This window comes from Poecile atricapillus, chromosome W (genome assembly GCF_030490865.1).
Source record: "Poecile atricapillus isolate bPoeAtr1 chromosome W, bPoeAtr1.hap1, whole genome shotgun sequence".
NCBI lineage: Eukaryota > Metazoa > Chordata > Aves > Passeriformes > Paridae > Poecile > Poecile atricapillus.
In genome coordinates, this window is record NC_081288.1 from 23556500 (window position 1) to 23675125 (window position 118626).

At 39.7% G+C, this 118626-nt stretch overlaps 2 protein-coding genes across 2 annotated transcripts; both read left to right on the forward strand.

Annotated features, from left to right (window-relative positions):
- Window positions 1-6055: 6055 nt before the first annotated feature.
- Window positions 6056-78127, forward strand: RFX4 (regulatory factor X4). The gene is made up of 18 exons (XM_058862445.1): window positions 6056-6065; window positions 11670-11756; window positions 18538-18598; window positions 24621-24744; window positions 35756-35817; window positions 40450-40663; window positions 41482-41559; window positions 43380-43543; window positions 45508-45608; window positions 47410-47468; window positions 49015-49159; window positions 52441-52535; window positions 53970-54087; window positions 58722-58841; window positions 60115-60276; window positions 66417-66579; window positions 68901-69039; window positions 77520-78127. The coding sequence occupies exons 1-18, from the start codon at window positions 6056-6058 to the stop codon at window positions 77790-77792; spliced, it is 2175 nt and encodes a 724-aa protein (XP_058718428.1). The 3' UTR covers window positions 77793-78127.
- A 4372-nt stretch (window positions 78128-82499) lies between these two features.
- On the forward strand, window positions 82500-114660 carry LOC131592227 (synembryn-B-like). The gene is made up of 10 exons (XM_058863612.1): window positions 82500-82670; window positions 85887-85934; window positions 93650-94258; window positions 96779-96873; window positions 101373-101526; window positions 101851-101946; window positions 104373-104517; window positions 104670-104814; window positions 106604-106723; window positions 113582-114660. Exons 1-10 carry the CDS (start codon window positions 82533-82535, stop codon window positions 113691-113693), a joined length of 1662 nt encoding a protein of 553 aa, XP_058719595.1. The 5' UTR covers window positions 82500-82532; the 3' UTR covers window positions 113694-114660.
- Window positions 114661-118626: the final 3966 nt, after the last annotated feature.

A 118626-nucleotide genomic window follows, 5' to 3' on the forward strand; every position in this document is an offset into this window, starting at 1 on the left:
CACTTCAACACCCTATGACAAAGGTGCAATCTGCTGCAAAAGACCAACATCTGTGTCAGAGGCTAAGCAGGGAAGGCTGTATGTTTTCCTAATATTCTAGGATCTGGCTGAAAAACAGACCATTTGTTGATTAAAATTCATGGTTGTAGGAAGTAGACAAAGCCCTACCCTTCAAAGGGGAAAAAAATCCTCAACAATCTGACTTCTGTGGTTCCCACCCTCATCTGACACTCACTTTTACCATGACCATGTGGCAGGATGCCCTAATTAAGCAAATGAGTACTTAGTGCCATTAGCTTTTAGTACCCTACTCCTGGGTGTTGCTATCTCTGATGCTCAGAGGAAAGTAAAATACTTGCTGCTCCTTTACTCTTTAAAAATCTTAAGCAGCATGGGGAAACAAAACTTCCTGGTTGATCCTTAAGGTGACAGTGGCCTGATAGACACTGTAAAAAAATATGGTGCAAGGCAGTATAAAAGCAGAGTCCTGGTCCCCAAATGCTTTGTGTCAGGACAAAGCAGATGTGTGCTGTTATTATGAGAGATGCCCATTCCTGCAGTGGGTGTTCCTGGGTGCATGGGCTCCTGTGGTGGTGGAGGGACTCACCCACCCCTCAGCACAGCCCTGCAGCTCCAGGTCTCTCTCTGCCAGAGCAGGCTAAGCAGCAGGACAGAGATCTGCTGGCTAACAAGCTTGGCACCTCAGGGCCAGCAGGAAAGGAGCTGTGCCCAGTGCTGCATGTGAGACAGAGGTCTCACTGGGGGCAACGTGATGCAAGAGCCAGAGCAGGAATTCTCAGCATGACAGGTCTGAAATGTGTGCCTTGTGTAAGTAAGAGGCTGTTTCTTTTGGGCCTCTCGGGGTTAAGGGTAGAATGAGCTATGTTTTTGTTATCAAGGGAAATTCAGCCTTATGAGAGGCAGGATGCAAATGACACATTTGCTAAATGGTGTGCTGTGTTTGCACACCAGTCTCTGTCCCAGCTTGGCCTCTTGGGTGTTGACTGTGTATACGCCAAAGTGTCCTACCTCAGAGGAGTGCTTAAGAGACTTCCACAGTCCATGGCAGAACAAGGCAGCTGCTAGGTGAGATTTACTCCATGCCTCGTGCAGGCAGAAAGCAGGAACTGTTCCCAGCTGGGTGCTCTGCTCCTCTGTAAAATGTACCCGTGCTTCCCTTATCCCAAGCAGTGGCAGTAACACATCCTGCTGGTTGGACTGCCTGGCTAGCACAGATTTTTCCAGAGCTGGAACTCACATTCCTATCCTAAATGTAGAGTCATGGGGACAATGCTGATGTAGGGGCCCCTCTAATGCAAACATTTTTTGAAAATGAGTCGTGGTAGGGGCAGCAAATGGGGCTCCATTGTAATGGGGTGGGGAGAAGTGAGGAGGATTGCATTTACAGAGCAGTTTAATCACATGGATGGAGCAGCTTGTTCACCTCTCCTCCTTGCTGGGTCATTTCCACTTTGAGCTCTGCAAACAGACTGTCTATTGAGCAGTTAGTATTCAGTGCTGAATATTCAATACTAGACTCTTGTTTTGGTGAGTCTTGGGCAAAAAAAGAAGGAGGAAAGAAGACTTCTCTTTTTTCTCATGTTCCCTCCCTGAGTTTGCTTTGCATATTGTTCAGAGGAGACTGGAGTCTTCTCAGAAGAGCCAGGCTCCTAGTTTTAAAAGCACTGGTCTACTTTCATAGTACTTTCTAAAGGAAGGGAAGACAGTTTGGAAGGAACTAAATTCATACAAGTTTTACAAATCTGTAAGTCTAGGCACATCAAGACTTAGCAAAGTCTTTTTGTCAACCATATTTACACTGTAAAGTTAACAGCATGAAATGCTAGTTCTGTATACACAAATTAGTTCTTTGTGTGTGTGGGGAATGTTACAATGACTTATTAATGTCCTCTCTGCTGGTTTTGGTAGGCAGATATTCTCTGTGTTTATTCTGAGAGCCTAGAGAAACTGTGTTCATTTGTTTCTGTCTTGTATGCCATATTTACCCACAAAATGGTTGTGAATGATGTGATGGCTGCATCCTTTGACAGTAGGGAGCAACAGCTAGATAAGGAGTAGATATGCATAAAGAGAGGAAAAGGGGCCACCATTTGAGTAGATGTAATATCTCCTCTGGTTCATACTCTTTTTCAGTCAAGTGATTGTCTCTTTCCTACTACTACAATTATGTCCTAACACCTGAGTCATGTATTCTGTGCACATTTGGGTCTGTCTTCTCATGTTCTTTCAGTCTGCTTGACTGGATGCTGTTTCTAATGAGAAATATTTACAGTAGACTCATTCCTTTGGGAATCTCTTTTGAGATCTCTTTTCTCCTGATGAAAAAAAATAAAATTAAGAGTCTCTATAGTTACTTTCTTTTCTCCTATCCTTTATTTCTGACTGTGCCCTTTTCTTTCTCATTCATTCCTTTGTTTCCTTTCCCTTTCTTTCTCACCTCCTTTCCAACAACCAGCCTTGTCCCTCCTCTCTCTCCCCCCTCAGCCCCACAACCAGTGTTTTCTGTATCCCCCACCCATATCTCACATCTTTTCATTTTGTCATCTTTGTGGGCCTGTCTTACTGATCTACTACCATCTCTGTGCCAAATTGGCCTGTCTGCTGGATTCATCAGCTCTTGAGGCAGAGGGAAGCATTTCATGAGTGCTTGATGCAAATTCTGTTTCTTGAGCCGCAGCTCTCCTGTTCAGCCAAATGATTCCAGCCCGGTGTAATAATGAAGCAGAGCTGAATTAAGGATTTGAGGACTCCATGTCTTCTCATGCACACTGGTGAGCTGAGGGACCATGGCAGCAGCTGGGAATGTCTAACCCAGAAGCTAGGGAGCAGAGACTGCTGCAGAGTGTAAGAGACTGCAGAGGTACAGAATTTAAGGCCCTATGAGCTGACCTGTGTGTCTCATGTTAATCCTACAGCATAAGAAATTAGTGGAATCTGGGGCAGGAAGGGCACCAATAGATTCTGAGCTTTATTCTGGGGAAGAATAGATCTGACAGTGCTCAAGAGGCATGTGTGCATTTTCTTGGAAAGAAGTGGTTAAACTGGAGACAATGATAACCTTTCCACCGAGTCATGCAGCAGACCCTGAAGGCCTGAGGAGCCATAACACATCCCGTTGTGGAAGCATGAGGGCACACTTTGCTGCCTGCAGGAAAAGATTGGCTGCACATTGCACAGCCATGTAAGTTAAATTTCAGCCCTGGGAGAGCTGAATTGGTCAAATACTGGTGTCACTAAGGGAATGTGAGGAAATGTCACTGCACTGAAATCGGACCGAGTGACGTTTGCTTTGCTGCTGAATGAGGGATGGCCCTGGTGAGACAAAAACCAAGCAGCCATTTACTGGTCTGGTGAAACTTACTTTTCAAAATGAAACAATAGATAGCATCTGTGTGTGACTGGGAGAGGGAAAGGGCTACTCCTAATTAACATGCATATTGAGTTGGAAATGCAATAGCAGTATGTTATGTGATTCCAGAGAATGGGGCAGATAGGAGTTCCTTGTTTGATCCAGGGTAGAGGCTGCCCTAAACACCAGAATCAATTTGAAGAGGCATCTTGTATTATAGGGCTTCTGAGAGTGTTTTACCTACATTTGGGATGCACCTTCTCAAAAAGGAATATCGTCGACTTAAACAAAAGAATCACATTCAGATGAACTTCTGCACAGTGCACAGCATAAGAAAAATAGTACATCTCATAATTCCAGCTTTTCTGCCCAAGTATTCTGGAGGAATTAAAAAATTATTAATTGTGGTGCTTTTTGTTATTAGTTTAAACATGGCACGTCAATTTTTAATATACTTTATCAAATAGTTTAGTAGAAAATCAATACTAGGAGTAAAGACCTGGCTAAATCAAAGAGCACTCTCACATTCAAGAGTGTTATTCTTTGCATCATTATGATATCATGGTGAATCTCCACAATGCTTTACCAGAATCATGAGTTAAAGAAAAAGAACAAAAACATTCCTGCCAACATCTACAAAGTGTCCTGGACCAATGTCCATTAACCCTGAAACAGTTCCAGTAGAATTGTATGCCAAGAAATAAGAACAAAAGAAAGGACTGCAACAAGAGTGCCCGACATTTTCCCCTGTTGGAAATGAAATAAAAAGTTAGATTAGCAAACAAAACACCGAGGTATCTGGCAGCTTGTCAGGGTAGCGGCTCTGCCATCTGCACCAAGGCCATGTGTCACTGTCATCCCTGAGGAGCAGGTCTCTTGGAAGAACAGAAGATGGCTATGCAGGACCAAGGAGGACACTGGCATGATTTCCTGTGGAGCTTGAAGATGTTCCTGACAGCTTGCACACACTGACTGGAGGGTGTGTGCCTTGCCAGCCGATGGCACCGACTGAGGCAGCAAGGAGCAAAACCAGGCTCTGTGTGGCAGGTCCTCCTCGATGGTCAGAGAGAAGCTGGTTTGTGAACAAGGAGTGTCTGTGTGCTGAAGCAGTCACAGGGAACAGCAGCTGGACAGTGACCCTTGTATGGTCTCACAAACTTTGCATTTGTCAGTGGAGAGGAGGAACATTTTGATAACATCACCTGTGAAAACCTAAATCTTACAAAATTACTGTGTGATTGGGTGTCCCAAGTAGCTTGTTCTGCTTGATTTTAGCTGATTTTGATAAGTTCAATGCCCTCAATGGAAACCAGTGGCTGCCAAACCCTCTCATGTCACAGACACAGTTGTTCATAACAATGTGCAGACGCAAAGCAAGATCTTGTTTAGGTCTTGTTTTCGCAGTGGACTGAGGTTTTGTAGATAAAGTGATTTTTTTTTTGCTCTCTTTCAAGCAGTGGGGTTCTTTAAAAGCTTTAACTGTGCCAAATCTGTAACCAACCTGCATAGCACTCCAGCAGCATTATACATCTCAGGTGGCAGATGTGCCTGTAAACCAGCAGTGTTGTGCTGCAAGGTCTGAGAGAGATACAGAACATGAATCCTTTCTTTTACTCAGACCAGATGTTGTACACAGCAGGTACCAAAATAGGTGTTTAGTAGTTTGACAGTCAGGCTTCAGGTTTATCTCCTAATCATTACTCCTGAAAGGGATCATCTCTTTTGCCTGCAAGGGACTGTTTTAAACTAGTGATTTGCCTTATAAGCTGATATGACCAATTGTTCCATTGAAGTGAACATTGAAGTGTTATAAGATGAAACCTTCACTTGCATTTGTCAAAATATTACATGCACTGGCTCATTTTCCCTTACTTTCATTCAGATAGTGCTTAGAAATTAGATTTGCAGCACACTAAGGGATGGCCAAAGCAGGCAGGCTGCTCAGACATTATGAATTTACCAGCTGTAGAGGTTAGAAGTTCTCTGTCCACAGCAGTGGTGAAACATGCAGAGCATGAACAGAGTTTTTGGGCTTCTGGAATGTCTCCAGCCATGTTCAGCAAGATCAGCTCTGCAGAGAAAAGCTCAACGGATCTTGCAAACCTCAGCACGTACTCTGAGACAGAAAACAGAAGAAGCTGTCAGGGCAGTGATGGTTTCCTTAAAAAGAAAAGATAGAATATCATCCCATCAACTCTCCTGTTGGTACCATGGGTTATCAAAATGGAAATGGGAGGTTCCATGACCTACAATCAGCCTCTTTTGAGTTACTACATTTACCTGCTAAATCTGGTGTTAGCAACCACTTTCTCTTGGCCTAACAGATCAGATGAGCAGCTAGACAGTGTTGCTGGCCAGCTTGTTACTGAGACATTTGGCAAAGAGATTCTGCAGGAAGAGATGAGTAACTCTCCCCTCTCAGAACACTGAACAAATAACTCAGAGGGGTGCTAAGACTTCGTATGCATGAGAGGAGTTCCTCCTCTGTCACTGGAACTGTAAAATTAAGTCTGTCCTCACTGCTAAATATTCATTTTTTCCAGGAGGTCCTCTTATAAATCTACTAAAATTTGGCAGTTCCTTTATATTTGCTTTATCTACATTTAGATACTTTTGCTCACAGTCACTTACATATTTTTTTAAAATTTGCCTTGAGAAACTGGGGCAAAAAATTAAAGACCGATCATGAATAAAGGTAAGGAGCTGGACTGTTGCAGCTGTGCCATCCAAGTTAGTATGTAGCTCAGGCAGTGGTTTGGGTCCTAGCAAACCTTATATTCTTTTTCCAGTGATAACTCTGTTTCAGTGACAAGCAAACTTATGTGGAAGAAGTGCTGGTTGGTTTGTAGCTCCCTAAGTAAATTCTCATGCTTGTCTGTGTCGTTAAAATTTGGAGTATGAGAACCAATCTAGAACTGAAATTACATGAGAGGTATTTTCATGCAATTGCTATGGCTTTGGTGAAATAAATGGTTGTGCAAATTTTGTCATTACCAAAGCCTTGGCTATCTCTGTAGGACATGGGGATTCTCATTTCATACACTTTCAAAAAAATAGTGATTCCCAATTATTCCCGGGGTAAGACCACATCTGGGTCAGAGGATGTGGCATAACTGTGGAAAACCTGTACTGTTTGTACTGCTATAGGGAGTGAGGTGAGCAAAGTGCAGCTCAGATGTGCAGGAGACCACAGAGCTGCCCATAAAACCTCTTAACCTCCCTTCAGGACACACACACATGCCTGCAGGGCTGTAGCCAGCGGCTCTGGGTACGCTCAGTTCCAAGCTGTGTGGCACATCCCCCGCAGAGCCTGTGGCCACAGTGGCTCACAAAGAGGCTGGAAGAGGCTGTGGTTGCAGGTGGTGCTGTTCATGCAGCTACTCCTGACCCTCCTGGCAGGATAGCAGGAGCAGAAGCCACTGTGGCTGTGATCACACCCATCTCCTCTTCTCTGCAGAGAGGAGCCCCAGTGGCTCTCACCCTGCTCTTGCTACGACATGCCCATGTGGGAGTAACGAGTGCTTTGGGCTGCAAATATACTTAGCTAATAACCATTACACAAACAAGGAGTAATTATCTCATTAAATGTACTGGCAGCACATGGACTCCTCTGCTGTAAGACCGCACTCCCTCTTCTCTGGAGGGAGAAGCCTTTCCTTCTGAAGGAGATAACAGGTCAAAATAATTTGTCAAAGATACATTTTAAAGAGTTCTTCTGCTTCTCATTTCTGATGGTTTATGAAAGTTCCTTCCCCTGAGCAACTCTTGCATGTTTCTGTCTCGGAACTCCCAGGCCTGCCTCCCCAGCTCAATCTTTGAAGCACCATCAAATGAAAATACGCTGTTTGTTGAGAAGAAGTGGCTTGGTAGGGATAGGGTGAAGCTGCATGGGCTTCTGCTCTGCTCACTTTTGAAAACAAGTTCAGTTTTAACTTCTGTTGGTAAGAGTGTGGTGGGCACATGGAATGGAAGTGAAATGCTCTGGTGCTTGAGTCTCAATGCATGTGTCAGCTTTAGAAAGATTGGGATCAAAAAGAGAAGAGGCAAAATTAGGGCCAGAAATAGTTCCATAGTTATTTTAAATGCACCTTTCAGCATTTAATTTGGAACAATTTTTGTTATTTTTGTTGGTGCAATATTGAGTTGTTCTGTCAGAAATTTTACACTGCAAAAGATTATTGTAATTGGAATAATGATCTCCTTTTCCTCATGTAGGAATCCCAAAGCAGATACTTGTAGTGTATTGGTATTTACTGGTATACAAAATTATATAACAAAAATTTTAAGGCTGAGGAACACAGTTGTGTGTTTCACTACAGTTCATTCTCAACCTTTGCAAAATTAAATAGCTGCTATGATATTTGAAGATGGATCTTCAAAATGCCATAAAAAACCATTATTTTCTTTCTTTGTAAGAAAGAAATCTTAGTAAGATTATGATGGTTTCTATACTGTGTCACAATTATGAGTGACTATACTAATTTTTACTACTAGCTATTCCTAATCTGTTTTTTTTTTTTGCTTTTTCACTAGTGCTGACCCTTGTTGTTTGAGTACAATTGAGGGTACAGTGTGCTGGGACTCCTGATGGGAAGGAGTCCTAGAGGGGGACAGGAAATGCCTTAAGGCTTGATATACTAAAAACACAGTGAGTAAAAATACAGTCTGAATTAGGATGTAATTTCTTTTGTTCTCACAAGCACTTCCCATTAGAAATTTGGGGTTTCTCAAGTTGTGTTAACAATTCATTATTGTTATCAAGTCTGATGTGCACTTCTGCTTAGTCACTGCCTGAACTCTCCATCATTCTGTGAGTTTTCCTGCTGTGAAATCCTTCCTGTGAAAACTTTGTAAGGTCCAAGTGCAATAATTCAGCTTTAATCACAAAAAAATTTCCATCCCACATGACTCAATTCATGTTTAGAACAGTGGTGTGATGTGGTTGGTGCCAGCCTTGGAATGGAACAGCCTGGAGACACCAGGAGATCCCCATGGGCCTTTTCTTGCAGCCCTGCCTTGGGACAGGCACACCCACGTGTCATGAGCACAAGAGCATTCAACATGTAGAGGGCTCTACCCATGGGTTCCTCAGGCCTGGAACAAAATCTAATCTTATTAACTCTGAAAGAGCTTCTAAAAGTCAAACCTAATTTTGACTTTTGATTTTGTTCGCTCTGCCGCTTTCTCCTTTTGTTTTATTTGGGGCAGGTGTTACTGTGTCGGGGATCTGTGGGCTCCTGGTGGGAATATTTAAAATTTTAGCAAAGCTGTAGCTGTGTTTTCTTTTAATACCTGAAGGCAGTTTTATTAATATTGGGAGTTTAAAGCCTTGTAAAAATGTTTTTCTTTATACAAACAGTAGAAAAATAGCTACTTATTAAATGAAGTTACATTTTAGAATATTTATTTATACTTGCATAATTTAGTTTATGAGATAATACAACTTTTAAATAGTTAGTTGGTTTTGTCACATTTTGTCATCTGCCAAATAACTTGACAAATTTGCCATAAACTCCCTGACATTTTTGCTCAAAAGAGTTAGTTTTCTTCATTCTTTTCTGCCAGACAGGTCATGTATCTTTTCAGGCCTGAAGAATTTCTATCAGCTATTTAAATGCAAGGCCACAAAGAGAAAGCCAGACTCAGGCTGCAGCAGGCTGAACCAGGGTGATTCAGGACCAAAGGAGCTGCAGCACATAATTAAACAGTAACTGCACCCTGCTCCAGGCTTTATATGTGGTGCTGTAAACTGGCTGCTTTTCCCGTCAGAAAGGGAAACGTGCGCGGTTTCCAGAGACAGTGCGTGAACACGGATGACGAAAATGGTTATTGAGTGGCACTCAAAAAGTTGTTCTTTTTTTCCTCTACTACTTAGGCAGGGAATTTGACTAAAGATGGCTGCTGCCAGTTCCCTGCTGCCGAGGGAAGAGGATGCATCCCAGCTTCCCAGCTCTCGGTGCCGGCAGGAAAAGAAAGGGCAGAGCTGGGCATCGCTCTCCCCTTGGCGCTAATGGCAGCCGCCTTTGCTTTTACTCCCTGCAGCTGGGCTCGGAGCCAAGGGAATTATATACAGCCATGGCTGTGTGCTGAAAGGAGGAGGAGGATGTAGGGTAATCTTTCCCAAGCCTTCTTGCACCTCTCTCTGATGTTGCCCTCGGCAGCAAGTTTCTCTTCACCTGTAAGACAGCTCACAGTACTAAAACGGGGCTAGAGAGATGCTATGAGCTTGTTTTTAGGGCACCAAAAGAAATCTGGCACAAAGCAGGCATATCGTTGTGTTGGCCCTTAGACAAGGAGGTGACACATCCCCACCCCGTGCAGCTGAGCAGCACAAGCAGGGAAAGCCTCCGAGTTGGAGCCGCTGCTGGCTTGTGGGTTTGTAGCTGAGCACGGGCTGATCTCACAGGCCCTGCTAGCAGGTTTTGCATTGTGGTGTCAGCAGCCTTACAGCAGTTTTTAAACAAGGCTGTGTTGAAACTTGATGGGAGAAGAAATATTATTTAAAAATCTATTGACAACAAGTGGTTTTTTTGATGGTTTTCAGAGAAGTACCTCAAAGCAGCAGGCTGTGTGACTGTGATGCTTCCTAGGCACAAGTGTGACGATGGATGAGGAAGATGCACACAGGGACGTGCTTGTATTGATGAAGGCAGCACTGCAGCATGCTCCTGCTGTGTATATGTGGGGAGGGGAATAGCCTGGAGCTGCCACAGCACTGCCTGAAAACAACAAGCACACAAAGCAACAGTACCTGGAGTCTTGTGGCAGGGCCTGGAAATCAGCTCTGAAGGGTTCTCAGCACACCCTCCTGAGGTTCTGCACAGGTGGCATTGTCCTTTTGTTTACCTGGCACTGGAGGGGGTGTGTACAGAGGAATATGCACAAGTTGATGCAAGTACCGGGGTTTAAAAAGCATTTTTTTTTCCTGCAGGATGTAGTTGGCTGAGACTACTGACTTATTTGTCTATTAGCGTCTAGTGCTGAAATGAAGTCATACTAACTTTTATCTCGTATAAACCAGATGGGCAGCTTTCCCAAGACACTGGGCTTCTGCTTTCCCTTCAAGTGTGCTGCTGTGACGGGCTTTTGCTGGCTGGCAGACTACTGCCAGTGCTGTGTAGGTAGCCTGGTGTCTGCTGGGGGGGCTTATGGAAAGGAACCTGGACTGGTTTCCATGTCTTCGAAGGTGTTTCTGGCTCTGGCAGTTTGCTGACAGCGAGGCCTGTTTCCCTTTATTTCTTGTGCATCTCTTCATTCAGTGGGGTTGTTTGCTGTCTTAACTTGCAGACTTGCCTTGCAGCTTTCCTATCTATCCCTTCTTTTACTTGCTTTGACCACAGGGAGCTCTCTGAGCATAAACTCATTTCTGCCCATGTTCATGCCCTTGAAAAATAATCTTATGAGGGAGGTCAGTTTATTGTAGCAATACCCAGGGATTTAAGCAAACTGAAGAACTCATATTTCATACTTTGTCCAAGGAAACACATAAGAAGGTGTAACTTTTGCCCTGAAGACCTGTAACAGTATATTCTGCCGAGGCTGATGCATCCTCTGAAGTCACCAAGGGATGTAAGCTATAGCTTCCAGGAAAAACAGCGGATTCAAATCAGTGTAATGCTGTAGGTAACTCATCTGACTGGTGGGAATGAACTGAAAAACAGGGAGGAACAGAAGTGGCTGCATTTGCACTGTGGGTTGACAAAGGTTTGAGCAGCTTGGTGGCTGCTGACTCGCTACACTGGGGTTGTGCCAGTGAGGAAAAGATCTCAGTAGTGCCTGGGACTCCACCAGTGGGACTGGGCTTCACAGAGCTCCGTTTGATCCCTGATTTAACCAAAATTCACATGAATGATTTTATACCGATTAAGATTTCTTCCAAAACCAGAGGGAATACTCGAGACCATAAGCTTTTGCCAGACTAAGACTTGGAAACTAGTGCAATTTCTGTGTTTTACTTGATTTTTCTTTTTTAATGTATCATGTGAATGGGGACAGAATATCCCAAGGACCTTTGTTTTGTGCACAGAAGTGTTTCAGCCTCTGTAGATTAAAAGAAAAAAAAACACAAAAAAACAACAACAACAAAACAAAACCAAAAAATGAAACTAGAAAGCAACAGTTTGAAAACAAGAAAGGTTTTTCTTGCTAAATATTTTCAGATCAAATGTATTTTAATAGAAATGTTAAAGATCACCATCTGTTGAATGCTGGCACTTTATTTAGATATATCTGTTGCAAGTTTATATTTTAGGCATAGACAAACTAATGAACGGTTTTTTGTTTTTGTTTTTTTTTTCAGAGAGTTGGATTGAGCGATGTCTCAATGAAAGTGAAAACAAACGTTATTCCAGTCACACCTCTCTGGGGAATGTTTCTAACGATGAAAGTAAGTAACTTGTCATTCATTTAAAGTGAGTGTGAACATGTCCAAGTGCTCATTTCCTGCTGTATAAGTTGCTACAGCTCAAGTAAATTTTTAGTACTGTGCATTTTAAAGAGTTAACTCACTTGACACGCTCAGTAGTGTTATTAATTTTTCTTTTCTGGAATATTTTAATGTGTAAAAAGGAAATAATACTGTTTATTGGTTAAAACAATCAGAACAATTTGTGTGTCACTGAATAAAGGTTGGATGACCACTAAAATGTGCAGTTAGAATCACCTTAGGAGAATAAACACCTGTTTTGTTTTTCACTGGTGAACACCATGTGATCAAAATACAGGAAAATATGTGCTGTTTTCCAATGCTATTATATCAAAACATCAATAAAAAAACCCTTCCCATTAAGAATTAACAACCATGAGATTAAAAAAATCACTTACTAAAACATGATATTGCTTTCTTTTTAGTCAGAGGGAGAAAACCATAATCAATCTAGCTGATTTTAAAAGATTTATTTTTTCTTTTTTAGTGATAATAATTTTAAGTCTTGATTTTTAACAATAGCAGGTAATCAAAATTACTTCAAAGTAGTTTAAAGTAACCAAAATGTTTATTTTAAAATTGTAAGACAGTTTCTAGCTTACCATTTAGTTTTCCCTGTCTATGAAATTTCTATTCTGCTTAATTTGGCTAAAGCAAAATACTCTTCATGGTACTTTTCTTTTCAGGACTTCATATATTCACATTACAAGATATTAATGCAGATTGAATTCTTTAATTCAATAACTAGTAATTTACATTTCATAAATATGTGTTTAGAAAATATATGTTATATAACTTCATTGCTGCAATTCCCTTTTACATTTTTTTTTGCATTTTAGGAGAATTATTTATCTTGACGTCATGGTAAAATTACATGCCTTGTAGCACAATGTTGTAACAGATCATGAAATTTTCTGTATTGGGAGTCTTACTCTCATTTGTCTAGGGATATCTTTTGAGGGAATATTTCTGAAGAAGAAGGAAGATATTAGTAGAAAAATGGTAGTTATTCATGACTCCCAAGATAAGAACAGTGGACAAGAATCTTTCAAGATAGTGAAACAGAGAGAGGTTTGGGGTTTTCTGTTTTTAAAAATTAAGGAACAGAAATTAGTTTGTCTTTAAAAAATTCTAGTGGATTATAATGAAAATACAAACAGCAGCTTGTTTTGAATTTTATGAGAACCTTTGAGATATACAAAGTTCATTTCACTCTGATGCTACTGAGAAAGTGATGGAAGAAATCTGTAATGAACGAGATGTGTCTTCAGACTCTTAATAAGGTCAGAATACAGGATTGTTAAATGTGCTTTATATTTGAGCATGAGAAACTTCCACAGAGCTGGGGCTAGTAAAACGAGGACCTGTGTGGTTAACAAGAGCAGGTTTATTTCCACAGTGGCACTGAGAAGATGGGATGGTGGCTCATTCTGTTTTCTGGTTCTGGAACTGAGGGGCAAGCAATGATAATGAAAGGCAGTGAATTTAGAACTGATAAAACAAATACATAAATGAATTTGTTCCACTATTTGTGTGCAGAAGACATTGTCACAGCGTATAATGGAAACCCAAATGAGAGGCAGAGTTGATTTTATCTAGCTTCCTTCTTAATAGCCAGTTCTTCCAGATGCTTCCTTTGCACAGATTACCAGCATTTCTGCAGTGCAGATAAGAGAATTAATCCACCTGAAAAGTCATCCTTGTTTTGAGGGGGAGGTGAGGGAGGAGAGAAGGTGAAGAGGAACAAGTAGAAAAGCAAAATAAACCACAGCAATAACCTGTGAAATCCAGAACAAACTAGAAGTTTCACCATAGAAATCATTGTTCTATGTACTCCTTTCTAGCCCTCAAGCTCTAACATTTTTCTAATGCTGCCCAAACACCAGCCAAGACATTTCCAAACCATTGTGTCATCCTTTGTCCAGCTTCTCTCACATATTTACAAACAAATTACAGGAAAAATGTTTTGAGAAAACTCACATAACCCTATTTGAATTCTTCAAAATGGTGGTCAAATTGCTGTTGTCAGTGTAGGTCCAGTTTTCATCTGTGAGAAAAGAAAGCCTAATCCACCTTTGTCTTGCCTAGTTTTTTGTCTCTACATACATGAGGTAGCTGTTGGCTGGACTACTGGAGAAAATGTGGGTTTGATTTTCAGTTCAGGTGGGTGGGTTTTTTTGGGCCTTGGCTGCACTGAAGATCGTGTGAACTTGTGCTGTGAACCCATAATGTTCTTACTGGGCATAATGCTTGCTCTTATGACTGGTTTTTTTCCTGGATGATTTTAGAGTTCATAGGATTTTAGGACAGGAATAATAGTTTTGCTGGTCTCCTTTTCTACAGTTGAAGTATGCTACAGAACCATACTTCAGGCCACAGGGGTCCTTTGCAATCTTCCATTCTTATCCAGAGACCTCCAGGCCTCTTGAACTTGCATTACACTGGGAAAAGAAGCAATGACTCGTGGATTCACATAATCTCTGTGCTTCCTGCAGTGCTTTTTACCCTTTTGGAACATTTAATGACCTCTTCTAAAGCACACTTCTTTACATTCTAATATAAAAATTATCACTACATTTTATTTCACTTTCCAACTTTTAAAACATTTTTCCTGTTGCCACTTCCACATTCCATGTTAGTCAAAAGACTCACAGGAAAAGGGAATGGTACAACCTTGTAGCCAATAATTAAAAAACAAAAACCAAAAAACAACTCCATAATACTTTCTGTGTACTGTGCATTAAATCAGATTATCCAAATTGAAACAGAGATCTGGAAGAACACAAATAAAGGCGTATGAAAGTTTCAACTTGAGTTCCATGGAGAAGGAATCATGATGTTTCTTGATTAAGTAGAAAGGTTGCTTGTCCAAATTTTCTTCCTTATTTGAAAATGTGAATGTGTAGACTTCCTATGAGATAAAAGAAAATATTCAGACTACTTTTTGTACTTCAAAAGTGGTGTTCAAAATCCATGTTCATACTAGCTGTAATGGACTTATCCAGCAGCTGTGTTTTTTGTTTGAATTGAACCTCTCATTCATCCATTTAAAAAAAATGTTTAAAAAATAGCTACTTATTTTCACTGAAATTTTCCTTGGAGAAAATTCTTTCTTTTTCAGTCATAATTGCTCAGTGAGAACTATGCCCCCGTGTTTCTCAGAGGATTTGAAAAGATCCTACTGTTCTAAAAGCATGAAATACATGTTAATAAGCCTGAATCTCTTTTATGGCTACATGTAAGTAAGAGACAAGATAGTTTAATATTAATAATATTATAATTTAATTAGATTATTACATTTTATATTAAGATTGTAATTTAATAATAATTTAATAATAATTTAATTTTGGCTAAGGCCAAATCACTTCTGAAAACAGTCAGAATCTGGCCTGCAGGGGACACAGAGGAAGAAGATGTTTCTCTTAAATATGTGCAGTTACCTGAACAAAGGGAAGGATTTTATCTCGATAAGATACGACCAGCATGTTAGCTCCTTAGTGGTTTTGAGACACGTGGGCAGCACTGAACAGTACAGGGCTTTCCAAATACCTCCACAGTGGAAAGAAGGACTTGGCTCCATTTTAGTTGTGATAAACTAGCATCAACACTTTACAAAAATGGTGTGTCTTTGCTTTTGGTTGTTCCACTCTCTGAGTTTAAGGCAACAGGCTCAAAGCTGCTGAGTACAGCTCCTGTTGTCTCCATGTCTTGCACCAAGAAGTAAGAAATCCCTTGGGCTGTACCTAGAATCAGACAGCAAAAGTTAGAGGATACCACTGAGAGCTCTGGGAAAGTCACAAAGATACAAACATGCACAAGATACAAACAGGACTCTACTTGGGTGGCTTTGAAACAGAATTTTTGGAAGTAAAATGGAGCGGTTAGCAAAGAATCTTCCATGGAGTTTGGGACAAAAGGGTTCTTTGATATCTCTGGGAGCCAACAGATACTGTTTTTCTAGGACATCCGTGATTCCTGGATTTATTAGTTTGAAGGCCCCTTCTTTGCTGAGAGTTTTAATTGCAATTATCTAAGCTATTATCTGCATTCAGTTTGGGATGAGTACCAGGTTTTCCACCTAGTCAGGTACCTTGAAGGCACCTTTCCTTGGGATGCTGGTAGTCCTCCTACTGGCAGTGGAATGAGCACACTAGATGGGTTTCTCCCTGACGTGCTGCTACTGTGTATTGAACAAGATTTTCCCTCGTGACTTTGAGCCCTTTTGGATTTGTCACAGAAGAATTGTCATGTCTCTTCTTTGACAGTGCCTCGAAGCAGGACTTCTTTTCAGTGACTTTATTTCCTTTTCCTACAAAATAGATTGGATTTTAAAAGTATTGAATTTTAAAAGGTATGGCTTTATTTTGATCTACAGTGTTGTTTTGATGTGAATTGATAAAATGACAGGCCAAAAAGTAAAAAATGCTGTTTTCCCTTCCCTCCTTCATGCTAGACAAAGTGATCTGGTATCAGACCTGAGTCAAGAGTTAAACATTCTCTACTAGATAAGGATACCATTATGTGCCCTGCTGCCAGCTAAAATATAAAGTATAGGGATATTTGTTATTTTCTGCTAGTCAATTATCTGATGAGATTATGTTGTTAAACTAGACAAGGTAAAATTAGGAGCTTGTATATGTAATACAGAAAGTTTGTATATCTAGGTCCCATCTCTTCCTGTGCCATCTGCAATCCTTTCCATCTTTTTAATAAAAAAGTGAAAGTTTGGCTGGTCCATTGGCAGAAAACAAAGCTGCACTATTTTCTTGTACAGAAAATTGATTTTGGGGTGACAAGAACTAACTCCGTGAAAAACTTGGCTTTGTTGAAATTGCAGTTGTTCAATGAAAATTAAAGCTTAAAGAAATTTTCTGAGTTCCAGTTGAAGTCCATCATTCTCCTTCTGGGTTTTAAGGGACAGTTAGGGACGGATGCTGAGGAGTCTTGAAGAAGAATCCCCAGGAAGCAAACACACCTGAGGAAGGAGCCATAAATTGCAGTTTATGCCCTGATTGTTAGTTTGTGGTGTTAAAACAAATCCTTACGTGGGAGGAGCTGAGTATGGCTGGCTGAAGTGTGTGAGGGCAGGTTAGGTAAAGCACCTGCTCACAGGAGCTCACTCTTAATGCGAGTGAAACACAGGGGGAATGGAAAGGGTGTAGAGATGTTGTGTAACTGAGATATTGACTTGATGTTTGATGCCTGCCACGTGCCCAGAGGGGAATTCAGCCACGTTAGCACAGGTGGAAGCCGTCCCATGGCAGGTCCTTGGGCGTGCGGGGCGGCAGCCACGGGCACTCGGCCCGGCTTTGCTGCACGCCGAGCGCCCGCCCGGGAAAAACAAACGAAACCCACAATTTAAAAGTGATTTGAGATGTGTATGTTGGTCCTGTGCGCTGAATAAAAGCGGGCCCTGAAAGGCAGGGAGGGAGTGTGCGGTCCAATAATTAGGGGCCCATTGTCATGCAGATGCAGGAGGGGGCTGCGCTGGGGGTCCGCTGCAGAACGGGATCTCCGGCGCTCGGGGGAGCGGCCGCGGGTGAAGGATGTTCGGCCGGCACAGCTTCTTCCCCTGGCTAAGGAAACAAATCCTGGCGGATTTCTGGGCACACAGAGCCCTCCAAGCCGGGCTGCGTTGTTTGTTATGTATTTGTGTGCCTGGTCTCCCGGGACGGCACAAAAGGCCCCCCAAGAGGGTCTGATGTGCAGGGAGATAGCCCGGCTCCCGTAAGGTCCAGCACCCTAAAGGCTCACTAAAATAACTTCTAAAAGTTCATTACGTGAGGAAATGTAGCTTGTAGTGTGGTGTACAGGTTTCTCTCATGGTTTAGGTATCAAAGCCATCTATGCTGAATGCTTTCATCAAAGCTGTTAAAAATCTCAAAATGTGTTTGATACAACACTTGTTTCCCAAATACCCTTCTGGAGCTGCTCATCGTGCTCCACTCAGCTTCCACCCAGGAATGTTTTATAGGTTTAACAAAACACAATTAATTGGAATTATTATATACATATTTCTAAATTGTTTCAAACGAGAAAATGCAAATTAGGAAGAATCCAATATTTGAAGTTTTCTCTTAATTACCTTTTTCTTTATTCATCTTTTATCCAAAATTTTGAAAAGTCAGCAAATCAGAGTTGCCTCGGAAACAGTTAATGGGAAAAATTATCCGAGAAATCGCCTGAAAAGGAATAAAGTCTATTACAGAATATACATTTCTTCTCATTCACAATTAATCTCTGTAAATTTATAAACATCTAATATTTACCTTATGTTAGGATCAAACAATGGGTGTACCCCATTAGTTTAAATGCCTTATCTAATATAAAATTTGTATAAGGCAACAGTTCCGTTCTAGCAAGTGAAACTGTTTACATGTTCTAACATGCTGGTAGAGACCTAAGAGTTGCTTTTTTTTCCATATAAATTTATCCTTTTCAATGTCAATACTCCTAGGCACCACTCTGCTGCTGTTATCAGTGATATTTGCAGCGTTTACTGCCTTAAGCAGTATCTACAGATGGTCGTTTAGGGATCACCATTGTTTATATTTCCAAAATTTAGCCAAAATTTTGAGAAGGCTTTGGCACTTGAGAACATTTTAAATTTTGTTTTAAATATTTTAATTAGTTTTAAAAAAATTCTTACCATTCAAATTTTTTTCCTTTTAAAAAAGAGTTCATGAATTCCCAGGAAATTCCTGTTGAAATGACATAGATTTTTCTGTTTGTTTCTTAACAGATGAGGAAAAAGAAAATAATAGAGCATCAAAACCGCATTCAACTCCAGCTACACTGCAATGGTAAGATGCCTTTTAAAAAAATAAAGAAAATCTATTAGTGTTTTTTCTTATGTGTTTTCCAGATGAAGGAATAGAGCTCTTGTCCATCTTAGAGTTCTAAAGATACTTTCACTGTAAGTGTTTAATGTGCCTGTTTGTAGCCCGTACAGCATTTCTCAACAAATGTCTTACAGGATTTGTTTGAACAGAGTAAACTTCTGATACAGTTTAGAAAATCTACTTAGCTTATTTGCCACCTTGCCAGCTGATTATTTGTGGTTTGTCATCATTGTTACATTTATTACAAAAAGAAAACTAGTACTAAGGGTTTTTTTCAATAATCACATTTGTTTCAGTGTCTGATGAAGCCCACCCTTAACAACTGTTTTACTGACATGAGACCTCTGTAATTTAATGTAGAAGACAACAAAAGGAAAGAGTTTGAGGTTTGATTAATTTCTCAAAAGCCCCTTGCAAAGTTAGTGAGGAGAAAAAAAGGAAGGGCAATTAGGAAGAGAGAGAGAGAGAGGATAGTTTGTTAGTCTACCGTGCTATAAAAAATAAACAAGTGCTGTTCCCTGTGATTTACAGCAGTATTTTGGTCTGCATGTTCTGTAATGTGTACCTGTAATTCTGACATCCCTTGCTATAGGTCATCTCTTATACTTTGTTGACTTTTGCCTCAATTTAGGTTTTGAATTCTTGTTTAGATTTCTTAATATTGTAAGTGATCAAGTATCTTTCGAGAGGTTCCCTGTATCTGGCAGAACAGAGCTCTGTTGCAGAGAAGCCTCTGAGAATGCTTATATGAAATCCCATAGTCTTTAGCTTGATTTAAGCCTTTTTAAAGAAAGGCCTTTACTTTATCCATAAGTATCTGAAGTACTTACTGTACTTTCTGGATGAAAAGATAAGATTATTGGTAAAAAATGTTAGCAAAGTTCTTTCTGTACTTCTGTCAGTCTCTTTGGAGATTTCACTGAAAAAAACCAGCAAAGAATAATTCATTCAGTGTATTTTACTCCATTTTTCTGCCTGTGAAATTGTATGATTCTGTAAAATATGTATAAAGATGATTTGGATTATTTCTTCTATATTTGCTTTTTAAAGTTGATTGGTGAGGTTTTTAGACTAAAAAACCTCAAGACCCATGGGTTGATTTTGAATAGGTTGCTGCCAGTATTCAGAAACTTACAGATATTTTCAGTGCAAATAATGAGATGGGCAAATGTAAATAAAGACATTTAGTTTGTAGCTATTGTTTCTTTGTACCTATTTGTATCACTAAAGTCCTGTTTTTCAGAAGTTCAAGAAAAGTGAGCAACTTTTCTTTAACAAACTCTCAAGGAAGGGAGTAACTACAGACAGAGAGAAAATGATTAAAATAATAATGAAACGTCATAGTGGTATTTTATTATTTTTCATGATTCATTCCCACAGCTTTAACACAGTCAAAGAGGATAATAAAGAACTATCTAGCTAAAATACAATAGCAAGCAGGTCCTACCAGTCCCAGATTCTGAGCAGTGTTTATTTTGCAGTGAAGTCAGTTAAGAGCCTTTTCCACAGGAGCAAATAATGTTGTAGCCAAGAAGCTGGCATTAATTAGAACATCCAACGATACAGTTCCCAACAGAAAACATGCAAATACTGTAAACAGTCTTTTTTGCCAAATACTTTCAAGCTTCATCAGTCATAAAGGTTAGTAAATCCCTAAACTCCTGGGATATTGAGCCCTGCTGGAATACAGTGTACACACTAATGCTCATTCAGCAGTGTTTGCAGTAGAATCCTAGAATTCTGGTTCTGAAAAGGCTGCTTGCAACTTCTTCTCTCTAGCTATTGGCTTACTACCTGTCTGTTGTATTATGTTTCTTACATGTCAAGGTAGATCAAATATTCTCCCCTTTGAGTCTTCTGGAGCATCTGCAATTTCCTCCATTCAAAAATCACCTTCCACCCAAAATTCCATGAGTTAACAGAAAGCAAGGATGTTTCATGTCGAAAATCTTTAGCTGCTGTCAAACTGAATTATACAATTGGCTGAATTTATTAACAGACATGTAGGTAAAAAGTTTCCCAGTTTCCCAGCCATACCTACAGAACAGTTTTCTGGTAGTTTCCATATGTTTTTCAACATATGTGCTGCAGCTTTGAATTGGTATTTCCTGGAGAAATTGATATTCTAGATAAAATGAGAAGCTCAAAAGTTAGGGTCAAACTGCTAAAGTAGCAAGCTTATTTTGAGTGAAGATGTGCAGTTTCCACTGTTCTGGAAAGTCAGACACATTAGTATTGGGTTATTTGTGCTGCAGTAGCACCCAGCAACCCGTGGGCTGGTGAACTGTTGTGATCAGCACTATAGAATTGCTGCACAGAGCACTTCCTGGAGGTGTAGCTTTACATGTTGGACAGTTTTTTTCGCTCTGGTATGGTGGTTAAACCTCGGCCAACAAGTGAGTACCACACAGCTGCTCACTCTCTCCTTCTTCCCTGCTCTCACTGGGATGGGGAGGAGAGTTGGAAAAAGGTAAAATTCATAGGCTGAGATAAGCACAGATGAATAATTAAAGTAAAATAAGATAATAATAATACTAGTAGTGTTAATGAAAATGAAAAAGCATAATGAAACACAAGAAAAAAACAAGCAATGCACAATGCAGTTGCTGACCAAGGCCCAGCCCATCTCTGAGCAGTGATGGGCACCTCACAGCCAGCTTCCCCCTGATTATTTGCTGAGTATGATGGTCTATGGTATGGAATATTCCTTTGGCCTGTTCAGGTCAGCTGTTCTCATTGTGAGCACCCCCAGCTTCTTGTGCAGCTCCTCTCTGGCACAATGTGGGAGACTGGAGAGTAAGCATAACTTAATAACATGTGAAAGTGTTATCAACATTATTCTCATGCTAATCCTAAAACACAGCACAGTACCAGCCACTGGGAAAACCAAAATAACCCTTTCCCAGCCAAAAGCAGAACATCAGGCCTCACACCAAATATTTGCACACTCATGGAAGACTAAAAAATGTATCTGAGTGTTCCTTCAGCAAGCACGTGTCCTGTCTTCTAACAACTACCTCTCAGCTGGATTCAAGAGGTGGAATTGGTGGGGCAAATCATTGACCAGTTTTCAGGATACAGTACCAAACTGCCCTTGTCCTGGCAAATGGAAACCTCACAGTTGTCTGTAGCATCTGGTGTCTGCCAAGTTAAAACTGGTCATGTTTTACTGTTAGATGCTACTACCATGAGAGCTACTGAGGGGGACAAAGTGTCAAAAACCAGAAACTGAGTAAATGTCAAGTGGAACAAAAAAGAAGAGGAAGAAAGCAGTAGGGAAAACATAGTAAAGACATAAGGAAAATATGTACATTTTGTCACATTGTTCATATTGCCATCAGCTTTATTAGTTCTTCCTTGTCTGGAATCTTGCTGTAAAGAGCAAATTATATCAGTCCCATGGGGAGATATCCTTAATGTTTGTGCCTCTCCAAAGGTAAAATATGTTGAACATTTTAAATGTGGAGGATGAAGAAGAGCTGAAGAAGCCAAGAATCGTGTCTGGATGACTGTCAGCCTGGCTAAATAGCCTTTTCCTGGAAACAGGAATGATGCTTTTGTTTTGCGTTGTTGATGACACAAAATGAAGTGAAAGGCCTGGTAAATGTAGCATTACTGCCAAATACATCATAATTGAGGAAACTGCCAAATACATCATAATCTGGGAAACTACACAAGTTTGAATTTAACTGTTAAGGCATGAATATAGCAATACCTGGTATTCTGTGCTTATCCCATGTTCCTGTGCTCGTTATCATCTGTGAAGCTGCAGCTTGGCTATAAAATGGTCATGTTTATTTCAGTAGTGAACTGGTTGACCAAGGTGTAAGTGTGAAACTTTATTTTACTTCATTTTTGGTGTGTGTGTGTGTGTTTGCTTCCCCAAACAGAATTATTCAAAGTACAGACAGCCTAATCCTATGCAGTTTGCTGGCTTACAGTGTAGGTACTGTGAATAATAACAGTATTGTGAAGATAAAGTCAACAAAACTATTCTGTTTTCTGCAACATACATAAAATGAATTTTAAAAGAGCAAGGTGAAACACAGGTAATGGATTCTCCCCAGATTCATACTTCCTTATGTGTTGTTACACTCCATCAAAATTAACCAGTTCTACATAATACAGAATCTTCTACATGATTAATAGTGGTTAACATCACAGTGGTTCAGTGGTCTTGAGATATAAAAATGAATCTGTAACAACACTACAGATGTGACTCTGATATAGAATAATCTCTTTTAATCTAGAACTATGTAGGTGTATAGGAGGGAAGCAGTAATAGGGACAGATAAAATTGTCATTCCTGTGGAAGGATTAAGGGCTTTATTCCTACACTGCAGTGGTACAAAAGGTCTCATTGTGAACTGCTGGATTTCACGTGGCTTTATTACAACACTATATAAAATGTTTATATATTTATATAGGTATATTTTATAACTGGTAATGATTTGTTAGGTAGGAGATTGCATTCATTATTTTTCTACAATACTGTAGAATGAAGCTGGATTCAAAATACGATAAAGTTGTTAAATAAAAGACAGGAAAATAAAAGAAGTGGAGCAAGATGGGTTTTTGATCATTAAAAAAAAAGTTCAGGTATAATGGGGCATTGTTCAGTGTCAGACTAATGACTCTCTGTGAAAGAGAGGAGAAAAAGAGAAAAATTCATCAGATATGAAGAGAAATAATTAACTGCTTTTCTTTCTGTCCTGTCTTGGTCACGGAAGCTGACATTCCAATTAGCAGCTATAGTATACAAACGAACTCTCCAGGTTTTGAAAGGAGGTTTTGTTAGAGCACTATGAAATTGAGGAAAGATGCCATGATGATATTTCTGTAGAAACCAGGGAAGAATAGATGTTGCCCATACAAACTGATTCCATTCATCCAGCCGGATATCTTATTAAAATAGTTTGCAGTCACAAATTATCACTATAACTGAAATGGAAGGTAGGTAGGTCCTGAAAAAGGCAATGAAGGAGAGAAAGAAGATATTTGGAAGGTGTTCTACAGCTATCAAATGGCAGGGGATTATTTGATGTAAAACTGGAATTTTTTGAGAACATATATTTATTTTTTAATGCAATGAAGAGGAAGTTACACCTAACTTCTTCCCTTACCCAGCGAGGCAGACAAGCACACATGTGACTGTAGATGCCTATGACTGACACCATCAATGACAAGATTAATTATGGCTTAATGTTAAGTATGTATGTAACTGTATCTCTTGAACATTTTTGGGTCAGCAATCATAAAAGTGGCATTTCAAAGGAAAGTTTCTTCTAATCTATAGATTTGTAATGAGACCAGATTCAAGCTTTAGCTTGCTCATATATTTGACATATAATTAAAAATTTTATAGTTGTATATTTGCATGTATGAAAAAATAAGGATAGTTTCTAAAAGGTAGAAGAGGATGTTATTTCACTGGGTTTTTTTCAGCATTGTATTCAATGTGGTTTCTTGTGGTTTCTTTTTGGTTTTTTGCTTTGCCCATAAACAATAGCTAGAAAATATTACACAATAAGATTTTGTGGACACTGTTGAGTATTAGCAAATTATTTGCTTTAGCCACACCTGCTTCCTCAAGGTAAGCAATTTTGCAGCTGGACAGGAGTGAAAAGAGTGCCACGAACCAAAGGTGATGTATTCTGTAAAGAAGGAGAGAATGTTTCCCCTCAGTGAGTATTTATTGTTTCATAGTTATACATATATTTGTTTACTGCAGGATGCTCTTAGGGTATTACAGATTGTTGGGAACTCACAGTCTGTGCTTTTGATAGCATGTGTGAACCAAATGAAGCAAGTAAGTATTATGGGAATGAATTGGAAGGAGCACTTAGGAACAAAGCAGACAAAATTTAGTAGACAAGAGAAAGTCAGAATGTTTGGTTTTAAGAGGTGAAACTTTGTATACTGTTTACTATACAGGACATCCAACATACTTGCAGTTCTCTCTGTTTGATATTTGCTTTTTAAGGCTGGAGGAGAACTATGAGATTGCAGAAGGTGTTTGCATTCCTCGAAGTGCTCTCTACATGCATTACCTGGACTTCTGTGAGAAAAACGACACGCAACCTGTTAATGCTGCCAGCTTTGGGAAGGTAAGTCTAAACTGCAGTATGGCACCTAAAAATCTCACCTGGTTCAGGTGAATTTGTATTATTGAAAAGAATGAAATATTTTACTGTTAGAAACAGAGGTATATGAATGCAATCTCTTGTGTGTATTCAAGTTATTGGATGAAGGCTAAGATTATAAGTATTTTGATGGTTGGAATAATTTCTAACCATGGCTAGGCTCCAGAGTATGTCAGCCCCTAGCCTAGCTGATGGTGATCTGGTACAAAAAATTGGCAGTTAAAATTGAACTGGAAGTTGAATAAAAGCCAGTGTAAACACATCTGCATTACGACCTGCACTGCTTAAACGAGTATATAATTTTTTAAAAACAGAAGGGTAAAATTGAATTCTGGAGCATGTCTGTGCTGTTCTTGTAAACATGATATGGTTATCCCCAAATTAATGATATAGAATGTTGTGGTTATTTCACATGGTGGAATACAATGCCTCCAGATGTGAAAGTCCAGAAAGCGACTAGCTGCCTTTGTGTGCACTGCAGGCACAGGCTGCAAAGCTATCCAAGTTATCTTTTCACTGTGATTCCTCGTGCTTCCCTTTCCAATCCTGCTCTAGTAAGAGCCACTCTGGTTAACTCCAGATTCACAGTGGAGATGCACTCCTAGCACAGACATAGCTGTGCCTCATCTGGGTGTGAGCAGTAAAGCTCTACACTGGTAGCAGATGTTAGTAGCTGGCTAGAAGGTTATATAAAGTATTTTGGATTTGCTGGTCAGGTGATATTTTTCTCTCAGTGAAAAACAGCATGATATGTAAAACTGAAATTCTACCACAGAATGTATCTCACGCCTTTAAAACCTGTGGGCTGTGAAAAAAGTGTGGAGTTTGCCACCATTTTTGAAATGCTTGCAAGCATGAATCTGAAGCCCATTGTCCCACAAGCTGTTCTCTTTTAGTCTTTGCAACATTTGTTCTATAGAAGTTCTGGGTATTCAAAGAAGGAAAAATGTTTCTAGGGTAAGTGCTTGTGTAAAGAGTAGGTGAAGGATGTATTTAATGAGGTGATTTTCTATAGTGCATCTTTAGACAGGCAGTTTGGCAAGGAAAATAAAGTGTACTGTGTTGTAATGTTACTGTATTTGTTGTGTCTTGAAGACCTGCATAACTCAGTAGATTCTGTGTCAGGTTTCTGTTTAAATACTTAGGAGAATTGTGAATGAAGTTGTTCATTGTACATATTATTGCTACCAAGTGATAAGTATAGTGGCAACATGTAATTTAGGAACAGTGAAAATAAGAAACAGATTTCATGCAGGCTCACACATTTGGAACATAGAACAAATTTGCACAATGCTACTTCTGCTGCTGCTAGAAACTTCTGTAAATTGTAAGGTGTAAATATTCCAGAATTATTCCATCAGAACATAAATTTTCCAGGGATTTCACCATTTATCAGTATGTGGCAGTTTTGTCACACTGTTTAATACTTCATCCCCTTTCTCTCCTGCCTCTCATACATAGACCTGTTCATTGGTAGGAGTATTTTGACCTAGCAGGACAGGTACTACGATTTTCATCCAAAAATCATGGCATTCCAATGTGTTTTCCATGTGCTGTAGTCCAAGTGTTTTCCCCTCTGTTGTAAAAGAGTTCTGAAGCAGTGTTGCATGAAATTTTTTACCTTTTTTATGGAGAGGAAGGAATCCCTACACAATCATCATGGTACTGTTTCACACTAGTGCTTTGGGTGGCCATAACTTCTGCATCTGGGAACTGGCACTTCTGCACTGGTATGTCCAGGAACTCCAGGCAACAGAGGGGTAAATATTGGAGTGAAACCAGCTTCTCCATTTGCAGAACCTGAGCAAACCCCACTGATTCTTTCCAGCCTGCTACTGCTAACAAAATGTACTGCACAGGTATAGAGATCTGCAAGGCACATCTGCATTCTCTCAAGAGCTTGCAGTCAGCTTCTCCTTTGGAGCACATACATGTATGAAGCTGTAGCCAACATCTGTTATCATATGACTTAAATATCACATTGGCAAGATGAGTTGCACAAATGCCTTGGAGGCAGTTGAAGCAGTGCAGTGAAATAGGTATTATCTAAGGCATTCTGCACTCAGCTGCTGCAACAGAAACCCTGGACACGTTTGTCTTCATTGGGAAACATCAGGAGCCCTACAGCTGTCTCTCCTCCAGAGAAAGGAGCTAGTTGTTCCGTGAAATTGTAGACAGTTCGCCTTTCTGTAGACCACATTGAATTTATAATTCATCTCTGAACTTCAGCTCTGTGGGCAATGTGAAATATTAAGGCTTTTTCTTCAACAAACTGGCAGTTTTTAAAAAGAGACGTGGAGTTCAGCACATTAAAACAAACTCCAATAAGTAACAGTGGTTTCTGTCAAACTTCTAGGGCATGGACTGGACCTCAGATACTTGGTAATATTGCATTAATGAAACCAAAATTGGTTTGGGGAGTAGAGAGATTAACAGAGAGACAATAGTACAAACTTTTCTGAGGAAACTGAGCTAATAGCAATTAAAGGAACAAGAAGAGCAAAGAACAGAAATACTGTATAAATAAACATCTTTTACAAAGCAATCCATTCTCCTAAGCCACATAAAGAATATACAAAATCAGGAATACTCTAATATGGTTATTAATGGGATATTAATATCATATTTCTCATACGGCAAAAGGAGTTGTAACTTTGTTAGTCAAGATTTTAGTGTTTTACTCATTTAACATGCAAAAATTACAGACAGTAATCTATACCAGCATTTGCCAATCTGCTATGCTACCTACTCTGTCATTACAGTACTTTTTATTGTCTGTGAAGGACAGGACCCAGCATTCTTTTATATATCTTGAATAAATAGTAATTAGGGAGAGCCCTGTAATTTGGTGGTTACAGCTCAGCATCAAGTGCAGAGTCCAGCGTTAAACTCTTACTGTAGACAGCCAAACATATTGTATTTTGATTTTGTGCAAAAGTGAGGCAGAAGAAGCAAAAATGTTCCACGGAACCAGTGAGAAGACAGGGAAGTACAGTGGGGCAGGGCAGGTGTGTCACCAAGTTATTAACAATTAAATGTTGAATATGAGAAAAAGCTCTCTCCCAGTGAACGTGTTTGGACTGTGAATTAGTCTGCAGGCAGAAGGAGTGAAAGCCCTGCTGCTGAGGTCACTTCAAAGGACGGCAGCCCTGTGCCCCTCAGCCCTGTGCTGCGAATGCCTTGGGCTCTGCTCTGGGACCCTGGGGCTCTGCACAGCACTTGGAGGTGTTTCCAGCTGAAAGTTCTGCCAGCTGCTGGGAAACTTGTGCAGAGGTGTGTTTGTTTTGGGTTTTATCTGAGCAACATGTTAACACAAAATGCTGGTGATTCTTAACACACTGTGCTAAGAACTATGGTGGATGATGACTGACTTCTCATTCTTTCTGGGTTTAATTGCAAAAACAAAATCATTTTTAATAAGGCCTTCATTGAATAAAAAAAATAAATAAAAAAGCAGGAATGTTTTGGGTATTTCCAAAGCCCTCAGTAGCTATTGTGTAGGGTAGAGTGCCATAAGGCTCTCCTGGATTTTTGAGTTTCTCTTTTATTTCCAACACTGATACTTTTTCTTGCTTCTTTCATGATCCTGTATTTACACTGTTTTCTTAGACAGGACCCTCGGAGATAAATCTTCCTTATCTGCAGCGATCTCTCCCATCCTCCGTGTCCTCGGGTGGTTTCTTTAACTTTACTGGGCAGTGCTAATTCCCCTGCCGTGCCCTGCCATAGCTCTCACCGGGAACACTGAGAGAAACTGAGTGAAATCCTTTTGCAGCCTCACGAACCTGAGCTCTCCCCAACTCCCATGTGCCCCCTGGAGGATAAATACTTTCCTCTTCTGGTTTTGTTTTTTTGGTTTCCTTTTCTTTTCTTTTCTTTTCTTTTCTTTTTTTTTTTTTTTTTTTTTTGGTGTTTTTTTTTTTTTTTTTTCCTTTTATTTTGGAGCTTTTCTGACATGTCTTTCGACAAGCAATAACAAATTAATATTTGAAAAGGAAAACGCAGGAGGTTGGTGACACTTGTTAGGGTGGTTCTCCCTCAGTCTGAGGTCCCTTTACATTATTTTGGCTTCTTAAAGAGGTTTAACATGGATGCAGGCTCACACAAGTTTTGTTGCCCCCTGACTGGCTTCGCAGTAAGTGAAAATTACATTCCAAGGAATGCATTTCACTAGATAAAGGGCAAACTCCACAATAGACTTGTAATACTGGTTAGGAAAGAACCCTTTTTTCCCAATAGTTTACTTTGCTCCAGGGAGGTACAAGCTGTACCAGCCAGATTCCTTTTTCATCATGATGCACTGTCTCCATGCCCAGAAGTTTTGCTTGCAAGACTGTTCCTCCAAACATGACCAGGATAAATAAGATTTACAGTTTCTTGCTGTCATACGATATGATTTTAAAATTTGAAAAGGACAGAAAAGACCTTTATTGAAACCTCTTTGATAATGATGTTGTGATGTGATTGCATTCTGATTTGTCTTTGTATTGAAATGCACTTGTCAGGAAATTGCCTGCTGTTATTCATAAGGAGACACTTCTGCTGAAGATGTGTTTTTTATTTCTTTACTCTCAATTTGCTCTTAAGTAGCTCAATAGTAACTGGTATAGCAAAGCCAAATTTACTTAGTGCTCTCTTCTGATAGTTTAAAACAGCACTTGCTTTATTATGAGCAATTTTTACAACATTGAATGCAAAAATAGAACTGGGGAAAAATCAATGTAAATGTGAAGATGTGGTTTCTCTTATTACACCCAATCAGTCTGTCAGTGCTATCTGAGCAGTCCCTGCTTTTCCTTCATCCCTTTTGAATAGCTGGGATTCCTGACTGAAGAAGTTATCACCAGTATGAGTTTTCTTCCCAATTCTGAATCTTCTAGGCCAAGCTCCTCTGATGAGACCATAATAACACAAGTCCTCTAGAAGCAAGCACTTGTGCTGGTGTGGGGAATGGTGATCCTGCAGTGTAGCTGGAAAGGTTTTTGCTCCCTTGGCTCTACTTTGCTGATCCTTGTATCATTACAGGTTGCTGATCACTGCCCTTTCCTTGAGCTTGGAGGGGGTAAGAAAACCACTGAGGACACCTCAGTTTCTCTGGAGTGACTTTCCTTTCTCAATGCCCTACAGCAATGGGATTTTTAGTGTCTGCCACTTCAAGCATCTGGCTTCCAGTTAGGCCTTAAGCACAGAGTGGCCCCAGGGCTGCTTTACCTCATGCCTCGTCAACACGTCCCAGAGGCTGTGCTTACAGCACAGGGTCTGCCAGAGTGCAGGGATCCTGGCGCCCAGCCTTTTCCCACAGATAGGCTGGGTGATGGCAGGCAGTGTGCTGGCACCAGTACAGAGCAGGGCGAGCTGTGCAGGGGTTTAGTTCTGCTTGGCTTCAGCAAGTCAGCACCAAAAGTGGCTGCAGCTCAGCTAAGGATCTGAGGCAGAGCACTCAGCGTTTGCAGCTTTGTTGGGATGCACTAATCTGTTTGATCATGCCTTAGGCTGAATTCTATCTGGCCAGAGGAACTGCTGAAGGAGGATGTTGTTTTCCATTGATGAATTTGATGAGAGATCACACAAGCTTCATTGCAGTGTCCAGTTCAGTTGGAGTTCCTCACAGAATCTAATCTCCATAGCAGGTAGAGTTGGGCATGGACATTGAGAAAAGGCCAGCAGGTTTTCCTGCCTTGCTTTGCAGGATGAGTTGAGCTGTATCAGTGCTAGAAACAAGTTCTTATCCTACAGTTAGACCACTTCAAAACTTAGGAAAGTAAGTGGAGAGAAATGGGAAGGTTATTGAATCTTAACAGACAGCAGATCTGGGGTCAAGAGTACTGAGCCTCTACTCTGCAGCCTTCCCTCCTGGCCATGCAAGTAAAGAAGCAAGGGGTAGAGAATGTATAGACACAGTCATGCCTCTACTCCTTTTGTTTACATAGCTTGGTGGATTTGAGAGACAGAAATGATGTTTTGGACTACTTTGATGATGCTCTTTCCTATCAATAGACATTTCTCAGAACAAATTTTCTTGACCATTTCCTCAAAATGATGTGATGTTGAATTATCCCCAAACCATTTTGAGCTGAATGGAACCTCTTAACACAGGTGTTACTAAAAACACCTGTCTCAGAGCAGGATTCTGAAATGCACAGATGGGGAAATCCTGGAATGATCCAGCTGGAGCAGTATTGGGTCAAAGACAAATGAGCCAAAAACCTTTTCACTTATAAGATTGAGGACATCAGTATTTCTTGAGTTTCACAGCAATGAGAATAAGGAAAGCATAGCTCTAGGAGAGTACAACTATATTTGGTATCACTGACTTCTTTGCTGCTGCCGTGGCAAAAAATGTTAAGACTTGAACGCCATAATAGAAGTTGGTAAATAAACACACATCTTCTATACCTGACTTCATAAAAAATCCCCATGCTGTCTAGATATGGGACCTGAAACCTGAATTGAGAGATACAGAACCAGGCCCTGTTATGAAGAATTGTTATGGGAGGAAAGAGAATTTATTCCATGGTATGTAGAACCTCTCTAGAATCTCATAGCACTAGGGAGTGCAGAGCTTGGAATCCATTTCTCATTCTGGCAGTGTGCAATTGCTGGGTTGCAACTTAATTTGATCTTATTTCTCTACTTTGTGAAGTTCTAGAAGCAAGGCTAGAATTATGTTAAAATCAAAGGAACATGAGTAATGAAGAATAATATCTTTCTAGATCAGGTGTACTAACAAAATTATCATGTCTTTTGAAAAGCAGAAATCTAAATTATTCTAGCAAAAAACTTCTAAAAGTCATCCTCTGCCTGTTGCCCCAGAGTAAAATTTAATATTTTGACAAAGGAGGGAGGAAAAAAATTAATTCAGAAGTTTCCAGACATCTCTAGTTTCTTCCATCCTTATTTGTTTTGCATGAAGACAGATGCATAAGATGCTTTATAAGATTTGTTTTCCCTGATTTGTTTTGACATATCATAGATGATTTTAGATGAAATAAATGGGAAGCACAGAGCTCACAGTTTGATAGTGAATGCAATGAGGAGTGATGGGTCACAGCATAGTGGTGAAAGCAGAATGTCCATGCCTATGGCAGAGTGTTTGGAACAAGATGATCTTTAAGGTCCCTCCCAGCTCCAGCCATTCTGTGAATCCTCATTTTAACGCCAAGCCTGGGTCTGCTTGTGTTGTAATGTTACAGTACTGGAGATGTGGGGAGAGAAGCAGTGGCAGAAATGACAGCTGGCAGTAATCAGGTTGAAGGAATGCACCCTTGCAGCCATTTGTGGGTAACAACAGCTCCTGCAGTTAGCAGTGCCTAAGGTTAACAGATTGTGCAGACTCCAGTACAGACCCTTACAGAGGAATTTTTCTAGTTGCTCATAAAATTCTCTGTTTTACACAGATGCTCAAGTAACCCATTTAATTTTTATTGCCTTAAGAATGACCAAAAATACAAGTAGCTAAATATTTAATTCAAGTTAATTCAGACACCTCTGCTAGGTTTAAAAAGCTGAAGTGGGATAAAAATCCAGTTATCTCCCCATGCAATCTACCTGCACAGACATTCCAAAAACCATTTGCCAGGATTGTCTGTAACAATGTTAAACAAATGCTGGCCTGGATATACTAGTCCCCTGAAAAAGTGTAAGCTATATATATGATGTTTTATAATGAAATTACTTCTATCTTCATTTTATGTATGCAGTAGGCACTCACCAGAAGATAAAACAGTTCTTAATATTATTGTTTTTAATCAAGAAAGGCATAGAAGATCTTCTGTAGGCAGAAGGCAAGATCATGCCTTAGCAGAGTAAAGAGAAAAAAGAGAGACAACACATTGAAGTTCATTGAAGAAAGAAATTGCAGGAACTTTTTTTTTTTTCTGAGGCTAATGTAGCAGAGACAGAAGCTATTTTCCTGTGAAGTTCCTAGTCTACAACTGTTTTAAAACCAAAAAAACCCAGGTAGCCTAAAATAATGCCCAACAGTCAAAACTGCCAAGTAACTTAGGTGAAATTTTACTTGGAAAATGTAAAACTTGTACCTTTTTACTCAGCAGATCTTAAACGGCAGCTGGAATTATGGTCATTTTGGAGAAGTGCAAGACAAAATTTTAGCTCCACTGAAGGACAATGGTAAAAGATCTGTTCACTCCAAAATTCTTTTGGATATCTCTTATGAGACCTTTTAACCACTGTTTCTGTTGAGAAGCCAGAACTGCTGTGAGAACAGGGACTTCCCATTCAGAAAGCGGCTCAAACTGCGTGGTCTGGTCTGGATTCATTTGCTTGTGCAAACCTCACTGCAGTGGTGGGAGGAAAATGATCCAACTTGGTTTTCAGATCCAAACCCAGCTTTTTATGTCTGACAATTAGAATCCACTTCCCTCCCCCCACAACTGTAAAAGTAACACATTCTGTCTATAGGTCTTTAAAAGTTAATAAACATTAAACCAACAATGACATATTTGTGCAGTGATTTTTCAGGTTGACAATGATTTAAATTTTTTAAAAAACACATATTTGGTTCTCTGCTTTTTCCACTGATTTCAGCCCACAGTGAACTCCACTTTGTCCTGCCTGATCCGACTTCCTCTCCCCTTTCAGGGTAATCTTCCTGCCTTTACCAGTATCATTGCACAGAGATTTGTATAAGCATAGCTGAGTAGAAACATTATATGAACAGAGAGTTCTTTTAGTACTTGACATGTTTTATTTTAAACACATTCAGATATTAATATACATATGTGTACAGGCACTTAGGTGTAAATATACCATGTTATATTTTACAAATGCAGCATTAGATAATAAAGTCCTGACTTTTTTCCCAAGGCTTTGCTCGGTTATTATTTTTTATTTTATTTTATTTGTTTGTTTTGTTTTGTAAATTACTGGGAATTAGTGTTTTAAGTGATGCATACTTTTAAGATACATTCTGAGAGGTGTATCTCATTTCAAATGTGTTGGATTTGAAAAAGAAACAAAGAAAAGAAAAAGGGATCATCAGATCAACCGCTTCATTATTATTCTCTTTTCCTGATCACCTCTGCCCTGGTATGTAGAAATTGGCTGATTTATTTAAATCCCAGTAACTCCCACGGCATATGGTTCATAAAGTAGCATTTACAGTGTTCATTGTAACACTTCACTGCTACTAGAAAGATGTGAAAGTAATTTGGTTTGATGCTGTTCCAAAAGGAAAAATAGAGTAAAAGTATCTCTACTATTAAGTCAACTGCTGTAAGAGCAGCTTTTGGAGAGGGATAGTATTTTCTGAATGACAACTGACACAAAAACTCCCCCCAAAAAAACTAACACAACCAACCTTAAAAAAATCCCCTAGTCCAAAAAAACTATCCTCAGAAAGTAGTTCTTCAACACTGCCTTTTTTCCCACAGCCTTGTGGAGCCCCCAACCCTGTCTGCAGAAAATGAAAGAGAGAGGGGTGGGATTAATGTGTAATTAAAGGGAATTTGGAAGGCTGAGATGTTGCGGAATGTTAGATCAGTAGCTGGAACAGCATGTGGTGTTCTTTAGGCAGGCTTCATTGAATCCATACAAAAAAAGAAAGAAGGGCTGCTTGCCTGTCTGCTCATTTATCAAACAGCTAGGCTGAACTTTCACAGCTCCACAAAAGTGTTTTACTGTTTGCTGAAGTTTTGCTCCAGAAATTAAAGCTGAACAACCTAGTGACTCTGAGTCTTTGCTGCATTTTTGACATCAGCAACCTTGTGCAAAGCTCTTGGAAACCAACACAGGTCAATTTCTACATGATACTAAGGGAAGATGGTTGTACCTTTGCTAAAACGTTAGAAGAAATGGTCAAATATGTGACATTGTAATGTCTTTATTTATATAGCACCTTTTGATCTAAATACATGTTCCAAAGCTTTCAGTCATCAATCAGGATTAAATATTTATCATGGTGGCAAAATGGCTAATGGAGAAAAAAAAATCCATATTATTTAATCAATTTAAATTGACTTTGTTCCTAGTTGAACAGTTATATTCCATCTTGTAGGCTTATTTCCCTTTACTATTAGTTGGTGTTACCCCCCAAAGAGGAAGCATTTAGCAATTTATGTAAAAAAACCACAATTAAAATGGATTACAAATTTTAAAAGGGAGTATCTCCTTCACAAGTAAGTCTTCAAGGCTTACTGCAGTTTTTATTGCATGAGTGTTCTTACAGAAAACTTTTCCTCCTCCTGCACACCCCAGTGAGAGTCTGGTTCACTCCTGTGAGGTGCTGAGAGTCTCCTTTCTAGCAACAACAGTAAAGCTTTTTCATCAGGATTAGCCTGGTTGATAGAGGCTCTGATGACTTACGGCAGAGTCTAAATTCATTGATTTATTTCCTGCAATGCAACTGGCAGTGAAAAAGTTTTGGGTTGTGGTAGCAATGTTCTTTTAATGTCTGCTGACACACTAGAGTTTGTATTCTTGATGAATAGACTGCTGTTTCTGAGATCTACTTGTTTTCCATAGAGGATAAAGTGGTTGTGCGGTATCTTTACAAATGCCTGATGAGTTTTCCTTGGTAGAAATGATACCCCTATCAAATACCAAAATCTTTTCAGAGAATCATCTTTTAAAATAAGAAGTGTTTATTTCATGGCTGGTTTGTGAAGGTCTGTAAAGAACTTTGTTGATCCTGCGAAGTGATATAAGTAGTAGGCCAATTCTAATTACAGTGCACCTTAGTTTAGAGGCAGAGCTGTTCTTAGATTTTTAAGGAAATATGTTCTATTCCAGTAACTTCTGAAAGTATTTAAATTAATGGTAGCTAATGAAATAATAGTGAAGTTTAAAGTCTCTTTCGCCCTTTCAGAAATGGAAAAAATCAAGAGCTTTATTTCGGCTTTCTTCTACCATGTATTTTGTAGACACCACAGTACAGTTTTTCTTCTTTTTTTGTCTTTAAAGTTCATATTAAATGTGCGTTTCCATTTGTCTTAATATCAGTTCTGTTTATTTGCAGATAATAAGACAACAGTTTCCACAACTAACGACAAGAAGACTTGGAACCAGAGGCCAATCAAAGTAAGCAGTACGGTATTATTGTCATCTTACAGGGCCCCATGTGGCTCTGGCTTTACTGAATGGGGAATGAGAACAGGAAATTATTTGTGCAGTTGGGGCTTTAAAACCAACTTTGATGGAGGTTCTGTTGTAGTCTTTACATTATCTTATAGATTCAGCAGTGATCCTGCAAAGGTGGTTGAATGGAGCCCTTTTACTGATTTGATTAGCAATATTTTCCACATTGTTTTTTCATCTCAACTCCCTTTGCACAACATAAACTACATTCACACTCAGGAGTAATGGAACTACTGTTGGAGGCTGAGAAATATCAGCTGGTTAGCATCATGTTTCAGGCTAGAGAACAAGTGTCAGAACGCTATTTAGAATTTAGGTAGAAACATACATTGACCTAAACTGAAATTGTCCACAAACCAGAATTTAACCACCATTTTTCCCATGTAATAAAATCCAACCTACCTTTAGGTGATTAAAGATTTAGCTTACTGCCTTAACCAAAAGATGATATTTTCTGAAAATAGTTCATCTTAATTCCAGAATGAGAAACTGGTTCAGAATTAAGAATGCACTTCCTGGGATATTTGGCTTTTTCTAATTGTTGATAAGGTGTGATTCTACCAATTAATTTAGAGGATACAGTGATGTTCTTACGCTTTTTTTCTGCTTGTAGACTCCAATAAATTTTTCCAGGGAGCTTTGAATCTTTTTGTGGCAAGCATAAGGCCCCTCACATAATAAAACCTGCTTTTCTTGATTAGCTTTCACAGAATCCTACAGAGTAGCAGAAGTAGAGTGTCTATAGATCACAAGTGAAAAACTGTGGGAGAGGAAATGAAAATGTGAGATGGTGTGCTTGCAGAATTTTGTTGGTAAAACTTCTCTTTCAAAATAAAGCCTGAAAAACATAATATGGCTAAATGCTGAGAATTAAATATGCTGTTAGGATTGAGTCTACATACTAAAGCTAGAAGGACCTGCTCTTTAAGGAAAAAAATAGACTAAGATGCTAAAAGAAATGCCATTAAAGAAAGATTTACTGTGCTCTTCTAATGGGTGATCCATGCTAGGCAGTGTTTCTTTGATGGGACAAAATATTCTTCCCTCCAGCTTGATATTTTCTTAGTTTTTATAGCTAAGCTTTATTTTCCTAGAGCAGACGTATTTAAACAGCCAGTTGAATATTTGATTTTGGGAATGGTCCCAAATGCAGAATGAGTGTTGCCATAACATAACTGACCAAAGCCACTAGAAATCTCTCAGGTGGAAATTCTGAGCTAGCCCAAAAGCATACCAGGAAAGCATGATAGGACCATAGTCAGAGAGTCAGGATTTAGCACTGAATATAAGCTTTGTGGAGGCTCATAAAGATGGAGTGAAAGTGTGTACAAGTTGCTTTGTGGACACATTCATATGAGTAGCCCTTATTGGCCATCAAATCATTCTGGCATCAGCTTTTTTTACTTGTCCTTCCATTTAGAGAAAGGAGAGAGCACTGCTTTATTTCCAAACCGGAGCTCCTCCACTGCTCCAGGAGTCTCTCAGAGGGCAAGACACACTTGATCTGCTGACTAGGAGTGTCTTGCACCTCCAAAAGCTGTCTCTTTACTCTCACTGAGACTTAATATTTGTTGCACAATTTCCCCCTAACCTGCCTGCCTGTCAGAGCAGCTTTCAGGTCACACACTCCTTTCATGCCACTCACAATGGTTCTGCTTCCAACCTAGCAAATAAGGGGTTTCTGTCATACACAGAGAGAATACCTGCATGCTATACTTTAAGATAAATGCTCTCCTTGGTAGACCCAGCACAGCTGTAACTGAGCTCTGGTTTTGTTTTCAGAAACATCTGACTGCATTCCAGTTGAGTGTTACATAAAGAAATTACTTTAGACATTAACACTTCAGTCCCTTTATCGCCAACTGTGCTGACCGATTGCCGCCAGTATTATTTTCATTCCACTTCCCTGCCAGTGCCAAAGGAAATTCAGCCGTAGAAGTGGTTAAGATTATCTGGCTTCACACTGTTCTGCCTTCAGTCTTTTTTATAGCATGGCTGCCTTGTAACATTACAAAGTTCAGAGCTACAATGGTGCTGTACTCTTGCTCATCAGTTGTGAGCTTTCTGTTTTGCAGCTGGTTTATTGATGTGAGCGTGCAGCTGCTCTCTGTTGCACTGAGCTTAAAAACAGTTCCACCACAGGTGAGCTGTGAGAAGGCAGCTGAACATAAAAGCCAATTTCTTTCTGTACTGTAGTCTGAAACTCTTCAATTTGATACACAAGATGTGAGTTAAACCAGTGGAAGTTACCTGGTGTGAAGGGAATTTTTCTTCTTTCTTTAAAGGAGTGCTGTATATAACAGATCAATCAGGGTAAAAAGTATTTCACTTTAACACAAAAAAGATTTTGTTGTCTGCATGTTATTCTTCTACATATCAAACTTTCAACTAAGTTGATTTTTTTTTTTCTGATAGAAATACAAAAAAGTAATTGGAAAAGAATCTGTATAAACTACTTCAGTGAGCTTTTGCCCTTTGGGATAGTAAAATTACTGAAAGTAGAACTATGTAGAAAAATTTTGGAGTTAATTTTGCTACTGTTGTCTACATGATCTTGAAACTACACGGAAACCTCTTTTATTTCACCTCTTTAAGTGAAATATACCAGGAATTAAACACCGTGCAATAAAATTCTACTACATTTTCCAGGCTTGTTTTTTTTTCCTTCTCTGATTTAAGACAAAACTTGATACAAGACTGACGCCTGTGTAAAGGATACAAGCCTTTCAATTTTGCTCTTTTTCCCCTCTTCCCACCCTTCCCTGAGCAATTTGTGCTGCTGGCTCCCCACAGCATTTCCTTTTGGGTTCCCCTACCCCAGATGGAGCACACAGGCCATGTGTGAGTTTTATGGCTCTTATATGCAATATTCATCTGGCTGCTGCCAGAAACCAAACTGGGCACTTAAACCAAGAGCTGGAGGTGTTACCATTCAAGCTAAAAAAAAAAAAAAAAGCCAAACTTCTACAGCTGGTGTTGTAACCCCTCGCCATTAGTTACCTGTAACAGGTTAGGAACAGTCTGGAGGCTGGTTTCTTGTATAGAATGCATGTTTTGACCGAAGTTCTGGTAGAAATATTTGGAGCCAATGCTGTTGCTTTTTCAGGAAACTCCATAATGTTTTAAGATATGTCACTTGGATTATTCAATGTTGAGTTCAAGATAGCTTTTATTTTTAATGGAAAATATGGAATGTGCTTGGTGGGTGTGGCCAGGAACCACATACTAGAAATTTGCTACAACAGCCCAGGCCTCCTCTCAGCTCTCAGGTGTGCTGATAGAAAAGTTTGGGTGTCCAGCACTTTTCCACTATTTTCTGCTGGGGATTATGATATGCACTGATCTGTGGGTGAATGACTGCGAGGGGAAAAAGGAAAGTCACTGATTAGCTTAAGCTACCATCATTTACATGCTACTCTTCAATTAATTTCATTGCTGACCCTTGTAGAACTGCCTCAAGGGAATTTGTGTATATTTGAATGAACAGATGTGGTGGCAGCACTCTGAATAGTAACTGACTTGAAGAGTCAAAGAAGCTTTCAGAGATAGAAAATTCTTGTGCCATCACAGTGGGGTCCAGAGGACAGAATCTCATGATGATCTTACAGGTTATAAGGAGAGAAGAGGAGGATTATTGGAAAGTCTGTATAGGATTTGGCTGAAGCAGAAGTATACCAGCAATGCAATCTTGTGATGCCTTTTGTAATCACTCCTAATTTAGCTGATGTGTTGGATGCCTGCAGCTGAGAAACTGAAATAAAAGTTAGGAAATTACAGAAGGACTAAGAGAAAATCTCTGCTGCTTTGATGCAAGAGCTGTGCTTGATAACCGGTGCTTCCACCAGCACCTACAATAAAGCTGAGTGGTAGCACAAACTTGTGCCATAAGATCAAGCACAGTAATTCCCAGTGTGGCCTCACAGAGAGTTACTGCTGTGTCCTGTCCCTTGCTGACCAAAGCCCAGTGCTGATGCTAGGGTGTGAAGTAAATAATTGGAATTGTACATTTCCTTCCATTCATTGCTTTCCAGCATAAGCCTTCCCCACCCCTCCCCCCCTTTTCGTTAAAATGTTTTCATTTTCTGGAACATTTCTGGTTAACTTGTTTGCAATAAAGACTTGTGCTTTTCAGGGACCAAACCAGCCCTCAACAACCTGAGAATCAGGGAGCTGAAATAGCAGCAGAAGAGCTGGTCCAGAGGGTCTGTACCTCTGCTTATTGCTGAACTAAAGGAGCAGCTGCACAGCAGAGCTCTGCCAACCAGTAGCTGTAGGATGTTTTTCCTTGTCACTAAGAAGTTAAAAAATGGAAGAACATATTTTTCCTGCCCTACAACAGAGTCACCTTACGTTTACTGCAAGGAATGAAAATTGGAAGCTCAATATATTACCACAGTATTCTGCTGCTGAATCAATGCTTGTTAATAATGTATAAACTATTGCTCATAGCTCTATTTTGCTGCAGAAATCATTTGCTGTAGAAAACATTTGCATTATCAGTTTCCCTTGCCTCCATATATTTTTCTTTAATTTTCAAACAATCTGCTTTATAAAATACACATCTCTATGTATCAGGTACCATTATTATGGAATTGCAGTGAAAGAAAACTCCCAGTATTATGATGTGATGTATTCTAAAAAAGGAGCAGCTTGGGTCAACGAAACAGGAAAAAAAGAAGTAACCAAACAGACAGTGGCGTATTCACCACGATCCAAACTGGGAACATTGCTGCCAGAGTTTCCAAATGTCAAAGATCTAAATCTGCCAGCCAGCCTGCCAGAGGAGAAGGTAACACTTTGGAAATCTTTTCTCAGCTTGTCTTGGTTTCTTTTTTCTCCCTGCTCTGGATGAAAGCTTTGTCTAATATAAAAGACTTTAAACCAGAGTAAGTTTAATAATGCTATGACTTGATTTATGGGGGGCTGAATTACTTCATCTAATAAGAAGAAATAACTTTCCTTAAAAAGGGGAGCTGACACTATCAGTTGTACAATATTTCTAACGCCTGTGCATGTTTTTTTAAAAGTTACATTACATATAGCAGGGAAACTTTATGTGATGTTTGAGGGCAACTTTTAAAATGTTACATCCCTCTAATCTGTGAACACACTTCACTTGATGGCAAACTGACAAACAGTTCTAATGCTTTCTTGAGTAGAGAGGGACTTAGTGCATTTCTTATTCTTCTAGAGTAGAAATTCAGAGAATCCTAAATGCACATATGACAAAAATGCTCTGGCTCCTCTTGGCTGAGCTTGCTAGGTTTCTGGTTCTATTCACATGTGTAGTATCAATGTGAAGTGGACAAAAGAATAGGGTTTTTTAGTTCTTTATGTCCTAATTAGGGCCACATTCTCGTCTTTGATCTCACTGAGGCTTTTTGCTCCTCTTACATTTGAAGAATCCTATTGACAGAAAAATCCATGAATTCAAAGGGAGAATTTACTTTTAAGGAAACTCATCTTACAGCTAATCTAAATACACTTTAACTGATTTCATTATTTTTGTGGCTGCACATAGATAAGTAAAAAACTTGCTTCTTCTATGTTCTATGTTGGATTTCTTAAAGCAGAATGATCTTTTGTGTCTCTCTCATTCTTTTTCAGGTTTCTACCTTTATTATGATGTATAGGACTCACTGTCAGAGGATACTAGACACTGTAATAAGAGCAAACTTTGATGAGGTATGGTTAAAAAGTGCAGCTGCAGTTAATGATACATAAGGTATCCGTGGATTTGAGACCTTATTTTGTATGTTATATTACAGACGTGGGGGTTTGTATTACTCAGTGCTTTTCAGGAACAATATCTGTACTTGAGTATCTAATATGTGACTGATAGCACTAAATCTCACTTACAGCGCTGGGTGAGTTGGAGGAACAAAAACAATGAGAATGTTTTTGCTCTCTGCTGTCCAGCAGGATTAAGGGAGCAATATCCCCTTACAAGATGCTGGGCAATCCAGTACTTACAACTCGAGAAGTGTGTCTACCACAACTTTCTGAAGCTTTTTGTTGGGACTGAGCTGTCTGAAGGAATTCCTCTGAGTGCTCAGCAGAGCCAGAGCAGGTGTCACAGCAACAACAGTGGGCTCTGCTGGTTTGTTCACAATGATGCAGAGTGGTGGGGGGATTACAGCCTCCCAAATATCCCAGAGAGCCATAGCTGGAGTCTCCGGTTGCTCAGCTGTACTGCAGCGCAGCTAGGAACACACACACACACTGCTCAGCAGTTAATACCATCTCTTAGAGATGGATAAGGCCTGGACCTGTTCATATCTGACTGAATCTGAGAGGTTTCTGGCAGTGCACGAGACAGCTCTGTAATCAGAGCTGAAAAATAAAACTGGAATGCAAGCAGGTTTATATTAATGGCTTCTTATCTAGGATAACAAATCTGGCAATAGAGATACTGAGGACATGATCCAAATATGATATTTGGATCCTGGGGGAAAAAAAAAAATCAAAGGAAATGGGTCTTTTGACTGTCTTCTGAACAATGGGGAAAAATCCTTGCTTTTCTTCTTCTTACTGTTTAATTCTTACACTCTTCTGGTTTAAAGCTGGTTTTGCACTATTGTACTGAGCCTAGAAGTTTCCAAGTATGAAAAATACATGACACATTCAGGAAATTTAGCTGGGCAAGTCTCAGAACAGTTTCTTAAGAGCAAGACACTGTATTTTATTAGGTTTATCAGGATCTACGGTAAGGAAGGGGCTGAGCAAAAGCAATATCTAAACGGCAAATACTCTTTGCTACATGTGGTACAGTTGCTTAGTTCACTACAGATTACATGAAGAAAGTTATTGTACATGAGTGTTGGTGTTCTGACCCATGTGGAACTGATCATGTCATTCTCTGAGTAACATCTTTATTTCCTACATTAGAATTTTCGGAGGTATATTTTGCCGTGTCTGAAATCTCTCCCCTATTTTCCTTTTTTTTTTTTTTTTTTTTTTCCTTGCCTTTTGTCACTTTTTCTCCACTTTCCTTCATAGTAGAGGAAAGATAAAATCCAAAAGTGTAGTGTTTCTTTCCAAAGCAAAGGCAGAAAATGGTATATTGACCCATGTAAGCAATTTACTATCCTCCTCTCCTTCCCTCCCTCCCTCCCTCCCTTCCTCCACCAAAGCCTAGATTGCATTCCTTTGTACACCGAGACAGAGCGCAAAGAGAGATAAAAAGGTTTGACATGTGGAAACCAAAGAGTTAAACTCATCAGCCACTGATGGAAGGTAAAAATACCATGATTCCCATGGGTGTTTCTTCTGCAGTGACACAAAGACTCCTTGTCACCAGCCCCGAGTGTCTCCTCACCCTTTGGATTATTATCCTGTTGTGTGCTGCATTACAGTATGAGCCTGTCCAGTTGAGGAGCGTGCCCTGCCTGTGTTGCCCAGCTCTGGGACTAAAACAAATGCTGTATAAGCAGGGTCACTTAAAGAGAATTTGTGGCCTTTGATTATTTTAATTTTAACATTCCTGCTTCTTCTCATGATTGCAGGTTCAAAGTTTTCTTCTGCACTTTTGGCAAGGGATGCCTCCTCACATGCTGCCCGTACTGGGCTCTTCAACTGTAGTGAATATAGTGGGAGTTTGTGACTCAATTCTGTACAAGGCGATTTCTGGAGTTTTGATGCCAACAGTGCTACAGGCCTTACCTGACAGGTAACTGACCCCTTCTAGCTCAGCAGTCTTTGTTGCATTTCTTTTCTTCAAGAATGACACCATTTCTGGGAGAGCTGCTTGCTGAAACCCATTTTCTGACTTAAATCACAGTGTCATTTGAAAGGAGTTGAAGAGCTTACATGCTCCTGGAAAGATGTTCTGATTTTAACAAGACTTGTATTATGAAAAACTTGGAGAGTTAGGGGTTTTTATGTGATGAAGGATACCACCTTCTTCTTGTTTTCTTAATGTTCAGCTAAACCCAAAGAAATTCACTCTTCCAATTCATGTGGTAGATTTCAGCTGGTCTCTTCCTACCTGGCATTCATGTGAATCCAAGAATTCTTGTTCACAGAGGCAAAGCAGGACAGAGCAACAGTCCACAGCAAAAAGTGTAATCACTGAGTGCAGCCAACATGTTTTCCTCTCTATTTACTTGTATGCACATCAGTAAGCCATGTTTTTCTAAATAGTCCTGCACACTTTTAATATTATTTGACTGATGTGCTCTTGACATTGAGTAATTTGGTAAGAATTAAGAAGAAACTGTAGGAGTTTTTCATTGGAACTGTGTGTTTAGTCCTTAAGATTTTAAAGTGTCTCTAATCAAGGAAAATGTTTTCATGATGTTGTCCTGCTCTCCTATGTGCATTTCAAGACTGCTAAAGTGAACGTATTTTACACAAGAAATCTGCTATAATCATGGGCTGTTCTTGATAAAACATGTACATTTTTACAAGCTTTGCCCCTCACCCCCCCAAATCTATTTCATTGGAAGGATTAAACAGAACAGCAGTCCTTTTCTCAAGCTGCTTAGTTCTTTCATAGGAAATAAGGAGAGACTTGAGTGTGAATATAGACTTTTGTAATGCATATAAAGGGCCAGATTGTGGCTATTAAGCCATAGCCTGCACTGGAGGGGGTGAAGAAGGGTCTCATTGCAATGGAAGCTCCCGAAGGAAATCTTGCTGACTCAGCCAGAATCCTCTGAGATACTTCCTGGGAACAAATTCTGGCTATCCAGAAAAGGCGCTTTTTAGTGAGCCCAGCAGTTGTCATCCATCCCTGTTCTCTTTGGGTGTTTTTGTGGAGCAGAGCAGGTCGATGGCCATGTTTATTTTACCACCTCTGTTGTCCATGCAGTGTGCTAGGAGTACAAATAGAAACCTTTCCTGGGTTGACAGGGGGAAGTTCCTTGTGTCTTTTCTCTCTCATTTGTGCATTTCTAGCATTGCTACGGGCTGTGCAGCTTTGTCTGTCAGAACCAACTCTTAGGATCCTCTGCACAGCACTCCACAACTGTTCCTGGGAACTGACATTTTTTACTGAGGATTCCAACAAGAAGGGCAGAATGAGCTGCCTTCCAAGTTTAACAGGAAATGATGGAACCAGCAGGAAAGGGTAGCAAGAAAGAAGAGAGAAATTTCACTTCTCTGGGAAAGTTCCAGTCCTCTGCAGGGCTAAGCAGGCAGGTCCTGCTCCACCTCCAGTTCCCCACCTGTGTGGCTTGGCCTGAAAATTCCTCCCCCCATCATCATCACTCACTAACTGGCTCTGGCCTGCAGCAGAGTTGGTTGTTGCTCCACTTGAATATGCCCCTGGACATCTGTATAAATGTGGGCACAACCAAGCTGAAATCTGAAGCTTGGGTTATTGTCGTCTTTAAACAGTTGTGATTTCATATTTGTAGAGAGTGGGAATGATTTTATTTACAGTAAAAATACTATTTGTAAGTATCAAAGCAATGCTGTACAGAGATGGGAGGTTTTGAACATGGTGATAAATTTTGCTTTTCTTGCAAAAGTTGTCAAAAGTTTTTCCTCATGCCTACAAACCAAAATATGTTAGCAACTCTGCATAATAATGAGTTGTAAATAAATGACTCATGGTCTTCACACCTTCACAGCTTTTACAGTACAATGCACAGAGTAAACATGATGTGATGTTGTGATTCCCTTTTTCAGTTTGACGCAGGTGATCCGAAAGTTTGCAAAGCAACTGGATGAGTGGCTGAAAGTAGCTCTCCATGATTTGCCAGAAAACCTACGAAATATCAAATTTGAGTGTATGTATTGCCCAATCTCTCTCCTGTTAAACTGGGACAGACAATGTTTATTGATTACAAATTAATTGGAAGTGAGACTAGTGTTCTTTGGGAATTAAAACCTGTCATCATTATAAATCTTGCATTCACTTAGAATCTCCACTTGCCAATGAGAACCAATCTCATTTAGTGATATAAGGCACTGCTCAAAATGAGAATTTCTTTTTCTTTCTTGTTGATTCTGATAAGAAATTAATTTTGTTGATAGTAAGCAAACACTAAGGGTGATATTAGGCAAAGAAAATTATTAAACAAACCTTTAAGCTAGCAGAATTTGAATACAGCTTGAGGCCCTTACTCAAAAAAGTGCCAGAGTTAGAAATGAAGGAGATCAAATTACCCTGTCACCACAGGAAAGGGCACTAGTCCTTTTCAGACGTGCTTTGTAGATGCCTGCAGTGCACATCACCTATTGATAAAGCCTGCTTTATTTCACAGCTCTCAATTCTTTGCCTTTCATGAGCACTAAATTCCACACCACAAAGTTAAAGGGGAAAAAAAAAACTAATTTAGGAGAAGGATTAACTATTTTGATCAGCGTGGAAAATTAGGTGTATATGTTACTGAGAACAGTCAGGATGGAAGTTGGAACAACTAATTTCAGGGCGGGTTTGAATTGTTTGCTAATTTATTTTAAAAATTAAACAAAGTCAGAACTGAGAATATGCTTTACCACACCTTTTTCTGTTCAAAAATATTGGGAATCTTCAACAGCAAAATCTTTGCCAATCTTACAGGCAGACAGAGATGGACAGTGCACTCTCTAGGCATTCTCAAGCTATAGTTTTTAAGTGCTTTTATGTACAGCATGGAGGGAAAGCTCGCTCTGTGGCCACATCAAACATGTCTTTGGATAGATCTGCAAACCTGGTCCTTTTGATATAAGGAAAATATTGTGTGCACCCTGCCTTTTACATGAGCCTTTGTTGCTTCTGCAACTATTTTCCCCTCATCAGAATTTGTGATAGGGTACACAGCCAGTGGAAGTACTGACAGGAGGAACTGCAAGATTTTCATCATTTTTGTAGTTCCCAAGTTGCTGATTTCAGACAAAAAAAAAAAAAAAAAAGCTAAATGTAATGTTTTAAAAGCTCATTTTCCAAGAATAGAAAATATCTTCATACAAGCTCTTGCAAAGAGCTGAACTGGGAACAGAGGACTAGCAACTATCTCCTGGACCATTTCAGCGCACAATGTATTAGTATGTCATGCAATTGCTTTCAGAAACTTTGATCAAATTCCACCTGAAACTGGATCAGAATTTAGCCCCTACTAGTCAAGTTAGAAGACTCCTCCAAAACTTGATTGCACAAAGATTTAGCAACCTCTTCTCATCTGCACGCATAATGGAAATAGTTTTGTTATTTTATGTGCACTTATTCTTGCACCAACATTTTTCTTTCTATTAAATAGTTTTTTCTGTTCTCCAGTTCCTTTGTGTAGCAAGAGAAAATTTGCTATGCTGAGCAAGAAAAGCTTTCCATTGTCCTCTGTTTCTCTTGTCATCTCATTATTCACAGCATCTATAAATAATTGCTTGTAATATGCCTCTGTAAAATTGATTGAGCATCCAGATTTAAGGGTTTAGGTCAAGGTTTAAATTAAGTTAAAACTGGGCTAGTTGAGCACATTTTATGTGGCCACAATGTTGTATAGGATACTGGATATATTTTTTTGGTTGTTCTTGTTTAATTTAATACTTTCTGAAGTAATTATCCTTATTTAGCACAGTATATTAATATGTATTTCTTCTTTCCTGCAGTGTCCAGAAGATTCTCACAAATATTACGGCGACAGACGTCCCTAAATCATCTCTGCCAAGTAAGTATTTCACTTACCCAAGTTTAATTAATGCCAGTTTTACTGAGTTTTCAAATAATTTTATGAATTGACTGGTTGGATTTTATTCAGAGAAGGAGATCACATTAGCAGTTTGTCTCAAATATTTCTTGTGGCCACCTCTACAAAATCAAAAAGTAATCATTGAAAAAAGTCTTTCTAGATAACTGGCAGCCCCTGATCATTAAATTCGGCAGGGTGTTTTTATGAAAGTTATATTATTTGATTTGAAGAAATGGTTCATTTTCAGGAAATATATGAGACATTCAATTTATTTAATAATAAATGCAGTTTATATTAGGCCAGTTGCAAAGCAAGAAAAATTTCTACATGCCCAACAATACATTCCAAGTATAATTGTATATTATAAATCAAATGCAAATTCGTAAAAGGGAAAACAGCTGAACTGGGTTTTAAATAGACATGTTCCTGTAACCATAGCAAGCGAATATAGAAGCTGCTCCAAAATTTTTGGTGTTCATCAGTTTACATCCAAATTACCTGAAAAAAGTCATGAAGCCAAATTCTGTGTAGTATAAAAAGGGAGAGAATGCATTAAATTAATTACTGTTTCATCCATGTATTGGAGGGGATAGTTTTTTTCCCTGTCACCTGAAAGCTGCACTTTTGGGAGGTGTATCCAAAACTCCAAGTTAGCCTTCTGTGGGTGAAACGCACAGAAAGAAGCTCTAGGGAAATAAAAAACCCCTGCAAGGAATTTTTGGTAGGTTTCTGCCACCATTATTTTAGTGATGGAGACAGAGATACTCGTGCTGCCTTCCCCCAAGTACCATAGATCATCACTGAAGTCTGGAGGTCCATAGCAATTCAGAGGATACAAAGATAAAGAAATCAAACCTTCTGCATCTAACCTGGGATCAAATCTCCTAGAAGAAGGAATCTTCAAGTGCATCACTCCCTTGGGAAAGCTGATAACCTTGGGGTGTGTTATCATCTCTGCTTAACTTAGAGAGATCTGTGTACATGACCATGGCCTTGTGTCACTTCCTTTACTCTCAGTCCATCCTCCCCATTACCAACAGCACGTCCCTGTCTCAACCAGCCTAGACACGGATCTGATGAGGAGGCCAAGGAGCTTTAACCTTTTCATGTGGCTGAGGGAAGAATGAGAGTCTTCATAGACTGGGAGAGGGGAGGGTGCAAACCTGAGTGGGGTTTGTTTGTTTGGTATTGGTTTGATTTTTCTTGTTGCTTTTTTTGTTCTGAACCGAGGTTTGAAATGAAAACCAGTAGAGCTGTTAGAGATTGAGGGGTCTAGCAAAGTCTAGCAATCAGACTAGTGCTGCTCATTAGGGTTTGTGGTGAATGCAGTCAAAATACTTGCAGCTGATTAAAGTAGGCAAATGTTAGAGGGCCCTGTAATGTCCATAAGACATCAAGCTGGTGGGTGGGGGTCCATGAGGAGAAACAACTTAGTGAGCCCAGCTAAGGAAGCGTAAAAGGGGATAAAGCCTATTTTTTAACCTAATAAAGCATGAACTAATGAATAGATTGGATTGGATTACAGGCATCAAGAACAGTGATCCACAGTGCAGACATCACATTTCAAATGCTGGAGGACTGGAGGAATGTGGATCTGAATAGCATTACCAAACAAACCCTCTATACTATGGAGGACTCACGGGAGGAACACAGAAAGCTCATCATACAATGTAAGAGCAGAATCTTCAAATAAAGCCAGGTGAACTTGGCTTCCTGCTGCAAACAAAGCTCAGAGAAAGTAGTGCTGGTTTTGCAGCCATTGGTTTGCTTGGAGGCTTAAGATAAATATAGACATTTACCAAAACGTAAGGCAAAGCCCTGTCGAGGTCTTATGTTTTGGGGCATAGATCTGGCCACTGCTCCTTGATGCTTTCCTTTCTAGTACCCAGAACAGCCAATGGCACAAAACTAACACCCAAATTCAGCAGGATTTTTAACATGAACCTGAGCAAAGTAGATTTGTGAGTTAACCATTGAATATGTGGAAGTCCAATCTTTCCTGCTGTAGAACTGCTGGAGAATTGTCTTTTGAATGGCTTTGACACTTAAGTAATTGTGTATTTGAGTCCCTTGTAAACTTGTTTATAAAGAGCTCCTTTTTACACAGTGTTTTCATAACCAAGAGCATTTGATGGGATAAGTTTTTGCCCTGAACTTCTATGACTAAATAGAAGTCCCATATCGGACAAGCTCATTGGTTAATTTAGCTTCTGTCTAGTACAGTGAAGGGTACGGGCTTGAAATTGACTTTAGAGGTCTTGGCAACTGGTTTTAAAATTCAAGATCTTTTGCAAATACAAAATATTCCTTCCATCATCCAAAAGTGTTGCATAGTTATAAGCTCAGGTGTAACCTGAAGCACACTGAGTTTTGTTGTTTTGAGGCAACAGAACTTTAACATCCTTCACATAACCTCACTTTCTGTGAACCCACCTGTTGTATTCCCATCACCCTCCTGAGGGGGACCAGCCATCTTTTACCCAGAATCTGCCTGAACAGGGCACAACCCAGGCAGCCACTCATGGGAGCCCAGGAAGGGTAGGTTTGCTAGTGAGGCAAGTTTTTCACGGAATGGCTGGGAAGACAAGGGGTGACACCTTCACATGTACCCTGGACTCCACAAGGTTGACTTTGGAAGTCATCCCACCGTGTTAACACTTCAATTCTTCTCCTCGGTTCAGGGATGGGCCTTGCATTCTCTGCTAGTTCTGTTTTCCAGGGAGAAGTTCTTATTCTTTCCTCTCTTTCTTAACCCTTGATTTATCTCATGGCCCTCTTCCCTTTTGAGGAGATAGGAATTCGACATGGCAGCAAAGGAGGTAGCATACAGTGACACCGAAATCCAAAACCTGAGTGAATCCTTCTGTCGTCTTGTTTTATGTTTATGTCGTATGTTTTCAAGACCTATCCAACATCCTACTGCTGGTCAAAAAAGAGTTTTCAAAGTTATACTCACCAGTAGCAGCAACATTTTTGGCTGCCATTCAGAACATCCTTAATGTTTAAGGAATATTCTTGTGTATGTAGTATTAGTGTAATGAAATCAAACTGAATTTTCCTGAATGCTGTTGGATTTGTGCAAGTTTTTTTCACGTTTTAGACCTATATAGTCCAATAAGAAGTTAGTCAGAATAGTAAGCTAATAGCTGCAGGAGATAGGATGCCGATGAGGTGTTCAGATATGTATAGAGAATATTCTAGAACTTAGATTTTTTTTCCCCATCTTTGATGTTTATTCTACTTGACCGAAGATTTTTTCACTATGCCTTGTATGACTTATATGGCATCAATTAAAGGCCTGTTTTCATACTTTTGTTACTAATAATCAAGGAAGTACAATTTCAGCTACTATAATTAAATAAAACCCCCCATGTTTATAAGCCTGTAAACAGAGAGAAACAGAGAAAAATCACTGGGTATGAGAGAACCTCTTTCCTGTTCTGCTGGACTACATATCTCTGACACGATTTCTGCTTTATTCCCTCATTCTCAGATCCTGTTGAGGTATTTTTGACAATCGCTCAAGGCTAAACATCTGATTTTCTCAAATAGGTTGTTGTACACAGTTGCATTGCTCCAGCAGCAAAGCAGGCAACTGATTTGTTTTTCTGCTCTTGCTCCCCTCTTTGCACAGCATATGAATTACTTCATCTGTTGTATCAGGCAGTTTTTGTCCAGCCAAATACTCAGGTAAGGAGAACATTTAGATTTCTCTGTAATCCTGTTCTGAATAAAGGGAAGTTTCCCATTCAGTAAAAGAATGAAAGAAGATAAGGGTGGTCCAAACATCATTTCCCTTCTTCCTCAACTAATGTTTCTGGTAACTCAGCCTTTCCAAGTCTCAGTTAAATAAAGTTGTAGTCAGGTGTCTAGCGAATGCATTCCTGCTCATCCTCCTGATCCAAGAGGATCAGAGAGGTTGTTCTTTGCATTATTTTTGGATATCCTCTCTGTCTCATTTCCCTAGCTATCATCTCTACGCTTTGCCTCCTCCACTCTTTTCACTGTCTTGCCTGTGGAGAGAAATTCCTTCCTCCTGTTATTTATAATTAGTTGTAAATGGAATTGCTTAGCACATTGAAATCATCCTGTAACACAGCAGGCAGAAGGTGTCTTTCTTCTTGACCTACTGAGCCATATATCTTAGCCGAGTTGAAGAATAGTTTGTTGAGGTGTCAAAGCACATGATTCTTTGTCTTCCAGACATTGGTTCTCATATATAAATGAGACTTGAAGTTCTAAGGACTGCAGCTGAGTGACTTCTTTTAACTTTTTGTATTAAAATATTAATATGTGTACTTGGAAAAAATCAAAAAGTACACAGGTTGCTATTTGCGAAATCTTCTTGATAATGAGTATTTCTGCACTGATAGTAATTTATTTTGAAGAAGGAGAAGTTTATGGACATTCTTTGTGTGTGTGTGTGTGTGTGTCTGGCATTGCAAATAGATGATTTGCAGCAGTTAAATCATGATTTTGCAACTAAAGCATTATACAGATGAGCGCCCTATCAACAATACTCATTCACTCGGTGCCTTGAAGATTCTTTATGCATTTCTAAATCAATTTCATGCATGACATTTTTTCATCACTGGGGTCAAGGCCTAGTTTCTCACTCTTCATAGAGAACACCATAAACATTTCACTTCTGGGCACAGCAGACAACATAAATAAAACCACTAATTTTAAAAAACAGCTTCTGATTGGCTCACATTAAAATAACACTTTCAATGACTGCATCAATTTCAGTATAAACAAAATAAGAGACCCAGCAAAGTTTTTGGGTCAGCAGCAAGAAAGATGCATTTGTTTCAGTTAAGCAATCTATTATAAAAAATACACCATAAACTCGTGATTCTTTTGGTAGCCTTTTGTGATTTGTTTTTCTTTTGTTTGAAACAGAATCCAAGTTCTAAGGTGGGCTTTTTTTTTGTTTTGTTTTGCATGCCAGTGTATCAGGAGTTTGATCACCTTTTGGAGGAGCAGTCCCCCATTGAGTCGTACATCGAGTGGCTGGATTCCATGGTGGACAGATGTGTTGTAAAGGTTGGTAAGGAGGAGTGAGTCACTGATGTTCATTATGAGCTCTATTCAGGTAATACATTTTCAGAAAAAAGTAAAAATAATTAAAAAAAAAAAAAAAGGAGTTGGTAATGAGCAGGATTAAAGCAGTAGTGGGAAAAATCTCACCGGTTTTCCTGGAGAATTGCTCACATTCAGGATTTGGCTTTATTCTGCTCTTATTTATTTTATTCCAAAAGATGGTATTCAAAAGTGAATGGGGTTGAGGTTTCCAATCAAGTCAGTATTTCAGGGATATGGAGAGATGAATTCAGAGTCTTCCTAATGGTACAGTGCAAAGAAAAACGTAACTTGGCCTTTTAAGGTTTTAATGAAAAGGATATTTAAGCTAGCTAATTTATATACAGTCAAATGTAAGGATGAAAGTCTACATTACCATTCAGTAAAGGACACATTTATGTTCTTTTTGACCTGATATGGAATACCAAGGACTTGTATTTTATTTTAATTAAAGTGCATGCAGAAACCTACTAACAAAACTTTAAAACGTACTTTCAAAAGTGATCTGGCATCACCATATTTCTACACAGAGCATGAAAATACATAAATTACTATTTTAACTTCTTTTACTTTTTAGTAGTAGGATGTTCTGATAGAATTCTTCGTTCCAGTTGTTAGAACTCAAAAGTAAAACCAAAACAAATCAAAATATGCTGCCTCTCTGTCTGCTGCAAAATAGCCATACAGAAAACAGATAATTCTCCAGATTACTTGAAATACTTTGATTGTTTTGGGGAACTTGTCTTCTAGTCAGTAGAATGCAATTTGAAATTCAGGCCAGAGCTGTTAATTTTAATGAAGAACTTGACATGAATTTTAATAAATTAATTTTAACAGTTGATTGGGTAACTCACATATGACTATAATAAATACATTTTTGAAGAGTTAATGCCTAAATTGTGATTTCTGGAAAGTATTTTTCCTAGTAAAATGACTAAGTGAATTCACAAAAATAAAAACGAGAAAGAACAAAAAACTTTATATTCAATATTAAACCTCATTTGAAATAATAATATAAATTTATAGTGTAGATCAAACATTATTGATTAGAAATTGCTTTCTTGAGTAGGAGGCAAGAAGGAACATGCTAGTAATTAGGCTAAGATGAAGATCAGATCAAATTTCTTTGCAGTCCTTTTATCATGTATAAAGGAGATCCAGTCTTGAATAATACTTTACTGTTTCCTCTTTCTGAAGGTTGTCCACGGTTTTAAGGTGGATTTCTGTCTAAGGCCATTTTGAGTTTGGGCTTTTTAATTTGTAGTGTATATTTTAATGTGGAGGTGGTGGTAAGTAGTTTTTCAGTATAAAAAGAGAAGATGGATATATGCATCATTCAGCTGTCTTGCTGGTAGAAATAAAAGTGTCTCCATGTCAGACACATCTCTCTTCTTGCAGGTAGCTGCCAAGAGACAAGGCTCTTTGAAGAAAGTAGCTCAGCAGTTTCTCCTGATGTGGTCCTGTTTTGGCACTCGAGTGATTCGGGACATGACTTTGCACAGCGCACCCAGCTTTGGTACTTGGATTTTGTTCTAATAATTGCATGCCACAGTCCAAAAAACAAAAAAAATAATCTGTATCCTAGCTGGTGATGTACATCTTAAGGGAAAACATAACCAGTTTTCAGGTGTCCAGTGCTCCATTAAGAAATAGGTTGGGTTTTTGACATTTGGAAATAATGCTCAGACAGATGTCTGTCTGCAGCCAGGGGAGATGAAAATGTTGCTGCTTCCTTGTGTTTGCTGTCAGGAGCTGCAGGGATCAGTCACAGGGCAGTTGGGGGAGCCCACTACAGGAGCATTCCCTAATGCACTTCAGTGCAAAGTGAGCCTGTTTACCCAAACCACTCTGGCCACGAGTTGAACCAAGAAAGATGACTTTGTGCTGAAGTGGATGAAAAGCTCTCCAGTGAAGCACTTTGCCAGCTCTCCTCTTAAAGGACATAGCATTTGAAACTGGTCTTTGCAAAGTGAGTGTGCTTCTGTCACCTGGAAAGTCTCTTCCATTTCTTAAAAAGTCAGTCAGGATTAAAAAATAGATTTTTATTTTTTAAATGAAAAATCATGTTGCTTTTCTACACTGTTTGAAAGGGGGCTTTGTCCACTGATACAAACTGTTCAGATTAAAATCAGCTGAAAGCAAGAATGACTCGACTGGTGTGCCATGAGTGTGAACTTTCAGGCACTTGGGACCAGACTGTGCTTGAGAGATGCTTTTTATAAATGCACATTCGTTTGAATATGTTTCTATAAAGATCAATAAAGAATGATTTTATATGGGTATTGCATTAAATACCCATATAAATAAATAAATTACCCGTTTTTTTATGGGTATTGCATTGCATAAATATATAATTGTATTATATGGGTATTGAACAACTGCAAGGTTTTCTGCAGGCTGAGCTTTGATGTCCTTTATGCTTTTAGAACCATCTAATAGCATAAATTTGAATACTGTCATTGAGATAAGATATTTTTAATATGTTTTATATATTTATAATACATATAATATTTATTTCTAAAACATGTTTCTATTTTAATCTGAAATTACTTTTATTTCCATTTTAAAATGGAATCAGGATAGTGAGCATGATCACCCCAAGGTGATTACAATTTTCAGCAAAATACACAAACCTGTTCAGGGGCAATGCTTGTAGAAGCAGGAGGAGCCCTGAAGTTTTGAATATCAAAAGTGTAATAAACTCTATTTAGCCACAGACACAAATTTATAATAATCTACATTAACGATGCTATTCTTTCACTGCAAAGCCACTTGACATATTGTTCATGAATTAGAGTTGTACAAGATCCAAAAGAATAACCCCTGAATGTAAAAAGCTCAGAGCTAGATGGCAGAAACTTTTTTGCTCTTAATTTATACAATTCTTTCTAGCTTTTCAGACTTATATATCAGCTAAGTGAGTTCTATGGAGAGAAACAATGAGTGATTTACTCTTCTAAATATTTACATATATATACACTTTTGTTCTTAACTTAGATAAAATGTTTTGCATTTTTACTGCATTGGGAACTGTTTCAGTGGACTGATTGTTAATTATTTTTTCCACCTCAAACAATATGTAGACTCAGATGCTCACAGCGTAATTTTTTTTAAGTGAAATAATGTGTTAGCTAGTGGGATCTTTACTATGTACAGGAAAATATATTTTTACCTTTGAAATAGATGATTCCAAAATCTGATTGAAGGAAGTGGTAGTACCTGGCACTGGAGTGACTGGCACAAAGATTTGATCTGCAGAGCTTTTAAGCATGGTGACACAGGCAGGTTGAAACAATCTCTGGCAGAAAAAAAACCAAAAAACCTGCTCTCTTTCTTGCTCCCTCTCTTTTTCTCTCTGCCTGCCTCCCTCCCTCCCTGCCTCTCTCTTTCCTGCTTATGCATATCAAAGGCACAGTTGGTGGCTATGTTTGGGTAATGCACCCAGTGTATAAAGTAGCTAATTAGTAATAGAAACTCCATGATTTTCTCCAGATCTGGAAATCTCACTGTTGTTTTGCTACTTACACATGATTGCTGTATCTCTTAATAGATGCTGATACTTACTGTGTCTTAGCTAGCCATTGCCATGATTTCTGTTAACCCCTGAAAATTAGAGCCAAATGCTATTTTTTGTTGTAACTACAGTCTCTTGAATGACTTCTTACCTCTTTCTAAAGAAGTGATTGATTTTTCTGGCTACAACTGGATCCACATCTGTACTTAAATATAGACTTGAAAAACCCAACCATTTCATGCGAGAAACAGTAGCTTGCAAACACAGAATAAATTATGGTACATTGTGCTGAATTGCCATTCTCTGTGAGGCTGAAATGCATGCCCTGATATCAGTTTCACTCTATAGCTCACATTTCATTTGACTTATTTAAAAATGTAAAAATATTGCATTCATTGCATTCAGTACCAAAACTTTGTTTCTCTGGTGTCTTTCACGCAAATTCTGGGCTCAAAAACTCTATGCAGAGCTTAAAAATACACAGTGGGAGAAATAATAGGAGAGGAAGAGAGAAATTCAAAAGAGTGAAAAGGGCACTGGAGTGTTTTTAAATGCTGCATTCAGTATTGCCAACCCCAAGTATTCAAAATAAAGTATTAGACCCCCCAAAAACAAAGACATTTTTAAAAATAGCAGATCTTGGGTTCTTGTTTTTTTGCTTGCTAGCATTTAGTGTTTAGAGTTCACACTTCCAAATATTTTTATGAAACTACAAGCAACTTCACTTTTTTTTTTTTTTTTTAAATGAAGGCTGAATAAGGAGTTTGATGGAAAATAGTAAATACCCTGAGCTTTATACCACTACATGAAGTTTGCCAGCATTTTAGCCTGTTTTTCTTACCTTGAAGTTACTTAGTAGTAGTAACTGCATTAGAGTCAATAGGAATTTTGCACTGAAAACCTGTAGTCAGGAGAAGAGTGAGCATTTTGTGAAGATTCTTGAAAATCTAGGTTTCCACTGGGGAAATCCTAGGTGAGTAACAAGCTGCTCAGCCATGTCTTCTGTCTATTGCACCGTTAAATCAAATAGGACTTTATTTAACAAGACTTTGAGCACAAAGGGTTTTTAAAAACAAGTTCTCTGTCCTAGTTAAGTGAACATCCCCACTTTTTTACCCTTGAAAGTCTGGGGGAACCTGTTACCATTTTGATCTGCTTAGTCACATGAAACAAATGAAGAACTGGACACTTCAGGTTCACCATCAGCCAGAGATTTCCTCCTCATAGCAAAGGTGTTGCAGTCAGGTGTGTCCTGTTTCTGTGCTGCCTTGCCCAAGAGCACAGGGGCACATCTTCACCTCCCAGGGTGTGCACCCAGCTCATATCAGTAACAACAAAACCATGCAAGCGTGGAGGGAGAGAATGAAACACAAAGACCATCGGGGTCACAAAGAAAAGAATGTGCTCAGAGTCATCCTGAAAGCTGAACTGCCAGCTAGAATTGAATAAGAGTATTGGGTCTTTCAAACCACTTCTGCCCTACAGCAGCGTGTTTGAGTACAGAAGTTGGAGTAGGGGTAGTTATGCTTCATTGTGATAAAAGTTAATACATCAAGATAAACCTAACTTTCCTGTGAAGAAACCAGTCATTATGAAATTCGATGGAATTTGAAACTTTTTTGATCTTTTTCCCATGAAAGTATTTCTCCTCAAATGCAATAATGGAATTTCCAATGGAATACCTCCACATGATGTGTTTTTGGGGGGGCTTTTGTCTGGCAGTAGTTGGTCTCTATCTCCAATGCTGGCTTTTCTCTTTAAGCTAGCTGCTGGATGAGCTATTATTTTAACCTCGCAGTACCTGTACTTGTCAGAATTACTTAGTGACTTAAATGAGCATGTGTTAAATACTCTATGCACATCTAAGTGAACAAAAGGGCTTTAAAAAGTCAAACTCATGGTATGGGTCCTGTCTGGAACTATTACAGGTGTTTGATGTCATGGGGTCTATTGCATAAATTGAACAAAATAATCCATCTTGATACTTATCAGTGTTCTCCTGCAGATGGGGGTTTGTTCTTTCAGGAGGGCACTGCAAAATGTCCCATCTCTGATGTTTTTCTCCTCTTACTTTCCCCCCTCCCCCAAAATGCATCTGTGGTCTCTTCTTACACACCTTTCTTTTTTCTTGTGATTTGTGATCTAGGGCAAACATTTCTTCACCATCCCTGATAGGTATTCTTTATAAATCACGGGAAGCAACTCCCTTTCTGTGCAGGCAGTTCAGAAAATTCAAAACAGGATGTGTCACTAAGGCGGCCACTTTGAGTTTCTACTTCTGACAGAAAATGATATGTCCTTTAGACAATAGGGAACAATTCTACTGTAGTGCAGCTGCCCAAACTAACATTCAGTGCTAATATAGGAGGAGAGGAATCCTTCAAGTTCCAGCTCTCAGTTAGGTAGTCTTCTTGCACTCTAAACCACAACTGGTCATAGAAGCCTGTATAAATCCAGGAATGAACAGTTTGCTACTCCCTGGTTTTACTCTGACCTCTCTTACCTTGAGTAGGAGAGATATTTCAGTACATGGAGGCAGCCTTATTCAGGGCTGTTTGTGTGGGTGCCGTAATAATTGGTTTAATGGGTGTATTGAGACAGTCAATGGCTTTTTTGTTTGTTCACTTTATTACCAGGGTCTTTTCACCTTATTCACTTGATGTTCGATGACTACGTATTGTATCTGCTAGAATCACTCCATTGTCAGGAGAAAGCTAATGAGCTAATGAGGGCAATGAAGGGAGAAGGAAGCACAGGTGAGTCTGTTCTTTTATTCATTATTTGTTGTTTTATTCCACTGGTTTCTCTATTTTTATGTTAGGAGATAACCTTATCCTTATCTAACCTGCAGAGGATTATCTGTGAGCAAAGTGGTTTTTACTTCTATTGTCATGTGAAATAAATAATTTGGGAGGTATCCCTGGTTCATACATTCTGAAAGAGAACTGCTTGTTTCACAACATCACTCTGGATGTCTGAAGCCCCATTCCTAAGCACTTGGTGTTTCAGTAAAAAATTTTTTGTACTGAACCTCTTATCTTGGTTAATCTTTCTAAGCCACCATGAATTTCAGTGGGCTGAGTGTTAATAAGTTCACTGATATCAGCGGATTTGTACCAGTCTAAATAAGAGGAAGAGATAGCAGGAGTGAGAAAAGACAAATGGCAGAGCTGTTGTTTCTGGTACACTTAGATTCTGAGTGCCTGTACTGAGGATATGTTGAGTCCTGCTCCACTCCACACTGCCCTGCCAGAATAGAAGCAAGCAGGGAATTGCTTTTAGTTTTTTCCACTCTGGGCAACCCCTTGTAATGAGAGGTTCTCAGTGATCTTCCTTACTTGCATTGCCCGTTAAATTCGGCAAATTAAGCCTCTCTGTCACCTTTGAAAGTTTCATTCTCCATTTTAGCTGCGGTTTAATTTATCACCCTGTAGACTTATGGTAAGAAAAGCATTTCAGTGATTAGGGTGCTATCTTCTGTATGGTGAAAGACTTGAATTTAATTCATTGCCCTGCCATAGCCTCTTGGGTTTTTGACAAACAAGTTGCTTATTCTTGCATATTTTCCACATACCTTTAGCAGCTAAAACTATCCAGAATATCCTCCTTTTGTAGTCAACAAAGAAAGAAAATCATGGCCCAAAGCCACAGGAATGCTCTGGAAATTCCTGTTTCTTTCCAATGTCTCTAGAAGGTGTAGGAATGCCTAGCTCAGACTCAACTCCTAATTTTAGACATGTAATAGTACATTATAGGAGCCTAACACTTGAGCTGCCCATGTACCAGTTTCCTGCCTATGCAACAGAAAAAATAGCACATTCCTTGAAGAGCTCCTCTGAAAATACACTGAAGGTTGTAATGGTGAATATTATAGAAGTACTTCTTTCAAAGATTTGTGGTTCCTGCTCTGTATTTCTTGAAATACACTCTACAGAACCTAACTGCCTGCATTATTTTTTTTCTTAAGTTTCTCAGTGTTCCTTGACTCTACCTTTAGCTATGTTTGATGGGTTTTCTCTCATTCTGCAGCAGAAATACGAGAAGAAATTATTCTGAGTGAACCAGCTGCTCCAACTCCATCCCCAGCGCCGTTCTCCCCAGCTAAATCTGCCACCTCTGTGGAAATGCCCTCTGCCCCATCACCCATCAGCAACCAGTCCCCAGAGTATGGTGGCATAACAGCTACTACAGGTAGGTTGGCTTCAGACAGATAAATCTGCTTGAAGGTGGCTTTTGCGCTAAAAATCTCCTAAAATTTAGCCTTAGAACATGAGGTACTGTATGCACTATATGAGAAGCCTTCCCAAGACAGAAATCTGTTCTCACTGTATCCACACATGATGTGCAGTCTACCAGGAAGAAGATCTGATGTTTGGATGTTTTATTTGCCTGAAGGAAGTGTGCCAAATGTTTCCATTTTTGTGAGGTTTGCAAAATCCCAAATCACTAGCGGTTCAGGAATTCCTAGCTGGTAAAGTGGGAGACGGATATCTTTCAACATGTTTAACACCCAAATATGTTTAAATAGCTGTGCAATTGGAAATCTTCTACACTTTGCTGATAACTTTCATCAATCAATGTTAGAGATTAGGAATTATATGTTTGAAGCCTGTTTTCAGTGTTATACTCTATTATGGCAACAGATAAGGTTGTTGTATTCTGGTGGGCCCACAAACTAAAAAAAATTGCACTTAAGGGACAAATTAAACTTTTGGGTAGAATTGACAGAAAACAATAAGCATAAAACTAGCTCCTTGTTTGGGCTATATAAATGGCTGACATCCTCTTTTTGCTCTAGAGCAAAACTCATCCCAGGACAGTCTGTCTGTATGATCAACAGACAGCATTCTCTTAATTCATGGAAAGAAAGGCAGAAAAGTGAGTGACTTTCAGAAGGCATTTCAGGCAGTGAAATTCCAGCTTTGCTGCTCCTCATTGAAAAGGATGTACAATCAGAATGTGGAAACTATCGCTTTTGTGATGTACTAGAAAAGTTACAAAATCTTCTTGAAAGAATGTCATAAAGTGATGATTTACCACACTAGAGAATTTGGCAGTGGCTAAGAACTAATAAATCTTTCTGAAAAATGTTTTTCATGTTTTCAAAGGCGCCACAGGGAAGCACAATGCATGTTGTGCTGGAAAGAGATTTAAAAATATTTGTCCCTACATCACAACTTGAGATTTTTCACTGTTGGAGGCAATACAATAGTTAGGAGGGAAATAAGAAGTTATTACCCCTCAGGACAGATAGACAAGAGACAAATAATTCCTAAACAGGGTAGGTGACCACACAGCTTCAGTCCAGGTGTCAGTGGAGGTGGGGAGGATCTTTGACTCTTGTTGAAACATTGATATTCTGTGGAATTTGACCTGTAGACATTGTGGGATGGTTGTGATGCCAGGAACAGACCTTAGTATGATGCAGGGCTGTACACAGAAATTAAGGACTGAAAAGAAGGGAATTGTGTGTTCTGCAGGGCCATTGACTGGAATGGAGGTCTGAGGGACTTGTATTTGGGCTGCAGATACTGTAACTCCACGTGACTGCCATATAGCAGTTAACCAAAGGCCATTTGCCCTTGTCCTGTCACTAAAGGTCCTTGTAAGAAGTCCCCTTCCCTTCAGGTACTGAAAGACCACAGTTATTCCCATACTAGAAATTTTTAGGCAGGAAACCTATTTCTGATTATTTTAATTATTTTTCCTCAGCTTTTCATTTTTAGTTTTTTTAAAAGCTTTCATTTAGTTGAATTGGACTTGTCTGGTGCAGTCTTACTTTTGAGACTGTGAAAATCATTTTTGTCTTGCCAAGCCAAATTTGCCAATGCAAGTAATGCTCTGGTTAACATTAAATATGAATATGTTTCTTAATTTGAGCAATTAGTAATTCCTCTGTTTCCCATGTTCATCACGTAGATGGACTAGTTTTAGTTTGCTAACCATTACACCGTGGAATGCAGCGCTTATTCACATAAAGCAACACAAAATAACAAATGTGTCTCAGCTAGAGGAAATTGCTACACTTTAAAATAGGGGTGCTGAAGATGTATTACACACACTCAAACTACTTTACAAACAGATCAGTGGCATTAAATAGATTATTTTGAAGCAGGAACCTCTGTTCTGGAAAGATCACACTATTGATTTTCTTACGTGTTTTTTATGAGGTAAATGTAAAATTCCACAAATGCTTTGCAGATCTTGAGAACTAGTTCCATTGGTCACTATTAGCTCTCAGTTTCCTAATTTAGGGCATCATTAACTCTTTCTTACTTGTGACATTAGCAATAAAAGTTAACTATTAAACTTGTTTTTTAAGCTTTTTGCCTTCAGCCAGTGGTCAGTTCAAAACCAGCAAATTAAACTGTTGCAATGACATGATACTGAGCAAAAGAAAGGTAAATCCTATGTATCACACTCTGTGGCATCTGTCATGGTACCACTAACATTTTATTTAAAACTTTTTGTTAGGTTACTGGACAGTTAAAAGGCTAATTAGCCTCCATCCTTTCTAAATCACAATGGCCAGATTAATGATTGTTCAAACTGCAACAGTATTGTAATAAAAGTGATAGCTATATGGCTGACTATGCTGTTCTCTCTTAAAGCCCCTCTTAAAGCTCTGATTATTAATTTGCCAATGCAGTCATTTTTAGACGACCCAAAATGAACTCTGAATTTTTAGTTTCTAATATCTCAGTAAACTACGGAGTTTGCTGTTCAGTTTTAAGAAATTTATGCATGAAATAAGTCCTCAGGTCAGCAATGGTCATTAAAAGTCACTGTTCTTCCAAGTCTGGGCTCAGTATTAAAGTTCTGGGAATACTGGCATAGATCTAGTACTTCTCATATTTGTGTGTATGAGTAGAACAAATTTTTGGTTCTTTTCCTAAAGCTTCAGCTCCTGGACTCATATGAGTATTTGAGAATATCAGCTCTTGCTCAACAACCAGAGTTTAATTCTCATAGCTGCAGAGTGCAAAACTCAAAGGTTTCAATTTCAAAAGGCAATTTTTCCCTTCAAATGGAAAGGCTTGTGTTTTTCTAAGGCTTTATAGGTAAAGTGATCTGTTTGTTGAGTTGGGACAGAATGGGGGTCTGACTCTGGATTTCTGACTGCTTGAGGCTGACAGTACTGCTGGCTATCAGAAATAATGCACAGTGCTGGGAGTGTCTCACCGTGTCTTGGTGGTCATTTGCCTCCAGCCTAAAGCAGACATAAAATGCAGCATCATGAAGCATCTTCTGGGTTTTTTCTGCACTTGTGTAGGTGATGGCATCAATGACAATAGGGCTCTTGTAGGACTAATAGCATTTCCATTTATATTTGGCTTCCCTACAGATCAGACGGCCTCTCAGTATCCTCAAAATAACTTTTTTTTTTAAGAGAAAAGAAAAAAAAGAGTGATAATAAATGAATTTCCCTATTTTAATCAAACCCTGCATGTTCAGAACACAAAGCAGAGCAAATTGTTGCTCAATAACTATTGTTTTTGCTTATTTCAAAAAAGCAGTTCAGTTGGGTTCAGACATATCTAAAAGAGACTTCATCTCTTGGAGTTCAATTCTGCAAGCAGCTGAGGAAATTAATCATAAAGGACTGGGACCTAGGCAGGTATTAGAAAGCTAACTATGAAAACCTTTCACACTTCACTCATTCCTCCTTTTCCACCCACCACAACACTGGCAGTATCCTGACTGACCTCATATGTACTTACTCACAGTCTGCAAATCTGTTGTCATCTTCCATCCTTCCTCCCTGTCTTTGTAATTAGAAAATACTGAAAATAATACATCCTTTCCACAAAGGCAAAGAGAAATGAGGCAACTGTTTGTTCCCCAGAACATTCTGTAAAAAATACTTGCACTGCTTTCTGTCATTCTGTAAATCCAGAGTAGAACCCAACATACTTTTGTTCCTAAAACATAACCTGCAAAGAAAGGGAATATTCCCTCGAGCAGCTGTGTGAGGTACTATCTTGTAGTACCTCAGACAGTTCTTGGTCAGAAGAATTAAACAAAGATATTCACAGCTCTCTTGGTGAAAGACCTGTTTTCTACGTTTGTTTCTGTGACATCTGGACAAGCACAAAACCTGTTACCCTCCAACCATGTATTTTAAAGTTTAACTGAGGTGGCTGCCAGTTAGATTTGAATACCAGGAGTGGCATCTCTCATCCAAAGAATGTGACTTCCCACAGGGAGCACTTGAAACAAGTTGCTGTCCTGGACTCACTCATTTTCATCATATGATAAGATCCCCACTATTTTTTGAAAAAAGAAAAGGAGATTGTCACAATGTCTAAGGCCACTCAAATCACTATATTTGATAAAATGCAAAGGATCTCTTGGCTCTGTTATTACAGCTTCTTATTACAGCTAGGAAGGTCATGACATTTTTTGGATCAATGGTCAATTTTCTTCTTGGAAAAAATAAAATCAGATCGAAGTAAAACTTTTTTTTTTTTTTAGTGAAGTGAAAAAGTAGGAAAAAAAACCCAAACAATGTTACCTAAAAATAATTATTTGGGGTTTTTCACCCTCTTTGTTGTCCTTTCTTTTCTCTTTGTTTTTGCCTTTCACACTTAGGCCTGTTTTGAAAGAAAGCTGCAAATTTTCTTTTGGAAGATAACTTTGGGAAAATATGTTGACCTTTTGAAATTGAAATGTTTCATTAAAATATGCTGTAGACAAGTTGCTGATATTTTCAAAACTCTTTTGTTTTCAAATAAAGCTATTTGGTAACTGTATAAGTGCTTCTGGTCCCTTCCACCTAAACTGTATTTTTAGCAAAGGCAGATTTCCATAAACATTTTCCCAGTTCAAGGAACCATGAATGTTTATTTGTCCATGGCAACAGGAGCTAGCTTTTCTTCTTGGGGTCTTGGGGATGTCAATGTCCTTTGCATTGGGAGGAGATGAAGATAGAAATTTCAGGAGTCAGTGGCAGAAAATGCAGGCGTGTGAAAACAGACCTATCAGAAATACTCTTGGCCATAACACATCCAAGGATTTCTATTGCAAGAGCACCAAATCACACCTTGCTGAAGTATTTCGAGCAGGACTTACCTTGTAAAGCTCAGAATGCCTTCACTCAGTTGCAGAATTAAGCATTTACCACCAAAAAAAAAAAAATTGCCTGATTTTGCCAAATAAAATCACACACACCTGAAGAAAATTATGCATACTATTTGAAATAGGCTTTCCATTTCCCAAAGCCATGGAGTGGACACAGACCTGAGAATACAATCACTTCCCCCTCTGAATTAAACCCTTTCATGCTACAGGAAGTCCTAGAATCCATATTGAAAAAAAACAAGTCACCTCCTGCAATTCCTTTTAGCCAAAGAAAAGGAGTCAAGAGTGCCCAGAGCCCCCCAAACCAGTGTCCTCATTGGGTTAAATTCAGTGTTCTGGTCCTCATTTGCAGGGTAATCTCAGCCAGTATGGTCATGACCTCCAGCAAGAACTATGTTATACTGGAACAATAGATCTGTCAACCTCCTGAGCAAAAGGGGTGTGTGCAAAGGACAAAGGTTTCTCAGCAGCTGGCTCATGAAACTGGAGTTCCTGCCTGGAAGGGATCAGGATGATTAAAAAACTCAGCACCTTCTAAGCAAAATGGAAAACCCACTTCTTTGCTTTGCTCTTCCCACAAATGCTCTACATGACAAGAATAAATTAAGTCCAGTCTCTGTTGCCACTAAAAAAAAGAAAGAAATGTTATTTGCAGGAAGGAAATGACTAGGCTATTTCTGTCTATCTACTTGTCATAATTTGGGGATCTTTGTAGTGTTCCCACTACAAGGGCTCGTACCTAGTTGAATAGAGCAGGTACAAACTGCAAAAGGATTCAAGATATTTATTTGCATAACATTTATTTTTTTCTAATCCTTCACTGTACTGATCATACTTCCTGCCTCAGTCCAGGCCTCAGAGCTGAGCAGGCCAGCAGCCCTTTCCATGTGAGAGAGAGCTCAGGGTTTGGTGCATCATGCCTGAGAAATCTTAGCACTGGTGTTCTTCCATTTCTAAGTCCTATTCCAATGTTTTGGTTTTTTCTGAAAAATTATTTCAACACCACACTGGAAGTTCACAGTGTGAGCCATTCCAGATACGTTTCATTCTTCTGGATCCTTGCACAGTCCAAATGATCTATATGTATTGATGCTCATGCCTCAGATATGACTGGTCTGTTCACTTTGATCCATGCACTTTCCATGATTGTTGCCTGTCCACTTGTTTTCCTGTAATTGTCTCAAGGCACGGCACCTCTGTGGATGACAGCCCGTGTTAATTGTGTTCCTTTGGCTTCTCTCTGTCTGCAGGGGCCATGCAATCCTACACATGGTCACTCACCTACACTGTGACAACAGCTGCTGGGTCACCTGCTGAGAATTCCCAACAGCTGTCCTGCATGAGGAGCCCTCACGTACCTTCATCATCCGTCACACACCGGATACCTGTTTATCCCCACAGAGAAGAACATGGGTAAGGCACTTCCCAGTGGCTTGGGTTTTTTCAGTGTGTTTTTGGTGGGATTTGGATGAACTCCTGCTTAGGTGATTTTTTTTTTTTTTTTATTTTTTTTTTTAGTACAGTAAAAGCTGTTTCTTGATGTAGTTAAGTCGGTATTGCAAAGATGCTGGTATCATAATTCTTTGGTTGTTGTTGTTATTCTATAATTATATTATGTCTTAGTTTTATAATCTCATTTAATTCTATTCAAAGCCACAGTAGGCCTGGAGGATATTTTCTAAAAGGGAAGGCTTAAGCAGATTCCTTCTCTGATTTCTATTTTCCTGTGCCATGTTTGAAAAAGCTAGATGTGCCTAGAGAACAACCATGTGTCAGGAGAGGTGATCCTTCTCTTTTCACTCAGCATTGCTGAGACCACATCTGGATCCAATTCTGTGCTTCCCAGTACCAGACAGACCCAGGCATACTGGAGTAAGTCCAGAAAAGGGCCACTTTGATGATGATTGTGGGACTGGACTGTCTGTCATACAAAGAGAGGCTGAGAGAACTGAGGTTACTGAGCATCAAGCAGAGAGGGCTCAGGGAGGGTCTTATCAAAGTGTATAAATACCTGCTGGGGGATGTAAAGAAGACAGAGACAGGTTCTTTTCAGTGGTATTTAATGACAGGACAAGCACAATTAGAAGTACAGGAAATTCTGTTTAAACATAAATGAACAAAAAACTTGTTTTACCATAAGTGGGACCAAACACTGGGGCAGGTTTCCCAGAAAAGCTATGGAGTCTCCATCCTTGCTGATGTACAGATGCCAGCTGGACGCAATCCTGGGCAGGCTGCTCTCGTGGACCCTGCTTTGAGTAGAGGGCTTAGACTAAATAAACTCCACAAGTCCCTTCCAACCTCAGTGATTTAATGACTACTGTTAACCTGCAGATGAAAAAATGTCCACAGTTTGAAGACACAGACACAGTATCACCATAATAATCTAATATTCTCCATCACCAAAATTTGCTCAAGGCTCTCAATTAAAATAATTACCGGTATAAATTTATGTAACACTATTTCATCTGGAAAAGCTTCAGACACTTGCAAAAGCTCTCTGTTTTTTCATTTGATTCAGTGCATAACTCACAGACATACATAACTAAAAAAACAATCATAAACTAATTGATGGAGAAGGAATAAACAATATAGCAAGATTAGCAAATTCCCAGGTGCTACTATGATGCCAGAGGTTCAAGAGATTTTACTGTGTTCCTCAGTCTTGTTGCAAACTCACTAACTTTGCAGAAGTGCCAAAGGATATCAGTAGATATTAATTTGAACTCTGCATCTTCTTCCATCTTAAATGTGATTAGGTTTAGATACCAGTTTGAATGTCACTGCTAAGGCCTTACTGGGAAAACCTGGATAAAGGGAATGTCTCTCTTATCTAGAAATATGACTGTTAGGTGGAGGCAGAAATAGAGCAGCACAGAGGTACAGGAGCTAAGAGTATTCAAGACATAGAACAGACAACAGTAAGGCAGTGTCTATGTTATATATATATGTGTGTGTATATATGAGAATTCATTGTTTCTGCAGGAATGTCTTGCCTCTGGTGTTGGTTTATGGTGATTTGAGGAAACATTTTAATCTAGGTGAATCAACTTTTCTGAAAAGATCAGATGTTCACAAAAATTGGGAAATTGCAGAAAGTGTCCATGCATCTTCTGCTAGTGAATGGTCCAAACAATGATGGCCAGCACTGACCCAGTAGCTAAGGAAACTGCTCCCTCCTTTGCCCAGGGAGGAGGTTGGGATTCAACAAAGAAATTAGACAGGTTCTCTGACTTCGCATCCCACTCCATTACTGATCTGACTGTTCTAAAACTGAACATTGGTTCAAACTAATTCACTTTTCTCCCTCCCAAAAAAGGAACATCTGACTGCAGTGCAAGGAGATAGCTGAACTCATTGCAGTTCTTCAAGTCAGGGCTTACCATACTTCCTCAGCCTGGATAACAATTTACTGGGAACATAGCATTAGATAACAATAAAAAGGAAAGACACTTTCTCCTCAGAAAGTGCAGAGCTGAGTCTGCAGTTTAAAATTAGCCACAGAAACATGCTGGGTCTCTCTATTTGATGTTGTGCTGGATACACACTTTCACTAGTGGCATCTGCTTCCCATCTGAGCTGGAAAATATATTTGTGAAAAAGATTTAAAATATCATCCTCCTCTTAAAAAAAACCAAACAACCAAAAACAATGTTATGTTTCATAAAAGTTGTGGAATGATTAGTGGAAATAAATTATTGTGCATACTAAAAGTAGTTTTTGATGTATTTTAGATACACAGGAAGTTACAACTATGGTAGCTATAGCAACCAGCATCCCCATCCAATGCAGAGTCAGTATCCATCCTTACCACATGATACTGCTATTTCTGGACCACTTCACTACTCAGCTTACCACAGGAGCTCTTCACAGGTAATCTGCATTTATTACTTGATGATAGTTGTTATAACATTTAAAATAATTCAGTTTGTAAATTTTTCAGCATATTAGCTGTCTGAATCAATAAGATGTCTAGATATTGATGGCTCCTATTTTTTTATTTTCCAATATTGCCTAGGTATTTTTTCATTTTAGTGGAGATCAGAAGTAGCTTTAGATTGCCAATACAAGTTATTAACTCTAAAATCCAGCGGTCTGGATCATGGAAAGTGTTTCTGTTTTAAGGAGCAGCTAAAGCGAAAACGAATATAATTAGTTGTATGATTCTTAGGTGTTGGGAGCAGGAAGAGACCCCCTAGAAGAAGTAAAAGTGTTTTCATTTAGCTGAAGATGCAGAGACCCTAATGAATTCTTGTGGGTCTCTGCTTTTGAGGATACTCATGTTTAGGAATTCGCCAAAACAGTAAGTTCTGCATGTAGTTTAAATAACTTCAGGACACCACTGCAGGGGTTGTTTAATCTATATCCTATAGTCTCCTACAGTGCTGAGAAATTATGTCAGTAACCCTTCCACCTCACGAAATTGAGCCAGTAGGAGCCAGCACAGATTAGGTGCGAAGATCAGATCTAGCAAGAGTCCCAAAGCAGTGCCACTGTCAGAGGGCTTTAGTGCCTCATGCAGCTGGTGCTTCCTCAGGGTAGGCAGCTGCTCTCTGGGCTCTCTGCTAGAAGATTAGCAAAGGGCAGATACAAGGAAGAGGTGATGGCATCAGGGTATTCCACCCACATGGCACCACTTACCCTTTACTGGAAATTTGTAAAAGTGTATCAGGGACTGCCATGCTTAATATCATCACTGGACTGCAACTGTTTCATAACAGAGGCAAATATGTGAATTTGGTAGTGCTTTGAAACAAAGCACAGGAAAGCTGTATCTCATTTTGGTCTTTGGCATCAGCCTGCCATGTGATCTTAGAGGAGCTGTTTCTCCTTTTTATGCTTCATTTCCCCTAGCTGTAAGATAAGAATCATGGTATTGATCTCCCTAAAGCTTTTTGAGATCTGTATGCTCATTTGGAGCAGCTCAACAATGACTCCCTGGCTTATGGAAAGGACAAGCTATAATTTCTCACCCATTTGTGTAGTACCTGGTCTGTCAGACTACATGAGGTGTACAGCTTTGTCTGAGGGTTTTTGCAACTGCTCCATCTTCAGCAGAAAAGTGAATGAACATTTAAGTGCAGTGTCCTGGGACGGGTTTGTTTCCCTCCATTTTTCTGTATAGGTCTTACCCTGTTATCTCAAGAAAGAAGTAAAGCAAATCAAGATCAACACATTTTTAGTTTACTTGGATCCTGGCTAACATGCTGTATGCAAACAGTAGCAAACACTGAACACAGGCAAATATCTTTCATACTGTAGTAGGCTGTCACTAGAAGTGCAGATGTCAGATAATTTTTTCCTCTCTTGCTAGTCTTTGAACTGTCCTGAACATATACGAAGAACAGCTATGCTTTAATGATCACAGTTTAAAGGAAAATAATTTCAATGTCTGTGTGGCATGTTCTTTCTCATGCTGCCTATAAACTGAGATGGAATTACACAGCAGGACACAGCCAACAAAACCCTATCAATGTGCCTGTTCTGTATTGAGAGGAGCTACAAACTGGAACCTTACTTTTGAAAAATTATCTAAAAATCTTTAACAGTTTGATATATAATTTGCTGACAGATTTTTAAAGCTAAGTTAGCATCTTTAAAATGCCTCCCCTGATAATAAGTCCTCTCTTAGTGACTTAAAAAAAAAAAAAGTTTGTAAGATGTCCCTAATAAGATGTTTGGGAACTGTTCTTTTCCTAGTGGTCTTTGTGAGGGAGACATGTTGCAAGGAGTTGCAGTAGAACTCATGATGTTGCAAAACAAAAATATAGGAAGCCAAATTTACAATGAATATATCAACAGCTGCCACTATACTGAAACCAAAGGGGCTGCAATGTGCAGAGCTGTGGGAGTATAATCAGCTGGGAAAAGGAGGCATTGACCATAACTTTCAAAAGAAGTCTTTGTTATAATCTACATTCTGGCCAAATATAGAACTTTGGCTCAACTTTAGCAACTATTCTACCATGCTCTTTAGGACAGTGTCTAGGGATTAACTCCAATTGAAAAAAAAGATCTGTGTGTGTGGTAAGAGCTCTACAAACATGAATTCAGGGAGAGCCCTTGTCCTAGACAAGGGTCTGAGCCAAAGCAGGTGACATGTAGTTGTGGTGGGGTTTAAGCTGATCTATTAATAACTATTTTGGTCTTGAAGAACATCACATCCAACTTCTTTCCATGGAAGACAGAGACACACTCCAGGTTTTATCAGCTACTTTGAGAGTTTTGATTCTGTCTTTGGAATCTTTGGAGTGAGGCTGTGCTGGGGAAGAAATCACATAGATGTAGATACTTTACTATTAACCATTACTTTACACTTTTTACATCAAAAAGTGCAGGTGGGGATCTGTCATTACAGGCTAATTCCCACTGATGGCTAAGACTCTTTTTGATGACAGGAACAGTCTGTTCAAACCTTGATCTTAATCTGAATTTTTTCTTCCCTTACCATCTGTGAATAATTCTCAGAACAGTTCCTTGCTTGTAATTCCAGGCCTGATTGCTCATTTCTTGACTTGGATTACTGGCCAGGAGCCTGGAAGACAAATGAAAAATTATCTACAGATTGATGTGTTACCACCTAATTCCCTAAGCCATAGTGAAGGAGTGCATACAATATTCTGATGCTATTCCACCATCATATAGAAGGAGACTGTTTAGTGTGTATGTACATAAACACATCTATACTGAGCCTCTATTTCATCAGTTCTTCATTTCATCTACTTGTGCAGTTTTAGGTGCCAGTTGCCAGGGTACAAAATAGGCAGCAACTCTATCTAAAAGCCTCTGAGAGGTCTCATCAACCTATGCTGAGTTACAACACCTTCACAAAGTCACACCTGATCCACCTCCGCTGTGTAGGCTTGACTGGCTTCTGAGCACAGCTTTTATCTGCAATGTTCACCCCGGCTGGACAGATCTTAATCCTCTTTCAGGCTATCCAAAATATTTCCATTCATGTAATTCTACCTCTTCCTTAGGCACAGACTAGTTCATGCTGCAGCAATTTTTCTTTGTAAATTTCATCGCTTACTCTTTTAGAAGGAGGGATAATCAGAGAAATTGCAGCATATCTGGTAACATACAGAGATGCACATCTTTAACTGTAAGTACCCTAATGTGTTGCTGTAGTGAATCACACTGTAAGTTCAGTTATCAAGGTCTTTCTCTAGCAAGGACCAGAAACAGATGTGTGGAGGAAAAGTCTTAGAAGTAGTTTCACCAGCATAGCTATGATGACTTTGGCAAGAGCTAACCTAGAGATACATTGAGTAGGAAGGAGCAGTTGGAATGATGTCTGTTGTAGCAAACCATTCTCCAGCAACCTGTCTTTGAGCTTTTTTTTACATATAGACTTTGTCAGGGGTTGTGTGAAACACTCATTCTCTTGTTATTTTTAAGTCTGTTATCTCATGATTGCATTGGGTGCCCTGGGGTTTTTTGGGTGATGAATAGTGAATATTCATTCCCTGTTTATCTACTCTCACCATTCAAGATATTATAGATCTGCATCATTCCTTCCTCACCTCCTCCCTGTCATCTCTCTCACAGAATTAACTGTTATCATCTCTTTAGTTTCTGTTGTGACAGGTGCCCTGTGCACAGGAGTTATCCAAGGACTGCAGGGCAGGTGTAGTCTGCAGAGGCTGTGAATGTCCTGTTCTTTCAGTTGTGCTGAGCAGGGAATCTGATGGAGCTGGAGCTCCTCTCCAGCCTTTCTGTGCAAACCTGATCTCACAGCAGGTGGGAGAGATTCAGTCAAGCAGCTGCCAGCTCAATCACCTAGATCTGAGAATCCCTCCTAGATGCCACACTAAACACAGCCTCATTTTACCTTTTCTCCTTTGCCACTTCCAAAGTGAAACAACCATCTCCAAACGGTCGATCTCAGGTGACAGAGAGCCATAGAAGTAGTACAGCAATGTTCCTCCTTTTGTACCATGCAGCTCCTACCTTAAAGACAAAAGTTAATCTATTTATTTATTTATTTATTTTTGTTGCCTTTAAGCTGCATTTATGAAGATCATAGTTTTACTTCCATGGCCTGGACAGAACAAATCACTCTAGAAAATGCTGCAGCAGTACAGTCTGCTGTTCAGCAGTAGATCAGATCTGCACTTCTCAGAGGCCCACAGCACACTGGGCCATAGTCAAAGGAAATTTAAGCAATTGTTTGTACTCTGACTCTCCTGAACTGCTCTGGGGAATACAGTGGTCTCATATAACTTCCCAGGGTGCAGCATGCAGTACTACTCAGTTTTTCTGTAAAATAATGCATGACACAATTCCACTAAACCATGTCTTCCCTTCATATACCTCTGCAGCAGGATGTGTTAGATGCAGTTCTGGAAGACAGTAGTAACTGTCTTTGGCAGTGGGGGAGCCAAGGAAATCCTCTTTCAGACAGAGCCCATGCTTTACTGTCCATTCTTGTTGTTCTGGCTCATCTACTTTGGGGAAAAAAAAAGAAGGGGAAAGTTCTTAATCCTCCAGCACATACACATTATAAACCCATGGCTATACCAATGCAGTAAGAATAACACCCTCCTCAGTAACCACTCTGTCATCAAACAGCTGGTAATGACAGAAAGACAAAAATACTGCCCAAATCCCACCCATGCAGCAAGAGTCATTGTTCCCAACTGTATGGCTTAAGAACAGCCTCGAGACTGTTAGCATGTAATTGAAGCAATTATGTATTGAATGCAACAGGAAACAGATGTCTAAACTTCTTTTGAGATAATTACAAATAGCATTTTCTGAAGGCTCCAAATGCCACTCCCAAAAGTACCAAAATCACTTAGATGGGCTTCAAAGTTTCACTCTACTCAATTAACAGATTCAATAAGGCTCAAGTTGTGGAGAAAAGGGTCAAATTAAGGGTGATAAAGATGCATTTAATCAATAGTTTTGATTATGCCATTTTATAAGATTTAAGCATATTTTTATGAAGTCAATTTATAGCCAGCTCTCCGCAATTCAGTAGTTTCTGGTATGTGTTACTTGCAAGCCCTAAAGTAGTGGCTAACATGCAACATTAATTTGCAGCATTCAGCAAAAGTGGGAGCTAATACAATGTAAAGTTAGAGCCACGTTCATAAGGAAAATATTTTGCTGTTTGGACATTGAAACCTTTCACTTCCATTTATAATTGGTTGGTGAGTTGAGAATAAGGATAAAAAGATTATTCTCCATCCTTTTCGCTGTAGAACCTCAGCCTTCACTTCATGGCAAGACGTATTTAATGTTGCATTTTCTAAAATAATACTAAAAGAAATTGAATTTATTTTACATTTGTGGGCAAGGCCTTAACAATAATCTGCTCAAAGTCTCACAGGCTTAAAGGGCTTCTTGTCTAGATCTAATGGCAGCAGTAGCAACAAGTGTGAGTCAACCCAGAGAATGGTAATTTCCTGTCAAGAGTCCTCCAACAAATGTCGCTTTTATATCTGGCAAAGATCACTAGGCCCCAGTGTTTTGAGTTCAGCTTAAGCACTCTTCATTAAACCGGATGTAGAGTGTGAAAGGTGATTCAGGCAGCATGGGGAGGCATCCGCCCAGATGGCTCTGCTTTGGACACTCCAACAAGGCTGAATAGATGCTTCATTGGGTGATTTAATAGTCAGGCAGGGGCCAATGAGTACTTTAAAAATATTGTCTTTCAATAGTCTCTTCACTGTTGGGAAAAAGAAGCCACTGAGTCATTTGCGATTAGCTGACCTACCGTTACAAAACTTTCCATCTTGCATTCAGTCATAACAGAATTTATTGTAAAATACTGGATATTTAGAGTCCATGTTATTTTCAAGCAATTATTCTTTTTACATTCATGACACATTCATAAACACAGCTGCATTGGGTGCTCTCGATGAAAAGGAAAAGCAGCACACTGTATCCTGTCCCCTCATGCACAGCCATTCCCCTGCCTTCTCAGTAAGCCTAAGCATGGCCTCTGGGCTGCACATTGGAGGAGGAAGATCTTTCTTTTCCCAGTGCATCCTGAAGTTCATTCTGGGAGCCAAGATTTCATCCACTCAATGGCACAAGTTTTGTGGTTCCAAACCACCAAACAGACAATGTGGCTTCCCCACGTACTGCTGTGTACAACAAGGAGGCCCACCACAATATTCCCAGAGTTCATTCTCTTCTTCTTGATGACAGGTGACAGGTTTTTGCAATCTACAAATTTTCAAACAGCAAATTATCCTGGCTGAAGACAGGGATTTCTCTTGGCATTTGTAAGGGATATGAAAGCTAGCAATTCCCCTGTTAGAAGTCACAACCTTCATTTCTAAACCTCAAAGGAAAATTGCACTGAGTCAGGATGGCAAAGGCTTCTGCCATAGTAAACAACAGAACAGATCGATTATTTCACTTGGGAAGAAGACGAGAGAATCACTGGTGTATTATGGCAGAAGTCTAGGGTAACCCTGTTGTAAGCACACTCCTTAGTACAAGAATCTACAGTGATTTCAAGTATAGACCAATGGGTAATAAAGGCAAAGACCACCATAATTGGTATCAAGGAAAACACTACTGAAGACAAAGAAGAAAGTTTTTAGCTTGGGCCACATATTGCTTCAAAGCTTAAGTTTCATTGTTGCTGGTCATTGGAAGTTCTCATCTTCAATGAAAGCTTTTGTAAAGCCAAAAAGTCTGAAAACTTGATTCTCCTTCAAAGGAATAGAAAGCTTTTTACACTCAGTATGTAAGCTCTGCTGAACTTTCCTACTGAAAAAACTTTCTCTGGGGTGAAGATGGAAATTTAGATGGTGTTGTATAGACCTGTTGTCAGTGTTGGCAGGACAGTGCTGTAATGTCAATGTTCCAGGGTGGTACTGCAGTTCAACACCCCGTTTCAGCAGCTGTGATGGGAAGTTCAGGCTAAATAACACCTTTGATGTCTTCCCTCTCATCTGCCTACTGGCCTGTCTCCCCAGGACACACAGGGATGTGCTAAATCACATAACTACAGTATGTTGGTCAAAAAGTCTTCTTTTTCTCCTCTCTAGTTGGGAGCGGCCAGCATGTGGCTCTGAGCTGCCTGAGGCTTGTGAGCTGTTCAAATACGTTTACCAAGGCTGGGCTGCCTTCCTCAGGCTGTGGTCTGAAGGGAGACAGCACAAACTCCTCATGGAGACACTGCTGCAATTGCCTTGGGCTTACGTAACAGCTGCTTATGCAACTGATTAGCCCCGGGCCCATCCACAGTGGAGTAATGTAATGAGACCCCTAGGGAATCTCTGCTACCTCCCTCCTAGGAGCACCTACTCCAGCCGTCCTCTCCATAAGCCTCCAAAATATGAGGAAGGGGTTTTGCAGCCATAGAAAGCTTTGGCATGCAGCTTGCAAGGTTTGTGAGTGTCAGAAGTGATAGTCTGAGGTGACAGCTTTCTAGTTAAAGAAATACCACAATGCCAAATAATCCAACAAACAGAAATTTGAAATGTGACACTTTTTGCAGAAAAGGTATAAAGATGTAAAATGTAGAAGGTCTGAAGATACATGGCCGGTCAAGCGTAACAGGGATCCTCACCATCTCTGTGATGCACGTGGATAACGGGGACAAAGCAGGGAGAGCAATTTCTCAGACACAGCAGACAGATGATCTGCTCCTGCAGGACAGGCAGAAAGATAAATGCATGCAGAGCAAGCCCTCCCAAGCACAAATTATTTTCTGTTGCTGAGCAGCCTGTGGCTATAGAGGGCAAAAGCTGTTCTGTTTTCCTTCCTATCTTGTCATTCCTTAGTAGAAACCATTCGTCAAATTTCTTTTATTTCTATTTTCCAAGTGTCACTGTGATTAGCTGGGAAGTAGAAGGATCCTTCTCCTGTCTGACTCTTTCCATAAGTCCTCCAATTAGCTGCTGGCTCCGGGGCCAGACCACACCATTTTCTTGATGCCTTGTGAACACTTTAAAGGGAAGGCACTTTCTCAGAAATAAAGATGCTTTTGCTCCTCTCCCTCAAAGCTCACTTGAGTGAGGAAGAGTTGGGACATTTTATTTTCTGATTTTTATTAAATAGCAAGTTTTTGAGTAAAAGTGGGATAAAAAAAAATTAAATTAATTCAATCTATTTTTCTCCTCCCAGACATATCTAGCATTTTGATAAATTAATTCAATATTTAAAATCAGTGTTTCGCAAGACTTTCCCTGAAACTTTGGTTTACAGCAGACACTGGCTATCTGATATTTCACCTTCAGTATGATACCTTGCTGTTGGATAGCTTCTAATTCACATGATTTTGACTTTTTTAAATGCAGAGCTGTGACACTGCCAGCCCTTATTTTAAAAGTAACTATGTGTCAGATGATTCTTCAATTTAATTTTTTTTTTTTTTTTAATTGTAGTACCCTTTCAATGGCCCAACATCAAGAATGGAGCCCTGTTTGATGAGCAGTACTCCCAGGCTGCATCCCACACCAGTGACTCCGCGCTGGCCAGAGGTCCCAGCTGCCAACTCCTGCTACACGAGCTCCTCCATGCACTCCACGAGATACGGGAATTCCAGTGACATGTACACGCCCTTGACAACGCGCAGGAATTCTGAGTACGAGCACATGCAACACTTTCCCGGCTTTGCCTACATCAATGGGGAAGCCACCACAGGCTGGGCTAAGTGAAGATGACTGGTATCAGCTAAGCCCACACGCTTACAAGAGTTAGAGAAGCTTCGTGCCGTGTGGGACTTTTCATGGACGTTCTTCAAGGGAGGTGAAAATGGAAAAGATCCCGGGCAGATAAATGTAGTTCCTAACGTGGGCAGATTGCAGACCAGTACAACTGAATGTTCCTGTAGCCGAAAAATACTTCTGTGCTGTTCTAAACCGTTTTTGGGCCGATCTGTGCCTTCTTTAATTCTGGGCCAACCCTGTGTGCTCTCAGTTTGAGTGAGCCATTTTTACCCCCTCTCTTATTGACAAACGTTAATGAGTCTTAAAAAAAAAAAGGACTGAAACAGGACCTATTTATAATTTGAATTAAGGACAGGAAATTCACCCTCAGCAAAACTCCATCATCTGTTCTTCTTTAAAGCTCTTAATGCATTCCTTAAAAACCATTCTGCCAAGTCATCACTTACTCATATCAATTCCTCTATCTGGTTCCTTAAAGGACATATGTTGCTGTAGGTTTCAGTTTACACCTAATTTTGTATATTGATGCACCTTTCTGTTGATCCAGTAAGTTTGATCTTTACAAAAGAGAAGAAAAGACATGTAGCATTGAATTATACACTGCCTTAAGTTGACTATTGTTCTTATTATATATGTATTTGTGTTGAGTTTGCACAATCTGGAAAAATCTAACTTCTCTGGTCAGTAATGACAAGGTAAGAAGGGACTTGGGGACTGGGAAGATTTTGGATTCAGAGCCACATATGTTAAATATGATGATATGAAGCAATTATATAAGGAAAACGAAAATGCAAACACGATAATTTGCTTAATTATCTATAGACAGGTATGAAACTGTTCTCTCAATTCCTTCATGTGGTGATGATTCTCTATACGTCTACAAAAGCAAAATTCAAAGCTGTGCCTTTGAAGTTATTCTGTACTGTGTATGTGTGGAAAAATGTATTGTATTTTGGGGAGAATTTTTCTTAGACATTTTCTGTCAGATTTGTAGCTATTTGTGAGTTTTTGTTAGTTTTTATTAACATAGCTTTTTTCTTCTGTATTATAAAACGCACCAAGCAATTATGGTGGACCTATTACCCTATGGGTAAGAAATAAATAAATGGAAATATGACAACAGGCATTTTAGTAATTGTTTTGTAAATAAAATCTTTGATAGCACCCAGTGTGATGATAACCACGTTTATGCCTAAAATGGACATAAGTGTTATTTGTACAGTTGTGCAAGATATATGAGGGATTTTCACACCCAAATAAAGTTCTTGAAAGTAAATAGATGGCAGTTAAATTTACTTAAATACAAAAACTTCTACAAGCTGCAGACCTTCAAAAAATGTTAGATGTCATCATGTATGTTTTTATCCAAGGAAGGACTCGAAAACAGGTACAATTTGTGGCAAATGGATGATGCACCTCCACTTGCCTGATGGACTGGTGATCATGACCTGCCATGGTCCCTCCAAGATCCAGATAGCTTGGTGAGACGTCTGTGGGTAGAACTGACCAGTAACTCAAGGCTGGGTCTTTGGAAGGATCAGGATGGAGATGAACCCAAACACCCCACTCAAGGGAAGCCAGAAGCATTTCCTCTCTTTTTTACAGTAAAATGTTAAACCAAAGGAAGTCTAATCCCCATTGACTGAAAGAGAGGAGAAAATGAGACTATTTTAGCACACAAATATTCCATATCCTTCGACACCTCTGGGAACAGCTCTGCTACCCCGATTTCAAGAGCTCAGGCAGACTGTTTAGGAAGGAGGAGGGATATTGGACCCAGTGTGAGACCCAGAAATAATAAAACCTTTCTGAGTGGAGAACTGCAACATCCTGGGCATCCTGGGAGAGGAAATTCTGATCAACAGCGTCACCACAAAGCTGCTTATAAAAAAGAGACAAGAATATCATCAGTCAGATAGAGCTTGGAAAGTCTTTTGCAAAAAAAAACAAAAAACAAAAAAAAAAACAGTCTTTTTTTTTTTTCCTTTTTAAAGTTAATTTAGAAGCTTGTGTTGATACCACAAGAGTGTGAATGTGCACTTCCAACTACCTTTGAACTGCTTCCTGATGAGGATTTTAAAAGCAGACATTCATGAGGGGCAGTATATAGATCGGTCAAACAGAGGCCATCAGCTGCATGAGAAGAGCTGTGAGGGAAAGCAGGTCTCATCCTGGGCCACTGCAGCTCAGACCCCAGCACAGCAGCACAAACCTGAGAGCAGCTCTCAGGTCACAGGGTGTGCACCAGGTTGGGGAGTGCAGCAGCTCGGGACAGCACCATAACCTCTGGGTACAATGTCTGGTGAGGGGCAAGGATGTCTTAAATCATCCCAGTACAAACTGCCAAACCTCCTGAGTCAGAGTCTGCAGGCTGTTATTTAATCCCTTCCCTTGACCATGGAAACGAAAAGTTGGAGTTTCTTGCCTAGCTGTGTATTTAAGTGCATATAAAGTAAATATGTGATTATGCAAATATTGCTGAAGAAATTTTTATACCGCGTTCTGAAATATTCAGTCTCAATTGCAGTTTCTTTTTCTCTTCTGCTATTTTTTCCTATTTTCTTCTTTCTCTTTCCTCTCTTTTTTTCATGTTTTTCTCTCATTTCCTTTTCCTTTTATTTTTTTTTATTTCTTGCTTACATTCTCTTTTTTCCTAACAACAAATGCACATTTTTATAAAAGCATGATCTTTTTCATGGGCTAAACATATAACAAATGATAGATATATACACAGTAGGATAGAAACTCATATATTACAGCATAACTGACACAACACATTTAATATTTTAAATAGATCTACACACACACACAAATATATATATATATATATATATATATATATATATATATATATATATGTATGCCTATAAAAATCCATTACAATTCTTCAAAATTTTTCATTACCAGGTAGAAAAAAAGACTCAGCGGGGGAAGAGCAGTGAGAACTCCATTCAGTAACATGAATCCTGTTTTTGTCAGGCTACCTCTTGCTGTTAAGGTCAGTACCCTTTGACAAAAATGGCCTCTGACCTCCTCAGCCCCACAATTCTGTTGTGACTGACCCTGAAACCCATGAAATTCAGGGGCAGACATTGCTTTGGAAGGTTTAGATAAAGCTGACTAACTTGGGAAGGGCTCATGGTATGCACCCATCTGAAAAGGTCTGGCAATTCTTTGATAGAGGATGCAATTTATTCTGTCCCTCTCTTTCTCTGAAATCCTAATCCTTCATATGCTACATAAAGTGGAAACTAAAATGCGCTGATGATGAATAACAATGTGCTTTTAAAGGGCAGTAACAGTTTCCTAATCTTTATTTTTCAGGTTTTGTAATTAAAAAAAAAAATTAATTTGATATGTGCAAGTAAAATGAGTGTTTTGCTGTGCTGTGAAGTAAATCTAAGCAGGCTTATACTTTATTATAGTGTTGTAGATCTAACAAGTAAAAGATTTTTTTTTCATTGGGTTTCTCTCCAAAACTGCATTAGTTTACAGAGGGATCTGACTCAGAAGAAATGGCTGTACACTGGATGGCCGGATTTTGTTACTCCTTGCAGTCCAGTGACTGTGCTGTTCTGGATTTATATCTCAGTTCTTGTGGCAAGAAATCCCTAAGGAGGAAATTCAGGTTCTGGTTTGAGTCTGCATCTTAAACACTGCAGACATGCACTGTCACATCTGACCACCTCTGGGCCCTGTCCATCTGCAGGTGCAACTTCCCTAGCGTTTTCCACTGTGGAACCTGTCATTTGTTAGGTAAAAGGTTTCTCTTTAACACGGAAAGGTTCCTCTTTCTCACGGATTCCGGAATTGAAGGAATAAAGATTTCAAGGAGAGACCGGCCACAGCTCCGTATGAACATATTTGGGGTTTTTTAAATTAACTTCAATATATAATTTTCTCCTATCTGGACAATTAATTTCGATTATAGGGCACTTTAAGTATGGAAATATTGTCTATCTGCTCTGTGTGGTTTACACCCACGGCCTTGCAATACTTTTATAGAGACACGGTTCACCTTTGCTCGACTCTGCCGGTGCAGCCCACCTTCCTCCCTGCCACCTCCTGAACAGAACGGAGACTTTTCGTGTACCTCCATTGCTCTGGTGGGTTAGACTTGAGGAAAAGGGGATTGGCTTTGCTGCCAGGCGCTCTGGCCAAGCCCCGCTTCAGGGGCTTCACAGACCTCGCCCGCGGTGGGAGCCAAATGACCTAAAAGATTTGGAAAAAGCGGCCAGACGTGTCTGCGGCAGCCCTTCGCCCTGGGACAGACAGGGTGTGCACAGGGCAGGTCGCAGAAAGCACACGATCGGACAAGTCAAAGGAGGAGGGAGGGATGTGCCGGGCAGTGCCCTGCGCCGCCGGGCATCCCGAGACCGCGCTACCGCCGCTCCTCCCGGCGGGAGCGCTCGGCGCTGAGGGCACGGACTGCAGCCCCCATCGTGCCCCGCGGCAACAAAGCCCGGCGCGCCGCGCCCTTCGGCATGCTGGGAGATGGAGTCCTCTCTCCGCAACGGCCGGCCGGCGGGACGGCAGCCAATCGGAGGGCTCGGGGGTGCGCGCCGCCGGCCCCTCCAGCCAATGGCGCGAGGCCGCTGGCTGCCGGTCCGGGCGGCTTCCGCGGGGAGCGTCGGCCGCGTCAGGGGGCGCGGGGCACGGGGCGCGCGGGCGGGGCGGGGCGCGGACGCTGCTGGCGGCGCCGGACGGGGCGGGACGGGATTGTCGGGCATGGAGCCGGGCGCGGAGCCGGGCTCGGACCCGGGCCCGGACCCGGGCCCGGAGCTGGGCGCGGTGCTGGAGGCCGTGGAGGGGCTCGGCAGCGGCGCCGAGGCGGTGGAGCGAGTCCTGGCGCGGTACAACGAGGAGGTAACGGGTCCCATCCCCCTCCCCTCTGCGCCGCTCCCCCGGCGATGTCGCCGCCCCGCCCCGCCCGCCCTCGGCAGCGCTGCCAGCATCGTCCTGGTCCCCCCGCGGGCTGGGCTCTGCAGCGGGTCCCCAGCGCTCGCCGCTTCACCGCCGCGCCCCCTGCCCGGCGCAGCCTCCCGGCCCTTGCCGTGCGCTCCCGGCCTCAGGCCGAGCGGGGCTCCGCGGCACTGCCGGGGCGGGGAGCCAGGACAGCGTCTGGAGCAAAGCAGACTTCCAAGGGAGCACAAAGCACTGCCAGGCTCGGCCCCCGGCACCTTCGGTCTTGCGTTCTGCGTGCCCAGCGGGTAGTGTGGGTTATCGGTGATCGGGCTGTAAAAAGAGTTATTTTATATTTGCCTCACAAGTATTTTAACCTTGTATACCCAATGTATACCGCTGGGCAGGGGCTGAACGGAAGAACACTGAAGGCTCTTGGTACCTGCCCACCTGCCTGAGGTGCTCCCCTTTGTGGGCAACCCTTTGTCACCGGGAATAGCGAGGGCTTTCCATCGCCCGGACAGTGACCGTGTCAGTGTGCAGGGGCTGTGTGTGATGTGGGCTGGCAGACTTCGCTTCATTTTTCCCTGTTTCTGGCCAAACAAAGCAAAAGGGGAAGACAGCTTTGAGCAGGTTGAGCTTTTAATGCCGGAAGGTATGAAAAAGTAGTAAGGGTCTGCTGCTGTTGTAGTCTGATATGGGTATTTTCAGTCAAGAAGTGGAGGGGTCTCCTGCTAATGTAGGCAGGTGAAAATCAAAGTGAAAATAGATGTTGGGTGGATTTTATATTACCGCCCCCCCCCCCCCCCCCCCCCGATGCGGGCATTTTGACACTTAGGTTGTAGTAGAGCAGTGCAGTCCATTCTGAAAGATTATGTCTCAGCCCATCAGGTGGGTCTCTGCACTTTGTATAGGTGCTTGTGTGACTGGTACACAAGTCTCTAAAGCTGGTACTGACTCAGAGTTTGGCTTTGGCTGTAATTTAAGTGCAGTCGTGTTGAACTAATTATTGACTGAAATTTAGGGATCTGTTACAGGAATGAACATTCAGATCTTTAGTTAAAGTTTCATAGCTTTGTGATTAGGAGAGAAGTCAAATGAATGTAGATGTGATGTAGGTATTCTTCAGCCTCCAAGAAGTGTCTTGAAATTTGCTATCTTAAGTGCAATATATTTTACATCTAACAATGGCAGTAACTGATTTCTTCACTCAGACTTGGGCTTGTAGAAGAACCTTGAATAACAGTCTTGACATAGGCTGCCTTTGTGCATGTGAAATTCAAAGGTAGAGATTGATGCTGCTGCAGGCACATTTTTTCTGAAGGATTGGTAGATCAGGAGTTCATGCGACACATCTGTTTTAACTTGCTGACCTCTGAGGTACAGAGGAAGGATTCTGATTGAAGGAACCTTCTGTCTCCATCCTTACTCTTCAAGATGACCCCATGTTAAATGTGTTCTGTCAAAAAGCATGCACAAGCATAATTTCTTAATTTTCCCTTACTGGATTTTATGCCTTTTCAGCAGCTTTCCCAGATGAATTATTTAGGCTTGAGTTGAATCCTTAAGGACAGAGTGAGAGCTTGTGTAGCTTCTATTCTGACATATCAAGTATTTGCATGAAGTCTTGGAGTTAAATGTGTAGCTAAATACTTTTGGAGTGGGATGAGAAACTTTAGTGCTGTCTCAGTATGACATTGCTCTTACTGCATTTCTTCAAACTTTTTAATAATATTTCCTCCATCTCTTTTTCATACACTTTGTTACTGACACTTTGTCTATGGGCCAGCAAAGACTGGGCAGAGTATTCCAGGTTCCAGAGCTTTAGGTTTCCTTAGTTTTTTCCCAAATCACAAATTAAATATTCTTTAATTGAAAAGAGAGGGATGGATCAAGTGTAGTTCCAAGGTGCAGTTGCCTATAGAATAACCATAATGAGATAAATGAATCGGGCTGTTGGAGTTTCTCTGTGCTAGCCAATTTGCAATGATTATTCCAAATCTCTGTTCTTCTACTGCTTGTTCTCACTACATTGCTTTTGTAAATTTGCAAAAATGTTCATGTGCAAACATAAAGGTTGCTTTCTCTTGGTTAATTTCTCATCATTTAATGCTCACCTGCTTTTGATTGGCATGTTGCTGAACTCCTGTGGTCTGTTTGGGCACCTTGTAGGAGAGAGGAAGGAGATTATGTGCCTACTATTGAGAGAGGAAGGGAATGATTTTCCTACCATCCTCAAGGCTCTAACTGATGTTGGTTACCTTTGGTGGTTGGGTAGATGTCCAAGGCCTTTCTGTGTAATTGTGAGCTTGGCTCACAAAAGGTAAGGCCCATAAATGTGCTATGGAAAGTCACTTTGTTTTCCAGTCACATTCATGATGTAGCAAGTTGCATATTAGAAGTAGAAATTGAGATTTTTTTTTTATTTTTTTAGAAGCTGTTTATCATATTTGATAATTTTAATTGAAAGTTTTAAAATGTTAAGAAAACTGTCTGGTATTAGTTCTGTTTTCTTTGTCTGGCAGAATAACTTTTGCCATATGAGTAATATTTCACTAATAGCATTCTTCAGGACTAACATAGCTCTACTAACATAGAACTGGAGTAAACTGCTATTTGAAGTGTATAATAAAAAACAAGGACTTGTTGTTAGACCGTGTCTATCTTGTGTTTAACTGTACCAGAGAAACAAATTGTTGGTAAGGTGTTTTGGATGCTGCTAGAACACAGAAACTGGTAGTTTTTGTAGCAAGGCTTATTTGATTTCTACTACTTGTTTTCTGGGCAAGATGATGCTGTGGTAGTTCCGGTTTGGAACAGTCAGAGCAGTCAGAAGCTTGTAAGCAAGATCTGCTTGGGGAAGAATCTGGGTAATGAGGTATGTGTAAAACACAAGGCAGTCTCTCATTTTTCACCCTGTCAAGTGCCATGTGTGAGGTGGTTGACTCAGATCCCACAGATAAAAGCTTGCTCTGCACCAGTAGTAATTGTGAAACTTGTCACTGGAGTCACTGAAGCTTTTGCTGTTGGGGAGGATGGGAAAAGTATGACATGGTTGTAGCCTCATTATCTGAGGCTGGGCTTAACCAGACCTCTGAAATTTTGAATAGTTTTGCAGGTATTACATTCTCAGCAGCTGCTGTGCATGTAACAAACACAAACTCTTGTCTTTGCTTACAGAATCGGGCCACTTTCAGATTTGACCCTGCAGATGAAGACAAAAGAAAGGTGAGTCAAATAGGCTCTTGAGCTGCATACCTTAATGTAGAAGTATAAAAGAGTAAAGGCAATCTCTTAACCTAGCTGCTATTGTGAAAGGGTGCAAGCAGTGCAAGGGTGCAAGTTTTTTTTAATTTTTGTTTCTTCAGTCCAAGAGACATGACAACTATACATTCCCCTTTTTTTCTGAAAGACACATTCCCCTAGCAAAGCCCCCAGTCTTGAATGAAAGTAGTTACAGAAAAGCCTATAAATGATTTTGCTGGGTACAGATTTGAGATGAGGTGGAGGAATAAAGGTAAATATCTACTGAGGTAAAATTTTGCAATAGATTTTTCTATTTTCTCTCTTCTCAGCAGGTAACAATATGACTGACGTATTTCTTGTCTATGTGAGATGCTTAAAGAACACTAGGGATTAAGATGAAGGGATAAGTAAAGAAAGCTATTAAGCTGTAAGGAAGACAGGGTTGCAGAAGCCTATTATTCCAAAGGTGGCTATAATCAGTGAGATGTGGTACTTGCATGTCAGGTGTCAAAGCTGGGAAATATGAATTGAGCTGTCCAGGTGTGGTAGGGCTTAACAAATCCCTTGGGATCCATCCAAAGCCTCGCATTTAAAGCTTGGACATAGAATTTTTTATTTTTTCCTGTTGTTATTTTTAGGGTATAATATGTAATAACAACCCACTTCCTTTCTGTTGGGTAATTAGCTTTGGGGCTGATTTGCATGTTTATTCAGAAAACCTTCGTTAGTGAATAAGGCTGTATGTTTTTCCTATTTCTGGAATAAACTCAAAGCTTGAAATCAGAATTGCAAGCTTCCTACAAGGATAGCTTGTTCGAATTGGGCACGCATTGTTTCATTCTATGATCTTATGCTAAATCTAAATATTTTAAGGTGGGCTTTTTTTTTCTGATAGAAATGGGTGGGATGCTAAGTCTGTCAGTTTTTCGCATTTGCAAACCCATCAGCTGTTTGTACTGTAATCTTCAGTTGCAATTCCTTGTTACACAAAGGATTCAAAGACCTCTTAGCTTTCCTTTATCTATGGCTTTACTCGAAGCTGACCCTCCATGATGTGGTGATGGACTGTGTGTCGTTTCTGATCTGTAGAGGAACTCGGCTGGGATCTGGATTTAGTATTCTTACCTCTGTTCCCTCACCATCCCTCCCATCCCTTTTTATATTGCAAATGAGCAAATGTCTAGTCTGAAAAATTGATTGCCAACTACAGAATGCAGGAAAGGGGAGCAGAAGCCAAATTGACAAAAGCCCAGGGAGTTTTGAGAGGTGAATGTAAGTTATACAGTATAAGGATTTTTTTTTTTTTTTAAGCTACCCATACACACCAGTGACATGCTGAAAATACAAAATATAGGAAGGCCAAAACTATGGCTTGACAAGAGGCTGGGTCAGTTGGACTGAGTAAATTGTTCTGCAGTGATGTATGACTATCAAAGCACGATGCTTTTAGGCAATAACCTAACCAAATCAGCAGTGAGTTTGTGATACTGAATTTTAGGAGGAAAGTAGGTTGTGTCCTCTAGAAGACAGGAAAAGAGGTAATGGTATCAAGCTTGTATATCTGGACATAGTCACAGGACTGTAATATATCACAGGGGTGATAAAAACACAAGATTGTAATGTGAGCTGTCCTTGGTATTTGTCCTGGTTGTTTGTTTAATGATGTGTGTGTCTGCCTTGGCCTGTCTGAGGTGAGTGTTCTGGGTGTAAATCAGATGTCAATCCGTGTTGTACTGTATGATCCTCTCAGATACCAGGCACATCAAGTCAGTGCCAATCCTTCTTAACTTATCTACTAATAAAAAATATGAATTTCTGGAAGCCTGTTTTCAGTTTCTGTGTGTGAACAGTATAGAAATTGCCAACCAGAAGTAAATGTGCTCTGGAATAGCAGCTGAAATTAAGGCAGTGGTGTTGTTTCTGAGGAGCTTAATGAGTTCTTAGAAATCTAAAATATTTGTCTCAAGCAGTCAAGAGGTTGTTGACAGTGTTTTACAGGGAAAAGCTGAGTATTCAGAACTGCAACACTTCACAGCACCATGGCATGGTTGAGACAAACAGTTGGCTCTTTAGGTCTGCTCCTGAAAAGTCATATCTATTAAAATAGATATTAAAGTAATATCTATTATTACTTTTATTTTTATTATAAAAGTAATATCCAGGCAGTCACCTTGGAGAGACTTGTCAGTTGTGGTGCCTCTCTGTGGCACAGCAGGTGCTTCAGCTCAAACTCATGTCCTAATACAAAAAGGAAAGGGGTTTTTGGACCACTTGATCCTTATTTAATAGCATTGCTCTCCATGATTTATACTTTGTCCAGGCCAAATACTGCTTCTGAAGTAGCAACACATTCGTGCTGTTTGCAGACTTCAAATGGTAAGAAAATTACAGTACTCTTTGTGCCCTGGAAATCTCTCAGCACTGATTGCCTTGTTGGTCATAGCATTCCACAGCTGGAAGTTACCACAGCACTGTTTGCTGTGATATAACAGATGAAATAAATCTGTCCAAGATGGCAAGTAAGGCTTTTTAATTTGGATGAAGGCACTGAGTTTGCAGGATGAAAGGGAAAAAAGGGGAAGCTGTAGCCAAATGTAAGAATATGACTTACAAGCCATATTCTTACCTGACATGATTGAACTATTTCCTCTTGAGCTGCATACCTTTGTGTCTGCTTCACCTTTTGTAGTACTTGCAGCGTCTGATTTCTGCTGTATTAGGTCCAGCTTACTGTGTTGGGTCCCTTAACAGAAATCTTCAGAATTTGAGACCAGAATTCTTGAGTTATTGTCCGGGTTAAATTTGAACATGATGGATCTAAAATTGAGTGGGAAGAAAATCACTGGAACAGTCTTTTCCCCTTGCGTCACTGAGTGTTTTCAAGTTGTTAAAATAGGTGGTAAATCATATCAAATGTATTGTGAGGCTTTCTCTACCAGTTAAATTCATGATGGGGGGAGAGTCTCTAAGTCTGTGGGCAGTACCATATTTTAACTCTGGAAGGATGGAAAGAGTGAAGTATGTTGATGGAGCAAGATCACGCTGTCACGCTCTAAATCTTAGGAGAACCTCATTATTAGATAGTGCTGTTAATGCTGTGATGCTTCAGGGAGGTGTGAAGGGTCCTGCAGCCACCAGGGCACAGTTTTTCTCCTCCCAGTAAATTTGGGGCAAGCTTTTAAAGTCTATTAGTGAGTGTCCTGTAAAAATATTAAGCTCATGTTCTCCTGTGGGCACACTGTGTGGTATCTCAGTATTAGTTGCTGTTGTTACTGTTCTGACTTCACCAAAACCCCTTAAGGGAGTACCAGTCTCTAAGAGGAAAAAGTACTAAGTATCCTTTATTAATACTGAGCATTTGTTCGAATTCCCACTGGTCCTGCCCGCTCCTATCCAGCGTTTTTTGGCTTTTACTGAAACCTCTTAAGGTTTGTGAAACCCATCTCTCCTTTTAACATTCTTCTTTCACCATGGGTTTATGAAGGATAAAAAGGTTCTCCCTCTCCCTGTCCAGTGAGGTGAGCAGGGGTTGCTGTGAGTGCAGCTACGCAGGATTTCACCTTTCTGTGACTCTGAAGCAAGTGTTTAATCCACCAGTTCTGACAACAGGGATTGCTCAGTGTGCTCCTCACCTCACCTGCAGAACTGTCATGCTCTCACATGTTCTAACCTCCAGCTTGGAGCTGTGCCATGTCAGAGCTGCCAAACTGCCAAGCTCCCGCTGTAGTGTGGGCTCAACAGTGAAGTGCTCAAAATAAAGCAGGCTGAATCCTCAAGGAGTGCAAGTATACACCTTCCCTCCCCACCCACATCTGTCCACAAAGACTAGGCAAAAATTTGGCACAGCCTTCTCTGGGGAGGTTATCTAATTGTCCTGTTATTTAGCACACTTGATGATACGTGTTGTGTAAATGTTGTCTCAACTTCCAGGGAAATGAAACTTGTAACTAACATTTCAAGCATTCATGGGCTTACTTTTTTATTGCCATGGGTGCTAAGCTCTGAAGCCTAATAGACACTTAAACACAGAAACTGTAGAGCTGTGCTTCCCTTTCATTCCCCTCCCCCCAGCATAAACAGCCGGTGAACAAAGACAGTGGAAGATAATGGAAGTAAAGAAATTATATTGGCCCAAAGCCGCAGAGCAGGTCTGTGGGTGAGCAAGGGAGAAAGCACAGGTCTCTTGTATCTCTGGAGAGGTATTTTTCTGCTCGGCTGTGTTGCTTCTTAGCATCAAGACTTTATGCTGTCAAGATAAAGAACCAAAATAGGTTAATACTTTACTTTTCAAAACAAGATGACAAATGGGTTTTTCTGGCCTTCCTGTTTTAACACAAGATTTAACACTACAACATAGACAAAAGTAATGGTGTGCATTGTTCTGTGTTAATCTTAGTATTAGCACAAAAGCTGAGAAATCTTGAATTTCAGAGAAATTAATGGATTTTACAAAAAAAAAAAAAAGTTAAAACTGGAAACTGCCTTGAGTCTGTGAAAAAGTATATGAAGAACACTTTTTGCTGTAGCATGATTGATGAAAGTCAAAATGTTATCTGGATGTTGAAAGGATAGAACCCCCAAACAAAGAAATGTTGAAATCTTACAGTGACCTGAAGGGTGGCAACGAAGCCCCTTAAACTGGAACAATCATCATGCATGTTGTGGAAGGGAGAGGTACCTTCCTGTCTGAATTTTCACTTGCTTCCATTTCCAGCCACATAAATGAAATCCGTGCCCTTTAGTTTATGCCATGCTAATGGCCTACAGGGTGGTGGAAAGAGCACCACCTAAAGAAGATGAAAAGCATAATAATGTTGTTGTGGTCACATCTCTTCCTGTTTTGCTTCTCTCTGTGCATCATTTCATCATTACCCTTGTACCATCAAGGCCAAAACAGATTATGTGAAAATGTGCAGTATGGCATTTGATTTTAGCAGTCTCAAAAGCAATTTCCTAATGGGGTGAATCTTCCCATGGATGCTCTGCAATTAAAATCAGATATTCTAGCTTTTCCTGAGCTGCTGATGGTTCTTGGGATCAGCCAGCAGTGGTTCGCTGTCACAGGTATCCTAACTGATTGCTGATTCCTCTAGAATCACTCTTGATGGCTGCCTGGGTCTTAACTCCAGAGAACTTTGTCAGCAGTTAAGTTTAAGTTGTAAACAGGTGGATAAATCTCAAAAAAAAAAAAAAAAATAATTCTATTTAATAGCTATCTTTAATACAACTATTCAGAGTTACAACTCTTTAGGGGTTGCCTTTCATTAAAATTTGAAACCAAGAGATGATTATATATTTTTTAACTAAATTGCATGTCATTTACTGTATGGAGGGAAGATTAGACTTCCAACTCTCCTAGCAAGTCAGCAGGAGGTTCATGCCCTTTGGGATCTCTCCTGCAGTACTTTTGACATTTTACAGTGACACTTTCATAGCAGCAGGCAGGTAAAACTTAGGGGGGGAAAAATTAAGTCAGAATTTGAGTGGCTTGGTCTCCTTGTAATCAAATTAGTCAGAATTTGGGCAGATTGTTACAGACCACAGTGTAGCAGCTGTTACCAACAAGGAAGACAATAACTGTAAAGTCTAGTTGAAAAGTGCTTAAACACAGAATAAACTAGCATTTTTCTGAAGTTCTGTGAACTGTCTGTTCAGTTGTGTGTTACTCCTGAAAACCAGACTCCACATTTCAGCTTGCAAAGCAGTGTTAATTGTATGGAAAACTCTCAGCAACATGAGAAAGAAAGGTTAGAGGGAAGTTGAGCTGTGACTGATTTGGCTGTGGATCTACACTGGTCATTTTTTTGTTTTAGGCATTTTTAAAAACACTTCAAAGATGCCACTTACAGAAACATTTAGTATAAGTCTGGCATACCATGCTTAAGTCAGAAAGTTGTGCAGATCTGTGTGAGCAGCGTTAGGTTAGTGGTGAAGAAGTCTGAGAACTCTGTACTTGGGTATCTTTATCTGTAAGTACCTATATGCCTGTACAGGTGGTCACATGTGGGGTTTATAGTGTTGTAGTGTCTCTAATATTCTGATAAATATTCCTCATGTTGTCTACATTATGAGAGCTGGGGCTCATTCCTTGTTTTCAAACTCTTTGCTGGATTAGTCTAGTCAGGGCTGTAGAAATGCAGTCAAGATCTTGGTTGTCTGGGTGGTGCTTTTGGGTGGGCTTAATCCCAGGACAAGCATACTAGAAATCATACTGTGAGTTCCTGCTGTTTGACTTCGTTCATACATTTTCTTTTAACTTTGCTGAAGTTAAAAGAAAACAAGTTGTTTTCTTGAAGTCCCATATTCCTGTGGAATGTCTGTTCTAGATGTGCTTTAGACTTAATGTTTGTTGTTGGTTTTGTTAATTTTTTTATTTTGATTTTAATTGTAAGTCATCACAGTAATAATATTGGTTTAGATGTCCTAAGTGGAACCTTTGTTTTGAGCTTTGTGTCAGGGTCATGGGCTTCTGTGCTCCTCACCTTTTCATTGTGGTAGTGATGATGAAAAGTGGAATTCCAGAGACCATTTCCCAAGAACCATTTTACACTTTACTAGTATTCCTATGCTTTTTGTAATCACTTTCTTGGCACAGTATGAATTTTGGGTCCTAAGTAGACTTCTGCGCTAGGGCTCTTCCACTCAGTGGCTGCTCTGGCTTCTTTGGTAATTCGTTCATGTTGATGGTCAAGACACCAAGCTGGGGAGGAGAGGAGCAAGGAGGAACTGCGTCCTAGGAGGTAACAGTGCAATTTCTATGGTATTGGGAACTTTTGTGACTTTGCTTCTGTTTCTAGTACCCATGAGTAGTAGTGCCTTGAACATAATGCATAAAAACCCATTGGAGTCCTCTCACATCAAGCAATCTCTTCTGGCCTCTCTTTTCTTGCCTTTGATTGTCCATTTCTGTCTTATAAAAGGTAATACTTCCGTAATTCAAGTCTTATGGTTTGACCTGTTGATTATTGAGTGTTGCTGCATTTATATGATTATTTACCCCTGCAGTCCTGTTGGTATAAGGAAGCTGTGAACTGTTTTGACATCAAGAACAATCTGTGTTGATAAAGCAACAGCTTTGCTGGTTTGGTAAAACTGCTACAGTTTGCCTTCAAGTGAAACTGCATTGTTTCTGTGTCAGAGATGTTATTTCTGAGAGTTGTACTTAAAATGGGAGAAGTCTGTCAATTAGGTTGAAGTGACCACACAAATTACAGATGTTACTAAACATGGAGTACTAATCCTTGTATAAGTAGCAATTATTTTGGTTTCTTTTCCTCCCAGCCTCCTGACTGAAACAACCTTAACATAAAATTCTGAAGGTGCTATAGGTATGACTGTTGTACTTTGACATATTTTTAAAAGCTTTCCCTTCTCTCTAGCTTTGTTTTTCTTCTGGAGTTCTTAGTCCTGATTCTGTAACTGGCAGTGGTGGGTCACAGCTGCCATTTTGGCTTAATGCTTTTGCAAATGTTGATGTGTTTGGATTGTGTCCATAAGGAAAGCTGCTTTGGTGCTTTTGGTGCTCTCTGGAGGCTTTTGGTAACAGTTCGTATTTTGAAGCTCTAATATGGAACACCTAGTTTCTCAAGTCAGATAAAACCTCAAAAGTTATATGGAAGCTTAGCAAAGTAGTTTCCTATTGCCACCAATATTTTGGCACTAATACTGTTCCCTTTTTCTTTGTTGTGTTTGCCTAGAAACTGTGTGAGGGAATTCTAAACATCCTTGAAAAAGACACAAAAACTTCATGTCAAGTTGCCTGCCTGGAGGCCCTCCGGATTCTCTCCAGGGACAAGAAGGTTTTAGTGCCTGTAACCACAAAGAGGAACATGCAGATCCTTATGAAGCTAGCAAAGCTGGACACTGTGGAAGATCCTCTGGAGAGAGTATCTGAATTTCCTGTGATAGTAGAAGCCTTAAAATGCCTCTGTAACATAATTTTTAATAGTTCAGTTGCACAGAAGCTCAGTTTGGAACTGAATCTTGCAGCGATGCTCTGCAATCTTCTGCAGGAGTGTAAGGACCGGCAGCTGGTTGATGACATTAAATGCTTTGATTTGCGTCTCCTCTTCCTCTTGTCGCTTCTGCACACAGATATTAGAGCACAGTTGCGTCAGGAGCTACAAGGGGTGCAAGTTTTGACTCAGGCTTTGGAGAGTTCCCTGAGTGTAAGATGGACAGAAGAATATAAAGCAGCAGAAGATCGTGACAGGCCTCCTCTATCTTTGCAAGAGACAGATTGTGCCATTGAAGCACTAAAGGCTCTGTTTAATGTAACACTTGACAGTTGGAATGTCCACAGCAAGGTAAGGCTTAGCTGAAGTGCTTTTTTCAATTGATTTTGTTCAGCCTGGAAGAACCAGCAGGTAGATACACAGGAGGCGGTTGTTGTTCCTGTCACTTCTTGGGCAGAAAATCTTTTCCGTACATTTTCTGTGTAATGGGAGAACAGCTTGGCTTGCCTAATACAAGTTAAAACTTGTAGAAGGTTTAGAATACAAAAATGCAAATAATACTATTTCATAAAAGTCTTAGATTTCCAAAAGAAAATAAATGTTGTTCACTAATAATTAGCTGGCTAGGAAAAACTTCTTTATCTAAGCGTACCAGGTGGCTGCATCTCTGGAGGTTGTGGATGATGGCAATAGGGCTATAGATAGAGCTGAGAGTACTCTGTAGTTTTTGCCTGTTGCTTGATAAGTACATCAACTCTCATTTTTAATAAATAATTTGGATGAAAGAGTGCTAATGTTTTTAATATCTTTGTCCCATCCTCCCAACACCAGCTTTGGACTTGAATGTGATCTTTTAAGATGAGATCAAGTACAAAAACCAAATACACTTTTATTGTTATGTCTTATGAATAAGGTTTATCTTGGTTTGTTTTTATTATTATGTCAGATCTTTTTTTTTTTTCCGCAGATAAATATGCTTCCTATGTGTTGCATCCTTACATTTATAAACAGAAATTACAGGGGTGACTTTGCTGAATAACCTGAGTCTGTGCTAAAGCAGGAGAGTTATACAGGCAACCTTTCTTTTTAATCCACATCATAGTCTCTAGAACAGTGTCATTTACTTTCCACTGGACATGGTAAATATGCAGCATATAAAGCTGATCAAAATTCTACAGTAGTTAAAACTTGCTAATAATTGTTCTCTTTAGTACATTGAACTAAGCATCAAATCAGACATTAATTAAAATTTTAAGCAATGTAAAACTTGAGCAAAGTTGGAAGTTTATTATTTGCTTTAATGTCTCAAGGATATACTGAATAAGAAGTCCTTAAATTTAAGATTAAGTGTTGGAGGGCTTAGAGAAGCTAATATTTGAGTTTCAAGGAAATATATAAAGAAAGTGAGGTTTCTTTCTTCTGTTTATATTCCTGACTTAGACCCTTATTAAAAGTATCTAACTTTGTGAAAGCTCTTTGTATAGACAAATGATTGTTCTGGAGGTAAAAAAGCATGTAACACAGTTGTATGGAAAGTTGGAAAAAGAAACTGTATTACATGTTCACCTCTTGAGAGGTAAGCTCTTGTTATCTGGAAGTTGGTTTGCTCTTACAAATACTGATTCTGGAGACATGTAAAATCCAGCTCACTGTCTTTTCTCCTTAATATCCCAAGCATGCATTCAGCCTTTTGTGCATACAGCTTTTTTTTTGCTTTTTTTTTTTTATGAGGGTTTAAGACATCTCAGGGCAGGAGAAGCTTATTTGCATTTTGGCATGAAGCTTAAATTATAAAACTTTACTAGAAATTCCTCAAAGCAGAAAACTTTTAAATTACAGAACTTTTTAGTGGCTGTTAGCCAGATATGTTAGGTGACATTCTGCTTAGTGAATATTCCAGTGGCAATTTTAATGGCCTGGAAGAAGAGTGAAAGGTGTGTTAAGTGGTCTGATGACACAGAATTTAAAGAGATTCCAAAAAGCAGAACACATGGAAAATAAAAGGTCAGCAGAGATGTTGGGACATGTGGGTGGAAAGCTAAACAAGATCCATCCTAATGTAGAGAGAACCATTTGAAACTCCAGTATTTAATGACTGGAAATGGTTTCAAAGTAGCAAAGACAGACAAGAGCAGGTGGTACAGTTGGCAGATTTGGATGCTGATACTACAAAAGATGTATTGGGTGCTTAGTGCCAGGTCAAACGCTCCAGAGCATAATGATAGATGCCAAGAAGAGCTGTTGAAAAAGGGTGAGGACAATGATACACAGTTAAATGGTTGCAGTTACTGTTCTACTTTTGTGTGGTTGCTGTCTGGTGGGAGATTGGAAGTGGGGGTTGCTTGGAGAGAGGAAAAGGTAGGGCAAGGTTTCTGAGAGGTTACTAGTGGAATGGAGGAAAGGTATCAAGGGGGCAGAAGCAAGGGAGTTAGAAAGAGACAGACTGGGTGGAGGGAATGAAACTTGGCAGCAAAAGGTCTAAATGAAGAGAAAATAAATTAAGAATATGTATAAGCTAAATGAATGAAGAGGTGGCCTGGTGTAAATACAAGAAGGTAGAGAATGGTATGTTAGGAATATGGTATGGAATTGAGCAAACGCTTGTAACTGGGTTTTGTAGTAATGAAGGCTGATTTAACTGGAAAAACCTCCCCAGTGAGTTTTACAAGGCCTGGTTCAAAATCAGCTTATGAGATTTATGTAGCATTCAGCATTCAGTGAACACTAAGGTACAGTCCTTTTATTCATAGGGATGGATGTTATGATCTAATAGGTATTTTCCGTCTTTAACTTTTATTATTCTAGTGACCTGAAACCCTCACTTGCAATCTTCAAAATGAAAAAATATCTTCATAATTTATATTTATATAGAATGAATCTCATCAATTTCGTTACATGGCTGCCATCCTTCGACACTGCTTATTAACTACGGGCCCTACTGAAGAAAAAACTGAAGAGTTGCACAGGTTGGTAGAATTGCACAACCCATCTATGTTAAAAGGTTTTTGTTTGTTTAGTTTTACTAAATAGAAATTACTTTGCCTAAAATCTAAAGTGGAAATCTGAGAAACAATGAGTTTACTTTGAGTTAATACTGTTAATCTTTTTTTTATGAAAGCTGTTTTCCTCAAACATTGTTTAAACATACCCAGTTTTCCAGAGAGAAGGTGGCTGGCAAGATTGTTATTTTCTATCACTGATAATTAAGCTCACCTTTTTAAAATTTTGTTTTTATGTTCATGTGTATGTATCTGAGGGTGAAAATCCATATGGAAGCTCTAAGTGTAGGTCTAATTGAAGTGGAATGCAACTTCTGTTGTTTTGCACAGAAGCCGATGAAAATACTACATTTTGAGATTTCAGTATGTAAGTTTTGCAATTCTGATGGATTGGGGTGGAAGTAACAAGTTGATATTTTATCCCAATAGTTATAACCTACTTTATTGGAGGTACCAATAATTTTTCTTGGTAATAATATTTTTTTTTGTTTTAATATGAGTGAATCACACAGTTATAGGTGTGTGGTTTGGGTTTTTTTCCTCAGTCATGTACCCAAACTGTTATGTATTGATAGCCAGGAACTCAATCAAAATTCAGATTATTTGTGGTGAGGTGGTGGTTCTTTGTTTAGTGTTACTGTTCTTTCTCTATGACACCCTTATTTTTACCAAGTAGGTCGGCTGTTCACTGGGCCTGACAGTACAGTACCTTCCCTCAGCACTGAAATGTTGCCATTTTCTTCTTCAGAGATGTCTGCATATCTAACTGTAGGATCTTTTGAAGGTCTTTGAGCCAGTCTCTAGGAAGAAGGATACAGCTTTTCACACTCAGCAATCTTGAAAGTGTTAAATGAGCTTGATTAAAATCTGAGAAAGCTCTTAGAGATCAACAGTCTTTGGAGGTGAACACTAAAATCCTACATCAGAGCCCTTCTCAGTTTGTGCAGACTAGTTTGGAATAATTTAGGATACTGCTGCAGTAGTTGCCATGACTGAAGGTAGTGCTATGTCCTAAAGGGCAGTTACTGTTTTATCTTTGCTGCTGCTTATGGTGGGTGCTTTGTGCTGTCAGCCTCCTTTAAGGGAGGGACTGGCAGGAATAAAATCCCTACTGCTGGGAGAATTTAACAGTTTTGGATAAAATCAGTAATTACGAGAGAGCTGCAAGAATTATTATAAGCTGATGCTCTTCCCAAAATCTGTTCCCTTGTCCAAAAATCTGACTAGTCTGATCACCCTGTTAAATGTATTGCCCTGTAAAATATAATTGTCTTGTGCTATTGCAAAAGGATGCAAGTTATGCAGGTCCTTTTTGGTTTTAGCTTTTGCAAACACTTGCAGCTGACATCTAGAAAGGGCTTTACATAAAGAAGTAGGCAGCTGTGAAGATGATGTAGTGTTGGTGTGATTTCTGTCCTTGCTTTTTTCAGTTGCAAGGGAGATTTTTTGTAGCAGTGCTGCCTACATGGGCCTTATGGAGATACCAAGTAAAAGCAAAGGTTCTCCATAATTCTGAGAGGGGGAAGCAGGAAGGAAAGAGGACACTTGTCACTGCCTTGTATCACTTCAGCTGTTCCCCCTTCTCCAGCAGACTCAGTCTTTCTGCTGTGCTGAGGAAACAACTTTGTCCCTCAGTTAGCAAACTGTAGCTGGTTAAGTTAGCTGAAGAGTAAAGAATGCAAGTATTGCTTTGCTGCTTGTGGCATTCGATCGTGATTTACATGCTGCAAGAGCACTGTGCAGGATTTGACTGCTGCAATTCAAGTATTTCAGTCTTTTTGCTGAACCTGAGTTTTGTCTTTGAATGCTACAAGGATGCAATAAAAGCTATAGAATTGAATACACTTGTCTACCAAGACTGTTCATCACAAGTCAGCTCTGGAACAGAAAAGCTATCCTCAGAAGTAATGCCCCTGCAAATCCTCAAAGGGATTGGGACCTGCATCAGAGGGCCCCATGTCAGTCCACTGATCTATTTGGACAAGCAAAACTTAATTCCTGATAGGAGCTGCACTAACAAACGAATAAACTGTTGTTAGGAATCTGTAGCTAAAAAAGAGAGGCTGTGTCATCATTTGGGCTGTGTTGAGCATGCTGGACTCTGACCATGCAATCTTTATTGCTAGAGATGAGGTGTGAATCAGAGAGCAGAGCACAACTTCCAGCTCTGCTTTCCTCCTGGAGTCTATCAGTAAGGCAATTATGTAAACTGTTAAAAATAAAATAAATTACGAACAGTGGTGAATGCAAAATAAACTTTATGAAGCATCAGGGAGATATAAATATGTTTCTTAAGATTGCTGATTGCTTGCACTTCCCTAAGTTTGTAAATCTGCAGAAGCTAAGATGCTCCAGTGAAAGGTTTAGGCAGCCTGTTAAAGCACATCGTTTGAATGCCTGTGCTCTGAATGTGTAAGTTGAGGATTTATTTTAGGTGAGCACTGTGTGTTGGATACATGCCCTGAGCCATGATGTATATTGATTCTCAGTGGGGCTAGTTCTAATAAAAAAGCAGAAGTTAGCCATAAAAAATATTTTGACTACTTTAGTCCCCAGTATTTTGTCATTGTCGTTCTGTTGCATCATTACTTAATGTTTGAATATGAACAACTTAAAGTACCACATGTTAGAGTGAGTGCCATTTTTGCCCACTAACAAGGTTTTAATCAAGGCATTCACTGGCTCTAAATAGGCCTTTGATTCTGAATTTGCATATCAGGAGGGGGCTGGGAGTATGAGTGGGTGGATGTCATGTCCCAGTGATTAATGATCTCTAGGAAGCCGAAAAGGGGAGAGTAATATACGCAGTATTTCTACCCCCTGGAGTAGGAATGCAAACACTATTGTGCATATCTGTGCATAGTCACTGACTTCCTGGTAGCTGGAGAATTTCATACACTCCTCTGCCACAAATAAAACTGTCAGTAGAGTGACAAAGATCAGAAAGCCGGGCTTCATTTATTGAAAAGAATAGCTCAGGCACAGTGATCCAGAAAATTAATTTTGTAGGTGTTTGGGAACTTGGTTGTTTAATAAGAAACTGGTAAAAAGAGAACTTTTGATGAAAGGCCTGAAACCACCAAATATTTGTTGAATTTCTTGTGTTTTGTTTCTCACTGTTCCTGAATTATTGGAGAGGAATACTTCCGTGATATAAAAGACATATCTTGAACAGGATTTAGAAAAAAACAAAGAGAACAAGCGTTCCCAAAAGTAACAGTGGTCTGAATTTCAATTACTAAAAGAGCAAAAGGGAGATGGCACAGTGTGGAACAGCCACCCAGTCTGATCAAACCAGAACCAGCACATTTGTTAGAAATCCTGTTATGGTCTGATGGCCATGATTTGCTTTCTCTTTTGCTAATTCTTTGTTAGAATTGTGTTAATAACTTAGAAAAAGAGGGCAACTTCTAAGTAGATATTATTAAAAGTCTTAAATGAAGTTGCTTGAAAAGTTTTCTCCGTTCTTGGAATACTTCACCAGTCCTTGAAACATCAGTGCTCATTGGTTCATTGATCACTTTGAGGACTGCATGGGTAAACCTGAATAGTTTTGTGCTATTTCTAAATACATCCATTTAGAAGTTTAGTTGGACATCAGCAAGTAAATACTGACAGAATTCTAATTTTTGCAGCATGTGCGTAATTTCTCCCAGTGTTCAGGAACAGTACAAGCCCAAGTCTGTACAGTGGGAACAGGGTAGATAGCAAACTCAAGGCATGAGTACCCTGCAAGAGACCCTTGCAAAGTAAGTCCCACCTTACTCCATTAAAGAGGAGGGAGGGACCCTGTGGCCTAATTGAAATCACTTAATGGCTCTTTGGAAACGCTCCTCTTTGTGTTGTAGAATGAGAACACTGCCAGTTACTGAAGGGTAGTGCTTGGTAAATAAACCTGAGTCTTTTTTTAACGTGTTTAAAGCCTTCTGTATTTCATATGTACTGCAAGTGAAATTAAAATATATCAGGGGACCTAAGAAATGGTCTTAGGTCTTTGCCCCCCTGTTACAGCAGGAGGAAATGTTGTCCATACTGTATTTTGCCGCATTAATGTTGGTAATGTAGATGTGTGGTAAAATATTTTAAGCTTCAAGGAGGAAAAAGCCCTGACCACTGCAAATCAATGTGAGAGTTCCCCCTGCTGTCCTGCAAGATCAGCTGCTGTAGCTTGCTGCTGGAAGCTGTGCCTTATCCATGGGATGGGATACTGACTGGGGGCTGGAAGTAATCCTGCACTGCTGCTTTTGGAACTTTTTGTCTTTCTTTTTCCTTGTTTGTTCCAAGAGCCAGCACTCAGGCGATAATGCAGGCCACCTTCTTTAAAACCCAGAGAGGAGAAAATAAAGCATTGTTTGAGTTGTAGAGCCTCTTTTTGATTGCCGTTGTACAAGCAGTTTATGGTGAGTTGTACTCTGTTTTTAATTCTTTCTTCCAAATGAATAATGAATTTTTAAAATCTGTTTCAGCAATGCAATCAACCTCTTAAGCAATGTTCCTGTTTCTTGCTTGGATGTTCTTATTAATTCATCGTCCCAAGAGGAAACAGATATAAAATACAATGGTATGAATATGAGAGCTATTCAGATTTTGCTGGATTTCATGGAGAAGAGAATAGACAAGGTATGGACTACCGGGAATTTTCACAAAAGGGACCTCTTTCACTAAAGCTGAAAGTGCACATATATCAAACTTTATATAAACCTTTCAGCCAGTACTTAGCACAAATATGGATACCCTACTAAACTGTGAAACACCTCAAAATAAAGAACAAATTCCTGTGAATATCTGAAGCTATTTGTTTATTTATGTCTGAGAGTGAACATTTGGCTCTTTATGTAAAGTTCATATTTTGACTGTCATATAGAACTTTACTGAAGTGTTCATAGAATTTGAAAAGGAAAAGTCATTCTTAAAATGTTTTATTTGTATTTGGTTTTATTTTAGGGAAGCAGCTATAGAGAAGGTCTGACTCCAGTTCTCAGTTTATTAACTGAATGCTGCCGAACTCACAGGAATATCAGGAAGTTTATCAAAGCTCAGGTATGTAAAATAGTCTTCAAATTTTGAATATGAAGCTAATGATGAACACTGAGGGTTTGTACATCAGTGCAGGACAGTGCTGTAGAAATAATTTTTCAGTCATGTAAATCAGTATATATTATGGCCAGAGTTCCAGGATACATTCTGTAGAGCTGTTAAATAATAACATCAGGGATATTGTAAAGCTGTGTTAATGTGAGTCACCATGGATTGTGTGAGATGGGTAAAAAGCTCAGTAAGGTCTTACGCTTAGCAAATAACCATTTCAGTGCAGTTAATTAAACTTTGCAGAGCTGTATGGTGGCCACTGAGAGCAGTGTTTTGATGGGTTCTGCTTGAGGTTTAGTTTTACCTCAGCAGGAAGGAGCTGTTGGGATTAAGATTTGTGTAGCAGTGTGTATCAGCTGTCTTGTCAGAGTAAAAGTGTCCCTGGACAGAAGCACACTTCATCATTTTGTCTCTTAAAAAAGCTTTTTATTACAGTATGGACTGTGGCTTTTAATTGGGAAAAAGATTTCTGTGCCATGATTAAAGAGCTAAAGGATCTGTGTAGCTTGGTGGTTGAGTGTGGTGTTTTCCATTTGTTTTGCTGCTTTTCTTGAGGTCAAGTGGAAAGAGTTTAAAAGATGAGCAAGAGAAAGAAACTGCTCCCCTCATTTCTGCTGTCCTTCTCCCAAGCTGCAGTGACTTTTGAGTTGCATCCTAGATGCTGCTCCCAGATCAAAGCTGTGCCTGAATTCATAAACGGAATTTAACATGAAAAAGAGCACTTTTTTTCTGCCTCTTTCATCTATGCCAGAGAAGTGTTTTTGAGCAATTTAAAGAACTTGGTCTTGTTGTTGATTTTTATTCACAGCAGTTAGTTTTTAGGATACTTTGCTGATCTGTTAACTTAATAAAAAAAAAATAAAAAAAGTTGCAGAGCCAAGTGTTCAGAAGTTAGAAAATGAAGTTGTCTGCATGTTTTTACCACATCTGGGCATCTCGATGTCAGGATATAATTGCATGCTGACTCCTGCCACAGGACCACTGCCTCATATAGTGCAGAGAATGGATGGATGTTGCTAACTGCATGACTGGATGTTTGATATTTTGAATTACCCTCATTGTTAAGTGCTGGCCTTGGGCTTTATTTATTGTGTGCTATTCAAATTGTGATCTGAGGACAGGATGATTGATTTCCTCATGGACTGTCCTATGGCACTCATCACTGTATTAGTATTAGAGTACTCTAAGAACATAATTCATTCTTACAACACACTGGGAGATGGCAGTCATGGTACTATCCCCATTGGGGGGAATAAGCAGGGACAAAGTAAAATGTTTTTTCTAATTGTTTGAATACTTGGTTTGAAAAAGGCAGGGTCTGTTTTATCCAAAACAGTCAATACTACAGCATTCATGTAAGGATCAGTTCCCAGTGAGTCCAATTTCAGTAGTAATTGTGCTGTAATTTTGCACAGGACATGACACTTTATGTTGGACATTTAGAAGATAAAGGACTTGCAATTTCTTATGATAATTAGTGACATACTTTGTTTTATTCCCTAATAAAATATTGAAGATCCATAATTCTTATTTGAGTTTTCAGATCATTAAATATTTCTTAATATGACCCAGATTTGTTTGCAGATCATATCATATATCTTTTGAATGTGAAAAAATTTACATAAATTTTGAACCTGAAGGCATCCACACAAGGAGGCACAAGTTAGTTTGCCAAAAAAGCCATCATTTGTGCACTTTTTGCCTTTCTTGAGGGTTGAAGTTAACAGTCTTAATGACCTCTAATGAGAAAATAGTGTGTTTGAGGAAATGTTAAATAGTGATTTTTCTAAAATACTTCTGAAATTTAGCTTGAGCTTTTAAATTGTTTTCTGGTTGAAATGTGCCTTTCCTCTCTATGTTCAGCGCATTTTTGAAATTTAGTAGTAGAAACTTGTAGCAGAACTTGCAGTATACTTGTTTTCCTGCTTTTTCATTAAATACATCATTGTTCTATATAAACCACACAGCATTTTAAGAGTGTAAGTTTCCTTAAACTGGTATTTCTAATACTTTTACAAGATCTAGGAGCAAAACAGAAGGAACAGAGAACATGAGGCTATGGCTACTTGTTGGCAAACTCTCTTGGGACAGCCATTTGTGCTCATAAACTCCTAATAATTGTATTTTTAAAGTCTGCATTTGAGACTGGGTATTTTTTTGCCCAAAATGACAGACCAGAAAACTTAAATATATTAAGAATATATTAAGAAGCAAGAGTTACTACTAATGCATGTGGGCATAGATGTCTGATTTTATTGCTTTTTTTTTTTTTTGGAAGGACAGAGTAACTGTTGACTACATTTGTTTTAGCAAATATTGGTTTTGCAAGGTATTTCCCTGCATTTTATGCTGCTCTTCCCTTTGTTTTGTGCTGCCAGGTACTGCCTCCATTAAGAGATGTTTCAAACCGTCCTGAAGTTGGTACAACAGTGAGGAACAAACTTGTGCGCCTTATGACACATGTTGACCTTGGAGTGAAGCAAATTGCAGCGGAATTTCTTTTTGTTCTTTGTAAAGAGAGAGGTAAAAATTACTTTTTCTTCTCCCTTTTATATAAGGTCTTGCTGTAATTGGTGTATTTGCCTCTTGCAGTAACTCTCAATTCTTACAGCATTCTGGAGGGATTTGTTTTGTAGCTGATTACAGCTGAATAATTTTCTGTATCCTCTTTTCAGTCGATAGCTTGTTGAAATACACAGGCTATGGTAACGCAGCAGGATTGCTTGCAGCCAGGGGCCTGCTAGCAGGAGGAAGAGGAGATCATTGGTACTCAGATGATGAAGATACAGACACAGAAGAATACAAATCTGCAAAGCCAAAGTATAGTATTGTTTTCAATTTCACATATCCTGTTGCATTTTTGATTCTTTTGACATAATTTTGGGGTTTTTTTACCTTTGTCAGAGAGGCCAGTTATGGAATGATATGTGCTTATTAACTCCTGTCTTCTGCTAATTTCATGGTCTAATTGTTGAGAAAACCACCTCTAATAGTGACCATCATATAGTCAGATATGGTTGCGGGGGGCAGGAAAAAAGGTACTATGAGAATGATTTAACATCTGAATAACTACTTAAAATTCAACTGTGGAAAGAGATTTTTAAGGCAGTGATAGGAAAACAAAAATTAGCAGCAAACTTAGCAAGGATGGGTTTTGTCCCAGTTTTTTGAGGAGTTCACATGAAGTTTGCCAAGCTGCTAACTATTGTTTGTGGGGTATATCTCTGTAATGGAGAGAGTAATGGTGCCACATATGACTAAAGGTTTTAGCCAGAATTTTGTTAAGGAGAAAGCCAGTAGGTTTAGTTTCAGTTTTGACTGAATTTCAGATTGCCTGGTACTAAAATTTTGCTAAAGAATCAAGCAGGTCACATAGGTAAATATGGAAGAAGCAAAATAACTTCTTCAGAAGTCATGCAGCAGGAATCCAAATATATTTTTTTGAAGGATTCAGTGACCACATAGAAGCTCCTTTGATTTTTATTGTAGTTGATTGGGTGTTAGAGGTTTTAGTTTATTGTGTTATGCCTAATATTTGATGCCATTTTAAAGATGTTCTGAAATTGTTGAGAGTGGAGATCTGAAATGTTAGCGTTACTCTTCTGTTTTACTCTGTTTTCCTTGAATTACACAGCCATGGTTAGGTATATGGTGGATGTTTATGGTTGATTGAAAGATTCTTATTAAGGTACATGAACAAAGTCAGGATTAAATGTATGAGATTTAGGAGTTACATTGCTTCTATGCTAAGAAATCTACTCTAAACCAGGAGGTTTCTTTTTATTTCTGCACTTCAGAATATTTTTTCTTGCTGTTTTCTCTCTTCTTTTCTTTCAAAAGCCTGACATTCAATTATATGCATAAGTAAAACTATAACATCTATTTGGTTAAAAGCTAACACTTAAATGAAACATTCAGGATAACTGTCTGTTGATTTATGCATCTGATTTTCGGTATTGCTGTTAAATGTTTGTGATTAAAATACTTGAAAGCGTAATGTGCCCTGAAAATTTTCTTTAAAACTACTTGTCTGCTTTTGTTACCATTTCTGTATCACTATTCACTTGTATTAACAGTGAAAATGAAACTGACTTTGTAAATGCTCAAAGTAAAGTAACTTAATCTGGTTTGAGCAAAAATCATCATCATGATTTAATGGCAACAGTTAACTAACTTAATGGAAAATTAACTGCATCCTGTCTATATTTTTAAAATTAGGCCTGTACAGAATTAGTTTTAGACATGGATCTATCATCCAGTTCCCTATTTATTTCATTAGCACTAATGACATTGTCATTGTTACCATCATCATTTGGAACAGGTTTCAAACTGTTCCTCTCTGGCTTCCAACAACAAGAACTACCAGCCTGTGCATTTTTGAGCACTGACAAGACATTAAGTGAATCAACATGAAGATACAGTCACGATTCATGAGAAAATATGGTATAAATATGAACCTTGTCTATTTATAACAAAACCTTTCATGTGTAGTTCAGACAGTTTTAGTCTTGATGGTTTCTGTGAGTTCTTCCTGTTTCCTGCTATTAGGAAAATAGAAAATATACCTATTCTTGCAGAAATGTAAACTGTGTTGTTTTTTCACCTCCAGCATTAACCTTATCACTGGTCATTTAGAAGAACCAATGCCCAATCCAATGGATGAAATGACAGAAGAACAAAAAGAGTATGAAGCTATGAAGCTTGTCAACATGTTTGATAAACTTTCCAGGTATTGTACTATAGCTGCTTTTGAGAGGCAGCTTGTATCCTGGCTCTTTACTAAGGTGTAGTGCTTTAAAATAGTGCTAGAATCAACTTCTTTTAGGATTAGGACCGCTTTAAAAGCAGAGAAAAATCTTTAGGACTTGAAAGGAAATAGTGGTATGTTGCAGGACTTCAGAGGAAACCTCGTTTGTAGACGATTGGACAGAACTGGGAATGTCTGCTGGTGAGAGGACCTGCCTCCTGAATAGATAGGCTGATGGTAATGAAGAGAATTTCTTCTTTTAAAGCATGGGACACAATCCAGGCCCAAGGCAAGCGTGCTTATTTTCCCCAAGTTAATGAGCAGCATCTCATTGTAACTACTTATGCCTGCTGCTTATATGAGGAACAAATACAGTGTGAAAATAGTTGTTGTCAGAAACAATAAATTCTATAATGGAGCAATTAGAAGGGAATTTGCAGTTAAGTGAGGACTGGATTACAAATCAGCCTTTGTAATTTGTTTTATGTGATGAAGGTAGTGCCATAAAAGAAATGTATACTTAGTGTGACATAATGGTGTTACAGTATTGATACAGAGAGTTATCTTCAGTTCATAACAGTCGATGTACGAAAGAACATAGACCTGTGTTGTTATCTCTATATTTTTTTCTCTTTGGCTCAACATGCCTAGAATTTACTGTTTTTTCTTTCCCCATACTTCTGGCCATATTGGAGTGATTGCTTGTAGTTTGTTTTTTTTTAAATTCATAAACAAAGTTACACTCTTGAGAAACACTTATGTGATACTAATTTATCATTGAATTGAGCTGTAAGAGGTATATATATAAGTTTCAAACATGAAAAAAACTCAGCAGCTATAAATGTGCTTGTTTTGTGAGCGTCTGTAGATAGTCAGTTAAAAAGATCTATTGAGAGAAATTCAGCAAAAAAAGTATTTTTTACATCTCTGCTAAAGATTAGGAATATAGCAAAAGATACAGGAGAATCTGGATTTTACATTAGCTGTCAAAAACTGAATTACAGGCAGGATTGAAAGCAGGGAAGGAACTTAAAACAACTGATCTGAGACTGTCAATGAAGTAATTGGATTTTTTTTTCACATTATTTGCATGGAAAGCAAGTGTAGTATGTCACAGTCTTCTTAGGAAAGAGAAGAAAATGCAATGCACATGTAATCTTAATTGAACTACTCTGTAAAATGGAATCATTGCTATGTTAAGCTAGAGAATTAAGATGCTGAGCATCAAGGCTACCACAATAAAATGGCTAACTGGTCTAAAAAGTTCTTTGAAAGAAAGATTGAGGCTGCAGATAAGCTGAGATGGAAGACAAGTCAGTTGCTGTCACTGCAGCAGTTACACAAAAACTCCCAATAGTTACTGTGGCACAAGAGCCCTTTCAGTTTGGAGGGTTGGAGGCACCTGCTGCAGTGCCTGCCACAGGCTGACAATAACTGAGCAGCTGCTGCCCTGTGTCACCACTTATCCTCTTGGCCAGCAGCACTGCTGTCACCTTGGGCTTTCTGTGCCCCTTACATCCACCTGCAGTTTCTTCTATAGCACTTACACTGCTTCAGGGCTGGCACTCTGTGGGAGGGTTTTTGTTTGTTTAGTACTGTGGTTACTGTCGGACAGTGTTGTTGATGTGACCCCTTTAGGTGCTGTGATAACATTAATAAAATCATTTCACTGTTCTTCCCACACTTCTTGTTTTACTAAAAATTGGGGAGGAGGGAAATGCTGGCAGGAAGGAAAAAGAAACTAAGACTTGGAATGGAGAGGCTGTGTGATGTTTTTCATGAATGTAACTGAGTACAATTATGGGCCCTGCTGATGTTAAACAACATGGGACATTGCCAGTCCTGCATACACGGAGTTAGTACCATGCTGATAGTAGTGGGTGTCCCTCCATGGTTTTGGAATAGGACGCTTGTGCTGCCTCCAGCTTTGGCCCTTCAGTGCTGGGAGTCTGCAGTCTTAAAGCTCTGTGGAATGCACTTCTTACCCTTGCTTTGTACCTTGCAGATGCAAAGCAGAGGTTGCTTGATTGGAGTTTTTAGTTGATTCTGGGGTTTGAGTCTTCCTCTGAGGCAGAGCGCTCACGACAGGTTTCCTGCTTCTGCTGCTCTCTCTTGTCATCATAGAGGGGGAACTGTGCCATGAACAGGTTCTGTTTGATGCAGTGCTTTGCTTATAGAGGGGAGGAAGTTGAACAGGAACAAAAAACTGATCTTGAGCAAGTTTATATAACTTAGTGCAACCTGAACAGGAGCTTAGAGTAAACTTGTGTGATGTACAGTAAAACAGGTTTGCTTAGTTCACTGGTGTTGTCCCAGCAGTGGAAGCTAAGCTTTGAAGAGCTGTCACACTTCTACTGGAGAAAAGCATGGGGAAAAAAAAAAAGAAAAAAGTTGAAGGACTTGAAGGACAAGCTTGTCAGCTTCCCTCCCTGACCAATGAGGATGACCAGGCCAGTTTGTCACTGGGGCACTCCAAATTTGGCTTTGACTAGCTGAATATCAGAACTCATAAAACAAATTTGCCAGGCAGTACTACTTCATTGGGAAATTACAGCCTTCATTAACGGCTGCTGAATGCAGCTGTACCCTTTGCAAAGTGCTGCATGCACCATACCCTTTGTAAAGATTTATTGAAGCTATAATTACAAAGGGACATCTTTTTCTTAGTTCTATAATATGCCAGTGGATTTTTGCTTTTCAGGTTTCTCTTTATTTTCAGCATTGGCACTGAAAAATTGATTGATGCTTTTAGTCGTTTCAAGTCATACTTCCTAAGCTTTTCTACTCTTTTAGGTTGTTGGTGCTTGGGCCTGTTCATGAGGTAATTGACCATCAACAAGGCTAAATTAAAATTAATCACCCAGTTTTGATTTCTCAAAATACCTGTAGGAAAGCTGAATATTATTGTGAACCCATTTCCCCTGTGCCAATATTTTAACACAGATTCTACAAAAGCTTTTATAGAAATCAGCATTTTGATCAAATTTGGCTGAGATTACTTTTTTTTTAATCATGAAATCTATAGAAACTACAGGTGTAAATGAACATGATGAATCTTGATTATTGCATTTCTTGGGAGATGTACATACTACTTAGGGTGATCCTGGACGACTGAACTTGGCCCTGATATAACTCTGTGGGTTTTGTCTGCATTAAGTGTCTTGTTGGTTCTTTAAGAGCTGTTTGGTGACTGTAAGTCAGTGTCCTCTGCACATGATGCACATCTTTGAGCTTTGAAAACTCCCCAGATCTGCAAGGATTTAACTCAGCCTTCCTTTTTTTTTTTTTTTTGCAAAACATCCAGTTAGCCACCTTAAGTCAGTGTTGTGTGATATTCTGTCTATATAATAGGTTATTGGAGATACTCCGTGTTAATTAAAATGTCTGGAAAAAATGCTAACATTTTTTCTATTATAAATGGTAGGTAGAATTGTATATTAATTGACTAATTTAGAATGTCAGGATGCTTTTTCCAAGCCAACCTTGTATTAATAGCAAGAATCCTTTTGCTGATAAAATGGTCTCCAATTATCACAGCTTGGGTTTTGTTGTACATTGAACAGAAGTCAACAAAACGAGCAAGAGAACCTGTCTAAATAAGGTACCTTACTCATTAAAAACACAAAATTAATCATAGGATCAATGAAGAAGGCAATGCTACATGGAGTTTGTTTTTTTCTTCCCTTTCTAATCACAGAACAAAATAATGTTCCCTGAAAGGATCGGAACTATTATGTGGCACTCAATTATAAGGAGGTGAATAGGTCCCCAAGACGCTGTTTTATCAAAGGGGCAGGCTGGTGTTTACATGATGGCTGTTTGATTACAGACACCATCATTAATTCTGTGTGGCAGTGCTGCCCTGCAGCACAGACAGCAGGCAGGAGAGAGTCACCCTTCAAAACAAGGCAATGATTTTTGAGTTATCAAGCTAAATGGCAAGCAGGAAGGCAGAACTTGTATGGATATATTTGAAGGGACTCTTGGGAGATCTGGAAGTGGGAGAAGAAAATGCATTTTACCAACTGTTTAATGATGGTGTGCTTCTGAGTACACTTGAATAGAATGCTTTGTTTGCAGTAGAAAAATGAGTGTTGCAAGGTGCATCTGAGTATGTGGAAGGTCATCTAAGGATGTTTGAACATGTATAAATACACACATTGTGTGCTTGTATAGAACTTCATGGATATGGAAGAATTCCCACTGCCATCTACTGGGCTGAGGCCAGTGATGTTCTGTGCTATGCATGTGCTGTAAATATCCAGTTTCTGGACAGTGACCTGTTTTCTGAGGCCTGGCACTTCCCTTCCCACCTTGTATCTCCCCATGGACAGTGAGCACATCCTCCAGTAGTCCAGGGTGTCAAAGCACAGTTGAGGTCTAGATTGTGGTTAGAAACAAAATGGGCTGATCCTTGCTTCTTCTCCTCCTTCCTTTGGCATTATTCTTTCTTTACACAGTTCAATTTTACTGGGTAGCACTTGCCTGGTGAAGGATGTGTGGAATTCAGCCTCTTAATGCAGAGAACAGCAAATCCCTACCAGCACTTCCATCCTGCTCAGGGACTTGCAAAGCAGGAAGCTCAGGCAGGAACAGAAAGGTACTTGATAAGCATCCTTGTTATTCTGTTCAATGTGAGTTCAGCATGACTCCCATTGTTAAAGGCTAAAGCTAAAGCAGGATGTGAAAGTGAGGCTGGAAAAGGGAAGCCTCAGAGAAAGAGCTTTGCCTTTATAACTGACAAATGATGAGATGGGACTTCTTGACAATATTTAAAGGCCTAAGAATTGTTGGGAGGAGAGGGAGGTCCCTATATAAAGGGATCTTGGGACCTTGATTTCCTGTTTCTCTTTTCTTTTTCATGAACAAATTCTTTATCCTTTATTAGCCATTACAATTCATTTATTACCAAATATAAATGGCAAATGACTAGAAAATGATGTGATTCTTTGACTTTTGGCTGCAAGTATTAAATGTTGCAATTTAAGTGTACGCTTTGGGATTTTTAAAACAAAAATCTAGGATCCTTTCAGCTTAAAGGGAAAGCAGTGGTGATTTTGTTATTCATGGCTACATTTTTGCATTTTAGAGGATACTTGTTTTGTACCATGTTTAAAGTTTCAAAAACTACGAGACCTCAGATGTATAGGATTTTTTCTGTGTGGAAAAAAAGTCTTTGCTGTGAAACACAACTCCAAAGCATTCCAGCTTTGCCTTTGGGGGACCCCAATAGTGGGCAGGTTCTTGTCCTCCTTGGACACCAGATTTGCAGTCTTCATATTTTGAGCCCATTTGAATCTGATTTCGAGGGCTCAGAGGTGTCTTTAACATACATCTCCAAGAGATTCTCTGAGTGCTGTCACTTGGGCAGAATCTGCACACTATGGATTGCATTATCAGGAGGGAGGGGACTCACTTGCAGTCCTGAAGTAACGGCGAGCTCTCTCCAGTCTGTTTAAAGATGGATCCTACTCTTCCACCCACGCTGAGGGAGAGCCTGGCCTGTGCTCTTTGATCTGGTCTTGCAAACCTTCTTCCCTGGCATCAGACTTGCCATGATGTCTGGTCAGCCAAGCCACAGCAATTGTTTCTCATGTGGCATTAGTGAGTTTTTCGTTGTAGGATCTGATGTCACATCTGCACAAACAGCTGTATTTATCTTGCTGGTCTCTTTTTGAGATTTAACTGCATCTTGACTGTGCAGTGTCTGGCATATGCATGCCATGTCACTCAGATGTTGCCTTTCTTGCTGTTCCTGTGCATGCATCAAGGTTGGATTGATTGCCAGCTGTGTAGAAGGAATTGTCCCTTTTTTCAGCCATGGTAGTAGTGCAGACAAGGCAGGGAGCTGGTGAGATGCCTTTGCTTCCCCACAGAGTGATGCAGTTTTATTGTCTGTGGCTTGGGAGGGTGGTAGATGTATCTTGAATTGACAGTTTTACTGGGCTGTCTTTCAACCAAGGGGTAAAATCACACCAAACCTCTGCTCCTTTATTTAAGGTGACTCTTGAATATTTAGAGGTATTTTCCCTTTTTTTTTTTTCAGCATAAAATCAAAATGTTATCTTTGCCCTTACAGGTTTTGCCATAATCCACATATAAATGAGGTGATAAAAAGTAAGGATTAAATAAATCTTTGCTAATACTTTTTGATTGGCTTAATCAATAATTAATCATCTCTTAGATGAGGCTGTAGCTTGTGGAGTAGATATAATTGGATTAACTGCTGAGCGGCCTTTGGAGCTTTGAAGAGATTAAAATGGCTGTAAATCCTGTAATTAAACTGCCACAAACAAAAGCAATAGTATTAGAATCAGTCAGCTTTTTTTTAAATGAATCAGCAAGTCCTTAACACACCCCTAGTACTGGTGTAGGCAGAGTCTGTTCTCTTAACTGATTTATTTCCTTCAACAAGATGAATATGTATCAAATTATTGTTTTAATTGCTTGGGCATATATTAGCCAGAATGGCAGGTGAAATTTTAGGAAGAGCTGGCTGTCAGAGAGCTCTCAGAAAAAAAGCTAGTTTGTGTATCTAAAACAGTGAACCTGCTCCTTGTCTTGAGCCCATTAGGCACTGACTTTTCATGGTGTCTTTAATTGGCTAAGTAGGCTTGGCCTATATGAATGAAGTCTTTATCTGTCCTGCTCTTCCCCTCCCACCTATTTGGGAAGGTTTTTTGTGCCTTTTTCTTCAAAACAGAGGGCTTTAGCAGGAATAACTTCCTTTTAGAGGCTCATTATGTATCGAAGCATGTACTGTATGGGACTATATTATACACATAGGAATTGATATGTGTGCACATGCTAATATGGATGCTTTTCTTCAATCTCTCACAGAGATGAGCTCATAAAGCCAATGGGAGTGCGGCCGGATGGGACAATGGCTCCTTTGGAGGAAGCAGTCAGCCAGTACCATACCAGCAAGCAAGAGAGCTCAGATTCAGACTAAAGCATCACCTGCTTCACTCTCAATTCTCTTCTAATCCACATTTCTCCTTAGAGCCACATCTTTTATCATCGCATTAGCCAGCATCACTTTAACTGTTCTATTATTGGCATATTTAAATGATGGGTCCTGTGCTGTAATGTCTGAATTTTTATTATGTCTGTTTAGAGAACATATCAATTTATTAGTTTATGATCTTTATTAATTTAAAATTAAATGTATTTCAAAAGGATAAAAAGTGAAAGCCTACAGTGTAAAATATAGTCCACTTTCATTTTCCAGAATCCTGTTTTCTGAACTCTGTAGGTTTTCCCATTCTTGATAATCTTTTGTATTGTCTTGCCAGTCTTCCTCTTTATATAATTGTATTAATGAAGCGTGTTTACTTAATGGCATTTAGGAGCAGAGGGTGTTTAGACTTAGAAGTCTGATTGACCTTGTGAGGCTGCTTTAGCTGGCATTGAGCAATGATTTCAAAGCTCCCGTTTTTAAAGTGCCCTGGAGTTTCTTACTGCTACAAACTTCTCCAGTTAAGCTGCTCCTTAAGATTTTAACAATGTCAGTGACAGACTGCTTCTAAAACTGCCTTTAAATTGGGAACAAGATGATGTATGTTGTATGTCTTCCCTCCCTCCGTGGTTAAGACCACACGAATATACCCCCTCCTCCCTTCTTTGGTTAAGTAAAAACATCCCTATTGAAAATGGTGTTCAAGTATTGCACTTAAATGTTGCCATGAATGGGAGGGGACTGGAGTGCATGTGCCAGTGTTTCACTGAATTGGAGCCTACTTTTGGAGATTAACTGCTATGCCTCATTTGAAGGGAAGTCAAACTAATCAACAAAGAAATATTTCCTCTTAGAGACAACTTAGGAAGCAATGGGATAGAGAATGGGTGGGTGGAAAGGAGAAGAAAGTGTCACTTTTGATTCTGTACTCTTTAAAAACAAAGATTAAAGTTTCAGGCGTGCTGCACTGCTGTTGTTGCCTCTTTGCCTGCTTGGTTTCTTTCAGCATGAATTACATGAAGAGTTAATCCATGCCCTAGTTTCTAATTCTATATTTTGTGCAGAAGCTTAAACATGCCATTCACTGGGAAAGTTTCAGAGGTTGGTATGGTTCTCCAGTTTCTCCTTGATGCCTATGACTTGACACTGGTTCTCTGAACTAAGGAAGCTGGTGTTCAAAGACTGTGTAAAGGGGAATTTGGTAAGAAATTGTGCTGTGGTTGCTCATGTGAGGAGCTTCTACAGATGATCCTAGTCTTCCAAAAGAATTGAAAAGAAAAAAATAATGCACTGCTGTCCTCTCAGTGGTTGAGTTTGTGTTTCCAAAGGACACGGCCCAGCCACAGCAATGTATTTCCTGGTACATATGTAATACGTCATACTACTACATGACTCGAAAAATGGAAGAGACCAGTTGTTCAAGAGCAAGAAATGTGCTTGGCTGCATCTAAGCTGGGTCTCAAAAATGTAATTCTGGGTTTAGCATCATGCACTGACTCCGAGCCCAGCACAGGCAAGTATTGTATTGTGTGCCCTACAGGTGAAAAGAATTTGTGATCCCTCCCCGGGGAGCAAAACTTCCCCAGCCCTGTTAACGAGGAACTGTCTTGGTGTCAGCTGGGGCTGGGCAAGGAGTTGTTTCAGTCATGAGCTTCTATAGGAGCTTCTTGCTGTAGAGCAGTAAAAAGAGCAGGATCTCAATTGTTGCTTTACAAGCTGTAGAATATGCTCCCACAATTAACTGGCTAAAGAGATTAATAAAACAATAATGGCTCCAGGGACCTTGTTACAAGCAGTCTAGCACAAAGCTCTTGTGCTCTGCCTCCTGTCATTTGCCACAGGGCAGCAACATTTGCAGTAAATAGTTCTGTTTAGTTTATCTTGGAGAACAGATGCTTGTAGAAGGTTCTACAGACATGAGATGCTGCTTCAATTAAAAAGGAAAAAGGAAAGACCAAGCATAGGAGGTTATGCCTGAATCGTGCAGCTCAGGAGTGGCTGTCACATCTGGGTTGTTTGCAGTGCAGGTTAATGTGGATAAATGAACAATTTGCAGTGCCCCAGAGCACCTCTTGTTCCAAGAGGATAGTTTGTGAAAAGGCTGCTGCAGACCTTTTGGTTCATCTTTGCAATGTAACATAGGTCCAACCTTAGCTGCACTGTCTGGAGGTGTGGGAGTATCTTGGGACAAAGGTCCTTCAGCGGTGCCTCTGCTTCCTTTTGTGCTGGCTGGTATTTTCAGAGTCACTGAACATATGGTAAGATTTCTCTTGGATGGGAGTCTGGAGAAAAGTGAGGTTAAAAAAAGGAGCTCCCTTGAATTTTTTGTGTACTGTGAAATTTTGCTCCTGAATTTATTTTCAAAGTTGAACCTCCAAAACTGGAGGCTTGGGCAGCTGAGTCTTGCTTAAACTGGCAAACTGGGCAGTGTCAGGAAGGGTCTCTAAGTGAAATGTCTCATTTTACTCCTTTCTGATTAAAAAGTCAGTAGGTTTTCTAGTGGTGACTATGAAGGTGTTACCCAGTGGTTTTGGGGACATGTACCGTTCACACCCAAAAAGTCAGTCCCAAACCCAAAATCTTGTGTTTCAGTCTTTGGCATCAACAGTCCAAAGCAACACAGTTCTCATTAAAGCTCATCAATGATTTGGAAGCTTTGCTCCTCTTTGTTTCCCATTAGAGTTATGAAACAAAAGATGATGGGAAATGGCTGAAATTTGTCAGAATACTTTGTTCCTTTGCAAAATAATACAGACATGTTTGTTTAAAACTTCCTGGCAGGTATTCCCAAATGCTAGTTGAAACTTCATCTGCCCCAAAAGTGGTTTTCAGGAAAAAGGGTCATTTACAATCTGTTAAAAATGTTGTGAGAAAATTACTAGGACTTTAAAGAAATTTGCCAAAGAGGAAACCACATTAGCTTTGATGTTTTGAATGTACCACATTACTGTATGTGTGTGTGGCCAAAGTGAAGTTTTTACCCTGTATCTTGAGTTTTTCCAAGTACCTGAAAATCTGCAAATGCTTTTTAAAAAAACCAACAGAGCAACTAGGCAATAGCAATTTTTTTTCTTACAGTTCTTCAAATCATAACTTTCCCCTACCTGGGTGAAAAATCAGTTGTCAAAGGTGGCTTTAAGGAAGAGAACATTACAATAAAGCTGTAGCAGTAGTGGGTTGCCAAGCGCCCTAGTCAGAAAGGAAAGTAAACCCCAAAGTACACAAGATCCCAAATCTCCTGAAGGAGCATTCCACAACATTGTACTTCAACTTATTACCACAAAACAGCTAACAAAATCCTGAGCTTTAATAAGGCTGGCTGTAAAAAGACTCTTCCACTGTTCAAACAGTTGAGAGACAGACTTTGCTGGTCTTTGAACAGCAAGTTAAACAGCTGCCCAGGTCAGATTATTTTCTGGTCAAGCACGAAAAAGCAGTGATTTAGTAGTAGTGCAAAGATGTGTCTCACTTTTAGACAGGGAAAAAAAACCCACTATTTAATCCTACAAATGAAAATCCTTCTTGAATTAACATCTTAGTTACTTGCGTGGGTCTGGCCCTGATGGAAAGTGTCAGGGAACATTTCTTGTTCTCCATGCAAAAGATACGTGTCACTCTGGTGGTGCAATATTTAGACCTGGAATTTTGGGGGGAATTGATGTCCTTTTGGCTTTTCTGTGCATCCTCCAGCTGTGCCTGTAAAGTATCTCCCTCGGGCCTGGGGGAAGAGCATGGCAGGGTGCTCTGGAAGTCCTTCCCGAGCTGGGGTGAGCAGGGTCAGGGAGCCCATCCCACCCTCCGCCGCTGCCTGAGGGGAGCAGGGCCGGCACGAGGCTGCCGGGTGGCTGCGAGGCCCAGGTGCTATGAGGTGAGGAAAAAGGTGGTGACTGTAGTAAAGCTGAGTGTTTCTCAGGGCTCCTTCTCTCACCACAGCAATGCAGGTGGGTCCTGTTAGTCCTCTGCTTTTTCCTGTTGCTTGGCCCCGTTGAAGGCTGTGCCTGGTCATTGCCCTCGGCTGGAGGCCTCAGGGACGCTGTGGGTGTTGCAGGTCAGTCCCTCACGCAGCAAGAGCCCCGTGCTGCTGTGCCGTGCTGGCCTTGAGAGCAAGCCCCTCTTCCTCCCTCCGCGTGAGTGAGGAGGAGGAGGGGGCTCCCACAAGATGGCACCAAACGAATTTCTTGGAAAGGAGGTAGGAGCAGCTCTGTCTCCTCTCTATGCAGCATTGGAGCCACTTTCCGTTCCGCTGTGGGACAGCTCCGAGGGCCAGGCTGACCTGCAGCTACTTCCACCCCAGTGGCCTCTGGCCAGGCTTGAGGACAGCAGATGGAGTCTGTCAGGTAGGGAAAAAAACCCAAACCTCACTATTGCCACAAGCAGTCCTACAGCACGTGGGTCAGCTCAGCTCTCTGTCCTGGCTGGGAGCTGCAGGGTCCAACGGGACCAGGTGAGTTCCTCGAACATCCCGGCTTTCTCCAGAGCAGGCGAGAGCACAGATCACTGAGCTGCTGACGTGCCTGGGAATCAATCCCTCCAACGGCATGCCAATCTCTGTGGGGTACCTAGGCAGGCTTTTAGAGGTTGGTGGGGAAGGAATTATTCAGACCACCCATCTTAGCTGACTAAATTACCCGGATAGTCTCTTCTAACTCCTTTTCCAGTCACGGATGAGAGAGAGGACAATTCAGAGTAAGGCTAATTTGGGTGCACTGAATGACCCTCTGCAGGAGCTTTGCTTTCCCTCCCTCGACTACAGAGGGAGCCTGGGGAGACCAGCTGGTTACATTTAACTGCTAAATTGCTTGCCAAAAGATGGGTGGTGAGAATTCCTTCCACTTTCCCCTTTGCCATGTACCACACTCTTCCCGCAGCAGGATGCTCGCTTGCTCTCTCCTACAAATTTGGAGATTGCTCAGTGCAGTGGGATACA

Coding starts and splice junctions, on each gene's coding strand:
- LOC131592227 (XM_058863612.1), top strand. CDS start 82,533: ATGGAGCCGGGCGCGGAGCCGGGCTCGGACCCGGGCCCGGACCCGGGC. Junction 96,874..101,372: donor AAAACTGAAGAGTTGCACAG/GTTGGTAGAATT, acceptor AATCTGTTTCAG/CAATGCAATCAACCTCTTAA. Junction 104,518..104,669: donor TGTTCTTTGTAAAGAGAGAG/GTAAAAATTACT, acceptor TCCTCTTTTCAG/TCGATAGCTTGTTGAAATAC.
- RFX4 (XM_058862445.1), top strand. Junction 11,757..18,537: donor GAATGTTTCTAACGATGAAA/GTAAGTAACTTG, acceptor GTTTCTTAACAG/ATGAGGAAAAAGAAAATAAT. Junction 52,536..53,969: donor TGGACAGATGTGTTGTAAAG/GTTGGTAAGGAG, acceptor CTCTTCTTGCAG/GTAGCTGCCAAGAGACAAGG.